Source organism: Bidens hawaiensis, unplaced genomic scaffold (genome assembly GCF_021521415.1).
Source record: "Bidens hawaiensis isolate Kalapana, Puna unplaced genomic scaffold, B.hawaiensis_p1.1 tig00003244_1, whole genome shotgun sequence".
NCBI lineage: Eukaryota > Viridiplantae > Streptophyta > Magnoliopsida > Asterales > Asteraceae > Bidens > Bidens hawaiensis.
The window spans coordinates 43,536-161,186 of NW_027491178.1; the positions used below are offsets into that span (position 1 = coordinate 43,536).

A 117,651-nucleotide genomic window follows, 5' to 3' on the forward strand; every position below is an offset into this window, starting at 1 on the left:
GCCTGGCGCTCAGGATCTCGTGGCCTAGCGGGTAGACCTCCACAAACCGATCCCTCGTCTGCTCCAAGATGGGCAACTCGTTCTCATCGAGAGCACGAGTACCCATCCGAGCGGGACCATCACTCTCCCGCGGCTGCAGGAGAGACTGCAAGTCGTTCCCCTCTGAAATAAACAGGAAAAAAGTTAGAAGAGATTCTAAATCAACAAAAAGAAACATAGCATACCGTAAGGAACAGAGTTCGAACCGTATTCGAGGACGACGGGATCTTTCGCGCATCCGCATCCTTCCACACCCGGCTCATCCCGAGCATCACCATCCCGGACTCCGCAAACCGGTAAACCGGAGATTGGACCCGGGATATCTTTGAGAACCATTCCGCCTCCTAGTAGTTGGAGGCGTGAAGGCTGGGAAGTGCTTGCCCATTTTTGAATTTCATGGCAAGGGGGATGGCACGGGCGGAGATGAAGAAGAACTCCCGCTTCCACGAGCGAAGACTGCGCTCGGTTGCGCAAATCTTCAAACCCTTTATCCGGGTTATCAGGGTATACCACCCCTGGATGCACCTCCAAGAGTAGAAGGTCATCAGGCGGTCCACAAAGGGCTCAATGCCCAGAATCCGGCATACCCACTCGAAATGGCGAATCTTCGCGATCGCCATCGGGTGCACCTCGGTCAGGTGCACACCGTGCCTCTCTAGGACACGGTACACAAACTTTGTCAACGGGAACCTAAGATTCCCGTAAACAAAGAATGCAGCATATACCCCGATCTTGCCTCTGGGGGCATCATACACCGTCTGATGGGGTTCAGGAAACTCAGGCTCGAGAGACTCGAGCATGAACTTCCTGACGATGTACTGGTACAGATCGACAGGCAGAGCACACTGGCACTCGCCAGCATACTCTTGTCATCGGTGAACACCCCAGCCTCCTGGGCTGTAGCTTCGAGATCGTGAGAAGACATCTTGCAGATGAAAGAAGAAAACGATTTCGAAAGAATGCTCGACTGAAAAGTTGAGTATTCGCCGGAAATCGCTTTGAGGATGAAGAGAAAAGTGAAAGTGTGGATTACAAAGAACCCTCTCCCCCTTTATATACTAATCGCAATTAATGCGATGAAATTAATGCGGAAGAGAGAGAAATCGAAGGTGCAATGAAACTATGACACGTGGCAAAAAGCAAGCTGGCAACAGCTGTTGAAAGGACGCGTACCGTTAATTTCGCGGCCACGCGCCCGAAAAATTGCGCCCACGCGCCTGAAAAGGCGTCTGGAATGACCATGTACTGTCACGTCACCATAACTTCCTGCACGTCCTGACACAGTCAGAAGAAACCGTCGCACGACGTTTCAGAGGTTTGGACTGTTCTTATCCTTTCACCAACTCTTCGAATTTCAAAAAAATTCAAAAAGATTCAAAAATAAGCGGGAAAATACCCCTTACCTTGGCAACCAAGTAACCATAAGACGGGTGCGGGTACAGTGTCAAGGCAAAACCCTTCACATACTTAGCACCCGCAGGGAATTGACGCCAGGAATACCTTGGAAGTAAAGTAACCGTAAGACGAGTGCGGGTACAGTGTCAAGGCAAAACCCTTCACATACTTAGCACTCTGCAGGGAATTCAAACCAAGAAGGATCTTCTGGGCCATGCTTGCGGAAACGGGAATAACATCCCCGCATGACGGGAACGTCGAGAACTATATTGTTTGAAACTCCAAGATGGAATTGGTGGTTTTAGCATAATTGATCAATATGTTAAAAACTACCAAAACCCCATGGAGAATCCACACAAGTGGGACTCAACGCTCCTGACTTGCGAGGAGGTTACAAACCTACCCGCTTCATACCCAAAGATCAAGCAGAAAAGTCGGGAATTTCTGCGTGACATCAGGAAAACCGCGGGAAGAATCCCCACGGAAAACCTAAAAATTAAAAACCCCTTTTCAAAACCCCTTGCTAAGTCCAAAAGTTCACCTCACTTATTAATAATTCATGAGAAGAACATTGGACTGGGGGGACTTGAAGAGGTAGGTCCCAGCAGAGCCCAGTTGGACCCGCAAGACTCACCTTGAACAGGGACGTCTGCGCAACGACCAACTGCTCCCGCAGGACCCACCATGCTCAGAGAAAACCTTACGCGCAGTACGCCAGCTGTACCCGCAGGAAAAGCCTCCCAATGGTGAAGTACCCCGCCTGTTCCCGCAGTTGCGGATACAAGCCATCAGGGAAGGCTACCCGCACTAACAGCAAGGCTACACGCACAAGGCACTAGCTACTTCAGTAGTCACATGAAGGAATGAGCAAGGCGGGAATACTCCCGCCTAAAGGAGCCAGTCCGTATGCTTCTGGAAGATCTTTTGTACTATACCTACTAAGGTATGGGCAGAACAGACGATCTGACCAGAACAGCCCATGAACCAATCACAGGGTGACAGCTCACCGACAATAGTACGAGGAGGAGCACCCTCTAGTACTGTTTGTCATTATTAGCCGCTGCCTACTCACCAACCCTTACTATGGGACGTGCGCAGCCTACAGTTGGTAGAACAGTGCATAGCCGGCAGTAAAGGAACAGTGTACAGCCGACCTTGTTACTGTCGGCCGTAGTCTATCCACCAACCAGCATGGCCTGTGCGTAGTCCACTGTTGGTGGAACAGGAATACTATTCAGCCGGCTGTACCTTCTAGGAAACCTACCTTCGGCTATAAATACTCCAACACCTTGGAATGGTAAGGACATCATCTGATATCTCACTCTTATCTAGCAATCTCTTAATATACACTTATATTCAGAGCAATCTAGTCTGATTCTCACGCCGGAGGGTGGTCACAAGGAGGAACCCCCCCCCCTTCTCAGTGACAAGCTTACGGTGTCTGTTTTGCAGGTCCCCTGAAGAACAACCTTCTCTGCTGGACCTCATCCTCGTGGGAAACATTACTTAACCCCCAGATTATCCATAATCTGCCCCGGGTCACTTAGTGTTTCTTCACACTCAATATTGAAATCACCCATAAGCATTTTGGATGAAAATAAACTTAGTATTAGGTATATATCTTTATTAAGACATTATATTAAGTTAATTGCACATACATTGTTGGATTCATAAATTTTGTCTAGCTTTTTCTCGATGTTCGAATGTTTTTGAAACCAATGTCCAATTTTTTTGTTTGGGTCAGGCTGGGTCACATAAATAAGTTGTAAATTGTTGTTATCCGGTAATTATTAAATAACCACTCAAAACATCACATTCTCTAACCTTTTAATCCTGCAATTTTTTATCACATCTTAACCTAGCTTCTTTAGGATAATAAATTTAACTTTTAAAGAAAAGAATAGTTTCATCTTATAGATGAAAGAGGTGGCTTTGAGAAGTTTTACCTTTTTAACATAGGATTTGATGTTAAACTAAATATTATATAGATAGATTAAATCCAGATCCCCACATAACCCAAATTTTTAAAAGTTTTTTATAATAAACTAGTAATTTTACCCGTGCGTTGTAACACTTGTATATTTAAACATATTTATTTCATTATTAATTTAATAATATATTTATTTCAAAATGGTCCCAGGTTTTTTTTTTCAAAGTAACGGAAGCATTATAATAAAATAATGTGACAAAACAACTATGTTCAAAATTCACATTATATATTTATTTGATACGTTGAGTAAGTTGACATAATCAAAAATTATTCAAATAACCCATAATATATACATCTAAAAATGGGTTATAAACATAATGTTCGATCTTTCAACATACCGAGGCTCAATCCGACTCTTCTAGACACGTACCGGTGATTTGCCTGAAAAACATTATTTACCATAACATTAGCAAAGCTAAGTGAGTTCATTTATCATAATATAATAATGTTTTTCACATCAAATTTTTAACCATCAATCCACCACCATATTTCCCTCGTGACAATTTACTATTTAAAACTATGGATTTAATCCTTATCACATAGTTGTGATTTAACGTACGTCCACCACGTTGCACTCGTGGCAATATTCATCACACTATGGTGATTTAACCCCCACCATGTTACACCCATGGCAATATTTATCACACTATGTTGATTTAACCCCCCACCATGTTACACCCATGGCAATATTTATCACACAATTGTGATTTAACCACACCACGTTATACTTGTGGCAATATTTATCACTCAATTGTGATTTAACCCCACCACGTTACACCCGTGGCAATAATTATGTTTCTCCGTTTAGTTATCATAACATCATATATTTTTACTCGTGTAACTAAAATCATATTTACACAAATTCTATCACCCGTATAATATTATGACTAAATCACATAAAATATTTGGAGAGTTGAATGAACTTACCTTGACGTCTAGAGAATCTTTCCGAAAAATCCTTGTTCAACTTCTTTTAATCCCCTTCTGATGCATGACTCGGAACACTCATCCGCCCCGAACATGATAAAAGTCTCACTAACCAACTACTGGTATGCCAAAAATTACCACCATAATAAATCACCATGACCCATTTTCTTAACTACTAACCACCATCGAAGATCACTGCTTCTCCAATAGATAATATTGCCTATTAAGTTCTTCGAGAGCCATCACTAAGTACAATGTTCTTTTTTTCGACTAACACCACCACCTTTATTTATCTAGTTTAACTATCTTTCCTTTTTAACAGTCCTCGTTCATTTTTATCTCCGGCCTGTTGATGGTTTAGATACACAAAATTCATGTTTACCACTCATGAATTCTTATATCGATTACCTCCATGTATTAAAACCATATATTGCGAACGCATTTGGTGCTATCGTAATTCACCACTAGTGTACCAATCAACACCGTCAGCGATCACTCACTGACCGAGTCACCACCGCTGTTTTCCGCCACAAAGCGACCAACGCCACCAGGTAATTTACCACCACCATAAATAACCTTTGTTTCTTAATTTTTTTTTTTTTGATTTATATCTACAACTCTCAGGTACTCTTTTTTTTTAGCTCGAGATACATCTATATATGTATATATTTATACCTAGCATAGGACTTGACAATTAAAAAGAAACCAAGTGAAGGCCAGGTTACTTCTCTTGGATGCACGTGGAATAATTCATGCACACATGTGCATGAAAGCAGTTGTTAACTTATTTGATTTAGTCTTTGCTGTTCCATAAAGCCGAGTCCTTAGGGATATAGGCTTTATCAAGTTTGTTTGGTCTTCCATATTAGTAGGATAGTTTCCTTATTGTTAGTTTTCAATTTGTTTCCGAACGTTGTACTTGTTGGCTATAAAAGGCTGGTTCTAGTTTAATGATAATTATTCAGTTCAGCATATTCTGTGTTTCTTTTATGCACTTGACACTTCAAGTGGTATCAGAGCACAATTGTGAGATCCTTTGAGCGCTGAGTGAAATCCATAGTTAAAGAAAAGAAGTTCTGTTGCTGCAAGAAGAACGATGACTGAAGATTCAAGTCATATCCAGGCAAGCCACGTCCCAAAGTTTGATGGAGATTATGATCATTGGAACATGGTCATGAAGAATCTCATTCAATCCAAGGAGTGTTGGAACGTGGTTGAAGAGGGGTACACTGTGATTAAGCCAGGAGAACAAGCCACAGCAACGCAGAGGAAGAACTATGAAGAGAACAAGTTAAAAGATCTGAAGGTTCTGAATTACTTGTTCCAGTCTATAGATAAGACGATTCTGAAGACAATCTCCCAGAAGGAGACATCAAAGCAAGTGTGGGACGCGATGAAGAATAAGTATCAAGGGAGTGCACGAGTCAAACGTGCACAGTTGCAAAGGTTGAGAAGAGACTTTGAAACTCTGGAGATGAGATCCGGAGAAAGTGTGAATGAATACATGGGAAGAGTCATGGTCACAGCCAATGACATGAGAAACTGTGGTGATGATATGTCAGATGTCAAAATCGTTGAGAAGGTTTTGAGAACCCTCACAGAAAGCTTCAATTTTATTGTATGCACTATTGAAGAATCCAAGGATTTGGATACCATGACTGTAGATGAGCTGCAAAGCTCTCTACTTGTGCATGAACAAAAATTACAAAAGAAGCCGATGGAGGAACAAGTCCTCAAGGTTGAACAAGAAACATCCTATGGTAGAGGAAGAGGAAGGGGGAGATCAAACTACGCAAGAGGTAGAGGCAGAGGTAGAGGACGTAGTTCTTTCGATAAAAATTCTATCGAATGTTTCAAATGTCACAAGATGGGGCATTTTCAATATGAATGTCCCATTGAAGAGAAAACTGCAAACTACGCTGAGTATGAAGAAAGTGAGGAATTGGTTCTTATGGCAATTGTAGATGTTGAAAAATACCAACATGAGGAAAGGGTATTAAAGGCCAACTCGGAGACACAAAAAGATGGAAGGGAAAGTATTTGGTTCTTGGATTCGGCATGTTCAAATCACATGACTGGCGACAAGTCATGGTTTATCAATATTGATCTGAGTTTTTATCACTCAGTCAAATTGGGAGATGATAAAAGGTTGAAGAATTGGATATGTTAAGCTGTGTGTGGATGGAAAAACTCAGGTTATCACCAAAGTTTATTATACACCTGAGCTTACTTCCAACCTTATTAGTGTGGGGCAACTTCAGGACAAAGGTGTTGCGTTTGTGTTCAAAGAAGGAATTGATAGAGTGTATCACCCAACAAGAGGCCTAGTAATGACCTCGAAAATGACCAAGAATCGTATGTTTCCCATCTTTGTTACTCAAGATGACTCGAGCAGATGCCTACAAGTCACCACGTGTGAAGATATGTGGCATAGGAGATTTGCTCATGTCAATCACAAAGCCCTCAGAACCATGCAGTTCAATAATATGGTTGAAGGACTACCCAAGGTGGCTCAAAAGACTTATGTGTGTGAAGTATGTGTTGTGGGAAAACAAAACCGTGTTGAAATACCAAAGAAGAGTAGGTGGCATGCTTCTGATCGGCTACAGCTAGTTCACACTGATATTTGTGGACCAATCAAGCCTATGTCTCAAGGAAACAAGAGGTATGTTTTAGTGTTTATTGATGATTACATGAGAAAGACGTGGGTTTATATGCTAAATACTAAAGGGGAGGCTTTTGAATGCTTTAAAATATATAAGGCATTGGTTGAAAAAGAATCTGGTTTATTCATAAAATGTTTGAGAAATGATAGAGGGGGAGAGTTCACTTCTCAAGAGTTTAAAGATTTTTGTGCAAAAGAAGGGATTAAAAGGCAGTTAACAGCTGCTTATACACCCCAACAAAACGGGGTGGCCAAAAGAAGAAATAGGACTATTACGAATATGGTAAGATGCCTCTTAAAAGAAAAGGATTTACCTAAGTCCTTATGGGCAGAAGCTGTTGCTTGGGCTTGCCATGTTCTTAATAGAACTATAAATAGAAGCTTGGATAAACGTGTACCTGAGGAGTTGTGGACAGGTACTAAACCAAGTGTGGCTCATTTTAAAGTCTTTGGCTGTATTGGTTATGCCCATATACCTAAACAGTTAAGAACAAAGCTTGATGACAAGAGTCGCAAGTGTATCTTCCTTGGAGTTAGTCAAGAATCAAAAGCCTACAGATTACTTGATCCAATCTCTAAGACACTTGTGATAAGTAGAGATGTGTTATTTGACGAAGAAGGAAGGTGGGATTGGTCTACATCTAAAGAAGTTGTACAAGAACTTATCATAGAAGAAGAATGTTCCAGTGACAAGCCACTTGAACAAACTGATCTTGATCAAACCAACGAAGAAGCTCCAGACCAACCCCATGAAGCTCCAGACCAAACCCAATCTCTACAAGAAGAAGCCAACTTTGATGTTCCAGAAGACACTTGTGAAGAACGAAATAACGATTCTGTCCCCGTGCAAAATAATGCCCGAATCTCAAACAGAATCAAAAGAACTCCTACTTGGATGAATGAATACCACACCAGTTATGCTGAAGAAGACATCATGGCATTATATAGTGCCATAGCTGATCCCATCAGCTATGAAGAAGCTGTGAAACAGAAGATATGGCAAACTGCCATGAAAGCCGAGATAGATGTTATAGTAAGTAATCAAACTTGGGAATTGGTTGGTAGAACTCCTGATGTAAAGCCAATTGGAGTGAAATGGTTATACAAAACTAAGTTAAATGAAAAAGGAGAAGTAGAGAAACATAAGGCTAGATTGGTTGCAAAAGGGTATGCTCAAAAGTATGGTGTAGATTATGGTGAAGTCTTTGCACCCGTTGCAAGATGGGATACCATAAGAGTGTTCCTTGCTGTGGCAGCCAAAAGAAAGTGGGTGGTATATCAACTTGATGTGAAGAGCGCATTTCTGCATGGGGAGTTAAAGGAGACCGTTTACATTGAACAACCGGAAGGTTTTGTTAAAAGGGGGGAAGAAGACAAGGTGTATAAGTTAAAGAAAGCTCTCTATGGTTTGAAACAAGCCCCTAGGGCTTGGTATCAAAGGATAGAAACCTACTTCAAAGGAGAAGGATTTAAGAAAAGCAGTCATGACCATACATTGTTCATCAAAAGGGTAAATGATAAATTCTTAATGGTGAGTTTGTATGTAGATGATCTTATATATACAGGAAGTGATAAGAAGATCTGTGATGAATTTAAAGAATCGCTGAAAAAAGAGTTCAAAATGACAGATCTTGAAAAAATGAGGTATTTCTTAGGAGTGGAGGTTAACCAAACTGATGATGTTATTGAAATCAGTCAAGAGAAATATGCAAAAGAAGTGATGAAGAGGTTTGGGATGGAGGAAGCCAATGCTGTGCAGATTCCTATGGTCCCGGGTGCTGATCTTACAAAACTTGGATCAGGGGAGGAGGTTGACGAAACCATGTACAAAAGTCTAGTTGGGAGTCTTATGTATTTGACTGTCACTAGGCCAGACATTATGTATGTGGTTAGTCTTGTCTCCAGGTTCAAGGCTTATCCAAAGGAGGATCACTTCCTTGCTGCAAAGAGAATTCTGAGATATGTGAGAGGCACAATGAACTATGGGCTTCGGTATGATAAGAGAAAGGATGGAAATTTAGTGGTATACACGGATAGCAACTATGCCAGAGATTCAGAAGATCGAAGAAGTACTTCAGGGTATGTTTGTTTGCTTAGTGGTGCTGCTGTGAATTGGTGTTCGAGAAAGCAAGAAGATGTTACATTATCTTCCACAGAGGCGGAATATGTGGCTGCGGGATTGTGTGCTTGTCATTGTGTATGGGTGAAAGGCTTGTTAAAAGATATGGAGGTTGAGACGGGTACTGTGATAATTTATTGAGACAATACTTCCACTATTAAGTTATCTAAAAATCCTGTTATGCATAGAAGGACCAAACATAATTAGAGTTCTGTGGCTCAAAACAGCAGGTGGCTGATGGTATGACAAAAGCAGTTAAGGATGAATCATTCAAGGCAGCTAGAGAAGCTATGGGAGTATGTGTTGTTAAACAAGACAATTAATGTTGGTCTTGTTTAAGGGGAGGATTTCTTGGATGCACGTGGAATAATTCATGGACACATGTGCATGAAAGCAGTTGTTAACTTATTTGATTTAGTCTTTGCTGTTCCATAAAGCCGAGTCCTTAGGGATATAGGCTTTATCAAGTTTGTTTGGTCTTCCATATTAGTAGGATAGTTTCCTTATTGTTAGTTTTCATTTGTTTGTACTTGTTAGCTATAAAAGGCCTGTTCTAGTTTAATGATTTCAGCATATTCTGTGTTTCTTTTATGCACTTGACACTTCAACTTCGCAAGCATGCACTGAATTTAGAAAGACGTGGCAATAAACTAAAACGTGGCAGACTATCACAAATACGTTCACATAATTGTGAGACTGAGCCATATAATATACTTAAATTTGATGGATATGTATGACATGCTCGAGATTATCACATTCTGTGATAAATCAAGATCTCAAATTTAGACATGTCTATATATTTATTACTTTTGTTTTATATATATTTATAAAACAGTTACAAATAGTCATCTATTTATCTTACATTTTAAACGATCGTTAGATAACTTCAAACCTATGTTTAAAAACTTCAAACCTTGTATAATTGTTTTTCTAGTTAAACACCCTCTTAAAAATTTTTAATACCTCACTTATATTTTAAAAACGGGATGTTACATGCGTTACGACAATTTGATTTACACATCGCAAAACTATATTCGAAAATCAATAAAAAGTTAGACCGTTGTAAGTATGAGGGAATATATTAAAGCGTATATGAAAAAGTAAACATCTATGTTTGAACTTAGTTTTGAATCTTACTATAATATTAAAGCAACACAAGGTTTTCATGTGGCATTCAACTAGCATGTTCATATAGGCTTCCAACTAATCAATTTTTCATTTATATAATTTCCACATGTTAATTTGAACATTAATTTTAAACATTAACTCCTAAGTTGAAGAAAATTTCAAAATAAATTGTTATAATCATCATTTATTGAGTAATAAAGACAATTAATTATTTTCATTGTTATTTTTTAAAATTTTGAGACTTTGTAATTTGTAATTTTTGTTTATTTTGAGAAATTATCTATAAATGTTTGGACTAGATGTATGGATTGAAATAATGGTTTACGTCATGAGATTTGGATTTTATTGTTATATTCATATTTGTAACATTCTTTATATTGTGTGTTTATATGTTTTATAATTTCAATAACAACAGTTTTTATAACACACAACTAATGTTTACGCTTAATAGTTTACAACATACGACTTAAGCAGATGATGGAATTTTAATTAACATGTCACTTTTGTTTCATGGTATAAGTTAGAAATATGTGGCATGACTTAGAATTATGTTTTAAATTGTTTTTTTTTTCAATTTGTCTTTGTATGTTGGATTCTTTTAATTAAAACAACAATGTGATAATAATAATAATAATAATAATAATAATAATGCTAAATTATCTCTACTACATGTAGAATTAGTTGCATTCCTTTATTCCCACCCTTTATTAAAAAAAAAAAAACTTATTATTGTTATGAACCAGATATACAATACCCCACATAAATGTATTTGATGGTTACTTTATGTTTTACATGTGTGTATATATATATATACACGTTTATGTATAGTGTGAATACTTGATCATCTATAATATTTTACACAAATTCTCTCTGGATTCTCTGGTTTATTTTACGTTATCAGCACGAATTGCTCAAGGATCATCTTCTGTTCTTCAAACCGGGTATCGAATATCAAACACTCTCTGTTTATCATTTGTTAGAATGCCCAAATTAGTTTTTGGATAGAGAAGAACCATATTAAGATTAGTTTGCCATTACAGAACCAAAATTGCGGTTTCGAATCATAATGCAAATTTTGGAAAAATGAAAAATTTTGAATCAAATCCAAACACAGAAACGTACACAAATAGAGACAAAATAAGGATTTTCAAATCTGCAATTACAAGATTAAACATCATGAATCATTTTTTTTTCAGTCACTGCCGTTTTCACACGAAATCAAATAAAGAACCATTAACCCCACATTTGAAATCATCATCACAATCATAAAAACAAAATATGAAACCCCTGTTTCATGAATGGAAGTTTTTATATGTTTAGAAAATGAAAATACGTAGTTGTAATCAAGCGATATTTAATTTATTCACTTGGCTTATCCAAATCAAAAATTTAAAATTCTGTAACCGATACCTTGCTATCATGATTTCTATTAAATAGGTGATTAAGATTGAGATAATTGTTATTATGGTGACATATATTTTCAGTAACCACTGAAATATATGTTACGTGCAAATTAATTGGACATAAATCTGAAATGAATTTAAAATTTTGAAGCATACCAACTATCATATTAGAACTTAATACTTCTAAAGTTCTAATTATCCATAACTTAATATTATAATTAGTAACCTGAAGTTACTACTCAAATACACGCTGATGACAAATTAGGTCATTTATATAACATAATGATGTGCTAAATTATCTACAACTCTAAATAATTTGAAGTGCTACCTAGCACTAACAAGTAATCTAAAGGCATATATCTATCGAGATAAGTGTTGAACATCTTAGGTGAATGATTTAGATATTACAATTAATAGCTAAATTGCTTATCATAAGATATGAATAATCATCTCCTACGTGAGGACATGCTATTTCGCATATCGCTACCCTAATCAAATAATATCCAACTGCTGATAGCAAATACTCCCCGTCATAACTAATCTCCAGAAGAGAGTCAAATATGTTCTACATAAAGACTGAAGAAATATTTATAATTTATAGCACCTCCATATGCTAGCTATCAGTTAAATATGATGGCATTCCCAATCTTAGGGGGGAGATAAGAATGGAAAGTCTGATAATACATGAAATAATATGAAGTGCATCTTAAATATCAAAAAAAGATCCCAGAAGAGATTAGTATGAATCTGAAGTCAAATATGTCATATACTCGTAAATAGTAACTAATAAGTTACTAGATGCATTCATAAACACAAACAGAGTGATAAAGTCACATATACCAGCATCAAATTCATCTGCTCGAATTAAAGTAATCACGGAAGTGATTACCATACAAAGAAGGTGTGGAAGACAAATTGGTTCCAAAGATAAAACCCACGAAAATCAAATAAGCAAAATAATGCAGTTGGTATAACCCCAGAAGAGGTTACATGTATAACTATGTAAGAGGTTATTGATATAATGTCTGAGTTGAGATAAATGTCCTAAAAGAGACCATTATATTTCTAGAAGTAAATAATAAAACCCTAGAAGAAGTAAATGTCCCAAAAGAGACTAATGTGATTTACAAAGTTCTGGAAGAACCACCAGTATTTAATTAATATGAGCTCTCTACAAATTATGTACAAAATAGTACAATATGAAACCAAAGTTAAACACGTGTATAAACAAATATTGCATATGCTATATAAATAGATGTAATCGATGAGAAGATTACGTCTAAAACTCTGGAAGAGTACATACACATATCTGACTGCCAACAACGGCAAGATGCCTAAAAGGCTAAATTGAATATGACAAGCAAAACGTTTTCGGACCTGCAGTCTGAACGCCCATAGACGTCAAACCAATAGCTTATAAATGGGTGTCTTTATATATAAAAAGAAACTAAAAGAATGAAATTTGCGGTGTATGGCACGACTAGTAACACAATGGTTCTTTTCCCAAATCCCAGTAGTTGATTATGAGGAAACCTATTCCCCTGTAGTGGATGGGATAACCATCAAATGTTTTAATCTGCCTCGCAATCTCAGAAGGACTTCAGATAAAGTTTATGGGTGTTATCACCGTATGGTTGTATGGAACAATTGAACATTATTGTTGTACGAGACAATTGAACATTACATTCACATGCATATCCTTGAATGGACAAAAATGCCTGAAGTAATAAAAGGACTTTGATATTCTATATATCAAAATTTCACTCTTAAAGTTCATATAATCGCAGTTTACAGTAACGATGTCCTACATCATCGAAGGACTCTGCCAAACTAATTAAGAGAAAATTTTGAGACGAAAGAACTTGAGACGACTAAATTAGTCCTCGACCTGCAGCTCGAGTATATGTTTAATTGTATATTTATCCATCAATCAAATTACATCTAGAAGATGTTAACATATTTTAATACAAGTAAAGTTGATTCACTAAGCATATCATGATCGGTCAATTTCTAGATATACATATGATCCTCATTGTACAAGAAAAGGAGAAAGAAGTACTTGGTCCAGAAGTATCGTGACTAGAAGTACTTGGTCCAGAAGTACCATGGTTAAACAAAATTGATGCCTTAATATGTGCTAGTGAAATTTGATTATATTCTAACATGTTTCACTCTTTTTCCCTTCACTAAGTTTTTCATATTAGGTTTACTTAGTAAGGTTTTTAATGAGGCAACATAACTGATCTAGTAGTATCAGTTTTATAGGTCCTGAAGTATCGATTTAACATCATCCTGAAGCATGTTGTTTATTATTTAAAATACGTGATGCACATCTTTTTCCATTAGCTATGGTTTTGTCCCACCGGGTTTTCCTAGCAAGGTTTTTAACGATGCATCATCATTAAGCGTATAAAATGATATGTTAATATCTTTAAGGACTCAATACATGGATTTGTTCCATAAAGAAAATGCGAGTCCCGTGTTATGTTTATGCAGGATATCCATCAGACATACATTGAGCTCGACTATAATTCAAATGTGCTTTCACTCATGAAGGTTAATGATCCAACACTTACAAGAGGTATGCGGTTTAGACCAAATTATGAAGAACCAAAGGATATATGAAGACAATATAAATTGCATAGTTCCGATTGGAGACGACTACAACAAAATAAAGTTAAGCAACAACAATAGAATATTGATTTCTAAAGACTTAGATATAATGTTCAATTGAGGGGGAGAAATACACATGATGTACTCTTTTTCCTTAACTAAGTTTTGTCCCACTGGGTTTTCTTAGTAAGGTTTTAACGAGGCAACATAACTAAGTATTACACCGATCCAGAAGAACCGAGCCAATATTATCCAGTAGTATAATGTTGATAGTGTATAATAATATATATCTGAGGGGGAGTGTTATGAACCAGATATATAATACCCCACATAAATGTATTTGACGGTTACTTTATGTTTTACATGTATATATATACGTTTATGTATAGTGTGAATACTTGATCATCTATAATATTCTACACAAATTCTCTCTGGATTCTCTGGTTCATTTTAATTATTTTATTTTACCACTTTCACCGTCGTATATCATATCCTTTTAATTATGATTTTTTTTTAATTTCTTATTACCACTACCACCGTAGTATATCATATGCCCCATTATTTATGATTTAATGTTATCTGCCCCCTTGAGATTAAAAAAAAATATTATTTTTTTTTACCTCTGCCACCGTCATATTTTATATCCCTTTGATTAAAAAAAATAAAATTGTAATCTATATTTACTACCATCACCGTCATATATCATATGTCCTATTATTTATCCTTTAATTTTATCTACCCAATTTATTAATAACCCACATAATATAATTGAAAATACTAATAATTGGTTATGATATATGCATTTGAGAGATAAAACCGACAGTTTTTCCAACAAACCGTCATAATCATTGCCCCTCTTTCGGTATAAAACCCCTCATACTCAGTATAATTTCTTTCTTTACAATCTTCGACGGTTATTTCTTCATACTTTCTGCCTCTCACGTTCCAACAAGTACGACAATTCTATTTTCAAATTACCAATGTTCTATGATGTTCTGGGAAATAGAAATCAAATACATTCATAAAGGATTTAGTATCACCTTATGCGTTACGATAATATTCAATGTTATTGCAATTGATCTGTGGTAAGGTTTTATATGGGTATGAAATTTGAGATTATTTTTCAACTATGTTCATATTATCCTAAAATTATTGAAAATCATATAACCATCACAGTGCAAATTATATTTTAATGCCATAGACATCCACTGTGTTTTTAATTCCTAAAACATAAATTTGAACTTTCTGGTGCCATCTATATATGCCTAATGCCTTAAAACAATTTGTAGAAGTTATTATTGATATATATTTAATATTGTGCAGACTTATTGTTAATTATATATTTTATGTTTATTGTTTTTGGATAAATATTGCAGTTAAGTATGAAAGATAAACAACCCTATGGGTGTTGAAAGAGGATAAATTCTGATTGCCTTCATGCGCGAAGAAAAACAATTAGGGATAGGGATGATTCGTCGTCTTCTGTTGTACATACGTAATAAAAATGATATATTTGATATTTCTAACCATACATAATATCCCGCCGCAACGCGTGGGTAACAATGCTATTATATAACATTTACAATTCATTAAATGTATACAAACACACACACACATACATATATATATATATGAAGTTTTTATATATTTTCCGTTCGTGTATAACACGGGATCAAACCTAATAAAATTTATGTCAAAACGTAAATATACTCGTGCTTGGATAAACATTTATGTCAAAACGTAAAAACCCATGGAAAAGGAATCGTGATGTCTCCTCATTAAAGGAACATGATAATATAATATATAGGACTATAGGATATTTGAAAAAATCAAGGGCTTGAAGAGAGAATAAGTAAAATTATTATATAATAAAATTGGAAACAATGAAATTTTGAGGATTAATATGGAACTCTACAAAAGTGGCATGTATGTATTTTTTGATGTTGTGGTTCAATGAAAAAAACATTAAAAATGAATAGTACTTTTACTCCTTACAATGTAAAGTTGATAATTCTATATCAGACTTCCTCCTCTACGTTACTAAAAACATAGAAGGTATGGCCGGCTTTCGATCTCTTTTCAACCGAGGAACAAAACAAGATCATTTCGCTCCATTTTTAGTCAAATAGTGAAGGATATTCGATTAGTAATGAAAAAAGGGGGCGGTTTTCAAACATGAAAACAAAACTGCACCGTCATTATTTGATAACTCAAAAGATCGATCGATCGATTTGTACTTTTTAAGTTTCAAACCGTCATGGCGAATTGCCTATCAGTAGTATTAGAGCGTTCGTAATTTATTCATCATCTAGTTATCTCGATAATACAATAAAAACCATAACATTTTTCTCTTATTTTTAATTAAAAAATATTTTTTATAAATTTATTATCACATTTTCCATCTCCTCCACTCATAATCACTTACAAAAAATATTAGAAAATTAATGCGGGATTACGGGTACAATGTCTTCCCAAATACATGGATAAACAATAAAATGTTTTGTCTCATCCTCTCTCAACCATTCACTCCAATACGCAATTTCCACTCTTATAAATATATATAAGGGATGGGTTTGGAATGCTCTTATACATCGTACGAGGCCATCACATTCATTGGCTAGGTTGCCTCTTACCCTCGGTCGTCTTTTGGTTATTCGTTCCTTTCCCCCCTTATTTTGGCGCACGATAGGCTTTGAGATCTTTCTGGTAGGAAAGTGAAGAGCAAGGGGATTAAAACTCGGGAGTACTTTTACTCTGAAGTAAATGTGTTTTATAATTTCATTTAATTTAATTCATTTAAGAACATTTGTTTACATCATGGAACTATGTTTTTGTATCGGGTGCCCGTAATAGTGACAAGTCAGTTTTTTTTGAGATGACGTGTTACACAACCTTATAAAATCTAACACACTCAATTATCTTGTCCTTTGATTCCTCAAAGCCGACGAGAAGAATGTTGAGAGGAGAGAGGGGATGCAGGTATACACTTGTGGATAACCGAGTAGTTACTAAGAGGCTAAGCACATGTGTCTAATAATATATTTATTAATATAAAATTTATATTGTTGTTATTATGTTAAAATGAATAAAAATTTAATCTTTTTGAAAACCCACGGAAGAATAAACTTTTTGAATAAATCATGAAACTTATGCTCGACAACTTCTCATTTCAGGACGATAGCATATTTCTATAAACATATAATTATTTCAAAGCTACGTATAACCTCATTGTTTTCCACTAGTAAACTTATATACTATCAGTTATCCTTTTTTTTTTTCTTTTAACGAAGCTTAATATATAATTTTTTTTTATTTTTCCATTAAAATATATCTTGGAAGTTGGAACCTTCGGGAGATATGTTGTATTTACAATATACATTTTTAAAATGGCATTTTGTGATTTTTATTGGAAACAAAATTAATAGTAAAGGTCCAAGCCTAAAAATAATGCCACATACAACGTATAAAACTTATGATACGTCACCATGGCCTACTTAAAGCCTACCGTGTCCAATTATGGAAAGGAAAGACGTCCATCAGATGAAAATAACATATCCACAAAGAAGAATATGGAATGCGAATGTCCTTTAAATGCTCGTGAAAAAGAGCGGTCATAATCAGGTGTTAATAAAAGATGTGAACACTCGGTAGGTAGCTGTCGGTCTATCACACACACATAATGTATCTAGGGAAGATGTTGGAGACAAATTCACCACATGACATTGGAAATATGCACCAAATCATCTCTATAGTCCATTAACATCATCTTGCATAGTGTCAGACTCGTTTGGCCTTCTAAGTTCTATCTATGTATGAATGAGATGCACTATGTCTCCTACGTACGTTGAACTCACCACCACTGGGCATCATGTCAAATCCCGTGACAGTCAACTAACAGGATTGGCTATCCTTTCCGGATCAATACCACCATTGCACAAACCGCCTTTGTAAGTTTGGGATAATATGAGAATCACCGCCTCCCTAAGGTCGAATACAAACTACTAGTCATAAAGTTATCATCTGAAGCTTATGCGCTACACTTAACAATCCAATCAAGTCAATGTATCTTCAAAGCTGCTAATGACTCACACAACTTATAAAGAATGTGTTGTTGGGTGCTTTAGTAGTTTAGTTGTGAATTACAAAAGAACTCAACTTGTAGCATGATTGATCATTGATCAGTTAAAATTTTCAGGTTAACAATGTAGAATGTCTCTACATGGGTAACAACTTAAGATGTCTCTACTCAGGTAATCAAAAACAAATTTTTAAGCATTTGTTACCCTTTCTGAGAATTTGCACTGATGTCTATACTAAAATCCGTAGAGACAACCTAAGATGTTACCCATCCTCAAATATCATTTACGGATTTTAGGAGTCTAGTTGTGGAAAAGAAAAGTAACATAGTTAAGTGCATACATGAGAGGGATTTTAGGATTTGTGATCTTTTATAGTTTTATATAGTCACGCTCTTAACAAAACTCTGAACTTCTCGTGGATAAAACATAAAATACTGATTAATTAATACGAGAGGTCGAACGTTATAATTTTGGATCACCACTATTGACTATTGTGTGTGCATACGCACAATGTTGGAATCTTACAATTTTGTCTTACAACCCAACATGATTTCTAGTTACATGGACTTATGACTACTCAAGTAGTATAAAAAGATATACTGCCACATACTTCATTATACGTCAATAAGCAATTTGTCACAAACCCAAACCATCGTTTTCTTGATGGATATTTGACACAATTGCTTTAAGAATAATGATTATTCCTCAAAAAACATAATATCGTAGTTTCAGTTCCTGTTTTTAGTTTTACTTTAGCAGTCGAATGAAGTATAGAACCTCAAAAGCAACATTTGTACCAAAAGTCACAAAAGCCACTAAAATTGCTTTATAGATAATGTCTTACCTTTAGACTTAAGTTCCATTCAATGTAGTTTGACGTTGCAGATATTGCTTAATGTTGTCACATTTATCTCAATCCAAACAACTTCATTATAAAAAGAGCTAAAAACACATAATCTTATATTCAATCCAAGACCATGTCCCAAATTATCAACAAATCATAAGGGAATCTAGCCACGAATGGTAAAAAATGAAGTTGTCATTATCAATGGTTATATCATCCCCATTTATAATGATAGTTATTATTGTTAATAAGGTTAGTAGACCACTTCAAAAGCCTCAAAATTCACATTTGAGGTTTTAATATTCATCTAATCAATATGATTTATGAACTAAAAGCCAACATTAAAAGTTTAACATTTCACGTTTGTAACCAAAAGGAACATGCCCCGTAACGTGCGACCATTCACCATACTTTGCGCATTCGTGTGACCAAAAAGAGAGAAACATACAATAGTAACAAAGCATAACGTGTGAATCTCCATATCACATGCTACCTCCGGTAAATCCACACGTTAACTACACACACCTCTATCAAGAGGTTTGGTGTCACATTGTTGTATACTCTAAAGAAGCTATAATTTAATTAAAAAAAAAAGTAAAAAACAGTAACTAACTTCAGGGTAAAATGGTAATTCTCATAGCAAGTCATAATCAACTAATCAATGTAACAACTATCAATGTAATATTACCATTGACTCATTGTATCTCAAATTGTATCAACACACCACAATTAACCAATCAAAACACATATCTATTATCCTTACCGTGCACCACGCTACAGCAGAGCAATCCCATCCTGCTCAAATTCTATACAAACATTCACAAAAATGTAGCGGCTGCAGGAACTCAAAACCGTCGTTCACGGCCGGCAAATCGGTCCCGCCGGCGACCGGAACCACCCTACCACCACCTCATCGTAAACACAACAATGAAACTCCGGCGACTTCCCCTGCTTCAACGCCACAGTACACTCCACACACAACGACCGACTCGAAACCCTAGGGTACGCTTCTTCAATTCTCGGAAAATTAGGCAAGTCGAATATCATATTCATGTAGTGCTGATAATAATGATAATTATTAATATCATGATAATCGATTTGTTTAGTAGGTCGTCTACGGCGTTCTCTACGTGAACGTTTTAACACAACGAAGAAGTAACAGTTACGTTCTCTAACGATAACGGCGAAGTTAACCTTACCGGTGATGAGAATCTTCCGGCGGTCAGGTGACGACTTTGACTTCTTGTTATCGATTAAGTATGTAGTTAGGTTATTGTACGATATGCCTGTCATTTCGCTTAATTTGACCTGAAACGCCTTGTACACGAGATCTGGATGGATGCTAATGTTGCCTGCGTTCACTTCGCGATCTCCGTCGTATAGAACTACCGGAAACACAGTTGTTGATTGTTCCACGTCATCGTCTGGTGGTGGTTCCACCATTTTTTCCGATCAAGTTTTTTCGAGAGGAAAAGTTCTAGAGACCGCGTGGAAATGAGAGAGTTCCGTATTTATATAAGCGGTGGGTTACAATGGTGTGGGGGTATTTATGTCATTTTGCGTAATGGAGTTGCTTGGGGCTTAAGTGTACCTGGGGGTTTGAAATGACGAGGGTACCCTTGTACCGTGCTAGAAATTTCGTCCTGAAATGTCATTTTACCTGTTTACACTTTTTATTTACCTTTCGGTAAAATTATTATTTTGTTAATTGTTAATGGCATTTACGTTTTGTTAAATCGGATTAATTAAGTTTTTGATATTATTTTGTGGTCGGGAAATATTTTTGGAATTAGTTTAGCTTAATGGAAAAGCTATTAAACTTAATTGCTATTTATTGTTTTTATTAAAGCTATGTACTATGTAATATGTATATTTATTTTGGTTTGATTTTTGAGAAATGTTGTTACCTAGTAACTAAGAATATAAATGCTAATGTTTTTAATAAAGCTTAGAATATAAATGTTTCAATCAATGTAAAGATTTCATAGCTATGATATTTAAATATAACAAAATAGTTATGATATTTAGTTACGACTTTCGTTCTAAAAAGACAAAAATTAGTTACGTTTTTATAGGCCTTGGCTAAATTCTAAAACAAAAAACGTTAAATAATAAATGTTGTTACGAGTAAATCAAATTCGGCGACAACATACATAAAAGTTTTGTAACTATTTCATTTATTCTATTGAGCTCCATTCGATATGAAAACTTTCACGATCAAAGAAGAGTATTAAAACACAAAATTTTCAGAAAAATCATTAAAGTTTATTGCTTAATCAAAGTTTATTGTTGTCAAGTAAAAATATTATTAAATTTAAGACAATCGTATAAAATTCATCATTAACTTTGCACATCAACCATTCTTTTAATCTAATTACTTATTAAATCATTATTTATATCTGAATAAAATTACACAAATACTCAATCACTCATATCATCCAATCCCCCACCCCTTTGAAACATATAGAGAATAAGATGCTTTACCTTCGATGACGAACAATAGACCGAAATTGCTAGAAAGTTGAAAGTAAGAATATTCATTTTTATAATTTTTTTAAAAACACAGCTATTTTTAAGTTTATTTCTAAACAATATTTCGAAGTAATTCACCTCATGCCAAGTGTTCCACTATGAGATTTTATTTTACTTTATTTAATTATATTCGTACTTATATACTTAGTTTTCATATTTTAAAACTTATAGTTAATATGTTTCTTTTTTTTAATTATTCTTAAATTCTTAATATAAGCTTTATTCAAAAACAAATTATGGATGTTTACTTTTAAAAAAATTCAATTTGGTCACAAGTACAACAACCTTTTTTTAGCCAAAACGTTTATTTTTGTGTATGCACAATTTTAAATTCATTTAAATGGACTTTACATTTGATTTTCTTTATGTTTAATATTTTTATGTCTATTTGGGTTCCATGATGTCAAATGTGTTTTTATTTTACTATGCTACTCGTTCACAAGTTATTTGTTATCTGTGCATGTATGTTGCTTGCTTTTGATCGGGAGTTTTTCTGAAAGCAGTCTCTGTGCATCACAAATTCTCCATATAGCCAACCAATTAACTTCTGCTATACTATGTGCGTTTGTTTGTTTGTTTGTTTGTGCCTTCCCGCTGCAACATTTGGTCCTTCCTACCGCGACATGCGTTCGAATCCACTGGTTAAGAGCTAATAGATTTTTTAAAAATCAATAGTGCCTTTTATACTTTTTTAATTATCATTTAACATATTTTTTATACCTTTTTAAACTAGAAAACGATAAAAACTATAAACTTAACCATATCAAATAAGAAATATTCTTTTTTCTTATTTTAACTAACATATGACTACACAAATTGACGAGTTTTAAAAGGAGTTCGTACAAATTCAAAAATCATGATTCGTAGTCATCTCACATTAAAAAATTATAATTATTTGACGTAATCATGATTTTTTATTTATTTGACGTAATAAAAAACAGGAGGAAGTTCAAATACATAATCAAATTTTATGTTGAGCACTATAAAGATCACATAAGCATAAGCATGTATAAATAGTGTTTTAGGTATGATACATTAAACATATAAAACCATATAAATTCTTGTAAATTTATATGACCACCTTTCTTTCTATCTTTCATCACATATAACTATATAACTATATAAGTGTTAATAATACGGTACTCATATTTCTTAACTCTAAAGTCTAAAGTCTAAACTAATTAGATACTAAACACATGGCAAGTAAAGTTAAACTAAGTTATGATACTTAACCAAAATCATGACCATTTTTCTTAGAATGATAGCTTTTTAATCATAAGTCATAACGGAAAACAGAAATTTGGTTTGATGACTTGTCAGTGTTTTGATTAATTTTAGCTTTTTCGATTTTTATTAAACACAATAATCTCAAATTTGGTTCACACACTAACTCTTTCTTGTTAAATAGATTATATAAAATTAGAATTATTATCGTAAACTAAAAAAATCGGTCTTATTTACTATTTATAATAAAAAAAAACTATATTTTAGACTTTTAGTGGGGTTTAACTACGATACGAAGTAGCCTTTATTTTGATGCACATAAGTTAAAATATCAACGTAGGCTTGTGTAAGGCCCCGTTACCGGTAGCCCTACTTTCGTGTTGGATTTACTCATAAACGCAGTTCTAAATATCAGAGTTAATTAAAACATTCGCGGAATATAAAAGCTTTCATTAAACATTTCATAACAAAACACATCTTGTCTTAAAACGTCATCTTGTCTTTCAAAATAAACAAAACATTAAACTTAAACGTCTTGAGTCTTCCGATGCCAGCCTCTTATTCAGTGCCACGTGTCTCCTCAAGCGAGCAGCCTCATCCTACTCACCTGCGTGCATACTAAAAGTCAGCTACGCTGAGTGAGTTATAGTTAATCATACATTATACAATACACATAAACTTATATTCTTTCATTCATACTTTCATACTTTCATACTTTCTTTTGTATTAACTTACTTTCATATCTTACGTTATAAAGAGCATTACGCCCTGCATTCCTCGAGTATTATTAGGGCTCGGTACCCTCCTTCCTCGAGTATTATTAGGGCTCGGTACCCTCCTTCCTCGAGTATTATTAGGGCTCGATACCCTCTTTCCTAACCATACAACCATCATTTCCTTCTTTTATTAACTTTATCACGTTCATACACATAAGCATACATATCATGCTTACCTTATACATAGCGTTACAACCTGACAGTACGTGCAATATCCGAAGATCGTTCACGTACCATCAAGCAATCATTCATACACTTCACATTATCCACATAAGGCATACACTTATCTCTTAGGATAAGCGTATTAACAAACATATTGAGTATGCACACAGCCCCGAAAACATAACACATAAATGGGGCTAGAAACTCACCTGAATCCTGTTACGCTCTCCATTAATCGTTATTCCCTTCTTGAGTTGTGCACGGCTAACTGTATAATATTTACATGTATCAATTAACTACTACTACTCATGTTGTATTTCTATCTTTATATAACCCACAACGAACGGGGGTCCTGGGGCAGCGCCCCTGGTAGCGGGGTTCTAGGGGCGGCAGCCCCTAGCGGGGTCCAAGGGGCAGAGCCCCTGGCTGGGGTTAAGCTGTCAGTTATGCCACCCAATCATTTGAAGATGAGGCTATGTATTGGTGGGAGAGTGTGGAGCAGAGGAGGACCCATGAAGAGATCAAAGCGATGAAGTTCGACCTTGAGCATCACATTGTCACCAACGTTAAACTCAATCACTCACGGGTCCTCCTCTGCTCCACACTCTCCCACCAATACATAGCCTCATCTTCAAATGATTGGGTGGCATAACTGACAGCTTAACCCCAGCCAGGGGCTCTGCCCCTTGGACCCCGCTAGGGGCTGCCGCCCCTAGAACCCCGCTACCAGGGGCGCTGCCCCCGGACCCCCGTTCGTTGTGGGTTATATAAAGATAGAAATACAACATGAGTAGTAGTAGTTAATTGATACATGTAAATATTATACAGTTAGCCGTGCACAACTCAAGAAGGGAATACCGATTAACGGAGAGCGTAACAGGATTCAGGTGAGTTTCTAGCCCCATTTATGTGTTATGTTTTCGGGGCTGTGTGCATACTCAATATGTTTGTTAATACGCTTATCCTAAGAGATAAGTGTATGCCTTATGTGGATAATGTGAAGTGTATGAATGATTGCTTGATGGTACGTGAACGATCTTCGGATATTGCACGTACTGTCAGGTTGTAACGCTATGTATAAGGTAAGCATGATATGTATGCTTATGTGTATGAACGTGATAAAGTTAATAAAAGAAGGAAATGATGGTTGTATGGTTAGGAAAGAGGGTACCGAGCCCTAATAATACTCGAGGAAGGAGGGTACCGAGCCCTAATAATACTCGAGGAATGCAGGGCGTAATGCTCTTTATAACGTAAGATATGAAAGTAAGTTAATACAAAAGAAAGTATGAAAGTATGAATGAAAGAATATAAGTTTATGTGTATTGTATAATGTATGATTAACTAGAACTCACTCAGCGTAGCTGACTTTTAGTATGCACGCAGGTGAGTAGGATGAGGCTGCTCGCTTGAGGAGACACGTGACACTGAATAAGAGGCTGGCATCGGAAGACTCAAGACGTTTAAGTTTAATGTTTTGTTTATTTTGAAAGACAAGATGACGTTTTAAGACAAGATGTGTTTTGTTATGAAATGTTTAATGAAAGCTTTTATATTCCGCGAATGTTTTAATTAACTCTGATATTTAGAACTACGTTTATGAGTAAATCCAACACGAAAGTAGGGCTACCGGTAACGGGGCCTTACAGCTTGATGTAGACAATACACACGTTTGATACAAATCAATATACATGCTAAATGTACCACATAGAATTAGATGTGCACAAATCAAAAGGCTAAATTATCTAATACAATGAAATCAATAACGAAAGTTTGATATAACTGAATTAAACTTGAAGGTCTGATGCGCGTCAATAAACATGTTGAAGGCACAATATTAAAAAGAACAATACGCATATTTTATGCATAACATTAGGCCATGGTCCATTGCAAGTGAAAACAAAGTAATATAAAGGCTAAGCTCGTGAATCAAGCATGAGTTAATACATATAATAGCCGCCAACAACGTCAAATGTGATGTACTACTACTGTTTTACGAATCCCAACTTAGAGTCCTAGACTAGGCCTCTTATTCACGGGCGTGAACGAGTCAAGTAAAGTTCAAGCCTAGTCGAGCTCAGCTAGTTCAAATTACGAGAGCACAAGCTCGACTCGTTTCAAGCTCTATCTCTAAACTGAAGTTTGAGTGGTGACTAGTTAGTATGTTACATTTGAATATACCCATAATTTTTTATTAAATCACATAAATATCAAACTATCAGTGAGAAGTTCATTACACCGTTTAATTTTTCTAACAATGGTTCATATTTTAAAACATATACTTTTTAAATACAAATGTCTGTGTTATGTATATAAAAAAAAACATTAAACTAAATTGTTCATGATTTTTTTTATTGTTTACCTATACATGTGTAGGAAAGATAACCTACACTTGATTTTGTATATGTATTGGTTTTATAAATAAACTAATTTTGGTTTATGCTTTTTTAAATAATAGATATAAGCAGTATTCTGCATTATAGAACTCTTCTATAAATATGAATAACTTCTCTTTCTTATGATAGCACATAAGAACAGATGAAGTAAAAGCCAATAAAATAGATGACTGACAATAAACATTTACAACTATAACCAAAACTGGTGAGCCACAGTCCACGAGCCTTATTCTTAATTTTGTTTGATGTAAATAGTTCATATTTGATATTAGTATTAGTGCATTTGTACATAAGCCCATTTTTCAAACGTGGACAACAAATAGAATACGCATAACAACTTGGGCCCAATATGAGCTTGCCAATGGCCCAATGCAACGTACAATCACAATTGCACCAAGTAGAACCTTAAGAAGCTCTATATACACAACTCTACAAGTAGAAAGTGACAACACCTATAAAATGTGATATGAAGTGTGGGGTGATAGACAAATTGTGTGGTGTCTACACGGTCAACATTGTGTGGCCATTCTAACTCAATTAGAATATTGCACATGTGATATAAATTGTAATATATATTATCATTAAGCTATATGTTGTAGAGGGACTATGAAATAGAATGACTTAAATCATATGGTGTCCAGTTAATAAAAAGTAAATTTTTATTTTAAAGATGTAATGGTGTTGTAGGCCACCCTCTCCCGACACACACACACACACACACATATATATGTGTGTGTGTATTACAAACACATTTGATATAATAATAATTTTCAAAACAACATTAACAAGCGATAAATACCCGTCAGCCCCCCACTTATCACCAGGGGGCGGTGTTCCATGATTTTGTAGCCCTTTGTCATCTGTTTTGCTGTCCCTTTATGCGTGGCCTTATAGACCATATTTAAAACATTGAAAATGGTCATTGAACGAGTCTTAACTAACCGGCAAACTTATCAAATCAGTTGGATTGGACTAAAATATCAGACAACTTCATAACAATTCAAAACTTTAAGAAACACATATACATCTTTTACACATTATCCCGTGCATATTTAACAGTTAAAATAACGTCTATAATAGTTAAAGACTCTTCCATTCTTTACTAGCGAGCCCGACCCAAACTCAAACCGCAATCCACTTGAATCCAAAGGTCATCAATTCCCATACCATATTATCTCCCAGGGCTACCCAGAGAATCCCCGGATATGCCCACGAATCTTCCGGCAGAATCAAGAACAATCCCAAAACAACAATTCTAAACCCACCATAATTTCCACGTCACCATTTTCTTCATCCACATGGCCCCACTACACCTATACTAACCCGCCACATCATTCAGAAAATCCAATTTCCACATGGGCTGCCATCTGGGCCCACCCAACTTAACAATAAGATACCAAAACGCAACAAATCACCTTCACCATCTTCCACCGTTAATTTCTCACCCACACGTTTTCACACCTAAAAACACACACACAGTTATTATCAATTAATAATAATAATAATAATATGATTAATTTCCGGCAGTCGGATACGTCCGCCGTGACGGCGGAGAAGGCGTTCTCGTTTATATCGAAAGGCTGGAGAGAAGTGAAGGACTCAACGGAAGCAGATCTTCAATTAATGAAAGACCGAGCGAAATCATTCAAAAACCTAGCGTCATCATTCGACCGTGAGTTCGAAAACTTCCTGACGTCAGCTTCCAGATCCACCTTCCCCGTTCCCGCCATCTCAAACTCATCCTCACTCACTCCAGCCGAGATTGATTTCGTGAAGAAGAAGCTGCAGCCGAAGTTAACCGAGTTCCGGCGAGCTTACTCGTCACCGGATTTCAGTAAGCGAGTATTGGAGAAGTGGAGCCCTAGGGCGAAAATTAGGATTGATTTGTCTGCGATTCGGAATGCGATTGTTTCGGAGGTGGAGGAGGTGGATGGGAGAGATAGGTATAGGAGGACTAGGGTTAGGGATTTTAGTGGTGTTGGGGAGGGTGCTGAGGGACAGGTTGTGAGGAATTGGGAGCCGATTAGGGCGTTGAAGACGCGGTTGAGGGAGCTCGAGCAGAAGAGCTCGTCTTCGGAGATTATTGAGGGGTTGAAGAATAGTGAGTTAGTGGAGAAAGTTAAATCCAGTCTGGTAAGAATTTAGTGATTAGTGATGCTATTAGATGTTTGAGAACTCTTTTAATTTAATAGTTATATATAGTTTATTGGCACGTATAAGGTTTGCGTGTGCTGAACAACACGTTTTTGGAACATATGCATAGTTTATTGGCGACGGTAAACTATAATTTGTAAACTTCTTATATAGTGTTTTGTTTATCTTGCAGAAAGCAATTTGTAAGGAACCAGAGTACTCAAAGGTAAATATATCGATCCAGCAGTCGATTATCTATTCACTTGGTTTTCTGTTTGATAACATTTCTAATTTTGATATTAAAAGTGGGACAAAATCACAAAATCGGCTGGATTGACTTGATGTACTAATATTAAAGAACTACTATATTATAACAGAATTGACTGATTCTTTTTAGCAAGATGTTTGAGGTTGTATGCTTTTTGCAACACTTTATGCAAATTTCAATTTTTTTGCGCCTTTTGATCATGTCTATGTTGTGATTTGTGTGATTCCTAATAAATGAAATACAATCTGAATCTACCTTTTGTGTAGAAATGGGTTAAAGTTGTATTAGAACAGAAGTTTTTTATGCTGAATTCTTTTAGTTTTGCATCAATATTACAGGAAGTTCCACCTTTAGATTTTCAAGAGCTTTTGGCGTGTCTGGTCAGGCAATCTGGCCCATTTTTAGACCATATTGGTGTTAAGAAAGGTAACAGAAATCTTCATATTCTTTATTAGTCCAAAATTATATGATACTAAAATTGTGTTAAATACATACGTGACAGATATATCTGACAAGATAGTCGAAAGCTTATGCAGCAAAAAGAAAAACCAACTCTTATTAAGGTCATTTCCTTCTGGAGAATCATCCATTATTGAAGGTGAAAACATAACTGATGAGCTAGATATACGAATAGCAAGTGTGCTTCAAAGTACAGGTCATCATTATGAAGGTGGATTATGGGATGATTTCACTAAACAGGACTCTGATGAAAGAAGACATGTAGCCATTGTTACAACCGCCAGTCTTCCTTGGATGACAGGGACAGCTGTCAATCCATTGTTTCGGGCTGCGTATTTGGCAAAATCTCAAAAACAGAGTGTCACACTGTTGGTTCCTTGGCTTACTAGAACAGATCAAGAATTAGTTTATCCAAATAATATTACTTTCAGCTCACCAGAAGAACAAGAAGTTTATATACGCGACTGGCTTAAAGAAAGAGTTGGATTCAATGCTGATTTTAAAATATCATTTTATCCTGGAAAGGTACCACTTTGTTTATATCTCATTGATCATTAAATGGGTTTGAATTTATCTTTAATGGGTCAAAATATGCAGTTTCAAAAAGAGAGACGTAGTATAATACCTGCTGGAGATACGTCTCAGTTTATTTCATCGAAGGATGCAGATATTGCAATTCTTGAAGAACCAGAACATTTAAACTGGTACCATCATGGTAAAAGGTGGACTGATAAATTTAATCATGTTGTTGGGGTTGTTCACACAAATTATTTGGAGTACATTAAAAGGGAGAAAAATGGAGCCCTGCAAGCTTTCTTTGTTAAACACATCAACAATTGGGTCACACGAGCCTATTGTGATAAGGTACACAACTCTTACATGTCATTTTTGGTCATGATCTGTTTAAGTTTTTAACATGCAATTGGAGCTTGTTTGGCAATGGTAAGTTTGGTTATACAAGTCAAAACGTGCCTTGTGCTGACCGAGGAACAAAAGCCCTGTACAAAGTATTTTTTTGTAAATAACTAATCAGTGTGTCAAATACAAATTGGTTGGGTCTCGCTTGCTGTGTAATGAGTTGAAGTAGGTAAATTTCTTGAACAAGCCCAAATGGGCCGTGCTGGGTTGACCCAAAGCACTTTTCTTACGCTTGTAAACAAACCGGATGATCACAGATGGAGCTTGTTTGTGTTGGTCAAAATTGCCACCTTTACTTTACACATGCGTATTATTCTAGAAATTGGTTTTGCTGTTCTTGAAGTTATATCTGTGGTTTACCTAGTTTTTTAATGTTTTCATGTCAGGTTCTTCGCCTTTCTGCTGCAACACAAGATTTACCCAAATCTGTGATATGCAATGTTCATGGTGTGAATCCTAAGTTTTTGGAAATTGGGGAAAGAATGGCTACAGATAAGGAGGAACAAAAGTTTTCGAAAGGAGCTTATTTCTTGGGTAAAATGGTTTGGGCCAAAGGATACAGGGAGCTAATAGATTTGTTGGCCAAACAAAAGCAGGATCTTAATGGATTTAAACTTGATGTTTATGGCAATGGAGAAGATGCTCATGAAGTACAAAGTGCAGCTAAAAGTTTGGACTTAAATGTTAATTTTATGAAGGGCAGAGACCATGCTGATGATTCACTTCATGGGTAAGGTTTCTGCACTCTATCATCGACTGTTGGTGCTGACTGCCTGACTGCAACATGGGTTGGGTAACGGGTCAAAGTGGGGTTTGGTTAAAATTAAACGAATTATTGATAATAAATATATTTGATATAATTAAAAAAAGTTTATTATCTAGATATTAATATAATTTTCTTTAGTGATAAGAGGCAAGTACGCATTCGAATATAATTGGGGACCCGTTAACTCGTTTCAGTATAAACTAAATCGTTGAACCTGTTACATATTAAACTTAACTTGGCCATTTATAAGTAAACAGGTCAAAATGTCAATTTATTCATTCTGTATCATACATTAATTTAAAAATGTTTACTAAACAGTTAATTGCTTGCAGTTACAAAGTGTTTGTAAACCCGAGCGTGAGTGACGTGCTGTGCACAGCCACTGCTGAAGCCTTAGCGATGGGGAAATTCGTAGTGTGTGCGGACCACCCGTCAAATGACTTCTTCAGATCATTTCCCAATTGCTTGACTTACAAGACGCCCGAAGAATTTGTAAACAAAATAAATGAAGCAATGTCACGTGACCCTCAACCTCTCACACCTGAAGAGAGATATAATCTTTCATGGGAAGCAGCTACCCAAAGGTTCATGCAGTATTCAGAACTTGACAAGATACTAAACAACACCTCAAGTTTAGAATCGGATAAAGTCAACGGGATTGTGAGAAAGTCAAAGTCAGTCCCAAATTTGACCTCAGTGGTTGATGGAGGATTAGCGTTTGCACATTATTGTTTGACGGGCAATGAGTTTTTGAGGCAGTGCACGGGCGCAGTACCGGGAACACGTGATTACAATAAACAACACTGTAAAGATCTTAATTTGTTGCCTCCACACGTAGAAAACCCGATTTACGGGTTGTAAGATAGACTTGGAAATTTGAACATAATAATATATAGTTTGGATGTAGAAATGGTGTTTGTAGTTTTAGGTTTATAATGTTTGATGAATGGCCAATATGCCTTTGTTGGTGGTGAATTTGTAATTATTGCTCTGTTGAATAAATGAGTAAACTTATAAATTAGTCATAATTGGGGACAACAATTGTCGACACAACTCATACCTGACACGAAAAAAAACAAGTTTTGAGTTGACTAACATGGCCCGTTTAAGAAAACGAGCCAGGTTCGGGTCAACTAATGAGTAAATGGTTTGACTTTAAAAAATAGGCATAAGTTTGTCCGAAGAGGCAACTTAAATTTGGTCATACATGATATGGTATGATGCAATATTGCAATGTGTAGTGTGAGAAGGTTCATGAGCAAACAATCTCTTTGTTTCAAATGTGTGATTTTCTACCTTATGAATTAAACAATTTTAATTCTCTCCTTTAGGGCGGCGTGAATTAAACATTTAAAAAAGATTAATACCAAATCACATATAAAACTAAATTTATATCAGATCACATAAAAAACACAAAAAAGGGTTAAAAATAAATAAAGAAAAATGAAATAGCATAAAAGAAAAGGGAAAATAAAAGTGAAATAAAAATCGTCACATGTGGCATAGTGGTAGAAAGACTTGATAGAGACCCAAGTTCGAGTTCGAATTTCGAGCCCACCCGTATTTTCGATCTACCGTATGTTACGTCAGAGAGTTATACTCTTGTGACAGCACGACTGTCAAGGGGTAGCCGGCGATATGATTTTTTGGGGGAGAACACCCAAGTCAAACTTTCAAACCAGCATAAGCCCAGTTAAAACAACATAGTCTGGCCAGAATGAGGCGTTAGAATTCTCCAAATTTAGAAATTGCGATAACCTAGATACAAGACATTCACAATTTTAGAAAAAATAATATGCCAAATCGTCCAACATAACACCCCGTGAACGCCCAAATAATCAATCCCCCAAACCCTCGCCACCGCTTATTTTGACAATTAACGCGTCGCCACGCATACTTTCTTTCCAGTAATAATTTTGTTTGGGGAAAGGATAATTTTTTTTGTAATAATTTTGTTTGGGGAAAGGATTTGGGTCAACTGCACGCCGGTATTCATCCCGGCAATTTCATTTTCAAACGACAATGGATATGGATTCGAAACAGGTTTCGAATTCGGGTACGGATCCTGATACAAATCATCCGGATTTGAAGGTGGATAAGAAGGGGAAGCCAGTTAAAGAGGTACCTTCAGTTTTTGTCTTACACTAGGGATGAGCAAACCGGTACCGGTACCATACCAAGTTTTAAGTTTTCTGGTACTTGTACCTTACCCAAATATTTCGGTACCGGTGAATTTGGGAAAATTCGGTACCCTGTTTATTTTATACCGGTACCTGTCTTAGCATTTAATACTTTTTTTTAAAAGTTATTAAAGTTACTTGGTACATAAAACATACCGCGTCATTTCTAACCTGTTAAACACGTTAAGACACAAACTGCCAGCCGGTACAGGTAGCAGTACTCCTTATTTTTATGATGAATAAATTATAATAAAATAAGTGAGTTTATTGTTGTAATGTATACTTTTTAATGCAGTTAACGCTTCATACAAGGGTTGACTGGAATAACTTGGAAAACATGATTGCAATACTTCATAGTGATCAAGATTTGATCGACCTTTGGAGCTTACAATCTTTTAGCAAGTGGATTGATGTTCAAACCACGAAAACCGATACGCCACTCATACACGCAGTTTTCAAACGGGAATCACGTATGAGTTACGATATAGAATTCGACGGTTTATACTACGACGTTGGTGGACCTTGTCCACTTCGTTTCGGTCCTAGAGAATTCTCATGCATCAATGGTTTAACATTTGGTGACAATTGTGATGTAACTGACAATGGTGCTGGTGATCGGTTTTTGAAAAGAATCAAGTTTAAAGGTACAATGACGAGAGAAAAGTTGAAGCGGTTTTTGGACGTGAATTACCATAAGTTAAAGAAGGAAGATGTTGTGCGGATATGTAATGTATTAATCCTGTATTCGGTATTTTTGGGTTGTGAGCCGACTAAAGTCGTTGAGCCTGTACATCTCAATTTAGTAGAGAATTTAGAAATGTGGAACGCGTATCATTGGGGTGTGCCGATATGGGATAGACTATCGAAGAGTATACACATGTGCTATTTTAGAAGAGACAAAGACAAGTTGAAAAGGCCGTCTACTTCATATTCCACGACGGGCTTTGTTTGGGCTTTTAAGGTTAGTCTTTTATTGCTCATTATACTTAACTGTTAATAATGTTATTTAATGTGTTATTGTTCGTTATACCTCAATCATTATGATAATCTGTAAACACATTTATAAAATAATTATAAAGCTATTGTTTATAATTGTAGATATGGATCTTTGAGTCATTACCGTACTTGTTATCAAGGCGGCATTGCCAGTATTCTAAAACTATTCCACGATGTTTCGGGTGGACACAAACGAGTGGCTTACAATGGGGTACGGTTGCAGCTGTTATGGAAGAGTCTTTGCAGGTATATAATGTATTTTTTAAAATTTTTTATAACTAGGGTCATCTATTATTCTTTATGAAATTCAAGTAACATTTTATTATTTTCTATTTTACTTGCATCACAGCCTGCATTTCTGCCAAAAGTGATGTTGTTTACAGAAGAGGAGAAAAATACTCCATGGTTTCGAGACACGTTAAAGTATTTAGATGAAAAATGGTCAGAGAGAAAATTCTTGTTGTTAAAGATGAAACAAGAACAAACATTAACCGTACCCAATACTCAAAGCACTTATGAACATATCCAAACTGGTATTCAACCCAACTCTGTTACAAGTTTGGCATCTAACCAAATCAACCAATCTGTGTTTCAAGTAAACCCTTCCGTCCTTCCATCGAACCTAGTTAACCAGACCTGTTTTGAAGGTGGATATGAACTTAATAACCCCGCTTTTCAAGGACACCAGCTCCAAACCAGCCAGAGAAAGCGGGACTCTGTGAATAGCTTGTTAAAGAATCCTACACTGAAGGATGTTTCTGAGCAACTTGCTAAAATCATTAAAAATCAGGAAGATCACAAGAGACAAACTGAACAGTATCACAAAGAGTATGCGGTAAAACTTCAGATATTTTGACCTCGTTTTTATCTATCTATATATGCTTATTATAGGTTAATCAGTTATATGTTGTTATGAAATTAATCCAGACATTTTTTAAAACCAGTCAGAAGCATCAAGTTGACATGATCACATCATTATTGGCAAGCTTTTAGATTAATTAGTTTGTTTAATTGATGAAGTTCATTTAATTATTATTTTTTAAATAACACAGAAATTAAGCTCGAATTCAGCTGACGATAAAAGTTGTGTTCGGGAAAAGGAAACTGAAAGTAGGGAGAATGTTGAGGTAACATGTTAAGTGTTTTCGTCATTCGTATATTTAATTTAATTTGGTTTAATATATAAAGATAACAGTTTATATTTTCATAGAGTGAGATGAGTATGGATGATTTGACTTTATGTTCTCCTCTCATGGGCTCGGTTATTGAAGTATCGCCAAATGTAAGCATATATTCCGATGTAGAATTATTTTTTTCGACGATTTGCTTACCATATCACTAAAAACCGATTAAAATATTAATAGGCGACCCCTAAAAGTAAATGCGAGAAGAGAGCCCGAAAGCCGTCGAAGTTGTTAGTTGGCCCGCACGAAGCTCTGGCCAAGAAAATAAAAGGTTGTAAATATGATGAAAAGGGGTTCTCAAAAGACATTATTTGCGGTTGGATTAAAAAGAACATTTGTTTGTTTACACTTCTATTCAGTCCTGTTTAGGCCTGGACAGTCATTTTTGGGAGGTACTAATTGGTGACAACAAAAACGGTTGGTTAGAGACTCAGGTAAGTGTTTTAGTTTTATTATAACTTGTTTATAATGACAAAATATCGATTATATTTATATTATTTTGTTAAATTTCGGACAGCATATTCAGTTGTGGATCACCATAATGTTACTTGGTCGACCGTCGGATGCGAATTGGACAATCTTGCCAGCAGAGTGGCTATCATCCATCAAAAATCACGGTAACTGGCAATTCGAATTTGTTGATGGTTCAACGCACCCCTATCCATCACTTCATGGCATTCAAAGGGTAAAGATATATATAACCGTTATCGTTTTAGTTTTTTTTCCAATAGCTGATCCACAAAACGAAGTTGAAGTTCCTCGGTTTTTCGTATGCCCGATTTCACTCGAGATCATGAAAGATCCGGTAACGCTCTCCACCGGAATCACATACGACCGAGACAGCATCGAAAACTGGTTGTTTTCAAGAAAGAATAACGTTTGTCCGGTCACCAAACAAGTCGTTAACGATATCGAGCTCATCCCAAACCACACGCTTTGGCGATTAATCCAGTCTTGGTGCACCCTCAACGCCTCATCCGAAATACAAAGGTTTCCGACACCACGACCTCAAATCTCTAGTACCGAAATCATTAAACTCCTTAAAGATTCAAAGTCTCCACAACATCAAACAAAGAGTTTGCAAAGATTAAAATCTATTGTTCTAGAGAACGAAAAGAACAAGCGGTTGATGGAATCGGTTGGAGCAGCTGAGTACTTATCAAACATCATAAGTATTAGAATAAATCATCCTCATCTTTTCAAGAGTCTAACCCTAATCTCCCCACCCCTTCCCTGCCGCCCCCTCCTTCTGCCGCAGTCTCATCTGCCGAAACCACCATGGCCGAGAAACTCCACCCTGCCATTACTGTCAACAACATCCGACACGCCATTCCAGTCCTCCTTGAATCCGAATCCAGTCAATATGGACTGTGGGCAGAGCTCTTCCAAAATCACTGCCATGCTTATCAGGTAAGTGATCACCTTTCTCCTCGTATCACAACCGCAACATCCTCCTCATCGGATGCTGCAAAAGATACAACTCAGCAGTCCCTGGATGATCAATGGTCTCGTCTAGATGCCATTGTCAAACAATGGATCTATGGGACTATCTCTAATGATCTTCTTAATACTATTGTCAAACCCAAGATGTCGGCCTATGATGCTTGGTCGGCTCTTGAAGGCCTTTTCCAAGACAACAAGAACACTCGAGCTACATACCTTCTTCAGAAATTTGCAACCACTCGGCTTGATGGTTTTCCCAACATGTCTGCTTATTGTCAAGCCATCAAATCCATCGCCGATCAACTTGCCAACGTAGGTGCTCCCCTTGATAATAAACTCCTAGTCTTACACCTACTTGCTGGCCTCACCGATGCATATGAAGGCATCTCAACCATCCTACAACACAAAGACCCCATCCCATCCTTTCATGAAGCCCGCTCCCAACTTTGTATGATCGAAAGTCAAAAAGCCGAGAAAGCCCAGTATGCAGCCACCATAGCCGGTCAGGCCTTACACACTACCACCTCTAAAACCACAAACCAACCCACCCCCCCCCCTCGGCCGCCCAACCTGACCCGAATCCACCTTCAGCCCGCGGTCGCGGACGCACCCGGGGCCGTGGTCGCGGTAGATACTCCTGGTCGCGGGGCAATCCCAACCTTGGGCGTGGACAACCATACGGTCATTGGACCTCACCCACAACCTACACTTGGACCATGCCGACCCCCCACCCCACCTCCTCCTCCCCACCACCTTGGCTCCCTTGGTCTCCTCCACCACCCCCATGCCCGTACCCCACTGTCCCCCCACCACAGAACACCTCCCACAGCCAAGGGATCCTCGGCCCACGACCTCACCAAGGCCACCAAGCAACCTATACTCCCACTGACATTCAACAGGCACTTCACACCATGTCTCTCAACCCACCGGACTATCAGCATGGCGTCATGGACACCGGTGCAACCATCAGCATGGACCCTAACTCAGGTAACTTTCGTACCATTCTTAATAATCGTGTGAATGAAAATATTATTGTTGGTAATGGCACCTCCATTCCGGTATATGGACATGGACCACAAACCTTCCCAAAACCCTACCCACCATTTGTCTTAAACCGTGTCCTCTATGCACCCAACCTTATTAGAAAACTCATCTCTGTTCGTCAATTCACTAGAGATAATTCTGTTTCTGTGGAATTTGATCCCTTTGGTTTTCTTGTGAAGGACTTCAAGACCCGGAAACCTATAATCCGGTGCGACAGCAGCGGTGATCTCTACACCTTCTCCAAGGATGCCCACTGTTTCTCCACCTCCACCACTGCTGCTCAGTCCTCCAGTCTATGGCATCAACGCCTTGGTCACCCTGGCCGGCTCTTCTACAGTCTTTGAAGAATTCTAATTCCATTGTCTTTTCAAATTTCAATAAAGCTGTTTGTGAACCTTGTGTGTTTGGCAAGAGTACTAGACTCCCCTTTCATTTGTCTAATAATAATACATTGCAACCATTTGATATTGTGCATAGTGATGTTTGGACCTCACCGGTCATAAGCTCCGCCGGGCACCGCTATTATGTGTTATTTTTAGATGATTATACAAATTACTTGTGGACATATCCAATCTCAAACAAATCACACGTTTTTACCGTATTTGAAATTTTCACCAACCTTGTTCGCACCCAATTCAACCGCACCATTAAAACTTTTCAATGTGATAACGGTAAAGAATATGTTGACACGTCATTCAAACACTTATTTGATAAACATGGTATCCTCTACCGTCTATCATGCCCATATACTTCGCCACAAAATGGCAAGGGGGAACGCAAAATCCGCTCCATTAATAACATCCTCCGCACCTTACTTGCCCAATCTTCCTTACCCACAAACTTCTGGCATCATGCCCTTGAAACTTCCACCCACCTCATCAACATAACCCCCTCTAAAACCCATCACTTCCGCACACCTACCCAACTGCTTTACTCCCAAATACCGACATACGACCACTTACGCGTATTCGGTTGCCTTTGCTACCCACTTAAACCCTCCACCACCATTAACAAGCTCGAATTCTTGGCTATCCTCCTTCCCACCGCGGTTATAAATGTTACAACCTACAAACCCATCACATTACTATTTCCCGCCATGTCCTCTTTGACGAATCCACTTTTCCCTTTGCCAACCTTATTCAAACCTCTCCACAAAAATCATACCAGTTTCTCACTGATTCTCCTTCCTCGTTCCTATGGGACTCATATTCCTTTCCTCATAACCCCACCTCCTCACCCTCTTCACCCCCTCATACACCAGTTCGATCTCCTTCCCCGCCCTCACTGTCGGCCCAACCCACTACCTCCCATTCCCCACCCTCCACCCGACCTATACTCACCTACTCCAGGCGCCGCCTGGCCCCACCCCCGGCACCCGCCACTCAACCCGCATCCCACACTACCCCATCATCCCCCCCCACCTACGCAGCCAACCACCACACGCACAATGCGTACACGGGCTATGGATGGCATCATTAAACCCAAACAACCGTTCACCTTTCACTCCACAAACATCATCCCTGTACCCAAAAACCCATCCCTAGCCTTGTCCATACCGGAATGGCACACTGCCATGACCAATGAGTTTCACGCCCTTATTAATAATGATACTTGGGACTTGGTGCCACGTGAACCACATATGAACATTATTAGAAGCATGTGGTTACTTAAACACAAATTCAGGTCTGATGGTACCCTTGAACGGTATAAAGCACGATTAGTTTGTGACGGTCGATCTCAACAGGTGGGTATTGATTGTGGCGAAACCTTTAGTCCGGTGGTTAAACCTGCTACTATTCGCACCGTCCTAACCATTGCTCTATCAAAATCTTGGCCGGTTCATCAACTCGACGTCACCAATGCCTTCCTTCACGGCCATCTCCATGAAACTGTGTACATGCACCAGCCCATGGGTTTTCGGGATAAGCAGTTCCCGGATCATGTTTGTCGATTGAAAAAGTCTTTATATGGTTTAAAACAAGCACCTCGAGCCTGGTATCAACGGTTCACAGACTATGTTCTTACCTTGGGATTCACTCAAAGTGGCTGCGATGCGTCCTTGTTCATCCTGCATCAAAATGGTGACACTGCATATCTTCTCCTTTATGTTGATGATATTCTCTTGGTTACTTCTTCTACCTCTCTCCGCCAGCATCTTATGCAGTATCTCTCCACTGAATTCGCCATGAAGGATCTCGGTGACTTGAGTTTTTTTCTCGGGATTTCGGTCACCCGACGCCAAGACACCATGTTTCTATCTCAACAAACCTATGCGACTGAAATTATTGAACGTGCCGGCATGTCGTCTTGTAAGCCAGCTGTCACTCCGGTCGACACGAACTCCAAACTCAGTGCAACCTCGGGTACCGCATTTGACAACCCAACACTCTACCGGAGCTTGGCTGGGGCGCTACAATATCTCACCTTCACACGGCCCGACATTTGTTATGCTGTACAGCAAGTGTGCATGCATATGCACGCGCCCAAAACTGATCACTGGAATGCTCTAAAGCGCATTATTCGATATGTCCAAGGCACAGTCTCATACGGCCTCACCCTAACTTCTCACCGTGATCCCACGCTTCTTGCTTACACCGATGCCGACTGGGCTGGTTGTCCAGACACTCGTCGATCCACAAGTGGTTACTGTGTGTACTTAGGCGACAACATCATTTCCTGGTCTTCCAAGAGGCAGCCTACCATCTCTCGTTCTAGTGCCGAGGCTGAATATAGAGGGGTTGCAAACGTAGTTGCTGAAATCTGTTGGCTTCGCAATCTACTTCTGGAACTTCATCGTCCACTGTCTAAAGCCACCATCGTTTACTGTGACAATGTGAGTGCAATCTATCTCTCCGGTAACCCGGTTCAACACCAGCGCACTAAACACATTGAACTTGACATCCACTTTGTCCGTGAACAAGTCCAGCGTGGTCAAGTTCGAATTCTCCACGTTCCGTCTCGTTATCAAGTTGCTGACATTTTCACAAAAGGGTTACCGCGCATTCTGTTTGAAGACTTCAGATCCAGTCTCAGCATCCGGTCGCCTCCCGCTTCGACTGCGGGGGTGTAATAGAATATTTATATATAGTTGATTATTCTTGTAATTATTAGTTGATTATTATTGCCATTTATACGGGATACTTTGTATTATTTATACCCATGGGAATTGTTAATGAAAAGATGAGGATGATTTATTCTAATAATAAGTAATATAAATACTAGCGATATCACTTCATCTAATGAACAAGCGTTGTGTATTCTTTGCAACCTTAAAACTATCACCAACCGGTCTTAAAGCATTATTCGGAAAAACCGGTGATTTCGTTGAGGCGTTGACGCGCATGATGCAACGCGCGTCAAGCTACGAGACGCGTGCTTACGCGGTCATGTTATTAAAGTCCATGTTGGAGGTTGCGGAGCCCATGCACGTGACGTCATTAAACCCAGTTTCTTCGAAGAGCTAGTAAACATCTTGTTAGATCAAATATCCGAAAAGGCTACAAAGGCAACACTAAAGTTATTAATAAGCGTTTGTCCATGGGGACGCAACCGAATGAAGGCGGTGGAGGGTGGGGTGGTTGCGGTGCTAATCGACGCGCTTTTGGAGTGTTCGGAGAAGAGAGTGTCCGAGATGATAATGATGGTATTGGTTCAGACGTGTCAATGTGCGGACGGGCGAGCGGAGTTGCTGAGACATGGGGGTGGGTTGGCGGTGGTATTGAGGATGGTGTTCGGGGTGTCTCCGGTGGCGGGTGAGAGGGCGGTGAGGGTGTTGTACTCGGTGGCGATGTATTCGGGTAACTCGAGGGCGTTGCAAGAGATGGTGGAGTTGGGGGTGGTGGAGAGGCTGATGTTGGTGTTGCAAGTGGATTGTGGGAGGAAGATGAAGGACAAAGCAAGGGAGATGTTGAAGGTGCATTCTAGGGTTTGGAAGAAATCTACTTGTGTCACTTTTGATTTTAGTTAGAAAGATAAAAAAAAGTTGAATATAGATCATGGTTACAATTACTATTGAGTTGAAAGAAAAACTCAATTCAGATAAAAAGAAAAAAAAACTGTAGATATGTTTTTATTATTTTTAAGAATCAATTTATTATTATTATTATTGTTTATAAAACAAGGTCCAGTTTAGACTAAGGGTAATGGGGCTTGATTGAGCCCCAGGTGAGCCAAGCAAAACCCGACACGTAGGTGATGACATGGCACTGGATCAAGCCTCTCAACCAAGCCCCGAAGGGTGTAGTGGTCAGGTAATCCGGGGCTTGATCCAGTTATTTATTTATTTTAAATATTAATTTTAATATTAGTATTAATATTCTTCTTCTTCACCTTCACTGAAACATACAAACATACACACAGTTCAAACCACCACCGATCACCGGACCACCACCGATCACTGGACCACCACCACCACAGATCACACCACCACCACCGATTACCCGACCACCACCACCACAGATCAGACCATCACCACGATTCGGGGCTTCTTCCTCCCAAAACATACACCCACTCCTCTCTCTCTCTCTCAAAAACCCAACATACACACACTCCTCTCTCTCTCTCTCTTTTGCGCCCCGCGGCCATAGCCACGCCGGACCACCGCGCCCCCAACCACCTGAGGGGTGTAGCGGTGTTGGCGAGCCACGTAGGCGGCCGCGCCCCCTGCTCACCCCCACTACCCTCAGCCTTAATGTTACAACACAACTAGTAAAAAAACATACACTATCAATTTGTGTATCATATCCGGCCAATCATGAATCTGGTTTGCACTCGATCACAACTTGAAGCTTGCGGAGTAACAATATTGATAAGTTAAGTATCGAGCACAATCGAATATTCATGGAAAACCGATCGAAAATGTTGATCAAGAATTTTTATATATAGTTTAGAGATTATCGACCAAATAAATTTAGGAATAACTTTAATAGAAGTTCGAGTAAGCCGTTCAAAAAATATAAATCCAATAGTTACAATGTACGCATTACCAAATCAATGGACATTATATCTAACATTAATATATCTTTTTACAAGAAATTATAGAACGATAACATTAATTATAATAATAGTGTAATAATAACAATGATAGAAAAATTCATGAAAAGTTTAATGAAAAATCATCAGAATAATCATTTTAACAACAATATTATCAAAATAGCCATGAAATTTGTTGGATTACCACTTAATTCCTTTGACGTGGAAGGACAAAAAATAACACGGGAGAAACGGTGACACATGAGCCATGAGACTAAGGTTGGCGCAAATACTTCTCGTTGGCGACCTATATTGGAGCAGGAGGTGATGACTAATGTGTTGCATTATATCACGTAGAGAAGGAAAATAACGGGTTGGTAATTCTCTAAGGTTAAGTTTATTTTTATAATTTTATTCATCAATTTAGTTATTTAGTTATTCTTCCAAAATTAAACTCTCAAATTGGAGAGTTGCATAGTTGCATGTATATTTTTAAAGAGTAGTTGACATTTAAGGGGATACAAAGTCAAAAGAGACTATTGGCACTTGGCAGTCAAGTGGGACAGCCAGGTTCTATCTAACACCACTACCACTACCACTACCACTACCACTACCACTACCCCATTACCAAGAAGAAACTTATTAAGAATTCTACGCCTTTTGTTTACACACTTTCAAATCACCCACAAGACTTCTAAGTATGTACATAGTTTACCCATCATACTCAAATACAAACATTCATATCTTTATAAAACTTAAGGTTTGTTTTATTATTGTTTCGTTCACATGAGTCGAGCGAATACTGATGATCGACGATTGAAAGAGGGTCCTCTGTCTTTTTTTTCATTGAACATGACAAGAATTTGCTATGTAAGAACCTTGTTCCTTTAAGAAAAAACATGGGTTATATCATGTCACTTATCGTTTGTTAAAAATTATCTAATTCTGCTTTTAAATCTAAACTTTTCAACTTAAAACATCAACCGCATAAAAAAACACATATATCGCTAGATGCTAAGCAACGTGCCCTTGGGTATAAGAAATAAAGATTTTGAAGAATATGTTTACTTTCTATTTTAAAAAATTCTTAATCATAAAGACCTCTATTGCAAAAGTGATAGAAGTTAAAGGACCAAACTGCATACATCACAATAAAGAATGTCTTGATTGATACTTCTTGTTTTCTACTCTCCACAAACACACTTTTCCCATCTTTGTGCACTTCATTTCTCTTTAAAAAGTCAAATAGATTACATCTTTGACTTTTTTTAAATATATATTTCTAAACCCCTTATAAGTATAAAACCAAGTCCTCTCTACTCTTGCCATTATTCATACCCAACATTCACCAATCCTTCAATAACATTTCAACAACTTCTAGGGTTTTCTTCAAATTCATTTGATTCAACAATGTGTGATATTCAAGTTCCTACCTATTTCATGTGCCCGATTTCATTCGAGATCATGAAAGACCCCGTAACGCTCTCCACGGGGATCACATACGATCGCGACAACATAGAAAAATGGTTGTTTTCTCAAAACAAGAAAGTATGCCCCGTTTCGAAACAAGTCGTTCTTGACATCGAGCTCACCCCAAACATCACTCTTCGTCGGTTAATCCAATCTTGGTGAACCCTTAACTCATCATCTGGTGTCGAAAAATGTCCCGAGCCACAACTTCCGGTCACAAAAACCTAAATCATAAAACTCCTTAAAGACTCGATGTCTCCTAACTTTAGATTAGAGAGTTTAAAGAGGTTAAAATTGATCGTTTGCGAGAACGCAAGGAACAAACGGTTGTTGGAATCAGTTGGAGCAGTTGATCATCTAGTATTTACCTTAAATAATGTGAATACCTCATCATCACATATCGACACTTCTGAACAAATGAGTATCACTGACGAGGCATTGACTATTCTTTACAACCTTCAACTTTCACCAACAAGTATCAAATTATCCTTATTCAAAAAGACCGAAAACTTCGTTGACACGTTGGCTTGTGTGATTCAACGTGCCAACAGCCCCGACTCACGAACATACGCGGTCATGTTACTTAAATCTATGTTTGAAGTTGCGGAGCCAATGCAAACGACGACGTTGAGCACTACATTCTTCGCAGCCCTCGTAAACATCTTGACAAGTCAAATCTCTCAAAAAGCCACTAAACCAACACTAGAGCTACTCATCAATGTATGTTCATATGGCCGAAACCGGATAAAGGCGGCCGAGGTGGGCGTGGTGGCGGTGTTGATAGAAACCCTACTAAATACTACAGAAAAGCGAGTGTCCGAGTTGATTATTATTCTCTTGGACAATATGTGTCAATGTGCTGAAGGACGTGCGGAGTTGTTAAAACATGGTGGTGGTTTGGCGGTGGTGTCGAAGAAGATATTCCGGGTGTCTTCGTTGGCGAGTGAGAGTGCGGTGAGGATATTGTATTCGGTGGTGATGTATTCGGGTGATAGAAGTGTGGTGCATGAGATGTTGCATTTGGGGGTGGTGGGAAAGCTTTGTTTGGTGATGAATGTGGATTGTGGGAAGAAGATGAAGGAGAAAGCAAGGGAGATTTTGAAGATGCATTCTAGGGTTTGGAAGGGTTCCAATTGTATACCTTGTAATTTGGTTTCATCATATCCATAGTTAAGGGATTCCATGGAATGTGAGGTGTTGAAAACCCTATATGTTGATGGATTTTTTATAAATCATACAAAGAATACTTGAAAAAGCTAAGTGTGCGGGGAAAATTACCGAAATAAGCATGTTTGGTCCAAAACTTTACAAAATAGGCAAAGAGAAAAAAACGTTAAAAATAACCATAGCGAATAGGATTTCAACAGGAGGCTCTTCATGTTTTCCATTTAAAATGATTTGGCACCTCCCTTTATCATGACATGTGTCTCAATTGGGTTACAGAATCGCAAACACATAAATTAGCAGGCTAAGAGCATTCACATGCATTCTTATATCGCCAAACCTAAATTTACACTAAAAGTCATCACAGCTTCTCTCACATTTTCAATTAAATAATGTTTTTTATACATTTATTATTATTTTTACACTTTCATCGACTGACAACCACTTTAAAAAAATATATATTTGGTGAACAAAACTTTTCAAATATACAGAAAAGTTACTGTATTTTCTTTCTATTCTACTCACAACACCTTAAATTACCGTACTCCTTAAATTATAAAAACTATTCTCGTAATTATGGTGGATAGGATGAGAATGCTCTAACACGGGGTCTTGTAAGTTCCAGAGGTACCCAAGAGGCCCTGCAAGGCACCTTACTTGCCTAGCTAGGCAAGCCAACTTTCCAAGCTGACTCCAAATACGACAACTAGGCTATGGCGCCTAATGAAGTCGGTTGGGCTATAGCGTTGCCTAACCAGCTAGGCTGCGAAGGTGCTTGACGTTCAACACCTAGACAGAAATGGTGCGCAGCTAGGTAGGCTCCTTTGGTGCCTGATATAGTTTCTGCTCGATCTCTGACCCTTAAAGTCTATCCAAATTGAAATCGTCCTGCTAAGCGACCTTAACACAGGGCCGGCCCGTTAGTTATATCAAGTCAAGCTAGGGCTTTGAGCCTCCAATTTAAAAAAGCCCCCAACTTTTAAAAAAATGTTGATTATATATATTCTATGTATGTGATTAAAATACATTGATTCCATTTTGGTTTGGTGGTATGGCTCTTATTTTTGTTCTTTAAGGTCACAGGTTCAATTCACCGTCTTTGCATTCATTTTTTTCAATTTAGCTTTTATTGGGCTGATCTCTCATTTATTTTCCCTTTTTTTTCATCATTGTTTTATTTCTACAAATTGGCTTTTTTTCAGCCCAATAAATTAACTCATGATCTCCATTTATTTTTTATTTTTTCTTCATTGTTTTATTCTCTACTGCTTCTTTTCAGCTGAAAAAATTAATCAAGATCTAACCTTCCATAAAATTTTAAATAGTAAATCATTTTGAACGACTAGGATATATACAAGACAACATCCGAATTAAATTAGATTAATTTTGTCATATGCAACATTAAGTGTGAGTTCATAGACTATAATTGTTTTTCAAAACTTTCCTTTGTTCTTGATTTTATAACTTAACTACATCATTTTAATTCAAAGTTCTACTCAATTCACAACATAAACACACACCAACATAGAATAAAAATTAGGAAAAGGCCCCTGAAGAGGTAGGTCCCAGCAGAGCCCAGTTGGACCCGCAAGACTCACCTTGAAGAGGGACGTCTGCGCAAGGACCAACTGGTTCCGCAGGACCCACCATGCTCAGAGATGAAGACCTTACGCGCAGTACGCTAGCTGTTCCCGTAGGGAAAGCCTCCCAATGGTGAAGTACCCCGCCTGTCCCCGCAGCTGCGGATACAAGCCATCAGGGAAGGCTACCCGCACTAATAGCAAGGCTACACGCACAAGGCACTAACTCTCAATAATTCAGTGTCACCTGAAGGAATGAGCAAGGCGGGAATACTCCCGCCCAAATGAGCCAGTCCGTATGCTTCTGGAAGATCTTTTGTACTATACCTGCCAAGGTATGGACAAAATAGACAAGATCTGACCAAAGCAGCCCATGAACCAATCACAGGGTGACAGCTCACCGACAACAGTACGAGGAGCATGCTCTAGTACTGTTTGTCACTATTAGCCGCTGCCTACTCACCAACCCTTGTCGTGGCACGCACATAGCCTGCAGTTTGTGGAAAGGGAACAGTACACAGCCGGCCTTGTCACTATCAGCCGCTGCCTACCCACCAACCAGCATGGCACGTGCGTAGCCCATAGTTGGTAGAACAGGAATATTATACAGCTGGCTGTACCTGCTTGGAAACCTACCTTCGGCTATAAATACTCCAACACCTTGGAACGGTATGATCATCTTGTATCTTACCTTCACTAGCTATTTCTCTCAATATACACTTATATTCAGAGCAATCTAGTCTGATTCTCACGCCGGAGGGTGGTCACAAGGAGGAACCCCCCTTTCTCAGTGACGAGCTCACGGTGTCTGTTTTGCAGGTCATCTGAAGAACATTCCTTCTTTGCCGTACCTACCCCTCGTGGGAAACATCTATTTAACCCCCAGATTATCCGTGATCTGCCCGGGGTCGATTAGTGTTTCTTCATTGGCGCCATCCGTGGGACAACAGCTGGAACTAATTCTCAGTTTTTTCAAAACTTCTGAAAAAATGGTTAACGTTACTCCGGTCCCAAGGCCAGTAAGTGACCAAGAAACCCCGGTAACCACAACCCCAGCTACTAGGGGGAACACCGGCGGTTACACAAATTTTACGAACACTACCCCGGTTACCCAAGCCGGGGCAAGTGCAGTAAACAATCTTTCACTGGGATTCACCAATGCCCAGTTGGAGAAACAGACGAGGCTCCCCCGTCAAACACTCGATCAAGTTAAAGCGTGGGCCGAAGCACGTCAAAAGGAATTCCAAGCTGAGTTGGATGAACGCTTGCGTTCACTCCAGCAGGCTGACGAATTCGGAAGCACTCGACAACAGCTCAACATGAACAGTGAGTGCGAATACTCGGATGATGATCGGGAGGAATCCGACACTGACGCGAACCCTCGCTATAGGGCGAAAGGGAAGCGTAAGGAAACGGACTTCCAACCAAGAAGGAATTTCGGAGAAACCTTCAAACCAAGGAACGCGGGGGGAAACCCACGCGACTTCTCCAAAACCTTTAGACTTACTGCTGCAAATGCGGGAACATCCAAGTTTGCAAGGGACATTGCGGAAGCAATCGCTCCGAGAAGTGCCAAACAGATGTCCAACATCGGCACTTATGATGGTCTATCCGACCAAGATGATCACTTGAACAGATTCATAGCGGGGGCAACCGTCAGTAACTGGGTGTTATATGTTCCAGATGACGCTGGTTGGAGCGGCCAGGGCGTGGTTTAATCGTTTACCGGTCCACCACATCTATGATTGGGCGGACTTTCAACACAAGTTCAGCCAACACTTCAGTCAACAGAGAAATATACTGAATAGAAGTGGACGATCCTCAACTGCGTGAGAGAGGAAGATGAATCTTTACTAGACTTCATCACTCGCTTCAACTCCAAAAAGCTGAGTCTGGGCAACATAAGTGAAGATCTTGTTCGCGCCGCTTTCATCCAGGGCGCCGAATACCCAGAGCTTATCCGCACGTTGACGGGTAAGGACGGCATGCCATCCACATAGGATGCCATCATGACGGCGGCCAAGCGCTTTGCCGAGACGGAGAAGCAGCTGGGTAGGGATCTTCTCCAGAGTACACACCTCTACACGTAGAGGACCAGAGAAAACAATGTTCGGATCGCCCGGCAGAACAAAAAGAGGAAGCTAGGTATTTGGCAGTCAAGGGTAAACTTTGACACCTTATCCAGCTCTCGCCCTCTTGTTGGCGGAAGGGATAACACGCACCCTTCAAGCCGAAAACACCGGTGGACGCCACTCACCAAAAGCGTCACGGAGATATTTGCCACCGAAAAACTCCCATGGCCAAAAGCTCCAATGATCCGGCAGCGACCTAATGCGGATCAGAGCAAATCCTGTGACTTCCACGGGACAAAGGGTTACAATACAGAGGAGTGTACATCCTTGAAAGATATTGTTGAAACATTCGTCAAGGATGGAAGACTTGCACACCTTGTGGCATCAATCAAGAATGGAGGAAGGAATGATAACCGGTATAAAGGCAACGGACGAAAGCCCGTTGACATCAGCATCCACATGGTTCATGGCAACATCAGAAGAAGAAAAAGACGAACGACAGAACCATGCGAATGGAAGAAAGCTGAGGTGCGCTTCCCGCGAGTGCCAGGAGGACCCAGCAAGGAAGGCCCTATCGTCATCAAAAGCCAGCTGGGGCATTACATAACTTCCCGCACTCTTGCTGAAAACGGCGCCTCGTCAACGGTTATGTACAGGCAGTTCTTCGACAAGCTAGACGACGAAGACAAGGAACGCCTGGAAACGGTTTACGCCTCAATGGAAGGGTTCGACGACAGCACAAACACCCCCCTAGGTATCCTATCTTTCCCAGTCATTCTCACGGACAGGAAATACTCCCGCACAGAAGACGTGGACTTCGTCGTGATGAGGAAGCCACACCACACATACGACATTCTCTTCGGGAGAGACGGGATGGCAAGATTCAACGCCGTGGTATCTTCAGTCCACGGCATGATGGGATGGCCAACTGCTGAGGGTGTAGCGATGATCACCGGTATCCCCCAGGTATGCATCGCATCTGTCTCATCTAAACCCAAACCAAAGATGGCTAAACCAACCATCACCGAACCAGAAAAATGGGCCCTCAATGGCAAATACCCTGACCAGGCTGTTACCATTGGCCCAACAATCACTGATCCTACACGCACCTTACTCAAACGCTTACTACAGAGAAACGCTGACATCTTCGCGTGGACACCAGCTGACATGACTGGTGTACCTCGAAGTAAAGCAGAGCATAAGCTCAAGTGTGACCCGGCTTTTACGCCAGTCATACAAAAGCGCAGAGTAATGGGGGCGGAACAGGCTAACGCATGTAGAACCAAAGTCAAGGAACTCCTTGACGCGGGCATCGTACGCGTTAGTAGATATCAAACATGGGTTGCAAATCCCGTTATAGTACCGAAGGCTAACAAACAATGGCGCATGTGTATAGATTTCAAAGATTTAAACAAAGCATGCCCCAAAGATTGTTACCCGTTACCCGAAATTGACCTCAAAGTGGATTCATTAGCACCGTTTCGCCTTAAATGCTTCCTTGACGCATATAAGGGGTACCATCAAATCCACATGGCTGTAGATGATCAGGACAAAACCGCATTTCGGACGCCCGATGGCACATTTTGTTATCAAATGATGCCATTCGGACTTAAGAACGCAGGGTCCACATACCAACGCCTGATGGACAAAGAGTTTCATGCCCAAATTGGGAGAAACTTGGAAGTCTACATGGATGATTTGGTCATCAAAAGCCCTGAGCCAGAAGCGATGTTAAAAGACATCGAAGAAACTTTCAACACGCTCAGAAAGATAAACATGAAGCTCAACCCGAGCAAGTGTTCTTTTGGGATGGAAGAAGGGAAGTTCTTGGGAGTCATTGTTACTAAAGATGGCTTCAGAGCGAACCCTGAAAAGGTCGAAGCCATTATCAAAATGGAATCACCTACTACCATCAAGCAAGCCCAGGCACTGATGGACGCCTAGTCGCACTTAACCGCTTTTTGTCAAACCATGCGGATAGGTCATTCCCATTCGTGTCAACATTGAGAAACTGTTTAAAGAAAACGCACTTCCGCTGGACACCAGAAGCGGAAGCAGCTTTTCAGGAAATTCGGTCACGCTTGATCGAAATCCCAACGCTCACAGCACCAGAAGCGGGGGAGGAATTAATCATATACCTTTCTGCCACAGATAGAGCAACCGGGGCAGTCCTGCTAGTAGAGCGAAAAGGTATCCAGATGCCTATTTACTATGTTAGCCGTGTCCTAACAGACGTAGAAACCCGGTACTCCACCCTGGAAAAATTAGTCTTAGCACTTGTACAAGCTTCACGCAGACTAAGACGATATTTCCAGGGTCACCCAATCACCATTCTCACCAACTTCAAACTCGCAAACGTTCTAGGCAAACCCGAGTTATCGGGACGTCTAGCCAAATGGGCAATTGAGTTGGGGGAATATGCGATAAAGTACAAGCCAAGACCAGCTATAAAAGGCCAGGTCCTGGCCGACTTTATTGCAGAAGTCCCCGCTTCGCGGGAGAAAGAGTGCCAGGAGGAGGCTCAACCCCCCCCAGCACAGGACATCAATGATGTCTGGCGACTCTACACTGATGGAGCAGCCAGCAACGAGGGTTCAGGCGCAGGGTTGAAACTAACCAACCCAGCAGGCCAAGAATACACTTACGCTATTCGACTGGATTTTCCAAGCACGAATAACGAAGCCGAGTATGAAGCATTCTTGGCCGGGCTGAGAATTGCGCGTAAGATGGGAGTGAAAAACTTGGAAGCCCACGTGGATTCCATGTTAGTAGCCAACCAAATAAACGGGACGTACACGGCCGTGAACGACACAATGGCCCTGTACCTCGCACAAGCAAAAACCCTTATGCGTGATTTTAATGATTGTAAAGTCATACACGTCAAGCGTAGCGAAAACAAATCTGCGGATACGTTAAGCAAGCTTGCATCATTAGCCTTCACCCATTTGGGAAAGGACATCCGCATTGAACTCCTTGAAGCACCATCAGTCCCGCACAAGGAAATTTGTGTCATCCAAACCGGCACAGAAACGTGGATGACACCGATAATAAATTACCTTGCAGCGGGTATACTACCAGAGTCAAAAATACAGGCAAGAAAAATAGGTTGTAAAGCATTAAACTATCAACTCATCGATGACATCCTTTACAGACGTAACTTTCTTGGCCCACTCTTAAGATGCGTGGACAACCAAGATGCTGACTACCTCCTAAGGGAAGTACACGAAGGCATCTGTGGAGTACACGCAGGTCTACGCGCTGTTGTAGCTAAGCTAAACAACGCGTGATACTTTTGGCCGGGTATGCATATGGATGCGCTGGCATACATTCGAAAGTGTAGGGCTTGCCAGCTCTACGCACCCAACACGCATCGCCCGAAGAATGAACTTGTTCCAGTCACCTCTTCATGGCCATTTCAGAAGTGGGCCATCGATGTGACAGGCCCATTTCCCACAGCAGCAGGAAACGTTCAATTTCTAGTGGTAGCCATCGACTACTTCACCAAGTGGATAGAAGCAAAACCCTTAGCCCAAACAACCGCAAAACATATTAAAAAAATTATTTGGGAATTTATTATTTGTCGTTTTGGACTTCCACAGACTTTGGTGAGTGATAACGGCACCAACTTTGCTGACAAGAAGCTACAAAAGTGGCTGGAAGAACTTCAAATCACCCACACCTTTACCTCAGTGGCAAACCCGCAAGGTAACGGTGAGGTGGAAAGAGCAAATAAAAGCATCGTCGAAGGCATAAAGAAGAGACTCCTGTAACACAGATCCGGCTGGGTAGACGAAGTTCCACACGTTCTTTGGGCAAACAGAACGCTGAAAAAGGCCAGTACGGGGGAAACCCCGTTCAGCCTCACTTATGGCACTGAAGCCATGGTCCCAGTCGAAATTGGTTTACCCTCACCAAGGGTCTTGATTCAGCCAGAAGACAATGATGCGGAAAGACGGTTAGACCTTATGCTAACCGAGGAACGCAGAGACTTAGCCGCAGCGCGTGAAGAAAACTACAAGCGACAAATGCAAAAGTACTACAACACGCGGGTAAAACTTTGCAACTTCAATGTAGGAGACTACATATTGCGTAACAACGAGGCTTCAAACCAAGAGCGCCCAGGAAAACTGGCACCGGTCTGGGAAGGACCGTACATTATCAAAGAAGTTTTGGGAAAAGGCGCATACCGGCTCGAAAGGCTCGATGGCACTCCTATCCCAAGAACATGGAACGGAGCTCAATTACGCAAATGTTACATGTAGATCAATTCCAAACTTGTAAAGAAAAGGCCTAGAGCCACTTCTAATGGACTTCCCACACTGATATGCCGGTATTCACCGCATAAATATGGGAAGAAGTAAGTCGTTGCGTGTGGAAGGCGGCAAAACCCGCATAAACACATAAAACGGTAAAAATTTCTAAGGAAAAGATAAGGAAAACCTTCACGCAGGTCAGCTATAGGTGAAGTTTGGTCATCCCAATAAATGAAAGTGACGGTCCTACCCGCACAATCATGATAGAGGAAACTGAACATTAACCTATTGGCAACAGCGCATCGAAAGGTTAACTTATTCAAAACACTTAGAAAATTTCAAAGGAAAAGATGAGGAAAACTTCCACGCAGGTCAGATATAGGTAAAGTTTAGCCATCCTACTAAGTGAAAGTGACGGTCTTATCCGCACAATCACGAAAGAGGAAGCAAAACTTATAACTTATTATCTGTCACGTTGAAAAGTTAACTTATCTAAGTACTCAAGAAATTGCTAAGTTAAAACAAAATATGCGCGAAATAAACAAGGCAAGGCATTAACAAATAATCTTTATTCCATCAACATTCAAACATTACAAGAATTGCTGGGTACATACCCGCATACAAGATTAGAAGTCTACAAACATAAAAATCTACTCTAATGGTGGAAAGGGATCTAAAGTATCAAGCTTCAGGACCACTCCCACTTGGACCCGCACCATCAGTAGAGTGTGGTGGTTCAAGGAAAGCTTTGAGGATAGCTAGCCCATCATCAGCAGCAGCAATCTCGTTTACCTTCTCCACCACCGGATGCGGGAAGACGGCATACTGATTCACTGCTTGGTCATACGCAGCTTCAGTATCCACATTGTAAAGAGGGAAGTTGGAAGGCGGAATGCCTTGTTCAACAAACCCTAGACCAAGCAGGAAGCCAGCCTTTTCCCCATCCTCATGAGAAGCGTTGAGGGCTGCGCTCATCGCATCGTCATATGATGTGTTCGTGAACACCCGATGCACAACCTAAAAAACAGAAGTATATCAAAAACTCTTAAGGAAAAGCGTAAAGAAATTGTGAAACTGCGCATACCTGAGACAACGCTTCTCGGAGAAGCCATTCCTTGGTAACCAGAGCCTCCTGGAGGGCAGCTTGAGCTTCATTACGGGCGCGTTCGGCTTCGTTCTTTGTAAGGTTGGCAAGCAACACATCTTTGGCTGCAGCCTCTTCGACGCCCTTTAGCTTACGCTCAGTGTGGTCAAGCACCCCCCTATGGTCCAAGATCTCTTGGAGCTTCTTGGCATCTTCCATGGCCAAGGCATCATGAGCCTGCTGGAGCCTCTCTAATTTGGCTTTAAGTTCCTCATTCTCGATGCGTAGAGGCTCAGCAGCAGCTTCAGCCTTGGTGGCCCTCTCGGTTGCGTTCCGTGCAGTTTCCTTAGCCAACCGAAGCTGTTCATTAACAGCTTGGGCGGCCTTGGAACGGGCCTCGAGACGAGCCTGAACTTCAACCTCAAGGGCCTTGAAGGCCTTCTCCTTCTCCGCAGCAACGGCGGAGAGCCTCCTGTTCTCCTCCCGGACAGCCCGCGCCTGAGCTACTTCTTGGATACGAGCTGCCTTTAACTTGTCATTTTCACGACAAAGCAGCTCGACGCGCGGCTGCATCCGGGCTACGAGAATGCGGAGCTCATTTGTCAACCTACCCTCCTGGTAGCTTGACATTGCTTCCCCCAGCGCCCCACTTGGGGCGGCGTGGCGCGCCCACTCGACGCATTCCACAGGCGTCCGAAGGGTTGTTCCTCGGTGGATGTTCCATCGTGGAACATACACTTCATTGGAATCCGACACTGCAAAAGCAAAAAGCAGTTAGGAAAAAAATGATAAAAAAATATATATAAAATAAAATAATAAAAGGCCAAAATAACCCTACGCACCTGTAGGGTCGACGACAGGCCTGTAGCCGCCAAACCCATCACTCGAACCTAACGGATATCCATCCAAGAGGTCAGGCAGATGGGAAGGAGGCAGAGATTGGCTTGACGCCCCAACCCCGGACATACCTGAAGGACCGGCCGTAGTCGCCGGCGCCGGAGGAGGCATAGCGGAGGCCGCCGTGGTAGAAACCAACGGAGGTGAACTCACCGGAGGTGAACTCACCGGAGGTGAACTCACAACCGCGGCCGCGGCTGTGGAAGAATCCACAGAAACACTCACCGCCGGCTCAGTGAAGGAATCAGTGAATATGGCACTGACAGCCGGCGGAGACGTCGTCACAGTTGGAACAGTTGGCTCAACCGGGTGAGCAACTGAACCAACAACTGAAGCAGGCGCAGTCGCCTGGATCATCGCCTCAGGTAGGTTGACCAAACCTACCGTCATGGGTCCGGAGGTGCTCCTCCCCGCTCCACCCTGGAATGCGGTAGCATCCACGCTTGCACAGAAGATATATAAGTATAATGGCGGAAAGTTATGCAGTTAAGATAAAGGAAGTATACTTACGGGTCCTTTTGAGCTTGAAGGTGCGAACGGGCGGGGACGAACCCGATGGAGCAGGCCTCTTCGTACCGGTCACCGTCGTTGTCCTGGGCTGCTCGGAGGTGACAGCCGTTTCAACCTCCAGAGCAGTGGTCTCAACACCACCCGGGTTCCCCGCCGCCTCTTCACTCTCGGTCTCCGACTCAGACCGGTTCACCTGGTCGGCAGTGGAGGCTACCTTCGCCTTGCCCTTCCCGCCAGCAGCCTTCTTCTTCCGCGCAAGAAGAGGACCATCTGCGGATTCCTCATCAGAAGATGACAAGATTAGAGGAATTCCAGCAGAGGTTTCAGCATTCAGAGGGCGAGGGTTAAATAGTCTTTTACCTGGCCACGTGGCGCTCAGTATTTCGTGGCCTGGCGGGTGGGCCTCCACAAACCGATCCGCAGTCTGCGCAAGGATGGGCAACTCGTTCTCGTCAAGAGCACGAGTACCCAACCGAACGGGACCGTCAGCTTCCCGCGGATGCAGGAAGGACTGCAAGTCATTTCCGTCTGAAATAAAAAGAAAAACAGTTAGAAAAAACCTTAAATCAACAAAGAAGACGGAGCATACCGTAAGGGATAAAGTTCAAACCGTATTCAAGTACGATGGGAATCTGTGGCGCATCCGCCCCAGCATCCTTCCACACCCTGCTCATACCGAGCATCACCATCCCGGACTCCGGAAAGCGGTAAACCGGAGTCTGGATCCGGGAAATCTTGGAGAACCATTCCGCCTCCTGGTAGTTGGAGGCGTGAAGGCTGAGGAGAGCTCTCCCGTTCTTAAATGTCATCGCTATAGGGACGGCACGGGCAGAGATGTAAAAGAACTCCCGCTTCCAAGACCGAAGACTGCGCTCGGTAGCGCAGATCTTCAAACCCTTGATACGGGTGACCAGGGTATACCAGCCTTGGATGCACCTCCAGGAGTAGAAGGTCATCAGGCGGTCGACGTGGGGATCCACGCCAAGAATGAGGCACACCCACTCAAAATGGCGGATCTTGGCGATCGCCATTGGGTGTACCTCGGTCAGGTGCACACCGTGTCTATCCAGAACACGGTATACAAACTTCGTCAACGGGAACCTAAGATTCCCATAGACGAAAAAGGCGGCATATACCCCTATTTTGCCCTTGGGGGCATCGTACACCGTCTAGTGTGGCTCCGGAAACTCAGGCTCGAACGGCTCGAGCATGAACTTCCGGACGATGTACCGGTAAAGCTCGATGGGAAGAGCACACTGGCATTCGCCAGCAGTGCTCTTATCGTCCTTATCGGACGTAGACGTCGGGTTCTCGATATACAAGTCAGACTCCTCGACGGTAGCTTCTGGATCATGAGTAGACGACATGTTTTGGAGGTAAAGAACGATTTCAGGAGAATGCTCGACAGAAAGTTAGAGTATTCGCCGGAAATCGCTTAGAAGAAGAAGAAAGAAGTGAAAGTGTGGATTACCGTGAACCCTCTCCCCCTTTATATACTCATCGCAATGAATGCGATGAATTTAATGCGGAGGAGAGAGAAAAGAGCTAGTGCAATGAAACTATGACACGTGGAAAAAGCAAGCTGGCAACAGCTGTTGACGGGACGCGCGCCGTAAAATCCGCACCCACGCGCCCGAAAAATCGCGCCCACGCGCCTGAAAAAGCGTCTGGAATGACCATATACTGTCACGTCGCCATAACTTCCTGCACGTCCTGACACTGTCAGAAGAAACCGTCGGACGACGTTTCAACAGTTTGGACTGTTCTTATCCTTTCACCAACTCTTCGAATTTCAAAAAGATTCAAAAGTAAGCGTGACTATACCCCTTACCTTGGCAACCAAGTAACTATAAGACGGGTGCGAGTACAGTGTCAAGGCAAAACCCTTCACATACTTAGCACCCGCAGGGAATGGACGCCAAGAATACCTTGGAAGTAAGATAACTATAAGACGAGTGCGGGTACAGTGTCAAAGCAAAACCCTTCACATACTTAGCACTCGCAGGGAATTGAAACCAAGAAGGATCTTCTGGGCCATGCTTGCGAAAAGGGAAATAACATCCCCGCATAGCGGGAACGTTGAGAACTAGATTGTTTGAAGCTCCAGGATGGAATTGGTTCTTTAACATAATTGATCACTATGTTTAAAACTACCGAAACCTCGTGGAGAATCTACACAAGTGAAACTCAACGCTCCTGACTTGCGAGGAGGTTACACACCTACCCGCATCATACCCAAAGATCAAGCAGAAAAGTCGGGAATTTCTGCACGTGACATTAGGAAAACCGCGGGAAGAATCCCCACGGACGACCTTAAAACTAAATCCTTTTCAAAACCCCTTGCTTAAGTCCAAAGTTCACCTCACTTATTAACAATTCATGAGAAGAACATTGGACTGGGGGGACTTGAAGAGGTAGGTCCCAGCAGAGCCCAGTTGGACCCGCAAGACTCACCTTGAAGAGGGACGTCTGCGCAAGGACCAACTGGTTCCGCAGGACCCACCATGCTCAGAGATGAAGACCTTACGCGCAGTACGCCAGCTGTTCCCGCAGGGAAAGCCTCCCAATGGTGAAGTACCCCGCCTGTCCCCGCAGCTGCGGATACAAGCCATCAGGGAAGGCTACCCGCACTAATAGCAAGGCTACACGCACAAGGCACTAACTCTCAATAATTCAGTGTCACCTGAAGGAATGAGCAAGGCGGAAATACTCCCGCCCAAATGAGCCAGTCCGTATGCTTCTGGAAGATCTTTTGTACTATACCTGTCAAGGTATGGACAAAATAGACAAGATCAGACCAAAGCAGCCCATGAACCAATCACAGTGTGACAGCTCACCGACAACAGTACGAGGAGCATGCTCTAGTACTGTTTGTCACTATTAGCCGCTGCCTACTCACCAACCCTTGTCGTGGCACGCACATAGCCTGCAGTTTGTGGAAAGGGAACAGTACACAGCCGGCCTTGTCACTATCAGCCGCTGCCTACCCACCAACCAGCATGGCACGTGCGTAGCCCATAGTTGGTAGAACAGGAATATTATACAGCTGGCTGTACCTGCTTGGAAACCTACCTTCGGCTATAAATACTCCAACACCTTGGAACGGTATGATCATCTTGTATCTTACCTTCACTAGCTATTTCTCTCAATATACACTTATATTCAGAGCAATCTAGTCTGATTCTCACGCCGGAAGGTGGTCACAAGGAGGAACCCCCCCTTCTCAGTGACGAGCTCACGGTGTCGGTTTTGCAGGTCGTCTGAAGAACATTCCTTCTTTGCCGTACCTACCCCTCGTGGGAAACATCTATTTAACCCCCAGATTATCCGTGATCTGCCCGGGGTCGATTAGTGGTTCTTCAGCCCCATATTTTTACTTTGCTTTAGGCTACCAAAATCGTTGGGCCGACCCTGCCTTAACACTATGAGCATTGCATTAATTGGATTAATTGGTAGTGTTGTAATAGACGATGTTAATTACCACAATGGATTATCATCTTATTTTTACCCGTAATATAATATGTTATCACATAAAATCCTACAGGATGTTTACTTGTATAAATTATAACTTTGAAAGAAATAAAAATAAACATTTTTTTGGACTAATGGTTAAAGTATTTGGTTTAACTCTCAACAAATTAAATCCAAATCTTTCAACCGCCAACGATATTGTCATATTCTTAAGCAACTTGCGACTTTGCAGTGCTATGCATGAACTGCAGCACCCGCTATAACTTTAAGAAAATGTTTTATATTATAGGTTGCTTTGTTTTCATAAATGAAATGCTAGAAAACAAAAAGAAACAAGTTGTTGAATGTAGCAGTAGCACCCAAGTGGCATGGGATCTAAATTGTACGCCCAGAAGAAGCATTGAACTTAGGAACTTTCAATGAAATAAAGATAGATCATTTATTATTTAAAAACATCCACCAAATTTCAATATATATATATATATATATAATAAATAATAAATATTTCATATTTTTTTTTCAAAACTCGGGTGCTATAACTAACACAATGTGTGTGATACAGTTGAGTTATACCATCAGTCATTAATGTTAGCTGACAACGTTGAGCATTTCCGATTCATTCTCTTTCAAACGTTTTATAAACGCGTTACGTTGGCTATCACAGCATATGTTCGTTCATTCTTTAAACAACTATAGTGACGGTTTAAAAAACTGTCATTGCAAACAGAAAGCCGTTTAAAAACTAGCCATTGGAGTGTTTGAAATTTGAAAATAATTTCTTTTAACTAAAATCTAGTTGTTGGGAGTGTTGGAAATTTAAAAAAACTTGCTTTTATATCGTTCCACACCATATCGGCCCCACTATGTACCTAGACTCGTTCTCCCTTTCGGAGTTCAGAACAAATGGCCCGGCCTCCATTCGAAAGCAGACTACCCCTCCAGTGGGGTTTGTCCACCTAGCATTCTTCACTGATGAAAATGCTCTTAATTAAACATATATTTTAAAGCACATCTCCATCGATAAATAATCGACCATTATTTTAGTCTCACTAAATGTGAATAAAACACCCTTAAGCTTAAAACGGTTTAAAAAGTTTGGGTATGGGACTTGTTTCAAAAGGTGTTTGGGATTCCTTATTTTTAATTCCCTTCTTATGACTTATAGCAATAAGTTATACGTTACAAGTTTATAGCTTATCAAGTTTTCTCTCACATAGTAACTAATCCCAAACACCTATTTTTATCTGTTCATAAGTTATAAGTCATACGGAGGTAAAAAATAAGGAATCCCAAACACCCCCTCATTATATATCTTAGTGATCATTCGGATTATAGGGTACTTGTTTAAGACATTTTTAATATTCTTTTATATATTTATTTTTTTCTTATTCGCCAATCTAAAATTTTGGATTGAATTGTGGAGATGGAGATAGGTTGAGCACTTGAGCCAATTGATGTTAGCCGGTTAGGTTAGGTTAGGATTTGAGTTTGAGTTGTTGGATTCAACCATTTGAAATAAATACAAAAAATACGAATAATATTTATTCTTTCTCTTAGCATGCAAGTATGGTAGTAATGTAGTATATATGCTACTTACTTCCCAACTGTTCCCATAAATAATTTGATAAATTTTGAAAAGTTTAATAAGAACCGGTCCAAGCCGGTAGCAATCAGACCTAGATAGCCCATCTTGAGCCAATTGATGTTAGCCGGTTAGGTTAGGTTAGGATTTGAGTTTGAGTTGTTGGATTCAACCATTTGAAATAAATACAAAAAATACGAATAATATTTATTCTTTCTCTTAGCATGCAAGTATGGTAGTAATGTAGTATATATGCTACTTACTTCCCAACTGTTCCCATAAATAATTTGATAAATTTTGAAAAGTTTAATAAGAACCGGTCCAAGCCGGTAGCAATCAGACCTAGATAGCCCATCTTGTTGGTCCACGCGGACCACGCCGGTGTTGAGAGTGGGTCCAATTAAGACCCAGCTTCGTTCCTTAAAGACTGACCCTGTTGACTGTTGTGACTTGGTTATAAAATTGATATAAACATGAAATGGCCCAAGTCCAATGGTAATTAAAAATGACATAGATGTATCTAATCAATAAAGTTACTTCATTATTCAAAACAATAAACACAATCAACCGGTTTTTATACGTGTTAGTAACGACTTTTTTTTTCTAACTGCGGTTTTTTTTGTGTCGCTTTTGATATTTGAACCCTCATCATTCAAAGCCTTATCTTGTTCCTAGAAGATAAAGTCATTTTGATTAGTAGCGACTTATTTATCAACCACATAGACTGAAAAAAGATGTATAGATTTATGTAATAATAACAATGCAAGCCTAAATCTTATTCACCTTTGGATCAACAATTATAATGAGAATTGGTAATTTTTTATTGGTTAAAAAATATATTATCTGGCAAACCTCACTAAAGAACCCTTCAAGAAAAATACCGGGCGTCTTAAGAATAGAGCGTGAAGACGCAAAAAAAAACAACCTAAATGTTGTTACATTTAAAGCTAAGTTATCTATCGTGACAACTTCATGAAAAAAGAAACATGTTTCACATGTATCGTAATCGGCTTTGTGTGTAAATCTAACATACTTTTGACTTTTTAAAGATTTACATATTCAACATTGTGCAAAAGTAAAGTGAAAAAAAAAATATTGTTGCCGTTAGGCTCAGGGGTACACACCCCTCAACACCCTTTCTCTCATTAATCACGTCTACACCATGTCAGCTTTCCCCTTATCGTTTAACATCACCATTCAACATAGGGGTATACCATTTCCTAATTCTCCGTCATTCTCCATTTTCTATTTTTTAATTTAATACTAAAAAGTTTAGGGAGAGTGCGTTGACGAGAGGGACCACAATCACCATCTTCACGTCACGTATGACCAACAAAGGGGAGGGGCGGTGTTCTAGGGGTATCACGCGCATGACCTCTTTTCATATAGAACGCCACATGATCATATTAGATGCCCTTATACATGAGGGGAGTTGGAGTATACTGGCCAGCCTTATAGTTTTTGACAAATCAAAAAATTACCACTTTTTCATAATCATAAAGCCAACTAGTTAATATAAGCTTTTCTATAATATATTTTAACATATTATATACACTTAAAATAATTTAGATATTGTAATTCTAAAATAAACTAACCAATCTAAAATCTTGAAATTTCTTTTCCGTTCCTAAATGGATTCTATAACTAACAAATTCTTTTTTCAAATCAATGACATGAAAATTATATTTTTGAGAACAATGTTCCCACACCGTAACACCAATACATCATTTAAGTTTAAAACAAATACTGTTTAGAGACTCGACTCTTCCTTTAGACAAGGAACAAAACGAAACTACCAAATCATCCTACTCTTTATCGAATCTAGCAATCGGGTTTCTGTCAATACAATACAAGTAAAGTCTATGTGTAACACAAAATCTAGTTGTAGTTCGTCTTTATTTAACAAAGAAACTAAAGAGGAACTGCTAATAAAAGAACCATAAATACTTGATTCATCTGTCTAATGAGATCCAAAATTGATTACAAAAACAATAACAAAAACGTTTAATAACGAACATTTTGGTTGTGCAGCAACTCAACAAGAGCTGCGACAACTCCTTTACCTTCAACATTAACATCCAACTTGGGGTCTTCTATCTTCCTTTTCAATAATCTATCTACTTCCCCTCTTAGTTTCTGCAACAATCAACATTAAAGATATTATAACAAAATAACCATAGATTGCAGAAATAACAAAGTTGGCACATATATTATAAAATTACTTTATTGAATAAAATAGCTTTGTCCCACAAAATGTATTTTAATTCATAAAAACATAAATCAATTTATTCAAAGAAAACTTTATCAGAAATAACAAGGTGTTACTAATCATATATGACAGCCAGATGAAAATATTTGGAGTAAAAAGTGTTTCAGATCAACCCAATCTAGCAAGGCCCGTACCAAAACGACCCAGCCTACTCAATATAGTTACCAACATGTTTAGGATCTAGCTTTAAAACATAGCATGTTTGGTATCTATAGTTTTCCATTTGTAACATATTTGGAGTCCCAACACGGCAACACTCACTTTTGCTAAAAATTCTGTTAAATTTTACATAAAAGTGTTTCACCCCAATCCAACCGTATTTGACCACAAACCATTTGGACCCGTTACTCAACCCACCCCATATTGTCACATCTAACAAAATGAATTACCTTTATCAATCCCAACACACTCTTGGAAGCAGAAAACTGAAGATACCCATCGAGCATCTCAATTCCATCTCCGTTTTTGCTTGGAATTAGATTCCCACCAAACATTAACAAAGCATAATCTGATATATTTGTGGAGTCCCGAATGTATACGCTGCTTGTTTTCACCTTTTCACTATAAACCAAATAAGGAAGCGGGAAAATATGAACACCCGCATTCACAGATGCGGGATGAATATCAACTTTTCCTACTTCTTTAGTGTATAAAGCGGTCCGTTTTCCTCTTCGTTTGCATTGAACCACATTTGGGTACAACCCGGCACATAGTATTGCACATACCATTTCCATGTCATCACTATATTGGTTGTAAACCTTAAAACACACAAAAAAAAGTACAATTTGAAATATATGCAGAAATAACAGACCAAAAGGGTGAATAAGTAAACATATTGGGTTGACCAAATTTCATAGCCTGCAAGCGAACTGAATTAGAAACACTTACATTTGCACCCTTTGACTTATCCACAAAGCCAATATCAGACAAAAGATCAAGAAATTGAAGCCGCATGTCGCTTATCATTTTCAAGGTTTGAATTGACAAGAAATTTTCCCAACAAAATGATTTTTCATTTCCAGCCCGTTTTGCTTCCTTCCACCCTTCAAATGCTTTAAGAAGGGCAATATGGTCACTGCATAAACCGCACAAAATGAAATTGAACATTCCAGAATGATAAGGACTTGTACAATTAGAAGATTCTGACCTGCATGAATCACCAGCAAAGAATCTTTTTGCTTCATCGGCTTCCTCTTTCCGATTAATTGGAAGAACAAAAGGGCTGCGAGATGCAAGCGCAGCAGCGATTGTTAATGCGGGATTAACGCATTGGAAAATCGAGCCCATAAGAAGCATTTTTCCGATATTGGGCTCCACTGGCAGAGTGCACAAATGGCGTCCTGTTCATTTATATAAAATTTTTAATTAATATCTAAATACCTCCGTGCGGCAATTTCAACACATTTACTAGATTGTTTTTATCTCAACAAGTAAAACATGTGCTATGTGCATAGAAACTCTAGACAAAACGTGTTCCGGTTCAACCCAGACAGACATCAGACTTTACCAGTTTGACCTGTTACCCAACCCGACGAATTTACCACAAATGAGTATGATAAATACTGAACATCATACCAAGTGGAGTGAGCTCTTCTGCATCATCTAGGGCTCCAATGGTTTTAAGAAGTTCAACAGCATTTTGAACCGAGAGTGCATCTGGGGGCTGAAGTGCTTTGGACAAAAAGGACGCAATGGCTCCAAGTTGCAAGCTTTTAATCTGTAAGCACAGTTCTTGCAAAGGTGTTCTAAGAATTTCAGGTAACTGATATTGAAGCATTGCATCATGAACCATTCTTGGATATAATCTATAACATACTCCAGGTTGTACTCGACCCGCACGACCCCGTCTCTGTCAATACCACCAGATAATAACATGAGAAACAAGAGTGAAAATCTCGACCCATTTATTTTCGCTTATGAACATACACTTAGCAAACACCAATTATAATTATAAGTAAACAAACAAACATAGATGAACGAATACAACTGAGAAAACACCAATTGTAAGTAAACGAGAACAGCAATCTTTTGAGAGTAAAAAATTAATAGAATTAAACAAAATTGAGAGTGATATTTTTATTTCATTAAACTAGACTAAAATATAACAGGCCGAATAAATTAAAATAAATATATATGCAAACCAACTTAAACAAACGCAAGCTAACAAGCATAAACGAACCGACATAAATGAATTTAAATGAACGAACAAGACGTGAACTTTCGTTCATGTCCGCTCGGTTTGTTTATAGGTAGATACCTGATGTGCTGAAGCTTTTGATATCCATGATGGTAGCAGACATGCGAGTTTGTTTAAAGCATCATAACTAGTCTCTTTTGCTTTCCCACAATCAATCACATAAACCACATCATCTATGGTTATGCTACTCTCAGCAATGTTAGTCGCCAAAACAATTTTCCTATATAAAAAGATATATCAAGTGAGTGATCAATAGTTTAAATAAAAAAAATTATAAATAATCCTAATAGTAGGAAAGTCAAACCTCATGCCAGAAGGAGGTCGGTCAAAGATTTCACGTTGGTTGATAGTAGGCATTGAACCATGAAGAGGAAGAACAAGAAATTTTGTAGGATCACCAATAAAATTGTTGGTTTTGACACTGTCAAGCAGCTTTGAAATTTCATCCCATCCTGTAAGAAATACCAGAATTGCCCCTGGACCTTCGTGCCGACAGATATACTCAATAGTTGCTTCTACCTGTATAAAAGTTTTGAAAAAACAAAAGTTCAATAAATTGAACTCATTTGGTTTATCTGAACTGGTTTTAAACCCTAATGGTTCACTAATATATGTGTCTATATCTATGCATACATCAATATTTGTATTTAACTATAAATTATAAACGCATGTATTTGCATAACACATACAAGACCCAAGTCCGTTTCTGAACCGGACCAAGCTTCAAGTGACTGTCTGGTATTTGCACTATAGTTTTTGTATACTGAGCTGATGTCAGCATCCTACAATAAAAATTAGCTCGATATCAGTCTAAACACTAATAAGATAATATATATATATATATATATATATATATATATATATATATATATAAATAAATAGTACCTCAAATTTCTCAGTTATGGGGTCAATTTTAGTTTCCTGTTGTCTCCTCTTCCTCCTTGAATAACCCTGAAAATTATCAGCCTCGGATTTTATTGCATAGCGAGTCTTCTCGAGCACATCTTCTAGAAACAAATCTTGCACAGGAAAAGTTAAACCCTGGTAATATAATAGTTTGATTACTATTAATCAAATAACAAATGTTAAATATATTTCACAACATGGCAAAAGTAGTACCGGGATATGAATAGTTGGGGCGTTTTCAAAGTATTTGGAGAACAAGTCAGCGTTAATTGTAGCACTCATTAATATTAATCGCAAATCGGGGCGTTTAGGAAGAAGATCACGCAAAATAATTAAAAGAAAGTCCTCGTTCATGGATTTCATCAACTAACAAATGACTTACACCTGTTAAATTCGGGTCTTGAACCTGAAAATAAAATTTGAGAGAACTTGTAAACGAACCAAACAAGCTTGTTTAACTTTATCCAAACAAACGATCGAACATGAACAATTATACAAATGGGCTTTTCTTGTCTGTGTTAGTTCATTAAGAAATGGATGTGTTCATGTTCATTCATTTACAGTATAAACAAAGGGTTCAAGAATGTAAGTTAACAAACATAACCAAACACAGAAGAACCAAAAATAAATTGACAGAAAACGAAATAAAATTAACACAAACATTTGTTTATTGGGCTTAAAAGGTTTATATAACTAGACGAAGTTCTAATGCGTGATATTTAAAATCTATGGAACTAGACTAAATTGTGATGGACCTAAAACTTTACCAAAAAATGTACATCTTTATAAAAGAAATGTGTAAACGAGTGTTAAAGAACATAAATGAATGAACAAGACATGTGTTCATGTTCGTTCATTTAATCAATAGACAAACTTCCAGCCAAATGGTTCATGAACAGTTCACTGGACTTTAGGTTCGTTTACGAGAGAACCATGTATTCATATTTAAGAATTAAAGTCTTATTAACCGATAATAAACAAAATATACCAGTTTTCGAAGCAACACTCCAGTTGTGCAGAACAATAATCGTGTTTGTTCAGATCGTTTTGATTCCAAACGGATCTGATAACCGACAGTCTCACCAAGGCTTTCTCCCCTTTCATTAGATATACGAGCAGCAACAGATATTGCAGATATACGGCGGGGTTGGGTACATATAATATTGCAGTGGGACCCATGTAACGATGATATCTCTTCCTCTAATATGAACTGAGGAAGCTGTGTAGTTTTGCCACACCCTGTTTCACCAGAAACCACTAATACCTGTATCGTTATTTACAAAAATATAAACAACTTCAATAGATTGTTATTTTCTTGAATAATAATGGAAGCCAACAAGTTGATAAGATTATAAGAACCTGGTTCGCAGCAACAGCTTTTAAAAACTCAGATTTCATGTTGTGTGCAGGAAGCTTCTCTCTGAACGAACACATGGCCTTAACAGCATCAGATTCCTACAAGGTTGTAAATTATTAAACACGACCAGAATGTTGAGAACACAATACAATATAGCATTAGTGATAAACTCTGAATGGGCTAATCAGATGGGTCAAATCACAATACTGGTCAGATGGGAATTTATCTCCAAAGTCTAGTTTCCTTAATTGTTATTTGTATACACAAGTATTATTGGTAAAAATATAGTTTCTCGTAATTTTAACAAGAGCATAGATTATTTAGGAAAAATAAAATAAAAACATAATAAGTATTTACAAGTCAGGTCAACTGGACCTGACTCGTTTTCAAACTTGTTAAAAAAAATATGCTTGTAAGCAAACCGTATGAACATGAACAGAGAATGTTTATCTAACTTCAACTGAACAAATGATCAAACGCGAAAAATTAAACGAACATGTTTTTCGTGTCCATGTTGGTTCGTTAAGCTCGGGTTTGTTTATGTCGTTTCTTAACAGTACAAAGGAGTGGTTCACGAACGTAAATGAATAAACATGACTGAACTTAGATGAAAGAGCATAACTGAGCTAAAACCAGTTAAAGATAATGTGAAAAACAATGTATTGGGCCTTAAAAGTTATTATAACTAGACTAAGTTGTAATGACAACGAGCGTAAACAAACAAACGAGGCATGTGTTCATGTTTGTTCGTTAACTAAATGAACAAAAAAAGCTGTTCATGTCCGTTTGTTTATAAAATAAACAAACTTCCAACTAAACAGTTCACGAACTGCTCATCGAACATTTGGTTCATTTACAGGCCTTAGAAATGGCCCGTATCAACCTGAACCCATTTTGAACCGTCACCTGACCCACCCAGTCTGACCATCTTATCACCTCTACAATATAGGTACCTTCTGCTTATCCTGCCTTTCTTTTAGCTCAACACTAAGTGCCTTCTTGGCACTATCCGTCTCCATAACCGACACGCCAGCTGTCTTGTCTGATTCTCTAGGTAACTGTTTGGCACTCTGAGCGGATGTACCAGAAAATTTGTCAACTTTCTGTGTCCCTTGTGAACTATCCAACAGATTCTCAACTCTTCTCTCAGTTTCTGAAGACATGTGTATCTAGAAAACAAGATATACATTCATAAATAAGAATAACACTCATAAATAAGAATAACATGTAATCTTGTATTAGTCAAAACACCAAATGTACACAAAAACCAGCTTGTTATACCTCTTTTTGTGCAGAACCATGACGATCATCAAGATCTGCTCGGTAATTTGGTAATGGGACTTTGCTCACCACAAGTGCCTTCCCTTTATTATATGCATGGCTTTCTTTCCACAAAGAGAATATAAATACATCAATGGTGAAACAGTTTGTTGATCATTTGAAGAAAATAAATGTGGCACTTACAAATAAAGCCCTCGCTGATATGCCATATCAGAAACAGTTTGTTGATCATTTCTACTGAAGAAATGCTTTATTATCAGTTCCGTATCTCCTCCCCTCTTCATTTCCTCCATTTTTCCCCACCAGTGGTTCTTATCAAATGCCTCAACCTGAAAATCATCATTCAGAAATAGTTTTCTTAGGGCTTTAGGCGAACCAAGTGTTCGGTTAACTGTCCGTTTACTATTCGGCGAGAAGTGTGTTTATGTATGTTCGTTTAATAAATGAACGGACATAAACAAGGAATTTCATTTAACTAACTAAATGAACGAAATGATCAGAGACCAATTTCATGCAATCGTGGTCCGAAAGTTCAATAATGTGTTTGTTTATGTCCGTTAATATATGTTTGTTTGTGTTTGTTCATTAAAGGTTTTTTAATACTTCTAAATGCATTTTCTAAACTTGTCATACAGATTTAAGCAAAAATATTAACTATAAAATAAATATATATTTATATGTGAAGTTAGCGTACGAATATGAATTTTAAAAAACACCAACACAGACTTTGTAGCTGAACCGACCGGTTGACATTTACCATTCTCGTTTAGCCAAATCAAACAAAATATTGTTTGTGTTCATGAACCGTTCATGGACAAGTTCATTTCTCAAATGAACAAACACAAACAATAAATTTTGTCCGGTAAGCTGTTTGTGAACCATCCGCTTGTCCAATAAAAGCTTAACCGACAAACATGAACAAGGCTCGTTTCAGTTAGGTTCAACTTCAAATTTAGATCTCCATTAATCATTAAATGATTTTAACAAGTGCACTGTATATGTTATACAAGCATAAACTTATTAGCGATTAATTTGAAATGTAAAACCCTAGGAAGGATATCAAGTTCATATATAAAACAGAAACAACGAATTAAACGAATTCAACCTCTCCTTGCATTTGCTTAAGCCGTTCAGCTCTCCATACAGGGTCCCACCATCGTTGCTCGCCTCTTCCACCGCCTCCGCCACGACCGCCGCCGCCGCCACCGCCACCGCGACCTCCTCCACGGTTGCCGCCGCGACGGCCGCCGCCTTGAGAATTAGGGCGGTAAGACATGGAAGTGGTTGAGAGATGAAAAGTGGTTCGGAAGTAAGAGTAGTAATGAGTAGTGATGAAACGCGGAGAAAATGAAAGCGAGCTAAAATGCACTCGCATCGCACTTATATTATTAATGGCGGTTGTGGTGTTTAGTGTGAACGTGCACGAACCATAAGAAAATAGGTTAGTAATGTATTTTGTTTTGTTTTATGTAACTTAACAAAAGAGAATAATAATATATCGATGTTGAGAAGTTGAGTTGGTCATGTTACAAACATAAATGAAAAGTCACTTCTTTACACTTACACTAGTAACACTTATATTATATCGCGTGGCGTAGAAAATGCAAATAATTCCTTTCATCCACGCCTCTCCTTCTGACCCGTTGTCATCTTAACAACGTCAACTAACCACACCACCTTCACTTGTAAAATGTTTTAAAACATTTGGTCATTAACACACCAGTGTAAGTTGGCTCATTTTAATGCATGTTTCCTAGTGAGTTAGGTGATTGCTGACGTAGCATCTTGGACGATCTAATGAGAGCAAAGAGTATATTCTATGATAGTGAACTTTATATGATTTTTGTTAGATTGAAAGTTAGTTGCATAGATTTTGAATTTTGTAAAGGTTTAACGAGTTATTAAATGATTTTACAAGTTTGTCGCTACGTTTGTGATGTGTAAATCCCACGAAAGTAACAAGCCTTATTTTTGAGGTGTTACATGTTGCTAATAAAATAGATATTTACACATCTACATGTTATAATCATAAAAACTAACTTTTATCACATCTTATCAAATATCATAAACAAATTTCATCATCGTAGAAGCGGAACGAATGATCCAAGTTAGGAATTCATCGAGAATAGTAGATCATCTAAACAAATTTAATAAGAAATCCAAAACCATCAAACCAAAATAAGTTAAAACCTCTAACTACTGACCCATAAACAAATATTCAAAATCATTATTTAGAAATTTACAAAGTGGGCAAGAGATGAAGAACCATTGACTAACCAAATATTCTTTGTTGTTCATACGCGATTTCGCTGATGTTGATCAGAAGAATCAAATAATCGATGTCATAACCAAAACTGATGTCATAAGCTTGAAAAGAATAACGATCGATAGCATAATAGGTTTAAGTGTTTAACTGTAAATCGAAGGACCCGAAATGGACGATTTTGATCAGACAAGTCTAGTCCATGTATCCTTGGCTTTACATATATATATGTTAGACGAAAGTGCATATGAGTTTGTTTTATGCATTATTTATGTTTATGCATCGTTAACAAATTCATGAAGTTCACTTTTTTTTATTGTAGCTACTTTTGTGGTGACGTGATGTCTACTTCTAAGAAATATACGGTATGATGATATACTAGATTACAGGCATAAATTAACACTTAACTTTGTAGGAATTAAGATTCTAGAAGAACCTTTTTCCAAAGTCTAGTACTCTAGTTATCTCATCCTTTCTAGAATAGTTGATCTTGGCTTGATGGTCATACCTCACTATGCCTTGGCCTTCTTTAGATTTCCTGCATGTAGTTACCGACCCATTTCAACCTGTTTAGCCTTTGTGTATGTGTGTGTTTTTCTTTATTTATTTATTTCGGGGGGGGGGGGGGGGGGGGGGGGGGTGTTGAGGCATCTAGTGTATCTTCAATGATGCATTCCTGCAACCAGCGCCTATGTATCTTCAATGATGCCTTCGTTGAAGTTTCTGTTTGGTCTTATTCATTCTTATTGCGTTTGAGGTTCCAAACTCCATCTGACAGGGTGATGGGAGGCCCCTCTTTCACATATTATTTTTATTAATGTGTTTGAAAGTGAACGTAACATAAAATAGAGTATATATATCATGTTTGATGCATTTAATTAACAATGTATAAACCCGAGATGCTCTAACAAATAAGGGATGCCAATCAAGTAATGAATTGAACCTTAACATGATGGACAGTGAAAAGGCGAAAATGAATTTAGATTTATTGTTTTAAGCTGTAGCAAAATATAGCAAGCATATACATATCTCCCAATCAAGAATCCAAATCTTTAAAAAATAAAAATAGAATATCAGGCTCCATCTACTCTTAAATTACAATAACAAAGTATAGCATAAAACTCTCACCCAAAATAAATTTTCTATAAACAAGAACAAATAACATACCAAATGTTTAACAAAGCCTGCTACTTCCATGGTCTAATGGACAAGACAATAATGGCAATTATGATCAGCAACAAAAGGATCCCGAAACAAGTCCATTTCCGTGTATTCTTCTGCTTCTTTCTCGCCTCATTCAACTGTTGTGCCCCACGAGTCACAAACGAGTTAGCCCGGTTCACATGACTTTCGATATTATCAAGCTGCTCCCCTTGATGCTCCACCAAAACCGCCATATCCATAAACACCTGATGCAGTTCCTTCAAGTTCCTCTCAATCACCGTAACAGCGTCATGTCGTTCCTGAATTTCAAGTATTGTTTCCATCACCTGCCCCCTCCCTTGCTGCTGAATCGCCTTTTGTAAAAACGTCTCGCTTTCTCCTGTGGAGATTAGCTTATCGACGGTCGCTTCATCCGCATTTTCGCCGGTCACGGTGTAATACCTGTAACGTGGTAAAATACATAGTTAAGTATTACTGAACGATGCATTATAATATATAGATAGGGGTGTTAGCTAGCGTGTTGACTTGACACGAACTTGAAAGTCATGTAAGACATGTGAACCTGAACACGACCCGCGTATTCACAAATTAACCCAGACACAACCATAAATCTTTTACTTTTTATTGCGTTTATAATTAAATTTATAGTATGTTTTTTTATATTTTTACAACCAAAAAATACAAATTTATATTAAACATTTAAATTTTAATTATAGTTTTTTTGTCAACTTTTTTTTTATTTTAAATTTAGACATAAGATACCCAACAAATATAAGCGCATGTTTGAGATTTAGTTTGAAAAATGCTTATTGGTTTTTTCAAAAAGCCAATAAGCCATTTTGAAAAACTAGGATTTAAGACTTTTGAAAACCTGTTTTTTTTGTGATTGCCAATCACATTTTAACTTATTGGCTTTTTGAAAACATCAATAAGCCAATAAACATTTTTCAAACTCAATCTCAAACATACTATAAGTTATTACATGAATACAATTTAAAAAAAAATAAATAGATTAAATAGGTCATGACCCCCACTAAACTCAACCAAACCCGACTCGTTTAGCTAAACGGATTCAAAGGCTCAACCCAAACCTAAATCGAACCCGTTTATACCAAACCCAAACCCGCGAATTTCATGTTAGGGTCATGTCAGGATCTTGTGTCGTGTCTATAATCACACCATGATATAGAGAGAACCTAACGCCCGTCAGCTCATAATAATAAACCTAATATCCAATAATACCTTCGCTGAACAGTCTCCCGATGTTCCGCACCCATTCGTTGCCGAAGCTCATTAAACGACTTCATCGACGTCTGAAGCTGCTTCCGAAGACCATTAACAACCGACATCCGTGTCCGGTCAGTCGAGCTTCCCGGACCACAGTCCGGGAGACTCCGGGTGGTCGCGTTAGACCGGTCCAGTGCTTCCAAACTGTTCTTAATAAACTTAGCCTTCTTTAGTGACAAGGCAACGTCGTTGTCCATCTTAGTTCTTAAACTTTTAAGACCATGTGTAGTCATAAAGCTCCACATCCAAGGGTTATGCGCCACGTGGCGCCCAGTCATTATTAATTTTATTTGTTTTTTTTAAATAATAATTCATTTAAATAATTAAATATATAATTAAAACACTATATTAGTAACATAAACATAAGCATAAACCAAGTTTTTTTTTTACCAAAGGGGTTTGGGTAAAAAGTGTTTACCAATATGGAGATTTTGAAACTTATTTACCTATAAATGGTGTGGGGTTAAAATTGCAATTAAAAATATATTATGGGTTTAAAATTACAATAACAAAATGGTGTGGGTTATAAATTAAAATAAAAATATATAATACACCACTCCTTCTAGTCTTCTTCAATTCGCCGGTCACCACCACCATTTTTCCGGCGATCCCGTTACCACCCACCACCACCACCATTTTTCTCCTTCTTCTCCGATCTGTAACTCACCCACCACCACAACAAGACCCACCCACCCACCCAACGGCTATTTTTTTTGATTTGTGTGCCAACCCCCGCGTTTTGTATACAACGCAGCCAAAAATCAATTTCATATAATGCAGGGGGCGGTGTACCCCCGCGTTTTCGTCCTCAACGTTGGTGGCAACGTTGCCACTACGGGTGGTCTAATCGAGTTAGCGTTGTGTAGCGTTTTGCTCTGTTCGTTAGACGACTGAAGTTGACTGTGAAGTGATTCAAGACCCTTGAGCTCTTCTTTTATTGCTTCCACGTCATGAAAGAAGTTTTCGAGATTCGAACCGGTGTTAGTGTTACCCATTTCGATGTCGCCGGTACGGCCACCGGAAAACGAACGAGATAACAGATCGTTCATCTTTTAAAAATAATAATAATAATAATAATAATAATAATAATAAAAGTTGAAGATACAAAAACGAAAATAATGGATCTGATTTAAGAGGGTATAATAAAAGTATAAAACACGGAGGTTGTTTTGACTATTCTGGAAGACTTAGACTTAGACTAGAATAGGTCTGGTCGTTGAAGATGGCGGGATGGCACAACTAAGAAATTTCTAAGGTGGTTTGGCAATTGGTTTAGACTTTTGAGTTGGAAGAAAGTTTTAAATAATATTAAGTTTTATTTTGTTAAATATTGGACTAAATTAATTAACCATGTGGGTACACGTTTTTTTTTATTTTGAGTTAAGTTTTGTAAAAGCGTCACGACTCATGCGTGGTATTAAAATGGATGTTCATATAAAGGGATATTGAATTAACGTAATATTAAATTTTTAGCACTTGTATTCAAGGGAAAAAAAAGTTAAAAGGAATATTAATATTGCTTTTGTTATCAGTCTACATCATTCGGAGACCGATCATGTCATAGTACGCAATGTTAGTTTAGACCACTATCATCGCCGACTCCCTACCCATGTCTCAATGGATAATCGTAGACCGCTGACCAGTGTCATAGAGAAGTTTGGTCAATAGGGAAAAGCTATGAAGAAATTTGGTGAAACATAAGAGAAACCACCTAGAAATGTTGTCACTTCGATTATGTTTCACCATTTTCCAATCGCACGCTTGTACATTTTAAGGTTATAACGCAATTGCATGTTGAGGGCTTGTATTTGCTTCTTGAGTTTAACATCTATCATTGAACAGATGGTCAATATGATCACATAGGTGTGGCATGTGAAGATGGTGCCTTGATGTGGGGTTTAAATTTGGTTTGGTTTTTGGTTTTTAGATGGGATGCAAATGCAATTTAGTGCTTTTTGAGCTTGATTTAGTTCGTGATTATTGAAATGAGTTTATGTTAATTTGACTTTGGTGTTAAACATAGATGATAACTAAAGGTGGTGAAAGAAGCTGATGACCAAAAATGAAGTGGGGATGGTACTTTTTATATTTTCTTTTAACTAGACGGATAAAATGTTTTTTCATTTAAAAACTGACATCTGAAATAGATTAACATTCATCAAATGAATCAAAATCTTACTATACTAATAAAAGAAAATATTAAAGCTTATGTGAAAAATCTATATTTCTCCTAATTCCTAATCTATAATCTTATTCAGTTTAGCTATCCATGAGTCATGAGTTAAAACCATTTTATCAAGTGGGTTATAACATAGTGTGGATTTTATTTATTATTGGATTAATTGTCATTTTCATTCTACAGGTTTGACCAACTACATAAATTTAGTACATTTTAAAAATTTTAGTACTTTTCGTTAACCTCGTTTGTTTTTTCTATTAAATCCACATTAAATTAATTTATAAATATTTTAAGAATCACAATTGAAATAACAGACCTTATTTATTTTTATCATTTGACAAATCCCGTATAATACACGAGTTAAAAGGCTAGTACACTACTGTACGAACAAATATAACCATATGCGTAACTTTGGAAGCTAAGGACATAAAGTGAACATTTTTAAACGATTCATGTAATTTAATTGTAACATCCTAAAATTTATAATGTTGAATAAAGGAAGTTATGTTTAGTGATTTCGCGTAATTAATTAATATCGGGTAAGGAGCGGATCATGGACTTGGATTAATTGAGATGGGTTAAATGAGAATGGGCCTTAGGTCCATGGGATTTAAGGGATATAAATACCCCCTAAACCCAAAAAATATCTTTCATTCTATCACTTTTCTAACACACTCCAAAACACACACACACCACACAACTTCGCCGCCGGCCGAGGGAAGAACCGGGCAGATCCGAGAGAGAGCGATTAGTTGTGATAACAAGTAAACGAGATCCAAACAAGCTCAAAAAGGTATGATTCTTGATCTTTGAAGTTTAAAGATCCGAGCTTTATAGCGTATATACGACCGAAAATGGTTGGGAAACGTAGTGGGTGATATCGAACCATAACAAGGGTGTTAAAATCGCCCAAAATGCTGGACATAAATCAAAGCCGTGGCTGATCTGGGCAACTTCGCCTGCAACTGGGCAACTTCGCCTTCAAAGCGATAACTTCGCCTTCAAAGCGATAACTTCGCCTGAGGCCAAGTTCGCCTAACTGGTAACTTCGCCTAAAACTAAGTTCGCCTGATGACAACTTCGCCTAAAGCTAAGTTCGCCTGATGACAACTTCTCCTAAAGCTAAGTTCGCCTGATGACAACTTCGCCTAAAGCTAAGTTCGCCTAAGGTTTAACTTTGCCTAAAGTCAAGTTCGATTAGAAAATAAATTAAAAATCTAATGAAAAATGTGTTAAGACAGTTAATGGAAATAAAATTTTTCCAAGCTGACCTGGCAGCTCGACCCCAGCCAGGGGCTCTGCCCCTTGGACCCTGCTAGGGGCTGCCGCCCCTAGACCCCGCTGCCAGGGGCGCTGCCCCCGGACCCCCGTTCGTTGTGGGTCATATAAAGATAGAAATACATTATGAGAAGTGATAGTTAATTGATACGTATACTTGTTATACAGTCAGCCGTGCACAACTGAAGAAAGGGATTACGATTAACGGTGAACGTAACCGTGTTCAGGTGAGTTTCTAGCCCCATTTATGTGTTATGTTTTCGGGGCTGTGTGCATACTCAATATGTTTGTTAATACGCTTATCCTAAGAGATAAGTGTATGCCTTATGTGAATAATGTGATATGTATGAATGATGGCTTGACGGTACGTGAACGATCTTCGGATATTGCACGTACTGTCAGGTTGTAACGCTAAGTATAAGGTAAGTATGATATGTATGCTTATGTGTATGAATGTGATAAAGTTAATAAAAGAAGGAAAGGATGGTTGTATGGTTACGAAGAGGGTACCGGGCCCTAATAATACTCGAGGTATGATGTATGGTTGTATGGTAACGAAGAGGGAATCGAACCCTACTAATATTCGAGAACTAGGGAACCGAACCCTACTAATATTCGAGGAAAGAGGGAAACCGAGCCCTGTTAATACTCGTGGAAAGAGGGAAACCGAGCCCTAATAATACTCGTGGAAAGAGGGTACCGAGCCCTAATAATACTCGTGGAAAGAGGGTACCGAGCCCTAATAATACTCGAGGAAGGAGGGTACCGAGCCCTAATAATACTCGAGGAATGTAGGGCGTAATGCTCTTTATAACGTAAGATATGAAGGTAAGTTAATACAAAAGAAAGAATGAAAGTATGAAAGAATGAAAGTATGAAAGTATGAAAGTAAGAAAGTATGAATGAAAAAATATAAGTTTATGTGTATTGTATAGTGTATGATTAACTAGAACTCACTCAGCGTAGCTGACTTTTAGTATGCACGCAGGTGAGTAGGATGAGGCAGCTCGCTTGAGGAGACACGTGGCAATGAATAAGAGTCTGGCATCTGAAGACTTATGATGTTTTAATTTTAATGCTTTAATGTTGAAAGACAAAGGATGTTTTAAGACAAGTTATGAATTATGTAATGTTTTATGAAAGTTTTATATTCCGCGTAAATGTTTTAATTAACTCTGATATTTAGAACTGTGTTTATGAGTAAATCCAACACGAAAGTAGGGCTACCGGTAACAGGGTCCTACAATCCAAATATTATTAACATTGTTAGAAAATTAAAAGAGATTCTTCTTCTAGAAATATTAAAATAGAAAATTGAGATGTGTCTTCAATCAGAAAGTATGTTAACTCTATGGAATGATTGTTTTGGAGTAGAATTGTTAGTCAACCTATGGGGATAACAGGTTGGCCACGAACCCATTAGAAAAAGCCCCTACATCGACCTTTTCCAATAGAATATTGTTTCTTCTAGGGGTGCACATACTTAAAAAACCGACCCGACCCGGCAAAAGACCGGACCAACCCGATACCCGAGAATGGATGAAAATAAGAACCGAAGACTGATGCTATGATTAAAATCGGTTTTCGGGTCTTTTTGTGTCGGGCCGGTCGGGTAACTTGAAGATGACCGAACCTAATGTCTTCTAGTAAACAACAATGAATGACTTGATGTAACATCCCAAATATTATAATATTAAATAAAGAAACATTTCGTTAAGTTGACGAGCGTTAAATAATATTAGCTAGTGATTAATAAAAGATCATGGATTTGGATTAAGTAAGATGGATTAGGGGTAATGGGCCTTAGGTCCATGGGCCTTAAGGGATATAAATACCCCTTAAACCACCCTAAAACCGTAAATCCTCATTTTCTCCATCTTATTTTCTACACACTCAAAAACACACACACACCACTACTTGTATACGGCCATGAGAGGTAGGAGCGAGATCCGTGACCAAAACCGAGCCCGATAGAGATAAATCTTCAATACACAAGGTAGATACAAGATTCAAGTTCATAACCTAGCTAATCGAGACCAAACGAACACGTAAAGGTATGTCTTTTACCTTAAGGTTTGCGTTTTTATAAACGTTTAGTCGTGAAACTTAGAACGAGAATAGATCGGGTGTAAATGAAACGTAAAGTTGTGAACTTGATGCTAAAAACGAACTTAATGGACCTGCAAATAGGTGCGGCTCATTTAAAATGGACCCTAGACCTAGTATTAAACGTTTAGCCTTAAAGTTTCATGCTTTATGTTACAAACGGGTCAAGTTTGGGCCGCAATCGGACTAGGGAATGGCTGGGACTAAAGCCGAGCCATAAACGAGCGGAATAAGGGTGGTAAAACGCATGTTTTGGATCGGTAAACTGACCCTATCAGCAGCAGCAGCTCGCTGCGACAACTTTGCCTGCAAGCAAGTTCACTGCAGCTAAGTTCGCGCGCAGCAAGTTCGCCAATCAAGTTCGCTTACTGATTAACTTCGCCATATACAAGTTCGCTGAATGATAAACTTCGCTGAAGGATTAAGTTCACTGAATGATTAACTTCGCTGAAGGATTAAGTTCGCTGAATGATTAACTTCGCCTCTTGATAAGTTCGCTGAATGATTAACTTCGCCTCTTGATAAGTTCACTGAACCTTAAGTTCGCCGAACCTTAAGTTCGCTTAAGTTAAGTTCGGTAACGAATCGGATAGCGAATCAGACTTAATTTGACCCCAGCCAGGGGCTCTCCCCCTTGGACCCTGCTAGGGGCTGCTGCCCCTAGAACCCCGCTGCCTGGGGCGCTGCCCCCGACCCCCGTTCGTTGTGGGTAATAACTAAAGTAGAAGGACGATATGAGTAGTGATAGTTAATTGACACGTATAATTGTTATACAGTTAGTCGCGCACAGCTAAAGAGAAGGACAACCATTAACAGTGAACGTAACCGCAATCCGGTGAGTTTCTAGCCCCATTTCCTTGTTATGTTTTCGGGGCTGTGTGCATACTCGATGTGACAGTTAATACACTTACCTTAAATGGTAAGTGTATGCCATGTATGATATACGTGATAGATACGATTGATTGCCTGTCGGTACGTGAACGATCTTCGGATATTGCACGTACTGTCAGGTTATGAATAAAGATATGAATATTGTATGTAATGTAAGAATGATGTATGGACGTTATGAAAGAAAGCTTGTCGGTACGTGAACGATCTTCGGATATTGCACGTATTGCCAAGGGAAGAGATTAGTTCCTTACATGGATATTAAATAATAGCTTATGTACAGTGTTCCTTATATGGATTATATATAGAGTTCATTCTATGGATAAGGTATAACGTTCCTTCTATGGAAAGTATATAGGGTGTTCCTTCTATGAATAATATATATAGAGTGTTCCTTCTATGGATAATATATGTATTGAGTGTCCTTCCTATGGATAATATATAGAGTGTTCCTTTTATGGATAATAAATATATATAGATTGTTCCTTTTGTGGAAAACATATACAGTACGGGTAGTAGTACTGATTCCCTTATTTGATATTATGTGACGTTCCTCTTATGGATAATTATACAGAGTTACAGAATTAATACGTGTCTTCGGATACGTGTAAAGATGTATGAGAACGAATTGTATGTTGCCTGATTAACTAGAACTCACTCAACGTAGCTGACTTTTTGTATGCACGCAGGTAAGTAGAGTGAGACAGCTGGCTTGAGCGGGGACACATGGCAAAAGAATAAGGGTCTGGCATCTGAAGACTGATAAAGTTTTATATTTAAATGTTCTTGTTTTGAAAAACAGGAATGTTTTAAGACAAGTTAAGATTTAATATGTAATGTTTGTGAAAGTTTTATATTCCGCGAATGTTTTTATAACTCTGATGATTAGAACTATGTTGATGAGTAAATCCAACACCCAAATGTGAGGCACCGGTGACGGGGCCTTACACTTGACCACTTTGAAGTGAAACCAGATGAATAGATGACTATGGTAGTAGACTGAGAATTTCCTGTTGACGGTCTCTTCTTTCTTGTATCACCATTTCATCTTCATCAACTAAAAGATACTTGTTTCTTCACCATTAGTTTGCACTTTCATGGCATATGGTCCACGGGTTACTACCATCCCACTTCTTCTCTACACCATTTCTTTTAACAAATGGGTTTACTTGATGTTGGTTTACTTGAAGTCGGTTTTCTTCGGTCCAAAACCGAGGACCGACCCGAACCCGAGAAATACCAATGATAGGAACCGATGAACAACCGAATTACATCATATCGGTCCGGTTTCGGGATTTTTTCGGTTCGGGCTTCGGGTTTTTCACGGTTAACCCGAAATTTGCACAGCCCTAGTTTCTTCGTTAGAAAAATAAACATATTGGATTAAACTTTTAAATCACTATTTTAGCTTCTAAGTTTGAAAAATTACACGCTTAAAAGCTTCTAAGTTAGAAAAATTACACGCTTAAACAAAGCTATATATCAAATCGTAACATTAATGGTATACGTAGTAGATGCGGTATATTCATGCCTCCGTTAGGCCTAGTATAGTTCACTTACCAAAAGTAAGAATTTAATAGTTTTACTTATAAGCCCAGCAACTTAATTTTAAGGCATGTTCTCTGTTCTAAGATTGTGGGGGCACATTAAGAAACTTTAGAAACTAATCAAGCATAGAATAATGTACTATTTTTCTCTTTTGATTTTGCCAATTGTAAAAACACTACCGTCTCACCTCTTTCCATAACAACTAACAAAGACGCGTGAAACAAAAATAATCTACCCATTTAGAAGTGTAATCATGAAAAGAGTATGGATTATAATGGATCAATAGTTCAGTTAAAAATCTTATTTACCAATTATCAGCCTTCAAAAGTAAGGACTTGTAAAGTCAGTTCGGTTATGAAAGATTGCTTAACCATAATCATAATCGAAAAATGGTCGATTAATCATAGATTGGTTAACCATCAGTTACAATTAAGTTCGGTTAACTATTCAATGTATATTCTATGTCTTTTTTCCCTTTGTTCTAGTTGAAATTGTCTTGGATATGGTTGATGTTCCAAGCTCAATCAGAAAGTTTCAAAGCTAAAATACGTCAGTTCCAAACTTTGTTATGGTATGTATGTTTTGTGTTTTTCTCCTTTGTTTTAGCTAAAATTGTTTCCAATATGAAGTTCCAAGCTCAATTAGAAAGCTTCGAAGCTAAAATACACCAGTTCCAAATCTTGTTTAGTATTTCAAGCTATGTTATAGATAGCTACAACATAAATTCAAATGCTCGAAACTAAAAATAAAAGCATTGAAATTTGAAAAACTAAAATTATAAAATATAAACATACAACCCCCCTTGCTTCGTACGAGACAGAAAAGAAAAATCAAAAGGGAAATAGTGAATCAAGATCTAGACTATCCTCTATCCGGATATATATGCCCCCCTATGAGCGACTATGCCGATCTTTTTATGTTTTGGCCACGCGCGTTTCCGCTAAGAAGAAGAAGGTTTGGATCTTTAAACCTTAAGATGATGCTATCGAATGTGCTCTTGGCGCACGTGAGGGATGTGACCTATGTTAGGTCCATAAGATAGCACAGCTTTTGGTGTTCTATGATTCACCTCCGAATAATGAGTAGATAGGGAAGAGCTTTTTATTTTTCTCTTCATAGAAGACTGATGGGTGGAGCAAGAGGTCAAATTACTATAGAAAGAAGAGTTGTAAACTATAGGACTTCTTTTTCTAGTAGTAAGATTTAGGGTTTTTTCGTTCCTTCTCTTCGATAATAATATCGATTTGAAATGATAAAAAGATCAAAATTTAAGCTAAAAAGAGCACTTATCCTGATATGAATTATAGGATTAACTAAGGACATCGGTCTAATGAAATAAAAACTCTTGATTCTAGTTAGTTTATTCCAACTCATTAACTAATTCATTATGGGATTGATTTTTTTCCATTTCAATCAAAACAATTTTTTAGTCAAAAATTTATAATCCTTTGAGGGATTTTATTCTATGTAAATAAAGTATAGAATGAGAAATAAGGGTCCGTTGGGCGGCCGGAAGGTTGCCACGAGTAAGTCAGTTTGGGGGACCGAAGGCAGTTCTCCGTGGACCGGACACGTAGCTTACCGAATCAGTTGCGACACGGATGGGAATGCATGCTACGAAAGATAGGGTCGAGTCTGATACATCAACCGTCTACTCAATATCCTTGTACGGGTCCACAATCACTACACGAGATGAACCTTGGTTTGGTGAATTGAAGTTGGCCTTAGGTGTAATAGGGTAGGACTTGGGTCTCTCTCTTGGGCGGGGCATCAAGTACATGTATCTTTACCTATTAACCAATTTCTAAACGCTGGAGTAGATCCTAAAGAAATACCACTTCCTCATGAATTTATCTTGAATCGGGATCTGCTGGCTCAACTTTATCCCAGTTTTGCCGAGGGAGCAACCCCATTTTTCACCTTGAATTGGTCAAAATATGGGGACTTCCTTACTTTTCGTGGAGGATTAGACCCCGTAACTAGAGGTCTATGGCTAACCGATACTGCACACCATCATTTAGCTATTGCAATTCTTTTTCTGATAGCGGATCACATGTATAGGACCAACTGGGGCATTGGTCATGGTCTAAAAGATATTTTAGTTGTTAGGACCTGAGTCGCTATGCGAACACTTAACACAAGACTGAAATCAAGCTAGAGTGGTTTATGAATCAGTCATCAAGGATCTTAGCCAAACGGTGACCGGCTACGTAAGCACTTTGGACGCAGGTTTCTCGATCGGACTTGACGTTTATACATTCCTCTTAGTCTCGACTCTAGGGATAATTTTTTTCGCTATCTTTTTTAGAGAACCGCTGAAAATTTCAACTAAAAAATAAAAAAATTCAATGATTTTTCATTATCGCAATTGAAGTAATGAGCCTCCCAATATTGGGAGGCTCATTACTTCAATTAGTAAAACCAAACATTTTGGTTTGGAACTTTTAGTTCTCGTTGTTTATCTCTCAAAGTTATCTCTTTATAATCTACTAAATTAAACTTAATAAAATCAATAAAGAACCTAAAAGACTCTTATTTTACTCATTCTATACTTTATTTACATAGAATAAAATCCCTCAAAGGATTATAACAAAGGATTATAAACTTTTGACTAAAAAACTGTTTTGATTGAAATGGAAAAAAATCAATCCCATAATGAATTAGTTAATGAGTTGGAATAAACTAACTAAAATCAAGAGTTTTTATTTCATTAGACCGATACCCTTAGTTAATCCTATAATTCGTATCAGGATAAAGTGCTCTTTTTAGCTTAAAGTTTGATCCTTAGTTCAATTTCAATTAACAAAGACACATTAACCACATAACCGTTCAGTTTTCACTCATGGTTCGGTTTTTCTCACCTGACACGTCAAAAGAATATAAAGAAAGCATAAAACGAAAACATCCCTTGAATCCAACGCATCACATCATAGCTGTAATCCAATCCAATGGACCCTCATCACATCCAACGGCTTGTATTAACCTACAAAGCACCCAATATTCAAAAGTGTAACCACAGTCAACATCTTCTTCCCGATCTTCTCTCCGGCAATGGCGATTCCGGTTACTCCAACACTCCTACTCATCATCGCCATCGTCACAACCACACCGTATCTCGTCCACTCCAGCACCGACAACAACCACGTCTTCTCCCCGTGTTCCGACACCACCGTCCAACGGTCCGATGGGTTCACTTTCGGCATCGCTTTTGCCGCGAGAACCGCGTTCTTCTTCAACAGCACGGTTCAGTTGTCGCCGTGTGATCGACGGCTTTCGCTTACGTCATCCGGTTCACAGCTCGCGGTGTTTCGGCCTAAGGTGGATGAGATCTCGCTTCTTACGGTTAATAACACCAACTTCCAGCCGGTAAGTTGTTGATTTTATTAGCTTAGGTTTGGATTGCTCAATTGAATGGTTAATTTGTGTGAATTTGAGTTTGGATCTGTGTGTTGTGGAAATTAGGGCTAATTGGATACTTAATTTGGGGAAAGTGGGAATTAGGTTTGATGTGATTGGTAAATTGATAAGTTAGACCAGTAGGACAACTAAGTTTGCTGTAATTTGTTATTTGCTAAGTTAAACAAGTAGAAATAATTGAATCGATGAGAGCATTGTGTAAAATGTAAATCCACTGAGTTTGGATCGGTCTCGAGCCTGTTTGATCGATGATAACAGTTTGGTCTAATAGGATACCTAATTTAGGGAGAAAGGGGAACCAGGTTTGCTGTTATTGGCTATTTGCTAAGTTAAACAAGTAGAAGTAGTCGCCATAGCCATTCAGATGTTTGTATGTGAGTCCATTTTGAGGAAAATTGGGAGCGAGTGTGTTGGATTATTTGATGTTTTTGATTTCTCTTCATCTGCTTAGGGATATTATTGCATCAAGTGAAACCTATATTGTTGCATTAGTTGATACTTATTGTGATATTATTTTTATCATTACTCACTATCATTTTTATGATTTGATGTGTATCACTTAGGAAAAAACATATGCATACGTGGTTATTTCACGCATTCTTGATTTGATTTGGAAGTAACACCTGGCATGAGCATTTGTGGCTTAGAAGACTGTCACTGGCCACTGTAATAGCTTAAGGGGCTGTTTGGGATTCCTTATTTTTACCTCCTTATGACTTATCCATAAGTCATAAGTTACAACCTTGTGACTTATGGAACATTTCCACTCACACATTAAGCAATCCCAGACACCTTTTTAACTTTTCAATAATTTATAAGCTATAAGGAATCCCAAACACCCCCTAAATATACCCAAAGGTCAAAATTACAAAATAGTCCCAAAAATTGTCTCCAAACATGTTTCTACTTGTTTATATCTACTCTTGAGCAAGTGTGTCTGTGTGTGAAGCTGCAAAATGTTTTGCAATTATGGCTCGAAATGAGGACCAACTAACTTTTCCAAAGGACCAAATCAATATATGCATTTGATATGAAAGAAGATGAGTTGGTCACATAAAGTCGTCTTGGTATTTTATCATTGGCAAACCTAGGTAAAATTGGATTTGTACTTGTCACAACTATTAAAGTTAAATTGTTTTTTGGTACTTACAAAGGTGTCCAATATCTCTGTTTGTGGTAAAGTAGAAAGTTTTATTGTGCCAATCAACATGGTAAGTACATGTTTCAACTACTTTCAACCAATGATTGTAGATAAATTAGAACTAAGAAACGGTATGTGACTTTGGAGGTGTAAGTAGAGTTTTGAAGATTCTTGCATAGCTGAGTTAAAGATGATGACAAGATACTTGAAAGATAAAAACAATAGTATATTAGTATCCTTTGCATCTTCCTTTAATTCATATGTTGATTTTAAAAACAAAATTGAAAAATCGTTCTTGAACTACCCTTCAATAAAAAACAAAAATTATGTAATCTTGTGGATGCAAATCAATACTAATTTCTTTTACAGTGAGGATACCATGCAATGATGCAAGTAGGTAATTTTAACATGAACATTTCCTGAAAAAAATGTGCACTAAAAACTAGGTTTGCGATTTCATTCATGATCTTGTTATGGAATTCACAGGATACTGTTGGTGGTTATATGGTAGCATTTGCTGGTAGAAAGTACGCTGCAAGATCAATCCCTGCTTTTGTTGCAAATAGTACATACATCGTCACTAGTTTCACACTGGTAAGATCATCTCAACACTCTCCACTTGATCATAGTGCCACTTCGGCAGGTATTAGTATTTAGTATCTGATCCAGAAAATGGGTCAATACAAGATGCTACTGATGAGGTGTCATTCTCGTTAAACTGTCAAGATTTAGGAATGATAATTTCAACTTGTTTGCGTGAGGATGGGTTGATCTGGGCTTCTATTTTAATGCTAATGGGCCAAACAGTTGAACACATGATAAAAAGCGTTTATTAAAAAAATTGTATTATTTTTGTAAAATTAATCAAGTTTAGTTTCTTATTTATTTATTTATTAAAAACAAGACTAGAATTTGTCAACATGTTTGCATCAAAACGGATTGTCTCGGGCATTTATGTTTGAAGTTTACGGATAAAGTTTAAATTCTCATGGGAAACGGGCCAGTGGTCGCAGGTTAGAAATTGTTTTATTCAAAATAAAATGCTCTCAGTTATACATCATACATCAGTAAATTTTATTATCATGTTTAATACATCAGTTATTAGTTACTAAAAGGCAAACATTGTCAAACAGATTTTGAAGACATTTTGATTTGGGTCAGCTCGTTTACACCCCTACATTTATCCAAGATGCTTATAACTTGTGTTTGCCATAGGTGATGGAGTACAAAAAGGGCCGGCTACAAAACTTATACTGGAAACGAGACGGGTGTTCTTCATGTTCGGGCAAATCCAACTTCGTGTGCCTTAACAACCAGGACTGTGCAATCAGGACTAATTCATGCAAGTTAAGAGGCGGGAATGTTGATTGCAGCATTGGAATCCAGCTCGCGTTTTCTGGAACCGATAAACACGAAACTGTTTTTAATTCATGGTACGAGGTGAAGAATCTGCGTCAATACTCGTTATTTGGGCTTTACAAGAATCTTAAGGATTCTCTTACTAGTCAATACAATAGTTTCTTTTAAGGTTTAACGAGTTTTGTGTTGCTTGCCTTATGATTTGGTTTTTCTGTTTCTTTGTTGTTTGTGTGAACTTTAGTGTCAGTAATATTCTTTACACTATTGTATATTATGTTCCTGGAGAGATTATATGATTATTAATGAATATTTTGATATATTTTGCAATCTGGGCAACTCAAAATCTATCGGTTGAAACCCCCCCCCCCCCCTCCCCAACCCCCAAAAGAAAAGAAAAAAAAACAACCAACCTACTTCACATTTATAATGTGAACACATGCATCTTGAGGGGTAAAATAGTCATTTAACATAGATTTTATACGTAGAGACAACGTTTTATGGTTGAAAGCTTGTAATAATATTGTTATCCAAATCAATGAATATGTGTTGTGAAACACTTGTTATATTTAATTATCTTCCTAACTTGTTTTTTTTACTTGAGCTTTAACATTTTCTTTTCGTATGTCTTCTTCACATTAGCCTGAAAAAAACAGCCGGAGTATTCAGTTTTTAGATGTAACATTATTTACAAAGTAAAATAAAATCAATACTCACTGGCACATAATCAATGTTTGCAATAGCTGGTGACCATATTCAGTATGCTAACAAATTTGAACTCGTAAAACACAGGCTCAACCTTAGTAAATTTATACCTTAATCGCCTAGAGACATTACTAACACTGAAGTCGTTATTTTAATGTTAGTATTGTAAATAGCTAGGTGTAAATTTACAGTATTAGATGCATTGTCTACCCAAATAGTAAAGTTGGTGTAATATAAACACTACATGAATGTACCAGTAAGATCATCCCAATAATTCACATTTCACATTTGACGTGTTGTTATTACCATCCTTTCAACCATCTCTAATTTTCTTTAATCTCGTAATTAAACTCGTTATAATAGTGCTAAAATTATGACGCAGGTAACGATTTTTAAAGTCGTTTTTAAGAAGAAAATAAAAAGATCTTTTAACTTTGAGGAGTAAACAGCAAATACATATTTTGAAGCACCGTACAACAGTACAACAAATATCATCATCATGTCTAGTGTATACTGACAACATAATCACTAACTTAATACATTCATCTCCGATTGAAGAAATCAATGGAAGGAATTGGAATCAATCTGTTCATCGTAAATGTTTACATCTGAAGAAACACGGATCCACTCCCCGGGTATGGGTCCTGGATCCAGTGAGTCCACATGGTACAATACGATAATTACTACCACGATATGAGTAAGGCTTCCTAATGTCCCGTGACCGGAACCTGCAAAACAGACACCGTGAGTCTCGTTACAGGAAGGACAAGAGGGGGGTCTTCCTGTAACCACCCTCCGGCGTGAGAATCAGTAACGTTCGTAATGAAGAAAGTACTGATGTATAAAGACTAAGTGTAGTCAGAATATATGTGAGTGAATGAATCCATACCTCATATCATTTGACAAGGTATTTATAGCCGAAGGATGATGGAAGATGATTGGGGCAGCTGTCCTCTTCTAGAAGATCTTTGATAACCGCCTGGACACGTGTCTTCTTGTGATAGGTTGGGCTATACGTCCCATGTGCATGGGTATAACAACCTGGACACGTGTCACCAGCTGATAGGATGGATCGCACCCTGACCATGTGCACGGTTATAACAACCTGGCCACATGTCTTCTTATGATAGGTTGCCCTATACGTCCCATGTGCATGGGTATAACAACCTGGACACGTGTCACCAGCTGATAGGATGGATCGCACCCTGACCATGTGCACGATTATAACAACCCGTCCATGTGTCCTTTGTTCATTGGTTAGTATGTCACGTATTCCCCAAGTAAGAATCATCAGCCTTTCTTCTAGAAGGTATTTGAATGGTGGCAGCTGTCCTACTGGCACTGTCCTCCAGTTATTTGTGCAGACATACGTCCTGTCTTGCGGATGACTTTTGAGGACGCCAGGATGCTTCCGCGTGTGTTATGAGAACGTTCCTCCTTACTCGTAACATGCGGGTAGCCCAAGTGTCCCGCGGGTGGTTTATAAGAGGGTTCTCTATGACCCGCGGGTAGTATTTAAGGGTATTTGGGTCTTTTTGGTACCCTACCTCTACAAGCCCCCCAGTCCAGTGTTTCTTCCGCGTGAAGTCTTTGTGCGGGTGAAATTTCTGGACTTAACGTATGTTTTGGGGATTTTTGTTGTTCGGAGGTTAGGTAGAAAATATCTTCTGTTGTATGGATAGTCACGAAAAAGGACAAGTTGAGTACTCGCAGGCGCGTGAACAGATGATGGAACGTTTTTTACGGCTGTCACTGTACCCGACTGTACAACTTTTTCTGTTTTTCGAATTTTCCGCGTGACGTGGCAGTCACTGGTTGGGTAATGTTTTTCTCTCTCTGCTGTTCATATCCCATCGCATTAACTGGATGTGTATAAATAAGGAGAGACTCCTTCTTTTTGAAGTTTTATCGCTCTTTTGCTTTGATTATCTTCTCAATTTTTTTTCTGATAAAGCATTGAACTTTCTTGTATTCTCTCATCAAATCTTTCTAAGATGTCGAATGTTCAAACTGAGGTTGACGAGACAGAAGTGTCGTGGGACTATTCTGATTACGAGAAGTTGCTAGAGACTTATGGCATTCCACCGGAGTGGGAGCCAGAGTTCCCTGCTCCTGGATCCATAGCCAGTTTCCCACTGCCTGGGAAAATGGCTTTGTATGCTGATTATTTTGTTCACGGGAATTTTCGTCTTCCTATAACAAAATTTTTAGAGAGAATTCTGACCGCTTTTGGAATTCATTTATCTCAACTACACTCGCGTGCTATGATGCGAATTCGTCATTATGAATTTGTATGCATAGCACATGATATGGTTCCCCACATAGATCGATTCCCGGTTTTCTATCGCCTTGCTAACCATAATGGCTGGTATACGTGCCAAGGATTTTCCGATCGAAGCCTTGGGAATGAGGTTGAAAGGTTATCCGCCAACTGGCGCAACAAGTTTTTCTGGATATCCGCGGACGTGGTGCCTCAACCCATGGTTCGCCGCCCTGTGAATTCTGCTCTCCCGAAGGTAGTGACAGTTGCTCATGAGGGTCGTGAATGGTATCGCATGCTTACCATGGAGCCCTCACCTATGCGTGCCTTGCCGGAAGAGGCATTGGTGTGGGCAGGAATGAGTCGTCTGTGGCCGACGGAATTCATGGAGCCTATTTTTGTAGACTTGCATGAGCGTAAGTTCCCTTGTATACTTGTTTCTTCTTTATTCTGAATCGTTGAATGATTAAGTTTTTATTTCCTCAGGTCGGAGTCCCATGTTTAACGTTCTTTTTGGGGATAGGGGTTGTGTCCGTAAGGGTATCCGTGAGGCGGGGGACCAACCCATTCTTGACAAAACTAAATCTCAATTTCTGTTTCCGAAGAAAGTTCGGGCTGAACCTGTAATCTCAAATGCCACCTTTGAAACAGGTGCGTATATTCTAAACCCTCCTCCTCTTACTGCCGTTACTTCGGACGGGATAGTTGCCATCTTATCGTCAAGTGATGACGGTGGTAATGTTTCTATGTCTTCTGCCTCCGAAGAAGAGGATTTCGATACTTCTGAACCTTCCTCTGTCTCACATTTATTGGCAGAATTGGAGCAAAGGAGAGTTTTCTTAGCTTCCTAGACGGGTCGTACGAATGAGAAGGCTGCAGACTCTGAGGCGGGACCGTCCAAGAAAAAACGGAAAATACACCGTCCCAAGAAGCCACAGTATAGCCTTGCCGACCGTCTTGACACTGTTGAAGGTACATGCCAAACTTTAAATACTGTATTATTATTATTATTAGTATTTTATTAGTACTTTGCTAAGTATAAATCTTGTTGTGTAGATCCGTTGATTTTTAGTGAAGATATATCTGAGAAGTTATCAACACCCACTCCTCATACTGAGAAACCATCATCCCCTTTTTCAAGGGGAGGGGCGGAGGATAAACCATCTACTCCGCCTGATGCTGCTAACGTAGAGGATCAACCAACTTTCCCCCAGGCTGGGGTTACTATGGATGAGGAGATGCCTACTCCTTCGATTGATATTTCAACGGGAGGTCCGGACGATCAGTCCGGTCGTGATACCCGTTTTGATTATTTGTTTCAAGGTGGGGGTGGTAGTGGTGATCAGCAAGACAGTCCTGCTGCTGAGGAGGATCATATTCAGACTGACGAGCTTCCACGCCAACGTCCTCCTCAACAGTCTTCTTCCACCCCGGCTCGCCTTAAGCCCTCGGGTTCCCGTTATTACGGGGATACGGGCTTGGGTGACAAACACGAGTTGTTTGTCCCTCCATGGGGCATTACCAATGGTTCTCGATTTTCCCAACCGAGAACTTGTATGGAATTTGTTGAACATTGCGCACCCCCTGCTGAGATGGCATATCAGCGTGATCTTTCCCACCACGACCTTCATACAAATGTTGCTTATCATCTGGCTAATGCCTTAGCCGGTAGCCAGGAGGTCTTAAGTGAGTGGCGTACTCTAGGCGGGAAGGTGGGGGAAGCTCGTCGGGCGGCTGAGATTGCCAGGAATGAGGCTGAGGAGCATCGCGTTGCTGCCCAAACCGCCAAATGGAAACAATCTGATGCGGAAATCGCCTTGAAAAACGAGCAGGATCGCAATGCTGAGGCTGCCCGGCGATGGAAAGAAGCTTGTGAAAAGCAAAATTCCCTTCTTGAGGCTGCTCGAGCTAAAGCTCAGAGGTTAAGGGATGAATTGGCTCGTGTTCAAGAGGCTAATACTTCATTAGAAAACCAAGTAGCCCTTCAAGGTGCGCGAATTCACGATCTTGAAGCGGAGCTAAAGCTGCAGAAGGAGCGGGCTGAACTTAAGGATCAAAGTGCTGTTGAAATCCAGACTGTTTATGATTCCCTCCTCCAAGCTCATGAGGAAGCCATCGCGGAATCAAAGGAGTTCCGAGCGCGGGCCGAGCGTGCGGAACAGGACCGTCAATGGTTCCTTACTCGGGGAGTTGATGCTGTAAGTCACACTTTATCATTTGTTGTTTCACTCATACCTTTTGATATTGGGGACTTATGTTTTTGCCTTAACAGGTTGTTTGCCATATCAAAGGAGGTAAGGAGCTAAATGACAGCTTTGCCAATGCAATGTTTGCTTCTTCCTCACTTGGGCGTGTTGTGGGCTTTCATGAAGGGATGAAGTATGCTCAGAGCAACTGCACATTCAGAGATCATCCTCTTCATGTAGTTGATGTCAAGCAAGCCCGAGTTACGCGGGTAAAGAAACATGATGACCTAGTGTTTCCGCTTCAGCAAATGCTTCCGGAGTTTACATCCGCAGATGATGGCCTACAACTTTTGAAGGTCTATCTTGGGGAAGACTCTGAGGATGATTCTTCGGAAGATACGTCTGTGAAGGCTCCGGAAGACCTGTCTGCTTCAAACCCTTAGGATAGATTTACTGTTTTTATAACTTGTAAAAAGTTTTCTTTCCTTCTTGTAATGTTTTTTGGATCATTAATGAAGAATATTTGTTTTGACTTCTTGTGATCTTTTTACTACTTTTAATACCTTATGAGAGGAATTTTCTGAATCCTTAAATTTGTTGAAATATTTGAAAGTTTTGGATAACTATATTGACGTGGCGGAGAGAGAAACTTCTTGAGGGTAACTGACAGGACGTATATGACGCTGCCGACAGTCTGTTTTCATTATCTTGAATTTCCCGCCTGACGTGTCAGTCGTCTGTCGGTCCGCGGTTTCTCTCTCCTCTGGCGCTTTATGGATCGCATTAATTGCGATGAGTGTAAATATGGCCCTTGTATCTTCTTTTTCTCTTTATCACTTTCAGATTTCTTTTCTTTCAAACGTTTGAAGTTTTTCATTTTTCTTTGATATTTCTTGATATTTGTGGAGTTAAAATGGCTAAAGAGAAGAAGAGTACCCCTACTATCGACAAGGTTGCCGTTTGTCTTAAAGAAGAAGACTATAATGATGTTGTCAATGTTTATGGGTTGACGACGGAGTGGGAACCAGAACTTCCTGCTAGTGGTTCTATTGCTACTAGTCCGCCTTCAAATAAAATAGCTGTATACATAGACCACTTTACAACAGGGAACTTCCGGATTCCGATTACCAAATTTGTCCAATCGGTCTTGACAACTTATAGGATTCATCTTTCCCAGATTCATCCCTTTGGTATGTTGAGGATTCGGCACTTCGAATTCTGTTGCCAGACCCACGACCTTGAACCGACTGTTGGCATGTTCGCCGTTTTTTACAAGATGACCTTCCGTGACGGATGGTACAGCTTCGCGACTGTGGAGAAGAGGGTTATAGGCACGGAATGGCTCCGTAGCCTCCATGGCTGGAAACCTAAATTTTTCTGGATCCGAGAGGATGTTATTCCTTTCGCGATGCATAAACGGAAGGCGAAAGAGGCTATGCCAGTGGTTGTGGCCTCCGCCCATGAAGATCAGGCATGGTATCAAACGCTGATCTCCACACCGACTCCCTTGTGCCCAATCCACGAAGGGGCAATGGTGAGTGCGAGGATGAGCCGATTGTGGCCATTTCCGACTCTGGAACCGTCCTACGAGGAGACCGAAAAGAGTAAGTTTGCTGTTGTCTCTGTTCTATCATTAAGAATTTTCTAATTTGTTTTCTTGCTTTTCGTAGGTGAAGGTTCCGCCTTTAGCACTTTGTTGGATCGCAAGGGGGGAATGATGGTGCGCCGCCCAATCGATAAAAGGGATGCGTCCTTTCTTGAGCGCACCCGTTCTAATTTCGTGTTTCCCACAGCTTTCCGCCCGGAACCCAAAGTTTCCGAGGCGATGTATGCCAAAGGTGAGGCATATGTTAAAGAATGCATCCAGAAAGGTGATGGCGCTTTGAAACCCAAACCTGTGACTGCTATTAGTTCCAGCGGAGTGATTGTGCTCTTCTCGTCTAGCGAGGAGTCGTCACTGTCTGGAGAAATATGCTCGATTGATGTTAACAAAATTATGGGCTCAACTGCAGGTCTCACCCGTCAACGAGCCGCGACTATTCAATCAACGGGCCCAGATGATGCTGATACCACTGTAGAAGTCGAGGGTCCGGGACCTGATGATATTACTGCTGAGGGTAAACGCTCGGCCGTTGATGCGGGCGCCTCCAAGGCGGCGGGCAAACGGAAAATTCATCCTGTAAAGGATGTTCCCAAGAAGAAGAAGAAGAAGTCAAAAAAGACCAAACCTTCCGCCTTGGAAGCACGATTGGAACAACTTGATGCGGAGGACCCTTCGCTGGGTATGCAAAGTTCCTACTTCCCTTTTCTCTTTGTTTATTGTGATGTTAAATCATTGTTAGTGTTTTTCAGTGAACCTGGATAATCTTTCCGAGGGTATTTCCGGATTGAAAAGTTCACCTCTTCGTCCGCCGCCGCCGCCTCCTAATACTGTTGAGGACCCGGTTGTTGTGAAGGACGACTCTCCGTTGAAGAATAAGGAGGCGGACACCGCTGTTCACGCTAAGGTGTCACCTACGTACAATGTACACAAATTCAGGGATCAAGGGAGCATAAGCACGTTCCCCTATTCTTCCCGAACCTCTCCTACTCCTGAGGAGGAGGACCCCACCCCTCATCAACCTAACTGGTCCTTACGCCGGGATTCGACATTCCGTAACGTGGACACATGTTTTGAATTTCTGGGGGAGTGTCTCCCGCACGGTGAAAAGGAGAGGCGTCGTCTTAGTGTGCGCCAAGAGTTGCTGAACTCTCATTCTTACTATTTGGCGAACACTATTTCCACCACCCATGAAATAACCAGGGACTGGTTGACGATGAATGAGCAATGGGACGAGCTAGCGGCCTCCGCTTGCGATGCCAAAGAAGAAGCCCTTAAAGCCATGAATGAAGCTAGGGAAGCCAGCCGGGCCCTGAAGGCAGAAGAAACTGCTCGGTCTGTTGCCGAGGAAGCCAAGGTCACTCTCCAGAAACAGCTGGATGAACAGTCTAAGATGATGGCTGAACAAGCCAAGTTGTTGGAGACCCTTCGGGCTGAGTCGGCGGCCAAAGACAAGCGTTTGGCTGACCTTAATGCCAGAAACCGTGATCAAGCCTTAGAATGTGCCAAACACAAAATGGAATTTATTCAGGCCAAGGCAGATCAAAAATGGCTGTTGGCGGAGGCTATTCCCAAGGTATGTGTCTCATTCTTATCATAAATATTCCCAGTATTTTTAGAGTTACTTATGTGTAACTGTCTTATCAGGTCATTGCCGATGTACGGGCTAGTGACGAACTTGGGAATTGTGTTGCTATCCTCCTCAAAGCTTCGAAGCTAGCTGGTCGCCAACTGGGCTTTAAAGAAGGTTATCAGTTTGGTTCCACTTCCAAGCTTCCTGAGGAGTACGTTTTGGCTGGTCAGGATACTGTTGCCATTCTTAAACAGAAATCAAAGGACTTTGATTCTTTGAAATTTCCTTTGGCGGACCAGATATCCGAACTTGCTGACGAAGAGGATAGCATTCAGCGACTAAAGACTCTTCTTGAACTTTATAGAAGTAACGAAAAAGAAAAAGAAGACCATGCTGAAGATGTTGGAGGTAACGATGCGGAACACGAAGATGCCGCGCCGTAGCTAGAATTTTCTTTTTTCTTGTAACTTGATCTTTTGTTGTAATCCCATTTGTGTATATAAAGAAGTTTTAATTTTGCATCCGTTACACTTTGTTTATTTTGTCATAATATAAGTGTTTAGTAGGATCTTCTTTGTATGCCAATAAAGGATTACGTAATAATACAAGTCTCAAATGACTGAAATGAAAATTTTCATAACTAGGGCATAAGCCAACTTACAAGAAATGAAATTACAAATGTTGTGAACTTCTAGTTAGGTGCGTAGGCCAAAAGATAAACATACTAAATGTAGCATTTCCTCAGTTGGGCCCCATTCCAAGTTCTAGGGACCTCTGTCCCGTCCAACCTTTCTAGTTTATAGGCACCTTTAGACAGAACTTTCTGGATTCTATAAGGTCCTTCCCATGTAGGGGCCAACTTTCCCGGAGGCTCTTGCCATGAGGCTTCGTTATTGCGGAAGACATAATCTCCCGCATCGAATTCACATCTTTGAACCCGCGAGTCATAATACTTTTGCAATTGTCGTTTGTAATTATGCTCGCGGATCGATGCCATTTCCCTCCTTTCCTCGAGGAGGTCGAGGTTCATCTGGAGCTCATGATCGTTATCTTCAATCATAAGGACTCTGGCGGATGGGATACCAATCTCGGCGGGAATCATGGCTTCTGTGCCATATGTTAAACTGAAGGGGGGTTCGGAATTGCTGGAATTTCTTTGAGTGCGGAAGGCCCATAGTACATGGGGCAGTTCGTCCACCCATCCCGTTCGTTTTGTTCCCAGCCTCATTTTGATTCCTTCTTTAATCGTCCGATTTGTTCTTTCGACTTGTCCATTCGTTTGCGGGTGGGCTACAGAGGTGAAGATTTGAGAAGTGTGTAACTCTTTTAACCATTCTTGCAACCCATTGTCCGCGAATTGTTTCCCGTTGTCACTAACGAGCTCTAGAGGGAGGCCGAAACGGCATATGATGAATTCCCACAAGAATTTGTTAACACTCGCTGCTGTTATAGAAGCAACTGGTTTGGCCTCCACCCATTTTGTAAAGTAGTCGATGGCTACTATCAGGAACTTGTTACGTCCGGGGGCTTCAGGGAAAGGTCCCATTATGTCAACTGCCCATTTCTGGAACGACCAAGCTGAAGTGACCGGGACTAACTCGTTTTTTGGTCAAAGCGTGTTAGGAGCATGGCGTTGACATGAATCACACTTTCTGATTTCATGTACAGCATCCATATGCATCCCCGGCCAGTAATACCCGACATTCATTATCTTTGCTACAACCATCCACGGACCGGCGTGAAGACCACAAATGCCTTCATGAACCTCTCTGATTAAGTAATTCTCATCCTCGGCATCCACACATCGAAGTAGTGGTCCGAGGAAAGAACGTCGGTACAAAATACCATCAAGAGTCTGATAGTTCAAGGCTTTGTGCTTTATCTTCCGGGCCACTGCTTTTCCTTCCGGAAGTGCTCCAGATGACAAGTATGTCATAATGGGTGTCATCCAGGATTATACTCCTGTTTGGATCACTAACACCTGATGTTGCGGAACAGACGGGCGATCTAATACTTCAATGCGGATGTCCTTGGCGAAATGTTCGAAGTTCGTTGAAGCCAATTTACTGAGAGCATCCGCTGATTTGTTTTCACTTCTCTTTATATGAATGACTTCGCAAGAAGAGAACTGAAGCATCAAATCCTTTGCCTGTGACACATATGAAGCCATGATATCGTTTTTTGCTTCGTATGTACCATTGATCTGTCCCGCAATCAACATAGAATCCACCCGGGCTTCTAAATGTTTAACCCCGAGCTTTTTGGCTATCCGCAAGTCTGCCAAGAAAGCTTCATATTCTGCCTCGTTGTTGGTACTTTTGAAGTCCAGCTTTATGGCATATGTAAACTCATGGCCTTCGGGATTGACCAGCCTAAGGCCTGCGCCACATCCCTCATTGCTTGAAGCTTCATCAGTGAATAAGTACCAAATTTGTCCTAATTCTGGAGGTGCTTGGGGTTGTTGCTCGATTAAAAATTCTTTTTCTTTGTGATGCGGAACTTCTGTCACGAAGTCCGCCAACACCTGCCCTTTGATTGCTGGCCTAGGTTTGTATTCTATTGCATGTTCACCTAGTTCGATGGCCCATTTGGCCAGTCGGCCAGATAATTCGGGCTTACTGAGAACATTTTTGAGCTTGTATCCGGTGAAAACATTGATGGGGTGCCCTTGAAAGTATCTGCGGAGGCGTCGGGCAGCATAGACCAGTGCTAAAACAAGTTTTTCAAGCATGGAGTATCTTGTTTCCTGGTCCGATAATGTTCTGCTAACGTAGTAGATCGATGTTTGAATATTCTTTCGATCTGTCTGGAGGACGGCCCCAATGGCGATGTCTGACGCTGATAGGTATAACGTTAAAGGTTCCCTCGTACAGGGTGCTGTTAACGTGGGCAACTCCATCAAACATTTTTTAACCTCCAAAAAAGCTTGTTCTGCTTCCGCAATCCAATTGAAATGTGCTTTCTTAAAGCAATTTCTTAGTGTTGAGATAAATGGGTGAGATTTGGCTGCATGTTTTGCCAAGAATCGATTCAAAGCAACCAAACGCCCATTGAGTGTTTGAACTTCCTTGAGGGAGGACGGGGAAGGCATGCGGGCTATAGCTTGAACTTTGTCTGGATTAGCTTTGAAGCCCGCATCCGTGACAATCACTCCCAGAAATTTTCCCTCTTCCATTCCGAATGAACACTTGGCTAGATTTAGCTTCATGTTAGTACCTTCAAATGTTTCGAAAGTCTCTTCAATATCTCTTAGCATCTGATCTTCCTCAACACTTTTGATTACCAGATCGTCCATATACACCTCTAAGTTTCGACCAATTTGTCCTTTAAATGCTGTGTCCATCAATCGTTGAAACGTGGCTCCCGCATTTTTTAGTCCAGAAGGCATCATTTTGTAACAAAAGGTGCCTTGATCGGTACGAAAGGCTGTTTTGTCCTCATCACCCGCTGCCATGAGGATCTGATGGTAGCCTTTGTAAGCATCCAAGAAGCACTTGAATTTGAATGGTGCCACAACATCAACTTTGAGATCTATTTCGCTTAAAGGATAACAATCCTTGGGACATGCTTTATTTAGATCCTTGAAATCGATACACATTCGCCATGCCCCATTGCTTTTGGGGACGATAACTGGGTTGGCGACCCAAGTTTGGTAACGAATTGGAAGAATAATTCCTGCCTGCAAGAGGTCCTGGATTTGTTCATTCATTGCTTTTGTTTGTTCCGGACCCATCTTACGTTGTTTTTGAACAATTGGCGCAAACAACAGGTTTACCCTTAGTTTATGTTCCGCAATGTTCCGCGGGACACCCGTCATGTACGCAGGTTGCCATGCGAAAACATCGACATTCTTTGATAATAACTGTTTCAAGAAAGTCCGCACTATGTCGGAGATAGCAGGTCCAATTGTTACAGTTTGATCAGGGAAATCTTTGTTCAAGACCCACTTTTACGGTTCAGTTCTCAAAGCTTGTTTTGGAATCTTTCTTGGTTTTGAACTCGCGGTTGCAAAGCAGTGCCTGTTAACATGAATTATTGCGATGCCAGTACAAGTTGGGACTCCTACTGCACCGTGTGCCGTGGACGGATGAGCATTGAAATCACCAATCGCTTCTCGTCCAAGGATAATATCATGTCTTGATGTTGCTGGCAAAACCAGAAATTCGACCTCCTCGGTCCTCGAATGAATTCCATCACTCAGGGTGACTGGGAATGAAATTACACCCCGTAGATGCATTATTTCTCCTCCGAATCCCGACACTGGAGCGTGGATGGGTTTCAATCTTTCTTTATCTTCTTCGTCAAGCTGATCAAAGCATTGTTCATACATGATATCTGATTTGCTGCCGGTGTCGAAGAAGACGTAATGAGAACGATAGTGTCCGAAGAGAGCAGTGATGATAAGGGGGTTCTTATTGTTCGGGCCTCCTTTAATTCGAGGGAAGATCACTGGTTCATTCTTCCACTCTTCATCATCAGATTTTTTTCTCTTATTCCCTGTATGGAACTCTCCTTGTATCATATGAACATTCAAATCTTTAATTTGTTTCTTACTCGGGCCTTGGATGTCCCGAACAGGTGTTTTTCCATTGTCTGGTTTTCCATTTTTTACCAAGTGTTTGAGTTTTCCAGATTTCACAGCCGTCTCAATTTCATTTTTCAATGTTCTACATTCATTCGTATTATGACCAATGTCGTCATGATACGAACAGTGCTTAGTAGCATCCAAGAATGATCTTCTTGTTAATGGCTGTGGCTTTCTAAATTTTATATTCTCTGCGGTGAGAATTTCAGCGGGAGTCTTTGAAAGAGGAGTCCAATTGTTGGGACCTCGGTTTACAGGTCCCGCTTTGTTCTTGTTGCCTATGAGGGATCTTGCGTCAAATGGTTTTGACGCTTCCGCACTTGGCTAAAGCCTTGACCAAATAGGGCCTTTCGCCTGTCTATTAGGTCTCGGATTCTGAAACTCAAATTTAAATTTTTGTTTCGTGTTACCATTCCTCAATGTTTTCTCAGTATTAGCATACACCTTTGCCGCAGTCATTAGGTCGCCCCATTCTTTTGGCATTCCATCTCTGCCCGTAAGCGTGTGGACTAAATCGTCACATTTGACGTTTTTGCGGAAGGCACCACGAAGCATGTCTTTACTGATTCCACCGATGTTCAAACTTTCGTCATTGAACCTGGTGATAAAATCTTCTATGGACTCATTATCGCGGCGAACAACATCCAAAATTTCTGATTGGTCTCGCGCATGTTTTTTCTGTTGACTGAAGTGTTGGGAAAATTTTTTCACCAGATCGTCCCAACTAGAAATTTCACCGTTGGGTAACTTTTCAAACCATTCTCTTGCTGCCCCTGTTAGTGTCAATGCGAACATGTGACACCAATAAGGCAGCGTCCAACCACTAACACCACCTACCGCAATAAAGTTTTGGAGATGATCACTTGGATCAGTCATACCATTATACTTACCCACCGATGTAGGTATCTTAGCATTAACAGGAAAGGGTGCTGTGGAAATACTTGCTATGAACTTTGATTTTTCAGCGAAGGCCGCAGGGCGGTATGGTTTAGTAAAGTCTCGTTCCGCATTGCTATGGTATTCGGTATGGCGGACTATGTCATGCGGACGACTGCTTTTTTCCTGAGAACTCATCCTACTGTCTCCGGTATACATGCTATAGTCTCCCGGGTGGTAGGATGAATAGTAACCGTCAAACTCATCTAAATAAGATGGCATCCGCATATTTATGCGAGGACGAGGACGCAGCCTCGGAAGTTCGCCAAACTCTAGTTCCGTCTGTTGACTGTTACGGGTTTGACTTCCTCGCACTGTTGGTGGAGGAGAAGGAGATCCCCAAGGGGATTCCTCATAATCCAACGTGCGGGCGTGAAGTTGCTCGTTACGTTTTCTACGCTCGTATTCAGCCACCAAACTTTATTGCTGCACATGGAGCCACTCTTCAGGAGTCAAGGCTCCTCTGGATCTGGAATTACGTCTATGAGATCTCGCCACGTCAGAGTCACCTGAATCATTTTCTAGATCCAACACTGACCGCTTTCGGCGAGTTTCTTCCGTAATCCGTCTGAGATTACCCAAATTAGAACCTTCCGGTGCCGAGGTCCGTCCCATATCTGGGGGGTGGTACCGATTGGTGTTGTGACGTTCTCTAGGGTAAAACCCCCAAGGTGTTACGTCAATGTTCCGTGACCCTGGAGCTGTGACTCGCTCAAGAGTACGACCACTTGGAGTCGTGATGCGTGCAAAAACACTAAGGCCCGGAGGTGCTTCTGTGTTAGTTACACGTGACTTAGTTGCAGGGGTTCCCGTCGGCCCTTCAGGAAGTTTACTCATATCAAACGAACCAAAAACCAACGAAAACTATAGCTGTTCTAACACAAATCACGGATGACGCCAATGAAGAAACACGGATCCACTCCCCCGGTATGGGTCCTGGATCCAGTGAGTCACCAGGGTACAAAACGATAATTACTACCACGATATGAGTAAGGCTTCCTAAAGTCTAGTGACCGGAGCCTGCAAAACAGACACCGTGAGTCTCGTTACAGGAAGGACAAGAGGGGGGGTCTTCCTGTAACCATCCCCCGGCGTGAGAATCAGTAACGTTCGTAATGAAGAAAGTACTGATGTATAAAGACTAAGTGTAGTCAGAATATATGTGAGTGAATGAATCCATACCTCATATCGTTTGACAAGGTATTTATAGCCGAAGGATGATGGAAGATGATTTGGGCAGCTGTCCTCTTCTAGAAGATCTTTGATAACCGCCTGGACACGTGTCTTCTTGTGATAGGTTGGGCTATACGTCCCATGTGCATGGGTATAACAACCTGGACACGTGTTACCAGCTGATAGGATGGATCGCACCCTGACCATGTGCACGGTTATAACAACCTGGCCACGTGTCTTCTTGTGATAGGTTGGCCTATACGTCCCATGTGCATGGGTATAACAACCTGGACACGTGTCACCAGCTGATAGGATGGATCGCACCCTGACCATGTGCACGGTTATAACAACCTGGCCAGGTGTCCTTTGTTCATTGGTTAGTATGTCACGTATTCCCCAAGTAAGAATCATGAGCCTTTCTTCTAGAAAGTATTTGAATGGTGACAGCTGTCCTACTGGCACTGTCCTCCAGTTATTTGTGCAGACATACGTCTTGTCTTGCGGATGACTTTTAAGGACGCCAGGATGCTTCGAGTGTGTTATGAGAACGTTCCTCCTTACTCGTAACATGATGGTGGCCCAAGTGTCCCGCGGGTGGTTTATAAGAGGGTTCTCTATGACCCGCGGGTAGTATTTAAGGGTATTTGGGTCTTTTTGGTACCCTACCTCTACAACATCCTATCAATCATCGCACCTTCCATTCACGCCTCAGATTTCGAATACTGCAGTGAGCTTTTAGTTTTAGTTTCGGTTTCAGTTTCATTTTCAGTTTCAAATTCTGCATGTTGTTTTGATGTTATATTACATGTCGGTGTGGACGGAATTAACTTAAATCTTGTCGGTGTGGACGGATTAAAAATAAATCTTGTCGGTGTGGACGAGATTTCAACTTATAAGGAAAAACCAAAATATTAGTACAAATTCGTCTCAAATGCGTCTTGGAAGACGGAATTTAAGGGAAAAGATCCAATACAATAATACCTTAACGTACAATAAGATCCAATACAATAATACCTTAACGTACAATAGGTACGCGAATCCCGTTTTTCACGAAATAATCCATGAAATTACATCCCAACATCTCGGAATCGTCAATACATACCCAATTAATCATTGGTTCAACAAAAAAAAACAGTTTTGGATTGTTAATCGATCAACTTTTTACTTTTTTTTCACGAAAACCGTTTTTGAGCTTTTTCTGAGCGTCTTAGGTTTTTGGCTGAGCGTTTTAGTTTTTGTGAGCGTTTTAGGGCTTTGCCTTTGTTTTTTTGCCTTTGAGCGTCTCGCGTACCTCTCGTACGTTAAGAAACATAAAAAAAACCGTTTGCGAAACTGCTTTTGATATATATATTTAGTGAGAAAATATGGACGGGTCCCTCAAGATTTTCAAATTTTTGGTTGGATTTTCATAAATTCTTACACGTGTCAAAATACCATTAGTTTAGAATTCTGGTCGAATCTTATCACAACGTGTCGCCTTAGTCCAAATTGTGTGAACTATTTTGAGAATATTGGAGAATTTAGGGCTCTCTTCAAAAAGGCTGTATTGGGAATTTCCCTTTATCCAATTATCCTCAATATTTAGTTTTATTCTCAAAACACCAAGATAACCTTTATGACCAAAAGTAATGTGATTACCTTGTTTTTTTTCTTTCAGTAATTAACCTTTTACATTAAATTCCATTAAACACCAATTTCAAACGACAACAATAAACTGACAGGTAATAAGACAACAAACTGCACCGCAACTCACTTTTGGATAGCAAAACCGATCTGGCTTATTTCTTTCTAAAGTTTAAACAAAGTTACACGAGTTATAGATCTTAGGATTTTTTAAAACTGACTGCTACTTGTAGTTGTAGCCTTGTAGGTATGCATCCTCTGAGTAGATTGGGTGATCATACTTGTTTGAAGTTCAATGAAATGATGATCTTATTTGTGTGACAAATTGACTCAACAGTTCTAATTTCTAACAACCATCAAGATTTGAATTTTTAAGGCCATGTCACTCTTTAAGCATGATCAGAGTTACAAAATTCTCAACTTTTTATTTATAGTTCATGTAAAACAGATTGCAGTTTTTTTTATTTATGACAATTAACTATTTTTGTTGGATTTTATTCACCCGCAGTTTCTGCTTCTGAAATTGGTAGTTTAATAACATGTAGGTCAAGTTAGTCTCTAATGAGATACTCTGTTATAATTTTGTGTTTAATAATATAGTAAAAGTTTATGCAGATAAGAGGAAAGACTATGTTGTCACGGTCACTGGAGTCGAGGTCAGTCCTGACCCGATAACAAGAGACCAAGAGACCTCGTTCGTTGTTTCTGCATTTACAGGTAAATTATATCACATAGAAACACTTTTTAAGTCCACTATATTACAGCAGATTATGATGATTTAATATCTTAGATAAACCATTATCCGGAGGCAAAGTTGTGATTCGTGTTGCTTACTTTGGAATAAGTGTTTTCAGTCAAACTGGTGATCTTTGTGATAATATATCTTGTCCTATTCCTGCTGGTGGCTTCACAATTTCTTACTCCCAATTCTTACCTGTGATAGCTCCCCCTGTAAGTAGTTTTGGTTCCTATTTTTTTCTATTGGTTCTGTTTCATATTCTCTGCTGTCAAATAAAAGTCACATTTGTTCCAATAATCAGTATTATGACAATAGGCAAACGAACCAAACAAGCACGAACAAAGCATGTTTGTGTTCGTTCCTTAAGAAAATGAGTGTGTTCATATACGTATGTTAATATTATAAAACAGTTCACGAATGTAAGCGAACGAACATAGCTGAACATAGAAGAACAAACATAACCGAGCGAGCACCACTGAAAAGTAAACATGAACATCAGTTTGTTGGGTGTAAAAATCATGGAACTAGACTAAATTTTTATGAGTGAACATAAACGAACTTTATGTTTTACGGTTCACTGAACGTTCGGTTCATTTACAGCCTAATGATTAGTAGAGGTGGCAAAATGGCTAGGCGAGTAAAGGGTTAAAATGGTTGTGTTAACCCGCAAACAATTTTTTTGTAATTTAGTTATTTTTTTTTAAACATAACTAATGTTCAAATATTACACCCGTTCGAACCATTTCCTTTATAGCTATTTTTTTATTTGACCAGTTGGTGATTAGACATTACCCGGTTTGACCCGGTTCATAAGTAATTGGGTTGAAAGTTGAAACGGACCCTGTTAATGGTTAGGTTAAGATTGAGATGACTCGTGGATGTAATGACTGTGTTACAGTATGTACTCAAAACATATAAAGTTTCACTTCATAATGTTGGTTAAACGGGTTTTTATACGCGCATTTATGTTTCAGTTTTCTTATCGGGCCAAAATGTGGTTTGATCAATACAGGGTTCATACACACGAACATTAAAGGTGCAAGATGGTTACACAAAAGAGCTCACATGCATCAAATTTGACTTCAAGATTGGCTTCTTCAAGTTGACTGACGGACCGATTGACACTTGACCAATGGTTCAAAAAGTGATGCCGATGTCATTGTGCGTGTATTGCTTATTATTCTCTAGACTTGTTATTCTATCGATTCTGGTATGTAACATGTTAAATGGTTCGAGTGTAATTAGTCGAGAACGAGTTGTATGGCTACCAAGTCATGTATATATTCCGAGTCAAACTCAATGGAAATAGCATAAAAGAATCAAACAGCAGGTTGCTTGGGAATTTTTACCTATAGAAATCTGAAGAATATTTTCACATGCACAAAGACCACAATTTGAAGAAAAACTTTACAGCTAACATATATCTATATCCATCAAGATGTTTGGAATCAGAAAGTTTGCTACTTTGCTTTATTTGAAGAAATTATCAATTATAATTTCTTTGATATACCAGGTCATTAAATTTGATTAGGAGTTTCATGTCATTTTCTTTAAATAAAACATTTACAAATAGTTTTTTTAATAACTTCAAAAAACTTAGACAAATAATGTTTTAAACTGTAGATTTTTAATGACTCCAGAAGGGTCTATGATGCTTTCTAGCAATAAACCAACTTACAGCTTTTAAAGTATAAAAGTTGTAAAATATATTAGCACAGCAAGGATTAGATCTTAAAAACTACATTAACATATAAGTTCCATTACACATAGTATAAGTCATTAAAACATAAAACACTAAACATTAGTAGTTATGACCTATCCACAGTTTACCTTTTTAGCTTTTTTACAAACCGCTCCTTCCCACAAAATAAACGAAAAGTCAACGGAAAAAGTCAAAAGTCTCTGATGACAAGAACATTAGCATGTAAAAGTTAAAAACTTTGGCCCTACAAACTCACATTTTCGGTGCTGACATGGCAGTGACCGCCACAGGAACACCATCGGTCGCCAGTGGCGGTGGTTGTGGCGGCAGTGACTGAGTATAGTGAAACTCAATCTGCAGCCTGTGATGAATCAAATTCGAAGAAATTAAGCCTTTCTTGATATCGGCTTGCAGTTCCCTAATAGGAATAGCAGCCAAGAAACTTTTTATATACTCCTTACAAGATTCTTTACCACGACAAACAACCTCGTTTTCTTCCGTTGACTTTTCTGTTGACTTTTCCGTTGACTTTTCTTCAGAACCCTCAGAACTGCTGACTTGTTCAGGCAACTTAAAGATCACTGAATCTTGATCAAACTTCAAGATATAAGCTTGATCACATCCTTCAAAAAGGCGTTCGCCTAACGTATCGATAATATAATAAGCATCCGAGTCAACTTTCAACAAGAAAAAGTGATCGTTCCAGCTCACTATGTAAACCCGAGGCTCGTTTGCAGAAGCTTCCGCTTCACGGCTGATCTCATCCCACATGTTATCGAACGACATCGCCCCATGTAAAAAGTCAAGAGTACCCTCGTGGGATTCGTCCGGATGGAAAAAGCTGATAAAAGATTTCCCCGGGATTACGGTCAAAGGGCGTAAATTTGCCTCGAGAACGGTTTCGAGGTCAAAATGTTTATCGGGAAAACGGGTCATATAATTTTCATTATTACAAAGTTTTCGCCACTCGGTTGACCCTTCTCGTATTAGAGAGTCGAATTGTGATTTGATTGGCATGAGGTGGCGGTTGTTCTGGAACCAGTCAGCAATCACCGCCACGAGGGCGGTGCACGCGCTCTCTCCGGCCGCCTGTTCACTTCTTTGATCGATTGAAGCGAAGAAGACGTGCGTGTTCAGCTTCATGCAACCGTCTCGGCTGATTATATCCCTTTGTTCCCAATTCCCGACCGCAAAATTGTCGTCCCCGAACTCGGATACCAGATGTGGGTTCACACACTGGTCTTCATCGGGTTTATGACACTGCAAAACCGAGTTGAACCATATTTTTATCAAAAAAGTGGTGTAATCAAATGCATTCTAAAGTTAAAGCAAGTCGTGTTTTGGGTTGAAAAGTCAACCCCTCGTTAACAAATTAAATCTAAAGCGAAAAACTTTATAAAAAGAATGTACCCTGACAAGTGATTCATCGGAACTGAGTTGGCGGCGGTCAAAGTCAATATCATCTCCACCTTCTTCACCATAATCTTTTTTCAACAACGGCTCGCCCTTTGGTTTCGGTGATTTAAAATTCAATTTCCTTTTTTTCCACGGTAAAATGCTCCGTTTCGGGGTTTGAATCTGTTCAAAACCGGAAACTGTCAAATCCTCTTCGGGTGAGCACCCGTCATCCGACTTGTGGTTACTATAACAAACATTATCCTCAAACAGGGACCCACCAGCCCAATTTGCGTATGCTAAAGTCCCATAACTAAATGATTTCCTAATAGTTGAATTCTCCGTTTTGCCCTCATGTGACTCGTCAAGCGAGTCAAAGTCAGCAAGATTCGGATAGTCTCCTTCATCACTTCTGCTTTCACTAATCTCATGTTCTGGTACATTAGTGGTTTTTTTACCTCGTCTAATCGACACGTATTCTTTAAAGTTTTTAACTTTTTTTAACCCGGATTTGAGTTTGGAATGCTCGTCTTTCTCTGATGACGTTTCTGATTTTTGACTTTGACTTTGTGTGGACTCGGTTGGTTGAGCAGCTCTCAACTCCACCAAGCTAAGTGATATCTGCACCGTACATACACCTCAGGTTAAAACTAAAATCTTGTAACGGTGATGATGGGCAAATAGGTAATTTGGACTAGAAATCTTTCTTTAAATTTCAAGAAACAGAGTTAGTATTACCATTAATGGTGATGATGGGCAAATAGGTAATTTGGGCAAAAGTTTAAATTTTTTAAGTTTTTACAATTTTCTAAAATATTTCTTGATTTCGGTTGTCACCATTGTAAAAATGTGAATCCAAAATACTCATCTATCTTGTAACAATTTCCAAAAACTAAAATCTTGGTCAAATATTTCAATTTTATGAAAGAGAAAAACAAGTTTTAGACATCAAATAATAACTAACAAAATGCTCGTATGGTACATACATGAAGAGAGGGTTGAGACTCGGTTGCTCCCGATGAAACAATTAGTGGAATGTTAAGCTCAAACTCTTTCTCGTCGGCTAAAGACGCAAACTCAGCAAGATTTAAATACGCCTTTCCAGTTAAGGGAACTTTATTCTTAGGGCCCGTGTTCGATCCCTGAAATAAAGAAAAACGATACATTTAATAAACATTTAAACATATTATAGAATTGCACTATCAAACCAATCCCGGTTATATGGTGCAAGGTAATCAATATGCAATTTTGATCACTATTTACTTAGTTTAGCAAATTTTCTTGATAAGTTAGAAATCCATATAAAGAAGCACTACAATTTAACCTTGAAAGTGAAGGTTGTCACTTTTTAATAATTAGAATGGAACAATTACCAAATTCCCATATGCCATATGATAAAATAGAATAAAATTGTAACAAATTATAGATTCTTCAACATCCAATACATACAAGGTTCCAAAAATCCCTAAATTTTGGTAAGAGAAACCTAACAAATTCTATATAATATGTGTATGCATGTATGTAAATTGCAAGATGACATAAACCACAAGATACCAACCCAAAAAAATAGATAATTACCTAAATCTGGTAGGTTACTAACCAATTTAATACAATTTAATTAACATTAAATCCAAACACAAGAAAAGAAGATTTAATTCAAAACAACACTAATTTAACCTATACCAAAACAAAACAAAATTAAATAATAATAATAATAATAATAATAATAATAATAATAATAATAAAAACTTACATTGACATTCAAGACTTTAAACCCAATTTCCCAAGGAAGAAAAAAGTCATTATCTTTATACCCAGAAAGAGTACAAACTGAATTGAATTCTTGATCCCACAAAACGACACCGTTTTGATCATCAAATTCTCCATCTTTTGTGAACTCACTCTTGACTGTTCTCCTTAATGAACCCAGAGTGATCTTGGGTCCTTTCCACTTAATCTCCACAACCCTTTGAATATTATTATTCTCTAGAGGATCACAATTACCACCATTTTCTAATTTCTTGACGATCAATTTGACTTGAAATTTTCTTGATAAAATTGGTGGCCATGGGCGCCATTTCATCATCTTAACGACCATTATTGATGATGGGTGTGATCAAGATTGAAGCTTTATGGGAATTGAGAGGTGGGTTTTGATGTTTGAGTGTTGAATTTGAGAATTAAAGGGAGAATGAATGTGGATTGGTGTTGTTAGTTGTGATCTTTGAGTTATAGGTTTTTGTTGGTCGATGAATTTGAGAGTGTTTGAGGTGAATATTGGTGTTGTTTTCCGCGTGGATGTATATGTGTACGTATATATTATATGTATAGACAGACAGCGGTGCAAAGTAAAGTTAGAGAGAGAAGAAAAGAGAAGAGAGGATGTGCATGATTTGACTCTTTATTTTAGTTTAGTTTACGTAAAAGTGTCTTCTTTTTTCTTAATTTTTGTTTTTTAATTTGTTAAATATGGCTAGATTAGAGGTAAACTGGTAAAGTATGTTATTTTGGCTTAAGCTATATTTTGAAACATGAGTAACGCACAAATGAAATTAACTTGTTAAATATAAGGATCAAGTATAGTAATTATATATACAAGTAAAGTAATTATGTTTTACATATTACATAATTACTCTACTTGTATATATAATTACCCTACTTGATTCTCACGTTTAACACGTTAATTTCATTTGTATTTGATCCAAACCCTATAAACCTATAATCGAACTAGATTTTTATAACTGCTAACTTATGAATGATTTCAAGTTTAGATTACAAATGAATATGGTTTAATTTGTTGGGAATTTTGGCTTAACGGTTACTTGGTGTGCAAGTTTAAGTAATGGTTCTAAGGAGTGGATAATTATAAAGATGTGTTTGGATCTAATTGTTTAAGATAATTATTATGTTCTATTATATAACAATCATAGTTGTAGACTAATGCGTATAAGTTAGATTATAAAAACTGTGTTTTGGTTTAATAATTATAATTGAGTTTTGTGAAGTTTCTCAATAACGTGTTTGGGTGTTTTGTCATATGTGTGTGTTCGTTAAATACCTGGTACCATTTACATTATAGTTAATTTGGATTGTAGACGTTAGTGTGAATTTAATCTTGTTATAATTGATAAATCAATTAGGTTTTTAGTAAAGTATACGGTTAAATATGTTTTAAATTTTTATGGTATATAATCATAATCGAACCACTAAAAAATGATAAAAATATAATTAAGTCTTTAACTTCTTAGTTGATCAAATTTTCACGGGTTGATTGTGTTGTTTTCTCACTTTACAATATCGGTTTTACTAGTGCTCCTCCCTATTTATAACAAGGAAACTTCTTTTCTCTAAGATTGTAGAGGCACTGTCGAAGCTTTCATTGAACACAACAATTTGAATCATTTTCTTTATATAAAACTGTAAGTTTTGTATTATTTATTGTTTGTTTGTTTCATATACGGTTTTGTGCTAGTCAGCTTCTCCCGAATAACAAGTGTGTCGCTATTATTTATTTTGATTTAATAAAAAAGTGACCACTTTCCTACGTCGAACACTTCATAGGGAGAGCCCTTAAAGACGCGTTTGGCCATTTAAGTATAACGAGTAACGACCCCCGTTCTATATTATAATGATTTGGGCTTGTAAATGAATTCACTTAAACTATTAGCTATTAGCATTGGAATGGCAAATTTTCGAGTTTTACCTTGACTTGATAGTTGATAAATGGGAAATTAAGATCAGGAAGAGGTTGAGAGTCTTGAGACTTAGTGTAGAGTCAATCAAGAGTGTAGACGTCATCTGGGCCCTCTATTAGATTTGTTTGAACTTTGAAGTACAAAGAGAGTGCAGGCCCATATCATGCCTGTTTCTCCGGATATGGGTTGTTAAGTATTTGGGCCGGAGAACCAATCTGACTTCATGTGGTCTTGATCATAGGATACATTGATTATCCTATCCTATCCTATCCTATCCTATCCTATCCTACTCTTTTAATAAAAGAAAATAACTGTGACACGTGTCACTTTGTGATTAAGCCCCATCTCTCTTTCCCTCCAAAACTAAAATATTAATTGACCATAATATATGTCATAAATCAATAATTATTCACTTTCCATTCACATCATAATTATATTATGTTTATACATTTCTATAGAAAATAAATATTAACATATTATGTATGTTACTATATATTCTAAAACTAGCTTTAGAATTTAGAAACCCGTGTATTACACGGAATAACTTAATGTATAAATTACAATGAATAATTTAATATAAATAAAAAAAAGATAACTAAGCCTCTTTATATTATATAAAAAATGTATTACAAATATAGTCGTATTATATCATCAAATATATTTGACTTTTAAATCGAGAATGAGTTGTTTTACAATCGGTATACGATAATGAAGCAATGCAACTGAAGGAAAACTTAAAACTACGAGGCCTTTCGATGTAAAAGATATAGCTAAAGTCTTTCACAAATTTTCAATGTTTAATAAACATGGTTTGTTGTAGATTTTTGAATTTCACCAAGTATGTTGTGAAGTATTCTAACAATATACATTAGTATAATATGTAAATATTTATTTGTATAAAAATGTATAGATATAATACAAATAGAATTTAAATAAAAGTGAATAATTTATTTATATATAATATAAATAGACTGTAAAAGGAAAGTGAATAATTTTTTATATTTGCCATATATAAGTTTTAGAGGGAAAAAAATTGTAAGGATTAACCATAAACTGACATGTGTCACAATTATTTTACTTTATTAGAATAGGTAGATATTTGGTGAAATCTAATTATCATTAACATGTTATATGATGACTGTCGTTTGAGTCAATCAAAAACCTAATTATTCTAAATAGATAGAGCAAGTAGGGTATCGTATCACAAGGAGTATGTGGTCAATGCAATTCGTGTAACAGATTTATAATTATGAAGTAACTGGTTTTAGTGCTGATCACACAAGCAATAGTTTAAATTAAGAGAACTAAGCAACGAACAGGTAAACGAGTATTAAGCAGTTAACAAAGCAAACCACACCCGGGAATTCAAGTAAGCAACCAAACAGTATCTCATATAACCTAACAGATTGATTATCAACGATTAACTGAAAACTGATCAACCAGACAAAACCTTAGACGCCAACAATTACTTTACACATGGCACTGGTTATCAAACAGTCCTTGCTAGTGTGACTCAGTTAAGGGTAATTGCACGTTTTATCGTATTCAATCTAACCAAACAGTTATATGACTAATTATCTAGCAACTGGTAACAGTTCGTTCAGACCAACGTAAACCTAAACCGACCGAACACACAGAAATACTAAACATCAATAATCATATATCAATCATCAATAATCAAAACAAAAGTATTCTTAATCACAAGAGTAACACTGTAAAGAGTAACAAACTATACATCCCGGGTGCGATTCTAGGAGATTAGCCGAGCCTAGACATCATCAAGTCTTCGATACGGATGATATGGATCATGTGGAAGGTCTTGAAACAGGCTATAATGGTGGAAATCGCCTCTTGGAGCTGCTGGAATCGTCTATGGTTCGTCCCAACAGAGTTAGGGTTCTTGAGAATGAAAAATAACATATAAACCTAAAATTCCCGTCTGCACTCCCGTCGCGGTACCCGATGGCCATATGACCATCCCATCGCGTACCGTGACCTAATAAAACCTCATTTTCAGACTCCTCTCGTCGAGAAACCCAAAATTCATATATTATAGCTCTCGTAACTCATTTTATAGCTCAGGATATGCTCGTTTTACTTCAAGGTCGCATTTCGTCAACCCATCTTGTTCAGTTTTAGCATCGGCTTATGATCACTCATCTATACTCTTCCCGAATCCTTGAAACACTTCCCAAGACATCAAATAATGCTTCGGTCTTCCCGAGATATCATTCCATGCTCGTACAGGTCTCCCATTTAGCATCTTTAACGATAAATTACCTGAAATACAAAAGCACGTATGAAGTACCAAAGTTCTAACAATATACTCAATAAAACTACATAATTAATACACTAAAATACATACAAAATACCCGACCATCATTATACTATATTAATATTGTAAAAAAACAAAACTCGAATATGATTTCATTTTACAAAACACTTTTTTTAATCATAAACTTATAAATATATGTTAACCCGTTCAATTTTGTGAATGATTCATTGTAATTTATACATTAATGTATCCCGTGTAATACACGGGTTTCTAAAGTTAGTAGTCTCATATTTTAATCTGTAGATAGGGCTGGCAATTTATACACGAGACACGAATACACGACACGTGCCTACACGACTTTAACATGTAACAGGTAAGACCTTAACAGGTTTCGTGTACTAAACAGGTAGACACGAAATTACATGTTAATTTTTGTGTCTAAACAGGTATAATACATGTTAGGTACCTGTTAATACCTGGTTATTTATAAAATTAAATAAATATATATAGTTATAACTTATATTATATCCCATTATCCATGTATCCCTAACCCTAATTCATTCTTAGTTTCTTATAGCCGCCTGTCTCTCAAGTCTCAACATTCATCCTCCCTCTCACGCCGGCCATCACCCGAAATCCGTCGCCGGCCTTCCCTCTCACGCAGGCCATCACCCGTCGTGGCCATACTCTCTCCGGCATCCACCCGTCGACTTTGATATTTTATTCTAAGACTTTTATGAAGTTTCGTCGACTTTTGTTTCGCTAAAAGGTTGTCAAATATGTGTTTCTAAACAGCTATTACCGTGTACTATCGTTTATTATCGTGTATACCAGGTATTAACAGGTTCGTGTTTGGGCTACAAGTACACAATAAGTTTTCGTGTCGTGTACAGGTATACCCATTTCGTGTTCGTGTCTTATCATGTACGGGTATACACGATACGCCAGCCCTATCTGTAGATGTCATTTATTATCAGATAATTTAGTTCCAAAATGCAATACCCTCATATCTAAGATTGATACAAGTCTGTTTATTTTCCAAGTCATGTCTGCTTTGCATTTAAATGGAGCAATGTTTTAAAAATCGTTTTTTTAACTTACTAGGTTAGGCTTAGAAAATGTTTAACCAGTTGTATCGGATGGTTCAACTGTGTTGACTAGTTAACACTATAATGTCATAAAAATACTTCAACTAAAAAAATCAAAAAAATACATGACTTCATAATAAAAAATCAAGTTTCAAGTTTTTAAATAAACATCCACAATAGATGGTGTCATCTTCATATATTAGGCAACACCCCGACACTTTAAATAAAAACTAGCCAACATTATCTGATTGATGGCAATGTTTCGTGCTCTTCTAATTGATGGTATTGAAAGTTAGAACTTAAAGTTGAAACTGAATCGACGACTGCTTGGTTAGAAAATAAAAAGTAAAGGTTTGCTAAGTTAAAAGCTGGTGATCCGAAGATAAAAACTAAAAAAACATTAGCTGGGCCTCCCATTCTTTTTCACATGCAGTTTAAATTTAGCTTATAAAAAACGGTAGACCGGTACGAACCGGTTTAGCTGATTCTTACTGGTGGTTTGAACTTCAATTAGGTTGACCTATTTACCGAGCCATAACTTACCGGGCAACACCCCGGCATCCAGTTTAACCGGTTCAAAACCGGACGGTATTTACCGGTTTTTAAAACATTGAAATGGAGCACTTGTTTGATAGTTTTTTTATATTACTTATACCACTTTTTAGTATTAAAAAAATCTATAAATAATAGCAACGCCTAAAATTCAGACCAAATGTGCATTAAGAGAGGACATATCATCCATGGGTATGATGTCTGGCTTCCAAACACATAGCAACACCACCGCCCCTTCCTCCCTCTCCCCTCTCGATTTAATTTAAAAATAATTCTTAACTTATCGTGTGTGTTAAAACCCGTTAAAACTTTAACTCGTATTGCCGTTACTGCCCCTTAACCCATGAAAAGAATGGTGTTTCACTCGTTAATCCTTTCCAAATCAGCCTTAATGCTCCGCGGTGTTAAGGTATACCCTTGGCCTTATTCTATGAAGTATGATTTTTAAACGAACTTTACATGTTAGAGTTATTAAAGTTATATTACGCCATAAGGTATACATTCATGGCTCTTAACTCCACGCAAATGTTACGTCACCCACTTACCCTTTTCTTATTCATCTTACCTAAAGGAAATGGTTTAACCCAGCTTAACCTCCTCAATTCAGTTTAAAAACAATTATCAAATTCTTGCGTGTGAGCGTATAGGATTTTAATATCCATTAATATTTTAACACATATTGTCTTTAACACCACTTGGGGGGGGGGGGGGGGGATGTAGTGGCATCACTCATCACACCCCACCCAATCAAATGGTGCCACATCACCAACCCCAAATCCATCACATGTGATGGTTTTTTACTAGGGTGGTGGTGTGGTGTGGTGGTTTGTGATAGAATTTTTTTGTTTTTTTTTGTTTTGTTTTTGTCCGATGTCTCGTGTTTATCGTGTTTACCTTTAGCCTTCAACACTCACACACACATATACATATATACACCCACATATATATATATATATATATATATATACACACATATACATACACTCACCATCACCACCTTCTACCAATTCCCCCAAATTCTCACAAACCCTAATCTCACCACCACCACCACCAATAGCCGGATCCGAATCCGAGATCCAACCCGCCAATTCATCCTCCGGCGACGAAGCCGAACACTCATCCGACGGATCCGAATCCGACCCGCCACCTCCACTACCACCACCACCACCTTCCGATCAACTCGACCCGACTCCCACCAAACCCAGATCCAAAACCCCAATTCAATCCACCAACAAACGCCCCACACCCTCCTCCGACATCGATTCCTTTGATCCATCACTTCCGGTGACCCACTCCTTCTTCCCTGTTATTTTTCCGGTGACCCATCACTTCCGGCGATCCATCATTTCTGGCGACGGCTCCCCCAACGGTCATAACCACCCCCTCCCAATGGATAGATTTCTTGGTTTCCACCCCTTCTCACGCGTGATGGCCATCACGCAAACCTCCTCGATTTCGCGTGACAAGGTAGCGACGGCGGTGTGGAAAAACCCACCACGCGTGATGGGAGCTCCATCACGCACCGCCCGTCCCCCCTTAACTCATGAATGGATTGGTATCCCACTCATTAACCTTGCCAAATCAACTTTAAGTCCTTAAACATTAAAGTATACATCATGACCTAATAGCCAACTTACCTTATAGAACCAATATTTATAATCCACATAATTCATAAGAAGAAGATAAAACACAAAATTTTGTATATTAAAAAAAACAAAATTTACAAGCGTTATAAATGAGTTTCTATTAATAGGCCAAAATATCTACTACTCTAATAAAAGAATACTACTTTGTGTCACTTGTCACTCTTTAGCCATCCTCACATTTTTTAAACTTATTTTGTTATTAACCCAAAATAGCCTTGTGTTTTTCTAACGATATATAATAATTGTGTTGCCGATTTAATTTTGATTAATGTTCAAAATTTAAATTTTTCATCAATTTCTCGTGTAATATACGGGACTCAAACTAGTAAAAATATAAAGGAAACAAAAAGTTTCTTGTCTTCTTTCATTCTTCGTTGTCTATAGCGCAAACACTCACCTCAATATTGTTCTCTTTTCTTTCTTCATATAAACCGACACTTTCTCTAATGTATTTCTTCATGTTTATTTAAATAATTTCCTTTAAATGTCGTGTTTGACTTGTAACTTTTTGGCCTAGTTTATCTATTTAACCTAACAACTCAAT

At 38.8% G+C, this 117,651-nt stretch overlaps 6 protein-coding genes and 3 pseudogenes across 12 annotated transcripts; 6 read left to right on the top strand and 3 right to left on the bottom strand.

Annotated features, from left to right (window-relative positions):
* The first annotated feature begins 27,695 nt into the window (after window positions 1–27,695).
* On the top strand, window positions 27,696–31,827 carry LOC143622926 (digalactosyldiacylglycerol synthase 1, chloroplastic-like). Of its 2 annotated transcripts, XM_077093935.1 has the most exons (7): window positions 27,696–28,425; window positions 28,619–28,651; window positions 29,032–29,119; window positions 29,196–29,677; window positions 29,750–30,016; window positions 30,457–30,800; window positions 31,169–31,827. In XM_077093935.1, the coding sequence occupies exons 1-7, from the start codon at window positions 27,802–27,804 to the stop codon at window positions 31,695–31,697; spliced, it is 2,367 nt and encodes a 788-aa protein (XP_076950050.1). In that variant the 5' UTR covers window positions 27,696–27,801; the 3' UTR covers window positions 31,698–31,827. The 2 variants fall into 2 exon arrangements, with proteins under 2 accessions (XP_076950050.1, XP_076950051.1); XM_077093936.1 differs by lacking the exon at window positions 28,619–28,651 and having other exon boundaries at window positions 28,294–28,458.
* Window positions 31,828–32,797: 970 nt separating this feature from the next.
* LOC143622929 (uncharacterized) lies at window positions 32,798–78,072 on the top strand. Of its 4 annotated transcripts, XM_077093940.1 has the most exons (9): window positions 32,798–32,957; window positions 33,312–33,977; window positions 34,115–34,258; window positions 34,362–34,847; window positions 34,940–35,139; window positions 35,223–35,294; window positions 35,377–35,630; window positions 35,714–35,881; window positions 78,062–78,072. In XM_077093940.1, the coding sequence occupies exons 1-5, from the start codon at window positions 32,859–32,861 to the stop codon at window positions 35,003–35,005; spliced, it is 1,461 nt and encodes a 486-aa protein (XP_076950055.1). In that variant the 5' UTR covers window positions 32,798–32,858; the 3' UTR covers window positions 35,006–35,139; window positions 35,223–35,294; window positions 35,377–35,630; window positions 35,714–35,881; window positions 78,062–78,072. The 4 variants fall into 4 exon arrangements, with proteins under 4 accessions (XP_076950055.1, XP_076950054.1, XP_076950056.1 ...); XM_077093939.1 differs by having other exon boundaries at window positions 35,223–35,630; XM_077093941.1 differs by having other exon boundaries at window positions 34,362–34,659; window positions 34,693–34,847; window positions 34,940–35,630.
* LOC143622768 (E3 ubiquitin-protein ligase PUB23-like) lies at window positions 35,394–41,671 on the top strand (annotated as a pseudogene). Its single transcript, XR_013151772.1, has 4 exons — window positions 35,394–35,426; window positions 35,556–35,630; window positions 35,714–36,368; window positions 40,906–41,671. The product of XR_013151772.1 is annotated as an E3 ubiquitin-protein ligase PUB23-like (transcript).
* LOC143622930 (E3 ubiquitin-protein ligase PUB23 pseudogene) lies at window positions 43,591–45,375 on the top strand (annotated as a pseudogene).
* Window positions 62,516–70,152, bottom strand: LOC143622927 (DExH-box ATP-dependent RNA helicase DExH1-like; annotated as a pseudogene). The gene is made up of 16 exons (XR_013151800.1): window positions 69,853–70,152; window positions 68,931–69,076; window positions 68,748–68,847; window positions 68,420–68,635; window positions 67,469–67,564; window positions 67,098–67,373; window positions 66,323–66,515; window positions 66,089–66,244; window positions 65,893–65,985; window positions 65,508–65,722; window positions 65,264–65,423; window positions 64,582–64,855; window positions 64,154–64,346; window positions 63,895–64,081; window positions 63,396–63,764; window positions 62,516–62,873 (listed from the first exon to the last, which is right to left on the bottom strand). The product of XR_013151800.1 is annotated as a DExH-box ATP-dependent RNA helicase DExH1-like (transcript).
* LOC143622928 (syntaxin-121-like) lies at window positions 71,950–74,514 on the bottom strand. The gene is made up of 3 exons (XM_077093937.1): window positions 74,287–74,514; window positions 73,417–73,671; window positions 71,950–72,615 (listed from the first exon to the last, which is right to left on the bottom strand). The coding sequence occupies exons 1-3, from the start codon at window positions 74,508–74,510 to the stop codon at window positions 72,198–72,200; spliced, it is 897 nt and encodes a 298-aa protein (XP_076950052.1). The 5' UTR covers window positions 74,511–74,514; the 3' UTR covers window positions 71,950–72,197.
* A 6,393-nt stretch (window positions 78,073–84,465) lies between the features above and the next one.
* Window positions 84,466–87,704, top strand: LOC143622769 (uncharacterized). The gene is made up of 3 exons (XM_077093828.1): window positions 84,466–84,826; window positions 86,505–86,612; window positions 87,234–87,704. The coding sequence occupies exons 1-3, from the start codon at window positions 84,512–84,514 to the stop codon at window positions 87,543–87,545; spliced, it is 735 nt and encodes a 244-aa protein (XP_076949943.1). The 5' UTR covers window positions 84,466–84,511; the 3' UTR covers window positions 87,546–87,704.
* A 14,197-nt stretch (window positions 87,705–101,901) lies between these two features.
* Window positions 101,902–106,084, top strand: LOC143622859 (uncharacterized). The gene is made up of 5 exons (XM_077093887.1): window positions 101,902–101,937; window positions 103,032–103,119; window positions 104,631–104,732; window positions 104,806–104,966; window positions 105,767–106,084. Exons 1-5 carry the CDS (start codon window positions 101,902–101,904, stop codon window positions 105,881–105,883), a joined length of 504 nt encoding a protein of 167 aa, XP_076950002.1. The 3' UTR covers window positions 105,884–106,084.
* On the bottom strand, window positions 106,056–110,210 carry LOC143622931 (uncharacterized). The gene is made up of 4 exons (XM_077093942.1): window positions 109,605–110,210; window positions 108,838–108,993; window positions 107,867–108,472; window positions 106,056–107,716 (listed from the first exon to the last, which is right to left on the bottom strand). Exons 1-4 carry the CDS (start codon window positions 109,947–109,949, stop codon window positions 106,709–106,711), a joined length of 2,115 nt encoding a protein of 704 aa, XP_076950057.1. The 5' UTR covers window positions 109,950–110,210; the 3' UTR covers window positions 106,056–106,708.
* Between the last annotated feature and the right edge of the window lie 7,441 nt (window positions 110,211–117,651).

Coding starts and splice junctions, on each gene's coding strand:
- LOC143622926 (XM_077093935.1), top strand. CDS start 27,802: ATGATTAATTTCCGGCAGTCGGATACGTCCGCCGTGACGGCGGAGAAG. Junction 28,426..28,618: donor AGAAAGTTAAATCCAGTCTG/GTAAGAATTTAG, acceptor TTTATCTTGCAG/AAAGCAATTTGTAAGGAACC. Junction 30,801..31,168: donor GCTGATGATTCACTTCATGG/GTAAGGTTTCTG, acceptor AATTGCTTGCAG/TTACAAAGTGTTTGTAAACC.
- LOC143622929 (XM_077093938.1), top strand. CDS start 32,859: ATGGATATGGATTCGAAACAGGTTTCGAATTCGGGTACGGATCCTGAT. Junction 33,978..34,114: donor GCTTTGTTTGGGCTTTTAAG/GTTAGTCTTTTA, acceptor TTATAATTGTAG/ATATGGATCTTTGAGTCATT. Junction 34,259..34,361: donor TTATGGAAGAGTCTTTGCAG/GTATATAATGTA, acceptor CTTGCATCACAG/CCTGCATTTCTGCCAAAAGT.
- LOC143622928 (XM_077093937.1), bottom strand. CDS start 74,510: ATGAACGATCTGTTATCTCGTTCGTTTTCCGGTGGCCGTACCGGCGAC. Junction 73,672..74,286: donor AGACCACCCGTAGTGGCAAC/GTTGCCACCAAC, acceptor TGGTCTTAAAAG/TTTAAGAACTAAGATGGACA. Junction 72,616..73,416: donor CGGGAGACTGTTCAGCGAAG/GTATTATTGGAT, acceptor ACCACGTTACAG/GTATTACACCGTGACCGGCG.
- LOC143622769 (XM_077093828.1), top strand. CDS start 84,512: ATGGCGATTCCGGTTACTCCAACACTCCTACTCATCATCGCCATCGTC. Junction 84,827..86,504: donor ATAACACCAACTTCCAGCCG/GTAAGTTGTTGA, acceptor TGGAATTCACAG/GATACTGTTGGTGGTTATAT. Junction 86,613..87,233: donor TCGTCACTAGTTTCACACTG/GTAAGATCATCT, acceptor TGTTTGCCATAG/GTGATGGAGTACAAAAAGGG.
- LOC143622859 (XM_077093887.1), top strand. CDS start 101,902: ATGTTCCGTGACCCTGGAGCTGTGACTCGCTCAAGA. Junction 101,938..103,031: donor GAGCTGTGACTCGCTCAAGA/GTACGACCACTT, acceptor GTAGTATTTAAG/GGTATTTGGGTCTTTTTGGT. Junction 103,120..104,630: donor CTCAGATTTCGAATACTGCA/GTGAGCTTTTAG, acceptor AAGTTTATGCAG/ATAAGAGGAAAGACTATGTT.
- LOC143622931 (XM_077093942.1), bottom strand. CDS start 109,949: ATGGTCGTTAAGATGATGAAATGGCGCCCATGGCCACCAATTTTATCA. Junction 108,994..109,604: donor TTAAAGTCTTGAATGTCAAT/GTAAGTTTTTAT, acceptor TCTTTATTTCAG/GGATCGAACACGGGCCCTAA. Junction 107,717..107,866: donor CCGATGAATCACTTGTCAGG/GTACATTCTTTT, acceptor TCGGTTTTGCAG/TGTCATAAACCCGATGAAGA.